Below are 143,477 nucleotides of genomic sequence, written 5' to 3' on the forward strand. Positions count from 1 at the left end.
TAAAAAACGCTTCGTAAAAGAATGCACGTTGCACATGAACTAAGGCGTCCCGACGAAAACTACGATATTGTGAGAGTTCGTAAAGCTTTGCAGTTGATACTCATACCCGGCAAATGACGCTAAAATTGTCAGGTGCGAAGAAATTAAAGAAGGTCGGATACTTTTGGGACAGACCTCGTATACAGGATAAACGCTTTTCCGCTACAATCTCCCCCTCTAGTCCTGAGAAACGTCCCGGTGAAGGACTAGCTCAGTTGTCGTCTTCTTAGGTCGTTCTCTTTTCCGGATTGGGCGTACTAGTCGTTCGTCCGGTGAGTCCTCAGCCTTGATAAGGAGGCGACTTGCAAAAGAATAAAAAAAAACACGCATCCTTCCATACACCCCGTCACGAGGGGTTTGCAAGAGCGGAGGAATGAGGCCGGTGGGCCTGGTGGCCATTCGTACCGAGGCACGAAAAAATGCCTCGTTACAATACCAACCAAAAAAATATTTCAATCATAACAATTTCATTCATTCAACACTCTTACCAACCTCATTCATACAATACTCTTACCAACTCATTTTTATTGTAAAAATAACCTCACATATTTCACAGTAACAGAAAATTACATATATCCTGGTAATGAAAAATAAATAATTGCAAATAAATATATCATGCAAATAATTAACAGATAGCAATCATTTATGTCATTAAATTTCTTATGTCAAATTGCTTATCATTTTATTCGAGTGAAATAACTGAAATAAAAAAATTATTTGCAAAATATCTCAAATATATTAAACACAGAACAAAATTATCTTTGTTGCATCATTTATATAATAAAAATAACAGTGTATTTGAAATAATAATTTATTTGTTGATGAATTATTTATTATTTGTCATTTTATTTGAAATAACATGTTCCTGATCTGACTATATGAACAGATTACAAAATTTTCAGATATGGCGCTTTTATAAAAACCCATCACCTTGAATAAAACTTGAAATATAAAAGTTAAATATTATTCATTAATTTCAGCATATTTTGCAACGAATATTCACTTTCAATGTGACAATGAACATATTAACATAACATTTCAAAAATTTTACGCTATGCGGGTAACGGGTAAAATTGTGTTACGTACTCATACTATTTATCACAAGTATAATTTCAAAATGTTTCACAATAAGTATGTGTTATAGCTGTTGTTAACAGGAAAGTTGTTAACATAATGTTTTTGTTGAAGTTAAAGCCTTGACCATGCTTATACCGTTTTTAGAAAACCCCACATCCTTCGAAGTCATAGTTTCATTAGGGTCTGGGGCCTGCGAGTACTCCAGGTATAGACACGTGTACTGTCGTAGCAGTTCTTTTTAGTTAGTCCTAACTGTGTGCCCGTCTTGTAAGCACCGAATTCTTCTATAGTTTTCTTCACCGTTCAATTTTTCCATTTATAAATATAATTATTGATCTGATATACTCCACGTGTGAATTTGTTTCACATAATCCCTGAATAGTTTTGACTCTTGAATTTCAATTATTTCATACTGTGATACATTTTCCACGTCATAAAATTCTAACAGATACACCAATTAACACAATCAGAATTTAAATAGATGTCACAATGAATGTCTGTTATTGTCGGAACAGTTAACCTGTTAAAATAACACTTTGAATTTTTTACTTTAAAATCTTTTATATTATCAGAATGAAATGTGAAATCATAACAGATACTCATACTAATTAACACAATTAAAATTCCAATACATGTCACGACTAACACGTATTATCAACGTGTTAATATAACATTCCTCGCTCTCAAATTTCAAACCTTTTACACGATCAGGGCATTATGTGAAAATATAATGGATAAACTATTGAGTATAGTTATAATTTCGATATATTTCATAATAGATACATACCGCCCCTGTAGCCGTCAATACATAAACACAACGTTTCATTAGAGTTTCACATTATTGACACCACAAAGCTTGCATACCCTTAAACACTGTTCTATATTAAAATGCAGATGCTAAAACCGATGAACCATGTTCAATAGCCCAGTGGATTGCAATGAAAAGGCAGCAGCAACGCATAGTGCGCCCATTTCCTTCGAAGAACCGACGCCGACTGAGGCTAGAAAGGGGGTAGCAACACTTCTATAAACACCGTATCCAAGGGGTACGTAGACTCCGTTGCTACGGAGCTATAAGTTAAAGAGAGGGGACGACTAAGGACATGTGAAAAAAGTGCGTAAAGAAAATATTATTTTTCCGAGGGTGTTGAACTCGATGTACCTTTTACCGCCTTCGATTTTTTGTAGGGGCATTTGATATAATTATCTACCCTATTTCAACGATTTTTATATCATGTAACTGTGCCTACTACTGGTCGAAGAAAACTACTAAAAATATATATACGGATGTAGAGGATATCGCGATATGGGGTAAAAGAATATTGGTGCTTTAAAGTTAAAGGACTATAAATACGTGGAATTTAGTGATATGAGGCACCTAAGATTATAAGGACTAAAAGAATAGGGAGGATCTAGCGATTCGGAGTATAGTAGTGTAGAAATTTAGGTGTATATGGATGTGGTGAAATAGAGATTTAAAGTAATAGTGATCTAGTTATATAAAAGCCTATATAAAAGCCTTTCCTTCCTTGGGGAAAATGAGAGTTAAAGAGGAAATGTTTGTACAACATACAATAGCATCCATCGAAACCAAATACGTCTAACTTAAAAAAGGAATATTACAATTAACATTTTTTTGCCTGCACTATTTCGAAACTGTAGCTAACTTATAGGTAATGTCAGTTCCTGTTTTAAATCTATAGATAAAGTATATTTGAAATTAATTTTATAGTTTCATATAAAAATTGTTTTGTTATTATGACATTCTTTTTGTAAGTAGTTAATTAGAAATGAAGAATTATTGTGAAAGCACTAACAAAAGTTATAAAACTGTAATAATTAATTTATTTATAGTTAGAATTTAAAGTTGGATGTTTGTGTGTTTAAAAAGTTAATTTATCTAATTTAAATTACAAAAAGAACATAAATTATTGTAAATATAATTATTAATTGATAATACACGTTGCAGATTTGAAGAATATTGTACTATTTTCATGTAATTCCTTCTTTTGCCGACAGTTCATATGTAAACTGTCTACAGGGGAATAGTGGAATAATCTGAGTAGGTTTGTGGCAATTTTAAGTGAAGATGGGAATATCGTATAATTCTTTTCTCGGTATTGTATAATTCGGTTCTCAGCCTCTCAGACACAATGCTTGCGACCTGTAACATGGCAGCACTGATGTTGATGATGAATCTTCATTCATCCCATCAATTAGGGTCGTCATTTTGTCGAAATGCACGTAGTTCTGTGACGTCAATATGGATTGAATCGCGGCAGGGTCATTCCACGCCGAATCGATCACTTTTGGAAGTCACTATCTCCGATTTTGTTCTAATCGACATATGTTGTAGTCCATGTGAAATTAGGGGGTGTTTAAGTCATCATTTTGCCGGTTTAAAATTTGTTAATGAATGAAAAACCTTCAAATTTTGCAATTTTTGCCCATTTTGGCAAAAATGGGGTCCACTTAGGAATTTTTTTCTCAGAAACTACTCAACTGATTTAGCTAAATTTTCTTTTGTCTTATTAATGAAGGATTGGGCTATTTTTAAATATTTTGTCCAACTTTGTCAATTTGTTGTAAAATATTCAAAAATTTAAACTAATTCTTTTCTTGCGTTTTTCTCAATGAAGGGCGTAAAGGGTTACAATTAAAAAATAATATGGTCGTATTCTTTGAAGCTACTCCTTTAAAATGAGCCCTTCAGAACGATGGAGCCTCGAAAATTGACGTCTCTTTAAGCTGGGAAAGGACGCGGGGTATTCAGGTAGACGAGTCGCGCGTTCAGATATTATTATGATCGGTTGTTTTATATTCCTGGCCGCAAAACTATACAAGAAGACTTCGTACAGATTAAATGACTCTGTTGATACAAAAAAAGTTTAATGGTAACCACTCTTGGTCAGTGACACATTTTTTAATCGTAACTTGATTTATAGATATTAATTTCTATATTTATTATTTATGTTCTACGAAAAAGACATTAATACTCGATGGAAACTGCAAGAAAAAGATTGTTTTCTTCAATCGGGATGGGATAAGAGGAATTATGATCAAAAGTATGGAGTGAATCAATGTGTGGGGTGATCTTAGGAATTGTAGCAGAATGTAATGACAACTACAGTAAATATTCGATATGTGCACCATTCTCGGGTCTGAACTGGTGCAGATATCGTACAGTTCCTACGTTGATTGATGTTTTGCCGAACGTAGAAAAGGACAGCGAGCGAAGGATACCGAATCTAAACAAACGGAAACATACTAAGGGATAATACTAATGAGTAAAACTTCTTTATTTTCCATTTTTTCGTTATCCAACTTTTACTAATGTATTCTTCATACTTTTCCGATTAAAATAAGACTAAACACTAAATAATTTAGACTATGTATAGTACATATTGGATATGTGCACCATTCTCGGGACCGAACTGGTGCAGATATCGTACAGTTCCTACATTTCGAGCGAAGGAGACTGAACGTAAACAAACAGTGACCTACCAGAAGGACACTCCTAATGCAAGAATAAAACTTTTTTATTTTTTATTTTTTTTTTGTGAAATTTTTTCCATCATATTTGTAACATTTTTGTCGTTAAAATGAGACCAAACACGACATACTTCGAGACATATTTACTTGTAATTTCAAGTGTTACGCGTACATCGATGATTTTACTCTAATAAGATATTGCAAGTAAATATAACTCGAATTACGTCATGTTTAGTCTCATTTTAATCAGGAAAATGTCACGAACATGATAGAGAAAGTTTTATAAAAATTTGATAAAAAATAAAAAAGTTAGCAACGTATTAGGATTGTGAACAATTGAACAGACTTTTGATCTTTACCGACAGCCACGATCGTAGTGTCTCTTTCTTTTTGACTCGCTATCCTCTTCGACGTGAAAAACTTTCATCATCAATTAAACCAGTAAATATAGCCCAAATTATGTCGTGTTTGGTCTTATTTTAATCAGAAAAATGTAAAGAATCTATTGGTAAAAGTTGGATTTCGAAAAAGTCAAAAATAAAAAAGTTTTATATTTGTATATGCATTGCTTCACGGATATACCCGAACCCGGATCATGTTACATTTCTCGGCGATCGAGCTTCTTGGCGTCTGAAGGGGTCTTCCCCCCAGTGGTGGGGATAACTTTGGTGCACATATCGTACAGATCATTTGTGCACATATCGAATATTTACTGTATTTCGTTACACTAAACACTGGGCTATTATTATCGTACGGGCAAGTTTTACATAGCATTTGTTTATTTGATAATGGCCCAAAGCTTTGAAAATTCATATTGCCTGTTATTCATAATGCCATTAAAAAATGAGTTTGTAAATAATCAGTCTGTTTAATATATTCACTTTATGTTACATAATTAAATGCCATGTTTGATAAAGATAATTATGCCTGTGCTGACTCGCGCACGTTTATTCGGAAGAAATTAATCTTAAGAATAATATTTGAGTATGAGTCCGAACGATTGACTCAGAAGAGCTGTACTAAACGATTGACTCGTGAAAATTTACTAAGTCCGTAACGAATGACTTTCGTAAAAGTTCTAAGTCCGACTTAGATGACTTTGCTCGAGATTAATGTGTCCGATATGATTGACACGACTGGTTTATTTTCAAGTCCGACTCGGTTGACTGATGTTTGAAATCTTTTTAGTCCGACTCGGATGACTAATGTTGGAATTCTGACGAGACGTTCCGTCGTTACTTCCTCGAAACGTCGGAAGTGCAAGGAGGCATGCTAATTGGTTCTCATTAGAAACGTTGATTTTCCAATCAACATGCCCCTTGACTTGGGCCCACCCTCTCTTGCGCCCTCAGCGCGCCTTTTTTGGAAGAGGGTGGGAAAAAATACCGATGAGTACGGGAGGATCTCGAAGGCTGGCAACGCTGGGGTTTTTCCCTCCAGGTGACACGCACGTTGTCCTAAAAAGTACCGCTAGGACGGAACCGAGGCCCATCCTCGGTGACCCTTCGGGAAAAACCCTGTTTATGACGGAGTAGTTATTGAAGACTAAATGAAACTTAGAAATTCTAAAAGCATTGTTCGAAAAAATGTAAAACTAAATTGCCGTCGATGGCTAAAAATCTGTCTTTCAAAAATAACTGTTACCCGGACCCATCATAAACTACCTACGAAATCCTCACGTATTGTGTTCCGTAGCACGTTCGGAACAATGCCCATTCAAATAAAACTTTAAGGTTAAGAATTTGACTTTCTAACGGTCTTTGTAAGCTACTGTACATTGCAAGTCTTTTAATACTATCCTCTAATACTACCCTTTACCAAGAGTTGTTGCAAAAGATTGCGATTCTGCAGAAATTTATTTATTTATTATTATTGCCTTAAATCATGTGAGATTTATACGACAGTCATAAAGTACATTACAGTTATTTTACAGTAGGTATAATAGTACATGTAGTACAATGGGACAATACAGTAGGTAGATTACATTCATTCGTATGTAAATTATACAGAAGTAATTACAAATTAAAATAATAAGAAAAGAAAAATACAATTATTCATTAATACTACAATGTTAACAGATAAATTCTTAAACTATACTTAAATTCTTAAAGAACACTGTTTCAGGAAATTAAAAATAATACGTAAACCACTAATATCGGAACCGAACAAAAAAGAGCGAATGCTAAGAGGAAAGCGGAACCCGCGCCTGGGAAGTAGTTTTCGCAGCAGTATGCGCTCATCCTCGTAATCTGTGCATTGCCAGATGACGTGGTCGAGATTTTCAAATTCCGCTCCACACCTACACTCACTGTTTAAAATAAAATTAACTCTGGCTAATGAGGCGTTTAAACTATAATGGAACGGTATCTATTAACAAAAGTTATAAAATCTCTAATAAGCTCGCGCCCAGTAAACCACGGCTGACCCCTGTCTTTGTGAAAATAACGAAAAAGTTGATACCCTTGAAAAAACCTTGCTCTTTAATATAATTATTAATGAGTACCTTTGCTTGAATTTTAAAGCCACGGAGTAAATCAGTAAGTGGAACTTTGTTATTTGGGGAAGGCATTTCACCCGCCGTTTCTTTTGTGAGGGAGTCCGCCCTTTCGTTACCGCTAATTCCGATATGTGCTGGAATCCAAATAAACTTGATGAAATTTTGATTATTACTATTAGAAACAAAGGTGACATATTTAGTTTTAATTTCAATAAGATGAATATTTTTATTATAGTGAAAAAAACTGGTTTTTGCAGTGATTTAATTGCGCTTATTGTTAGAGAGTCGGAAGCAATAAAGAAATTTATCCTAGTATGAGACATGATCAGATCTAACGCCCGATTAATGGCACAGTATTCTGCTGTGAAGATTGACGCTCTTGATTTATGCTAATTTTTTGTGAAATATTAAGTTGTGGACAATAGATTCCAGCACCTACAGATTGGGAGTACTCTCTTTTGCTCCCATCTGTGTAAATTACAATGGTATTAGGAAAATTGTCTTCTATGAAATGTGATAATTGAATATCAGGGTGAGGGGACTCACGCAACATATGACCCAGATGTACATCGCATGGCGGAATATTGAATAATACACTATAGTCGACATTAAAAGTAGGAAGCTTTTCGTGAGTCACTAAATTAGAAGCAGTATCCGTGATGCTAAGAAAGTTTTCTATTCTAAGGGAGCGCTTAATTCTACGATTAGAGAATATAGAAACGAAATCAATACTGTTATTAAATAATATTTTGTTTGAGGTTGGGTTTTTGAAAGAATAACATTTGCAAAGATACTTTTTAGCAAGAAAGTTAACTGTTTCGCGAAAAGAAACGACCTTGGCTTCACTTAGCAGGATATTGGTAGGGGTACTGATTCTGCAACCCAATGCTAGTCTTATTGCAGCAAATTGAATTCGATCCAACTTCAACATCAAGTGTTTGTTTTTGGGGTAATATACAAAGCAGCTGTATTCTATAATTTTACTTATGAGGCTGCTGTAGATCAACAACAAAGTCTCGAGATGGGCATCCCATGAAACTCCAGTAAGAAATTTCATGATATTTAGTAGTCCAAAACATTTTCTCCTCACAGTGTTTACGTGATCTCTAAAACTCATGTCGTACTCAAAAATAATTCCTAGAAACTTGACAGATCTACTCGATTTAATGACACAATTTTCAACTATAATTTCGGTTTTACCAGGTAATATGCGTTTATCACTAAAACGAATAAACACTGTTTTTTCGCGGAGAAAGGTCAAGGCCAATAAATCTAAGATTAGATCTGATAATTTTAATTGCTTTTTCAAGTAAACTTTTACTTTCATTAATTGTATCAGTATTACAATAGATGCCCATGCCGTCAGCAAATTGTGAAATATGAATATTGTCTGAGACACCCTTGGTAATATAGGCAACATAGAAAACGTATAATAGAGGACTCAGTACCCCTCCTTGCGGCAGACCCCGTCCTATTGTTCTTGTAACACAATCCATAGGTCCTCCAATAACCGAGATAATACTTTCAAATATTAAGTGTTTAATGAGTTTAATAATACTGAGAGAACAACCTGCTTTAGCTAACATTTGAATAAGTAAAGTACAATTAACATTGTCACAAGCCGATTGCACGTCCAAAAATGCTGCAAGAGTGTCCTTACCTTCCTGCATTGCAATTTGTATACTGGTTTGCAAGGTGACTAGATTATTATCAGAACACGACCTACCTTTCCGAAAACCTGACTGGGACCCAGGTAGCTTGTTCTGACTTTCCAACCACCATTCCAATCGATTTTTTATCAGACTTTCAAACAGTTTGCATAGACAGGAAGAAAGAGAAATAGGTCTAACACTAGATTTATTGGCCTTGTCAACGAAGAACATCTGGACTGACCGCCATTCCTAAGGATAACAATTGTCAAAGTACATTTTATTGAAGATGTCCAATAGGACAAGCTGACATTGGGCAGACATTTAAGAGACATGTAATCAATGCCATCGGCTCCTGGCACCGATTTATCATTCTTATAATCCAATGCGAAGTTGAACTCAATGAAGTCAAACGGTTTGTCAAAGAACTGGTTGGGAGAGCATTGTGGAAGCCAATCAGGATCAGAGGTCACCCAGGGAGGAGCAATATTGTCCAGACATTCCTGAATGCTTTGCAGACGTTGAGCATCCGACATCATCCGTACATCATCCAGTGTACGTCCACTTATTCTTCAACTTTCTACAAGTATCCCAAAAATAAGTATTACCTTTTTCAACATCAAAATTTTCTACAAAACTATGAAAGTAAGCCCTTTTCTTTTGTTTAAACTCCTTTTTTTGCCATATAATCATGTTTTTTGTAATTAATAAGGTTACTCATTTGGAGCGTATGCTGCCGCTTATAGGCCGCTTTTCTCAGTCTTTTGGCTCGATCACAGTCCGCATCCCACCACGGAACAGGATTATGATGCTTATTATCGTCAACCGCCCTCTTCGGCGGTGTATTGTTCCTGAGACTTTCTTTTATGTGACTAATAAAAAAATCATACTTTTCTACACAATCCAATCCATTAAATTCGGGTGACAAAAACAGAAAGAATCTTTCTGATAAGCTTTCTTGATACTTGTTCCAATCCGTTTTTTTTAAGGACAATCTGTTTGTTGTTTTTCTGTAAATATGCTGAGCTTTTTCGACATTAATTTTTAGAACAATGAGAATGGCCAGACCCACGAGTATCATCTAAAATTTTAAAATGAGTTTTGTCAGCTAGATCCGGAGTGGTGAAGACTAGGTCAACGTTGGACTTGATACTGTTATAATAATCAAACCGAGTAAAAGTGCCTGAATTATGAAGAAAAATATCATGGCCTAGCAAACTATTGAGCAATCTTTCACTGTTAATATCGTTATTTGTACAATTCCACACTATATTATGTGCATTGAAATCACCAGCAAGTAAACATGGATGCAAATTTGAAATTGACTGCATAATCCTGTCCCAATTGTTTTGACTTAGTGAGGGACCTTGAGGCCTGTAAAATGCTACAAGATTAATAGGAGGAGAGGTGTTCGTTAGTTTAACAATACAAGTTTCTATACGGTTGTCAAAAGATCCAAAGTTTGACAGAATACTGTAATTGATAGATTTTTTAATAAAGGTAGCAATACCACCTCCCTTTCTACCGATTCTATCCTTACGAACCACATTGAAACCCTTAAAAGCTATTCTGTGCTCTGGTTTTAACCAGGTTTCGACACATATGAAAATATCAGTTCTTTGAATTATATGTTCTAATTCTTCCTTTTGTTGCATAATACTTCTGGCGTTCCAGTACAAAATATTCAGTTGTGACGAGCTGATGCCTCCACAATCTTACTGGTCCATATTGAAGTAGCTATGTTGAATCGAGAACTGTGCCCTGATCGGTGTCGCAATTTTTTAGCTTTTTAATAATTCTAGTCAGCCGATTTTTAATATGTAAAATTTTAATATGTAAGATTTTTAATAACATGTTACTTAGACCTTTAATATCATCTGTATATTTCTTGGCTATATCAGGGTGATTGGAGTTACCAATGGTTTCTCGAAGGAAGTTATTCAACGAGTTATAATCCAATACATAAACATTCGGATGCTCGATGAGAAAATCTCTGATCGGTGTAGTTAGTACATCCATGTTGGTTTCCTGGTCGCTACATACCGAATCTGTTCGCATTTTCTTTAAGGTGACCATATTTATCATGATCATATTTTTTTTTAATTGTAACGCAAGAAAAACGCAAGAAAAGAATTAGTTTAAATTTTCGAATATTTTATAACAAATTGACAAAGTTGAAAAAAATATTTAAAAATAGCCCAATCCTTCATGAATAAAACAAAAAAATTTAGCTAAATCAGTTGAGTAGTGTTGGGTTATTGCGGTAATTAATAAAGTATTTGGTACATATTACAAGCGCGTGATTCGCACACGTTGCGTATCCGTTGCATGGGCGATTACGACTGCCTGAAGGGCATCGTCTAATACGCAAAACAAAAGAAGCCCCCGCGTCGAACTTCACATCGCACACCGATAGTGACGTATACCATCGATTCTTCATCACCCCTCCTATCGATGTATACGGTCTAATCCCTATTTTACGCAGAATAAACACACAGCTGTAATTAAATTCAACGGTTAATTCATATCTAACATTCTTACACATCTATCATGCTTATCTTTAGTTAATGATTTAGTTAATATATCGGCTATCATCGAATTCGTTTCTAAATACTCAATTTCAATTTCTTTTCTTTCAACTAACTCTCGCGTAAAATGGTATTGTATGTCTATATGTTTGCTACGTTTATGATATACGGGGTCCTTAGCTAATTTTATTGCGCTCTGATTATCGCACAGTACTTTGATCGGAGCACTAACACATTTTACAAGACCCATATGTAATAAAAGTCTTTTAATATACACTATTTCTCGCGATACTTCAGCTAATGCCATATATTCCGCTTCCATCGTTGATAACGCTACCGAAACCTGCTTCTTCGATTTCCAGCTGATTGGACCTCCTGATAATGTTATGACATTTCCTATGCATGACCTTCTATCGTCAATGTCACCAGCCCAGTCTGAATCCGTGTAGGCTCTCAGCTGTTCGTTCGTTCTTCTATACGTAATTCCATAATTTGATGTATTCTTTAAATAACGAAGCACCCGTTTCGCTATTGTCCAGTGCGCTTTGCCGGGGTCTGAGCAAAATCGGCTCAACGTACTTGCCGCAAACGCAATATCTGGTCTTGTAGCGTTTCCCAGGTAAATTAATCCACCAATTAATTCCCTATATGGCTTTAGTCTCATTTCTTTCCTTTCCTCTTCATTTTTCGGACCCATTTCCTTCGTAATTTTCAAACTTGCTTCAATCGGAGTGGATACGGGTTTCGCATTTTCCATTCCAAATTTTCTTATAAATTCTTCTGTATATCTTTTCTGTGATAAAAATATACTACCGGTTGATCCCTCGCGTTGGACATTGATTCCTAAAATATTGCTAATTTTACCTAAATCTACCATTTAGAATTTTCGTTTTAACTTTAATTTTATTTCCGTAAGTGCTTTCATATCTTTTGAAGCTAATATCAAATCATCAACATAAATAACCAAAATTACTTGTTTTTCGCCTTCGTTAAATACATAGACACATGGATCGCCAGTTGTTCGTTTCCCTCCAATAATTTTAATATATTCATCAATTTTCCTGTACCATTCCCGACCTGACTGTTTTAATCCGTACAGCGGTTTTAATAACTTGCATACTTTACTTTCATCTTGTTTTTGATTTAACATCTTCGGTTGCTCCATATAAATTTCATCGTGCAACTCTCCTTGAACGTACGCCGAAATCACGTCCATCTGATGTACGTGCATTTTCTCCATTACGGCCGCCGCTAATACAGTACGAATTATTTCATATCTTGCGACAGGTGCAAAAACCTCCTCATAATCGATTCCTTGTCGCTGAGTATGCCCTCTGGCAACCAGCCTCGCTTTATATTTTTCTACCTTTCCATTTTGATCGATCTTTGTTTTGAACACGCATCTATTGGTTAATATTTTCTTATTTGCAGGTCTTGGTACTAAAATCCATGTCTTATTTTCTTCTAAAGTTTTGTATTCTTTTTCCATAGCCAATAGTTAATCGGTACTGTCGTACCTATCTTCTATTTCATTTAGTTTTACAGGGTCTGATAATTCATCTTTTCGAATATTATAAATTTTTCTCGGTCTTCCAGCTTTTCCTGTTTTTAATTTTTGCGGACGACCAGGTCCTCTTCTAGAATTTTGTTGTCCGTTAACATCCGTCGGCTCGACATCATCCTCTTCTTCTGATTGATTATCAGAATCTTCACTGGCTTCGGGTTGTTTCTCGCATTCTTCATCTAGAGGAGCTATACCTACCTCGACGTCTTTTGTTGATATTTCGTTACGCGTAATATTTTCAAAGAATTTTACATCGCGTGCTCTAATTACCGTTCTCGTACCTGGCTTCCAAAGACGGTAGGCTTTTGACTCATCGGAGTACCCTACCATTACATACTCGTCGCCTTTCGGCTGAAATTTTCCGCAATTTTTACTTTTATTTAATGCGATTACCTCGCTGCCAACGGTCCTAAAGAATCCTACATAAGGCTTGCGACCTGACCACGCCTCGTATGGTGTCATTTCTGCTAGTGATTTCGTCGCGCATCTATTTCGCAGATAAGCTGCCGTATTAATCATCTCGCCCCATAACGAATCCGGTAAGTTAGCTTGTACCCTCATGCATCGGGCCATCTCAACGAGGGTTCGGTTCGCGCGCTCCGCAACTCCGTTTTGCTGCGGCGTGTATTCTACGCTCAGCTGACGCGAAATCCCCTCCTTTTCAAGAAAACTATTAAATTCTTTCGATACATATTCACGCCCATTATCTGTACGCAATATTTTTATTTTATGACCCGTTTGATTTTCGACCTTACTTTTGTAATTCTTAAACGCATTTAGTATATCTGATCGGTTTCGGAGCATGACGACTTCCATGTATCTCGTACAATCGTCTATGAACGTCGCGAAGTATCTAGCGCCGCCGATTGATTCAACACTCATCGGACCGCATATGTCCGAATGTACTAAGCCTAATATTTCTTTCGCTCGATTATTTGATTTTTTTAAACGGTTGCACGTGTATTTTGCATTTCGCGCACACACTACAGTTTAATTCCTTCGCACTCGATTCGAGATCCATTCCGCTCACAATGTCTTTCTCTTTCATTCCTTTTAAATCACCGACATTGAGGTGTCCGAATCTCTGATGCCACTTACTTAAGCTTATATTATTACTATTATTCGCGAACATAGCACTATTTTCTACTTCATTTACAATATAAAGATTATTACGCTTTGTTGCCATAAGGGCCACTGATCCGTCTTTACGCGTTACTACCGCACGATCTTTTTCAAACTTTACCGCATAACCATTGTTAGTAACACACGCTACGGATAATAAATTATTTCGCAAACTCGGCACATACATAGTGTCCTTTAACTTAACTGTATTTGTGGCACGATTATTTGTTTTTATATTTAAATTAACGTCACCTACGCCTGTTGAGTCTACACTATGTTCCGCGGCTGTATATACTTTCGAGCGTTCATCGCTATTAAATGTTTCAAATTGTGCACTGTTATTGCACATGTGCTTTGTTGCGCCACTGTCCATACACCAAACTTTGGATTTTTTAATAGGTTCTACGCTACACGCAATTGTTATCATTGCATCACTTATATTATTCGATTCATTACGCTTCTTACATCTACAATCCGCGCTCTTATGTCCTAATTTACCGCAATTGTAGCATTTTCCACTAAATTTCTGAAAGTTTTGTTTTGTGCGGTCCGTATTTAAACTTTTCGAGTTTACTTTATTATTTTTCCCACGCATATTCACTCGCGACAACAACGCGTCACTTTTGCCCGCACTTTCATTTGTCTTTTCGTCGCGATCGCACTGCCTTGCTTCTTCTTCTCGTAATTTGATTTTTAGATCTTGCAGTGTCGGTATGTTATCCCGCGACTCGGTCGCCACACTAAAATGTTCGTAATCGGCCGGTAAAGAAGAGAGCAGCATTATTGATAGTAATTCGTCCGGAAGCTTTATGCCCGCTTCCTCGAGCTGTTCGGCTGTGTTAGTAAAATCCGTTATGTATTGCGTCATGGACACGTTTTTCCTTTTTTCCATACGCAATAATTGTTTGTACAGTGCCGCTTTTCGCACTGGTCCTCGCGATTCAAATATGTTCACTAAGCTACGCCATGCCTCGCTCGAAGTTTGAGCCTTTTTCACGTGGTTTAGCTGGCCGTGCGTTATACTTAAATTTATAAGCGCTAATGCTTTCGAGTCTTTTCTAATCCACTCACTTGCATCCCCTTCTGGTTTCTTCAGGCTACCATCCACGTATTGCCACAGATCGTTATATACCAGAATACTTTTCATCTGTAACTTCCATGGCTCGTAATTATTTTCGTTCAGCTTTTCTATGTTTCCGAACGCGTTACCTGCAGCCATTTTCACTTTTTGTTTTCTCACTTATTTTATTGCACCATTAATACACTCGTGCCCTGGGCCCATAACCTGTTGGGTTATTGCGGTAATTAATAAAGTATTTGGTACATATTACAAGCGCGTGATTCGCACACGTTGCGTATCCGTTGCATGGGCGATTACGACTGCCTGAAGGGCATCGTCTAATACGCAAAACAAAAGAAGCCCCCGCGTCGAACTTCACATCGCACACCGATAGTGACGTATACCATCGATTCTTTATCAAGTAGTTTCTGAGAAAAAAATTCCTAAGTGGACCCCATTTTCGCCAAAATGGGCAAAAATTGCAAAATTTGGAGGTTTGTCATTCATTCACAAATTCAAAACCGGCAAAATGATGACTTAAACACTCCCTAATTTCACATGGACTACAACATATGTCGATTAGAACAAAATTGGAGATAGTAACTTCCAAATGTGATCGATTCAGCGTGGAATGACCCGGCAGGCAATTTGCTGAATCTCAGCGTTTTAATGAATTCTTTGGACACATCAGTTTTCTTAAAAACGAGGATGCATTAAAAATGTTTTATTTCATATTGTTTATGTGTTTTGTTACATGTTTTATTTATTTTATTTTTATGTAAATACTAGTAGGCCAGTTACTTGTTGACTGAAGTCAACGACGATTAGGCTTAAAAAGACTCTGTTTTTAAATTACTCATTAAGATTAAATTACATGCGTTTCGGCCTAGTAAAAATGTGTGTGGTTGTGTAAGTATTATGTAGTTGTTTGTTAATATTGTTATTATTGTTAGGGTGAAACAGAAGAATCTACTAAAACAAAAGGTAAACAAACGTCAGGAAGGGGATCTCACCACGTTCGCCGCAGCCAGACAACTTCTTGGCTTTATTATTATACATATAGAGATCGTGTAGTTAGCATCGTAAATATTCAATTATGGTTCATCTTTGAAATCATTAAAATGTTTGGAGTTATGGAATATATTCACTGTATCGTTTGATTGTAGTCGATGCTGTCAGATTTTGTTCGAATTAACTGATAATACATGTAAGTTAGCTGTCTTGTATCATTATCAATTTGCTATTCTACTTTCTATCGATATGTTACAATCGTAAACTCGATTTATATAAAATTTTTCTTCATACTGCTAAACTACATCTATTGTAAAATGATTAACTTCCTTCATTTTGGAAAATTACAAAATGCTCAAAAGTAATGTATCGGTTATACCATAAATTTTATTGGAAAGTTTTTGAGGTCCTTGGGGACCCAGACGAGTTATTGTGTTTTGCGCGTAAGCCCTTGTATTGCCTCTTGGGACCACTTTCTATGCCATGTGCCATTTTCCAATAGGCAGAGATTGTTTGGAAAATCCGGCAGAATGCAACTGACTCTCGTAAAATACACATTGCGTCTTTTATAATCACAGTTTTTTTCACGTTACGGTTAAGACAATTAATTGTTGTATCTTATATTTTTGGGGTTCCCTCCAGTCTGTTGGATGCTGTCTAGCCCAATAGCAGTAACGGAACCTAGAACAAAATTCCTTACAGCAGGTAACGGAGTCAAGTGATGTCTTCCTACCTCGTTGGTTGGACTGGGCCCTGACTCTTCTGCGGTGGTGGAGCTATTGATTTTTCAAGACCTGCCGATATAAGCGAAAGCTAAGGTGCGGCATAAGGCCAACGAAGCTCAAATTGACAATAAACTATATCTTACATTTTGTTATTGTTTTATTAAAGATATTAAAAAGGACATTTTATCTTTAGAAGGAATTGTCAATAAAATAAACTCCTGTGTTGCTCTAAAAATATAAGTTTATTTTGATTAGAATAAATAAAAGGGTCTCGGCGCATAAGATACACTTTTTGGCCCCGGAAAAAAAAATTCAAAAAAACAATATGGATCGTGTAGCCTGCTTCGAGTAGACCACGCGTACCCATATTTGGCGTTCCAAATCACCGTCGTCGCTCCAGAAGAGGAGGAAATGTCTCCCGAGCAGTCGAAGTACATCGGACATACGGCGACTTGAAATGCTCATATCTCACCCACGTTTAGGGCTACAGAGCTAATCGAGTGTTCTTTGGAAAGCTGGAGAAACGTACTTTCTGATGCGTGTATCAAGTATTAAGAAAGTAGCGATGAAGATGCTACCGAGTGGAGGAACTGAAATTCATTGATTGCACACAAATGCATTCGACGGACCACTCTAGCTACACGCTCAATGTGTGCCCCCCTTCGAGGCGAACAAAATGCGATATCCCAATCGAAAATCCATTGGGGGCCCGATACTTTAATTTTGAAAAAACCGTAGATGGTCGCACCCGATTTTACATATTTCGCACACCTACCTCCATATAAGCATGAGAAAGCCGTTCTGGAAGCACTTAAGCCTCGCTGTCACTCCCTTCTGCTTCCGTTTCTTCTCCGGATGGTACGAAGAGCTCCGTTAACTGCGCAGCCGGACGCAGAATCTGTGGAAAGTACCGAGCATGGGCCAAGTAGAAGATGGCAGCGGCCACATGTGAGCAGCAGCCTACTGTCCGGTTTCCATTCGAGCACTCACACCAATATCGCCGAATTCCTTCAACCTGGTCCATTTTCGGTTCGTAATCAATGTAGAGCCGGTAAGTTTTTGCGTTCACGCGTCGCGATTGATTTCTAAACGAACGATGTTTGGTGGATCACAGGAGCAGTCCAGGACAATATTAAAATAATCGGCCCCTTTCGGACACCCTCGGAGGCATCGGGAGGGACTATACCTTTTACCAGGGATTCTCCAGAAAGTGAAAGTGAAAACAAAAGAGTTTTGAAACAAAGACAGTGCAGTGACCTGTGAGTGCCACCAGCTGTGTTATAAGGTGCCAATGTCTGCGACAGGTCAACATCCGCAGGACGACCCAGTGGCAATTACCCCATCACTTTCACTCTCGGATTATTAACAAACAGGATTATTTTCAAAGAATGGGTGAGTCTTATTTTAATAAATTTCCTGTAAATTAGTAGAGACGTTAATACATTTGTTAGATCTCACATTGAAACTCTTTTTTATCACAAACGGAATAAGTATTTCCTATTAAAATACGTAAATTCGTTGGCAATATTATTGCCGGAAATAAAACAAAAAAATTTCGATATTCAATGTCACATTCCTTGTCGTTAACGAATTGCAGTATTCAATAAATTCCATTTGCATACTTTGTGTCAATTACACATAACTAATTCCGATCCTCCTTCATGAAGAATGAATAAATGAACATTATTTTCAATTATTCTGTTCGTTATTTAACTGAGTTTCGATGTAAAGACTTCTCATTTGACGTTAAGACAGTTCCGAGGAAAACTCAGTTGACCGCGCTCGCACTCCGGCGACCGACTCGAAGCTTTCGCTCCCGCTTCTCGGCGCGCGTAATCCCGGCGTTCTGATTGGTCCATGTTTTTCGTTAATATCTCAAAAACGACGCTTCAAACCCGATTTTTGCAAAGGGAAATCTTGCTTAGAATCACGTCAGCTACCCCCCATTTCAGGGACGAGGTGTGAGACACCCTGTATATACTCTGTACAGGAACTATCCGGAGAATTTGAATTGAACATTAAACACACTCCGTATTCCTGTTATTCGTTAAATTGTTGTTCGACCTCTAATTTGATTTTTCTATTTTCCCACCTTTAACCCGGTATAGTCCACAATCACTTCCTTTTTACTATTTTCTCTTCTTTTATAACCAACTCTTACATTTTCTTTCTTTTCACGCTCGGCTTTTTCGTGTAAAATAATTACCGCTCGACCGACACGAAGCGCGGCAAAATCCAAATTAAAGAAAATACTTTTTCTTTAAATACATATACATATAAGTACATATTGTTGTCTGTTAACCCGCTTGAATAGATCACTTTTTAATATTCTGAAAGTACAGTGGGATTAATAAAGATTATTCCGTTAGAGTTCAAAAATTATTATTTATTTCATAGTGCAGGATAAATTTTTTTCTTGAAGGATTTTCGCACAGGAATAACACAGGAGGAACTTCTGGACAAAACAAATAATGAATTTATTCATATTAATGCAGCTTCTGCAAAATCAAAATATAAATCCCAATCTGTCCAATTTACAAATTTCAAAGATATACGTTACACATTTGTAACGACTCTGGAACCTAGGTTCAGATGTTAACAGCGCTAGTGAGGTAAAGAGCGGCTTTTACCAACTGAACGACTCGTTTTTACAAATAACTAAATCTAAAGAATGTGGGATTCGTGTGGTGTCGAGTCGAATTCCAAGAAAAAGGGGAAAACACGTAGCCCGAAATTGCGTCGCATAAACATGCACGTGTTGTTGATCGAGAACACGTGCGCCTATAGCTAGAATCTAGTTTTTACCGAATCATTCGAGAAACGACAGGTTCGAGCTTGTCCGTTACGATTCGCGAATCGACAAGTTCGTCTGGGATCGGTTTGGTTCGGGGACCTTCGTAACCGTTACTGCTACTCCGCGGAGGCGCGGGGTGGTCGAGCGGAAAGCGAAGCGGGTACGGCACGCGCCCGAAAAATCAGTTGCTAATCGGCAATCGAAAGAATTATAGCTCTTGCACACGCGTCATTGTCCGCCACGGATTAGTTGTGTCGAGTACAAGTATAATTCAGTTCGGTGCGAGCTACGATCAGTAGATCAGCTGCATTTTTCCTCGCGTTGATTAAATTCTAATATCGTTAACGAAATTAAGAGTGTAGAGTCACGGGAAACGTGCGGAATTCCCAACGCAGCGTCCTAACGTCTCGCTGTCTCTCTCGAACCTTCGAGAAGATCTCGCGCGGTCTTATCAACAACACGCTGTCTTCGGCACGCGAACTACCTTTTTCTAAGCAAGCCCCGCGCGGCAGCTTTTTGTTACGGCCCCAGCGCCTATTTACAATTCCTAGTCCAGCACTAGCGAATTTATTACAGCCCCAGCGCCTATTTACATTTCCTAGTCCAGCACTAGCGAAATATTATCACGGCTCCAGCGCCTATCTTTATTCCTAGTCTAGCACTAGCGAATTATAACATCGTGGTTGGATCCAACCCTTCCCCCCCCCCCCCCCCCCCCTCTTTCTCTCGATTCATTTGGAATATTGTCATACGCACACACAAACACACACACACACACGTTATTTCTGTTCAAATTGTTGTATCTTCATCGAGGAGGTTTTTTTACTCGGCATAGCCGGGTTTTTCCTCCTCTGGAGCAATAAATTCTTCTTATTGTCCCCAACATCGAGCAATTTTATTCGAAAACCTTCCCATCCATCCCCTTTAAAACAAAACATAAATTGAATTGCGGAATCGAATTGACGAGGTTTCGACGAAACATGTGGTGTGCGGTTAAGGAGTGAAATCCACTGGTCAATATCTTTCAACAATAAGGTTTATTCAATAAAATAATGAAGATGATGAATTTAACAAATAACAAGTAACAAATAACAACAAAATATGAAATGTATACTGGTTTGATCAAAAGAAACTAAATAGATTTTGATATAATATTAATAATAGAAATAATAGAACTTGGCAAATTAAACAGTACGTAATAGATAATTGTGAATCTAACAAAATGAAACTCGCTAGTAAATACTTTATATTAAATCGTACCTAAGTCTGATCTCTGATAAAGCTACATTCGCTGTTATAAAATTAACTAAATTTGGTATTCTTTGTATATTCGATTCTCGTGTTCGAAGCTATCGCAATGACAAAATTTATTTTGATTTGTACGGTTGTGATTTATATAAATGCTCTTTGACGAAATCAATTAATATTAGCGTTTTATAGTCTACCGCAGCGAGGAATCCGACCTAACAAGGAAACATATCGAACCGCGACACACCGATTTTAATGAAACTTATGTGAAAGATAGTTCTCAAGAAAATATTTGACACGTATTTTTTTTATCGGCCATCGTTCACATTGAAGGGGTGAAAATAGCCCTCGAAGTTGGGGGTTGGAATCATATTTTTGGGAATATCTCCGGAATTAAAGAAGATAATTGGATTCTTTTTTTTTGTAAATTGTTCGTCTTTAAATAGGGAATTTTTGTGCGTAAAAAAATTTCAATAAATTGTATTTGTTTAAATAATATTTTGAAAATTTATAATTTTTGTTTAAATTTTTGCACTAAATGCTGATCGATTTTTTTGCAACTTCGTGTACGTAAACTGTGGACAAAAATAGAGGATACGTGTTTTTGGAATTTGTTGTTTGTTGCAATGTTTATTAGATATATAATTTAACATCACCTCCTGTGAAGAAGGGCAATCAGCATTTTTATTAAAAATATTATTATTTTTACAATCTTTTACAATATTCTTGACATTTTATACCTCTTCATATGCCGTTAATTGATTTCTGAATAATTATTGTAAGCGTCTCGTCGCAGGTATGAACGTGACACGGTTATAATTACCGTCGCAAGGAACATAAGCTTTTATGGCCAATACTGTTAAAAAATAATTTAATTTATTTTTATTTCCTGAGTTTCTTAAAAAATCCCAATGTTTCCAAAAGTTCTAAATATTTTATTTAGAATGAAGTCTTTACGCCTGTAAAAGTATAAAAGCAGTATTGGCCATAAAAGCCTATGACTATGATAAAAAGTCCATGACCCTTTTTGTCAGAGCGCACACTGACAGCCAAAACCAGATCTCTTAATAGGGGAGCCCGTTGTTCACTAGCTGCTAAACAACACAACGATCCAGAGTCAGATGAACAATATACGTCCAACAGGGTAGCAAATCAAAGTGACTCTACTTGTAAGTCGTGATTACTTAACTGCCACTCAAAAAACACGGGCTTCAGAGCTAGCTACGATACTACCCAGAGCGAGCTCCGAGAATCTGAAGGCGAGTTAGTAATTCGACCAAAAATTAAGTATGAGTAGCTGAGAACACTCGGTTTGATGTTTTAGCCTTTCTTGAGGCTAAGCATAGCACTCTCCTGACGAAGTTTCGGATACAAGACCGCTTGAACGGGAAGCCCGCTGTTCGCTAGCTGCTAAAACAACCCAGCGATCAAGTATCCAAATGGCATATGCCCGCTTGCCAATCGAGAACTTAGAATCAGTTCGGTTCGTACAGCGAAAATTGTTCCGATCTCTACTTATGATTTCTGAATAGCTCGACTTCGAAAACTGTTCTGCTGCCTAGCCGAGTTTCGCTTGGCCTTTTATACTCGCAGGTTCGCCGAATTCCTGGAATTTCTGTGACGTCAGAATATATAAATTTTCATATAAATTCGCTATTATACATTAATTATAAAATCGAATGGTTTAATTATATTTTAAATGTCGCTCTTTAATTAACGGCTAACATTTTGATATTAAAATAATAGTACAACAGTGTTTTAGAGAAATATACATTTTCTGTCCTTTTCTAATCAACTGCGCACAAATTCTACGTGAGCCGAATCTATTCCGACTTACAGATTTTTAGTTGAAGAAAATAATTTTGGTTCAGGCCATGAATAGTACAGTATTGGTTGATTCTACGTATATTAATTGACTTGATTAATTAATTAATTAAGTGTCTAATAATGCCGTAAATAGAAATAGTATCTCTATCCTTTTCTAGGATTAGCGCTGATCTCTTTGCTTTCGGGGCGAGCATCGCGGCACGTAGGCATATATCGTAACGGAAATTTCTCATACAAAACTATACATTTATTAGAATAAAATAAAATAAAATAATACATTATCTTGTTTTAATTGTTCTAGCTTAATATTTAATTAATTTTATGGAAAATATTACCTACTCTAAATCAAAATCGTAAGACGATCATAAGTGAATATATATATACAGGGTGTTCGGCTACTGGTGGGCATAATTTTAGGGGGTGGTAGCTGGGGTGATTCTGAACAACTTTTTCCTTTACCAAAATGTTGGTTAAAGCTTAGTTTTTGAATTATTAATGAAAAACATTGACCAATCAGAGCGCGAGAATAGCGCGCGCTCAGATGCGAGAGCGACGGGTGCAAGCGTGACGATTGACCCTGGTCGTGAACAAACAAGGCGCGCGATATCGGTAACATAGTTACCATCGTCGGTAATACGTCAGCCGGTAAGTAGTTATAAAATTCACAACTATTAATAAGTATAAATTTATTAACGAAACTAATTGTACGGATTAAGCGAAAATAAAGGTAAAGATCAAGCGCAGTTTCTTTAGGTAATTCAAAAAAATGATTATTTGTTTAACGACATAAAATGAAAGAATACTCGGACGCTTACCTCATGAGTGAATTTACGATGCGAGAATTCCTCATTAATTTTGAAGTACATCGTCGTATGACAAGAAACCTATTTACTCGCTAAAATCCACAAGAGCATATCGATACCCGCTCTATGGGATTGTCAAGTAAAAAGGGTGACTGTCATATTTGATGTTTTCCGTATAATAATAGTACAATTTTCGGAACCCACACTAAACAAACACACAATCACACAAGCACCACGATTGTCCAGTCCTTAGTATCGAAACGTTAAAAATATCCACCTTTTTTACACATCAATTCGTTTACCAAAGTTCCTCACCATGTACACATGACACATTATGAATTTATTAAGAATTGTATTTCTTTCTTCGCGTTTTGTATTTTGCGTCTCAGTTCTTTTTTTTACTTATTAGTAGTGCGTTCTTTTCTGTTCCTGTATTCTGTTTCTTTTGTACTGTATGTGAGTGTGCCTGTGTGGATTTGTTGCCGCCGCCTCCGCGTGGAAATTTCGGACCACTTCGCCAAAAAGGTAGGAGTCATTTGCTTACCCTTCTTTTTTTTGTTGCTCATTTGCGCGTGGGCGAGGGCGATAGGACCCCTGGCCCCAGTGACGAGGACCCTAGAGGCCGCGAACGGTCTACATTAACATCGTTCCCTTTACTTTCTTCTATTTCTGTATTTGGGTATTTAGGACCAATGTCCCCTTGTTGTCCACGACCCCAAGAGGGCGTGTTCCCTTGCGGACAAATACTTCGGTCTTTCTTTTGTACTCGCGCGTACCGTGAGCCCCCGCGCCGCGAAAGCCTTCCTCGCAATTGGCGAGTCGATCCATTTTCCTCGACCGTTGCTTGTAACGCGTGGGGCCCACTACAGTTTTTTTTCCTGTTCTGCTTACGTGTCCTACTTAGGGTCTTTTATCTAAGGTCTTTTACTCATTTTTTGTTCTGACCCCCTCTGATTCCCGCTCCCATCAGAGCAGCCGGAAGGGCGATTACCGCGGACGTGTGCATTGGCACTGGCACTGGCCCCGTGAAATAAATCGGCTGTGGGTGTGAGCATCGGCACGTGGAGGGCCGTTTTCCCGGACTGCCCCCACTCTAGGGAACCCCCTTCGGGCTTTCCCCCACCGATACGTCACAATATATACTAGTTACCGACTGTCGAATCTAATGGTTATGGTAATAGATACCTAATGTGCTGTCGGCAATTTCCTAATACTGTCAATAATTAACTATTCCTATCGGTGGATACAATACTGTCATGATGATGAAGGAATCAAAAAAGGAAGATTTCTCCAAGGACGTTACACAATGATAAACGTTAAGGTTGGTACCTAACTGTCTTGTTCTTTTTTAAAACAATCATTAACACATCAGTACTCACACTACAAAGCTTATATCCTTTTGCTTCCATCGGCTCATATTAGTGTAGTAGGGTTTCAAGGCTGACTAATTTCAGGGGGTAGGTCTTTGACTAGGTTGCACCTCGGTTTCAGTTCCTTTGCCTCAACTATTGGTTCCGACGGTTAATGTAGCAGTCTCTTCCGCCTCCGTTGACTTTCTTCATATGGAGGTTTTCGTGGATCTCGATTGCCGCATTTTCGTTCCGGATGGTGACGGTAGTTCGACCGATAACGGATAAAAGTCCCCCTCCAATACCACGCACACTCGTAAAGTGCAGCAACACTGTACAATTTACACGCTTTGCAATTTCTTCGCGGATCATGGAACAATCTACACCCAAATGTAATAACCATTAAATTTTGTGCACCATTAAATTACGAAACAATATAGGGTCAACCCAAGTTCTTTGATGTCTGTCATTTCGTACTATTCGTTGTTTTGCCTAGCACTGATTCTCGTCGTGGCCCGGCTTAAAACGGAAGCTACGCAGAACCAGCTGATGACCTTCTAACTGATTCCCAAGACGGTTCATTAACGTTTTCCCGTTTCTTTGAGCACTCCCGTTCGAAATGTCCCACTTCATCGCACTTTAAATATCGCTTTCGGCGCAAATTCCGCAATCGTGCCGATACTACAAGTTAGTTTGAGCATTTCCTGTAATTACGCACTTGTCTCCCGGGTTCTAGAGCTCGGTCACGATCAGGATCACGTTCAGCATCCTTTTTCACACAATTTCACAAAGTTTCCTATATCACTAACAAGGGACATCACCACGGTGTTATACGCGGATTTTAATGAAATTTACAGATGTGGTAGCTCTTCGAAAATTATTTAACACGTATTTTTTTATATCTGCCGACATGCGTGTCGAGAGGGTGAAAATACTATACAGTACACACATGGATAATAACAGACTATGGTTGATAACTAGATTATGTAAGCTTAACGAATTATGTACAATGAACTTATTGTATAGTATCAACGTTATGTACATATTTTACATTAATCGATTATTTACATTAAAGTTGAATGTTCATTGTTCCAGTCACAGATGCATGAATTAATATACCTCTGGATTGATTTTTATACATTAGTTAATCATTACAGGTTAGAGTAACTGGATCGTCTACATCGACGGGTAGTGGGCAAACGTTCCGTACGCTGTGCTTGTAGATTTTTTGGTTGGTCCTTACAATTAGCACTGGAATTATATCATTATCTCCGGGATGGATCTCAATGATGCGACCAAGGTTCCACCGTAGTGATGGTAGGTTTTCATCCTTCAGTAATACTAATGTGTCCACCTTCAAAGAACTTGCTACATTCTTGCGCCATTTTGTGCGGATGTTGAGCTTGTGGAGGTACTCCTTGTGCCATCTCGTTCAGAAATGCTGCTTTATTCTTTGAATATGCTGCCAAACTGATAACCGATTAGTAGGAAAATTGGTGAGGTCATGTTCTGGTAAGCTCGTCAATGACTCACTTATTAGGAAATGAGCTGGAGTAAGGGCATTAAGATTATTTGGATCTAGAGATAAAGAAGTCGACGGACGGGAATTCAAAATTACTTCAATTTCGGTAATATAAGTGTTTAGTTCCTCGAATGTGAAAAGGGCATCGCCTACTGTTCGATAGAAGTGGTATTTGTATGACTTCACTGCCGCTTCCCACAAACCTCTAAAATGTGGAAATCATGGAGGGGTGAATCGCCAAATAATACCTTTATTTGATAGTTGTTGAATAACTGTTTTTTGATGAATTTCTAAATTTAAGAACTGTTGAAGATCGTCTAATAATCGTTTAGCGCCTACGAAATTAGTTGCATTATCGCTATAATATCGAAACATTTCTCTTTAATAAAAAAAGGTCCGCAATAATCGATACTGACTACGTGAAATGATCGATTTCCGGTGACTCGACTCGTAGGTAAATTACCGATACAATATTCTGGAGATTCAGCTGATTTGGTCTTAACCCTTTGAGTACTGAATTATTTGAAGATTTTTATGCCCATGGGACGGATTTAATTTGGCGCTATATGGATTAATATGTAAAAGTTTTCTTAAATTCAAGTGACGGGTCAGACTCGTCCGCCGTAACTTCGTCCAAGTAAACAGATAACGAGTCTCACTCGTCAAATGTACTCAAAAGGTTAAAGCAACGAATGCATTTCCGTACAATGAATCGAACTGTTTTTTTTTCATCTATGAGCCAATACCTTTGTCGAATTGCGTTAAGGGTCCCCAATATACCCGCATGAAGTTGGTTATTATGTTTGTTACGTACTACAAGATGGGTGATGTGACCATATTTCGGTAACAATATCGAATGCTTCTGTGCGTATGGTAACTTAGACCTTTGGAGGCAACCAGCTACGCGTATTATTCCCCCGCGATCTATGTATAAACGGAGATAAAGCTAAAATTTTACTTGATCCAGAAACGTGGTTTTTTGTTTTAATTCGGTTAATTCCTTCGCAACATATTAAGCTTGCGTGCTTTTAATAATCAGGTTATGAGCCTTTCGAATCTCATCTGGTTACAAAGGTCCAGTGACTTTTATTTGTTGAGACACGTTTGTAAAGAATCACATACAGTATGCAATTACTCGTTGGAGAGTGATTATGGATGAGAGCCGTTCAAAAATATTTGCAGTGTCCGGATAACCGTGCGTCGCTTAGGTACGTCAACGGCAGTTACATATATCGCCTATAGGTCACCGTGAAGAATCTTCGGAAAGTCAGGCGGGACCCGATAGCCATAAATGATTTTTGAAAAATTCTACTGGTAACTGACCTCGAGAAATATAATCGGTTGGGTTATCTAAAGTATTAACATGTTTCCAATTACGGGATTCGGTTATATCATGAATCTTTGCCACCAGATTTGCTACAAATATTTTTAACGAATATGAAGATGATTTAGTCCAGTGTAAGGTTACTGTCGAATCACCTCAAAAATGACATGAATTAAAAGGAATCTTCAAGACTGATTTTGTAGCGCGGAATAATTTACATAATAATTCGGATGCACAGAATTGTAGTTCACATACGAGGTGTGACACAAAAGTAACGAGACTAGGTCTGTAGCTTGAAAAAACAATGGAATTGGCAGCAATTATTTTTGTGGCATCATTCCACAAGCCTCCTCTATCCATGTTGCCAATTTCGATTGAATCGGGCATACCATTTGGAAGTATTGCGTTATTTAGTGAACACGTGCAACTGCATTTTGCCGGAAAAATGTCCAACGTAAAAACCGAACAGCGAATAAACATCAAGTTTCTTGTAAAATTTGTTGAACTCTTTTGTAACATGTGATGAGACATGGATTTTTACCTATGACCCAGAAAGTAAGCGCCAGTCGATGCAGTGGAAGTCTCCAGGATCCCCAAAACCCAAAAAAGCACGCATGTCAAAATCAAAATTCCACATTAATGAAATTGTAATGGTTGAGTGGTTTCCCAGTGGTCAGACTGTTAACCAACACTATTACATTAAAGTCCTAAAAAGATTTAGTGAAAAAATTTGGAAAGAAAGGCCACAGTTATGAAGCGATGGATGGTCGTTGCACCAGGACAATGCATCCGCTCACACGGCACTGTCGGCCAAGCAGTATCTGACCAGTAAAAATATTACTGTGATGGGGCATCCTCCTTATTCATCTGATTTAGCTCCATGAGACTTTTCTTTATTTCCTAAAGTTAAATTTTGCTTAATGGGAACCCACCTCAGTTAAAGAGGTTTAGGCAGAAACGGAGAATCTCCTAAAGGGACTTCCAAAAACCTCGTTCCAAAATTGTTACCAGCAATGGCAGCACCAAATGCAAAAGTGTGTGAATGCTGAAGGGGACTACTTTGAAGGTGATAATGTCACGGAGAACTGATTCTGCAGGTACAATGATTTATTGGACTAGTCTCATTACTTTTGTGTCACACCTCGTATACACCCTTGGACAAAAAGATAGCACACATGTGGTGTATGTACACTAGATATTATGCATTGTTTTGTTTTTCTATTCTGTTCTGTTCAATCCTTGTAATAAAGACATGTAGTACGAACACGTGTGTAATAAGAGTTATTTATTGTAAAAATAACACCTCTAAGAAATCAATTAATAACACGCAAACAATTTCCTCGAGAGATAATGGTTTTTTCTGATTATGTTCTTCGAGTTTCCAGAATTTAGCTATTTGATTCTCTAACTGGTTTGCTGTTGAAAAGACTTTGTAGTAGATTTAATATTGCTTTTTAATTTTATTCCTCTTGATAAAACCCATCCTAATTCGGTATTTTGTAATATGGCAATCTGATTAGCTGATTTGTTCAGCGTGTAAAAGTCGGTAAAATAGATATTCTCCCAACAGAGCGTCGATTTCTGTGAGTTTATGAAAATCAGTATCTGCTAATTAGATTTTGTTTGATATTTGTAGACTATTCGCGTTGTAGACAGTGCGCGGATTTAGTTGCACTTTTCGGGCCGAATTCGGAGTAGACGTCTACCATGCTCCTACTCCCGCGCTAGACTGCCCACGTGACGCCGTGTGCAAGGGACGTCGTACGATAGATTTGTCGGGATCCATCCGTGATTAAAAATTTTGCTTGCATTGTTAATAATTATTATTCTTACAGATTGTTGGGTAATGGGCTGGATTTTATTCGATGTGGGGTTTTGACTCGGGAATGGAGGACGGGAATTAACTGTTAACACTTTTTACACGGGAAACAGTCCACAGTCATTTTATTTACGACTTCACAATTTAATTTTGAACTACGAGTACAAAAGGTCACACATCGACCGGTAGACGAACGTTCGATGGAACGCACGGAAATCTTGCCCTTGATCAGATCGCTGCGCACGAACGCGTCGGAAATCTTGGGCGGAACTCTGCGTTAGCTCCGAACGCGACGATATTAACGAAATTTCGCAGCGATCAAGGTCTGACCGCGGAAGCACGAGATACCGGTCGAAATAAAGGTTGAGAGTCTCGCCACGTGTTATGGCGACGGTAATTACAACGGTAATTTACACGAATTAACGGCACAAAACGGAAAATATCGCGGGCACGACGTTCCGTTCGTTTTATCTATGTTCGGTGTATCTAAATAACGGTAGTAGTTCGGCGGATTGTCACAATTTCGCGGAATTCGAATTGGAAAACAACTCGGGCGCGTGTGACTTTTCCAAGAGCCGGAACAAGAAGAACGACGGGACGATCTATGGGCATCGATCAGCGAAAACGGGGATGCGCGACAGATCTTAATCGATATAGAGCGCAGGTACGCAGGAAAACAAGGACCGTGAATAGTAACTACAATTACGCGTGAAAAGGATCGGTAATGCGCGATGCCTCGTTCGCGAGGAGATTTGTGATTCGCGAATTCTTCTCGATATGACCGTTACCGCGATATTTAATGTTTCCACGGAGACTCTCAGCTATATGCGGACATCACGGAACACAGATTATTAAAGTTATTAATACTATGTTTACATCTGTAACGACTCTGGAGTGGTTTCTTCTATAGGCCCATTCCACTAAATAAGAAGAACGCAGTGACTTAGCAGAAAAGTCGAAATCGAAAGTATTTTAATTTTCTTCGATCTTCTGGGTCGTTTGGACTTTCTTGCCGAGTCACTGACGTTTTCCTTATTCAGTGGAATAGGCCTATAGAGAAAACCAATTAAAAAAAACGCATCAACAGTAGTACCTCTTGGGCGATATGGAAAACTATTGACAAAATTGTAATTATTATAACATGTATTATTGTTATTATATGTATGTATATATAGAAGATGTTTATAGATGTAAACATAGTATTAATAACTTTAATAATCTGTAAAAATAATAATTATTAATAGTGCAAGCAAAATTTTTAATCACGGATGGATCCTGACAAATCTGTCGTACGTCGTCCCTGGCACACGGTGTCACGTGGGCAGTCTAGCGCGGGAGTAGGGGCACGGTAGACGTCTACTCCGAATTCGGTCCGAAAAGTGCAACTAAATCTGAGCACTGATATAGGGAACGATATAAGAATGGTAAGAAATTTTCTTTCCAGTCGTCAGAAACCGTTCTCGCAGATATCTTGTTTTGCAAAAAAAAAAAGTAAAATTTGGTTGATATCGGAACATGCCGGTTTTCTGAAGTTTTTTCTGAATTTTTTTTCCGAAAAGTTTTACAATGAAAGAAATAAAATTTCCATTGAGATTTTCCATTCACGAATCTTCCGGGATGTTACACATTGCTATTATATCAGGAAATTAGTGAACAATGACAACAAAATATTATAGCGAAAAATATTAATGAATACCGACAAAGAACTGAACTGGCGGTGACATTACATATTATGGACTTGTGTTATTTCCATGAATAGTTACGATCGACGGAACCATTTAGTAACGGGAAGACACTTTCAATAAAACACGATTGATTTCAAACAATGGATGAATCTTACTTTATTTGTTTATAAATATACTCGTATGTACACACAAAGTTACTGAAATTTCATTTGCTCGTTTTGAGGGCCATTCTTAAACATCCCCCCCACGTCCGATCTTGATGAAACTTGACCCATTAATGAGGGGGGGGGGGGGTGTTAAATATGATGATGCAAAACCAATCTGCGGAAGCGCCCCCTAGCGGAGATATGAAAATTCGAAAACTGCCATTGCCGGTCTCACGCAATGCCTATATAGTACTGTATCAATGCTGTTCCCATCAGGATCGAATATTCCTCACCTCGAGAATCTTCGCCAGCTCTCAAATCACTAACATCTAAGGGTGAATATCGGTTTCATGCTGTCCCTGGCTCGTAACGCCGTCACTTGCTTACACAATTGCTCCTCACTTGCTCACTCACTCGCTCACTCACTTTCTCATAGCCTCATCATTCACCTACTAGCATTCATTCCGTTCACTTCATCATACAATGGTTAGGTTAGGTTAGGTTAGGTTAGGTTAGGTTCTTCAATGTTAAATCATTTTATTAGTCTCTTTTTGCGATTCCTGGAAGATTCTCTCGCTGATCGAGCTGCGAGGTCATTTCGAGCAAAAGAAACTCCTTTTCTTAAAAAATCCCCCTCAACTCGGGGCCCAATGTCCCCGTTCCCCATCAAAAGACCAGTCCAAAGTATAGAAATGGTTTCTTCAATATCTTCGCTGGGGGGTGTTTCCGCAGTTAGACATCGCATCATCATATCCAACACTCCCCCCACTACTGACCTGTGAAGTTTCATCATGATCGGGCGTAGGGGGGATGTTTAAATCTTACCGATTTGAGTTAAATACACATAAGTAATTCTGTTCCTCATGCATGTAGGACAGTGGAAACGGTTGTGCCGCGAACGTACTGCGAAAATTCGAGAACGAAAACATAAACCGCCGTCGAGCAAATTCGTTGCCGGCGAGCGTGTCGTTTCGGGCATGGGTGCGAGTGCGAGAAAGAGTGTGAGAGAGAGAGAGAGAGAATGAGAAACGCGTCGAACGTTAAGAAACGATCGAGGCTTCGAATAACCGAAGATTCGCGAATCGTTCAAACGCCAAAATCGAGAATGTTCGATCGTCGCGTAAATATAAGGATGTGTCCGCGGTGCGAGCGTGAGAAGCTAAGAGAGAACAACGAGTGACGAGCGAGGGTGCGACGACGATTACGAATACGATCTTTGTTACGGTTACGATTACGGATTACGATTTACGGCTTACGATTTTACGGGTTACGATTTGTGGACTTTTGGACTTTTTGTATTTTTGTTGCTTGTGCGTGCGTGTGTGCAAATTTGTAAATTTTCGTGTACTTTTCACTACTGTACTTTTCGTTTTATCGTGTGCTTAAATAAAGGCTTAGTTCTTAAAAATACTAATCCTACATGCATGAGAAACGTTTAAGTGAACATTATTTGTAATTGTTCTGTTCGTTATTTAACTGAGATTTCATATAAAGTTTTTTTATTAAACGTTTAGACTGTTTCGACGCAAAAGCACTTGAGCGTGATCGCGCTCAGCTGTAAGGCTCGAAGCAATCGCTCTCGCTTCTTGGCTCGTGTAATCCTCGCGTTCTGATTGTTCCGTGTTTTTCCTTAATAATTCACAAATGAAGCTTCAAACCGCATTTTTGGAAAGGAAAAAGTTGCTCAGAATCACGTCACATATCACTCATTTCCGTGAGTTACAGTAGTTGTGAGACACCCTGCATACATTCTTATGAACAATATTGCAAAGGTGAGATATAAGAGTATAAAAGATATAATATGTCATTCTACTTTAAATGTATTTAAGTGTATTTATTCTTTTTAATTGAATTGTATATTTATTTAAATACAAATAAAATGTTCTTATTTTTTAGCTCACTTCAAAGTTGGTTTTGGACTATTGGTGCGTATAATTCCTGTCCTCGACTGCATACTTAAAATATTTCATAGTTGCGTATATGGCTACTACTTCCTGGTCATAGTAGCCATAGGATTGCTATGTCGTCTTGAGTTTTCTAGAGAAAAACGCTACGGATTCCCATGCGTTATCTCAGAAATGTTGCGGGACTATCCCGATCACGATTTCTGATGCATATACCATGACGCTAGTTTTACATCGACTGCGGGATGCGCAAAGGCTGCGTTAGTCAACGCGTCCTTTGTTTTGCGAAATCAGCTTCCGCCTTTGGTAACCAGTTGTCTTTTCTTTTCGGCTTTAACACATCTGATCAACAGAGTATATGTTGTCATCGCGCTATATACAGTCCATAGAAATTTATCATGGAAAAAACCCATCTAATTTCTGCCCTGTTTACTGGCTGTGAGTAATCAATAATGACTTACCCTTTACCTTCCATGAAGCGAATTCCGTCCATATCGACTGTGAACCCGAGAAATGTTACCTTCAGTGCTTTATCGAATTAATTACTATACTATTCCGCGGGACGTTGAAAAAGTTAGTGAATGTTTCTCATGTGCTGTGCTTTAAAATATGAGGTCGGGCTAATGATCACGGCAATTGACGCCCTCAATAATAAACAATAACAGCAAAATATGATGTTATGAGTACATTGTCCATATACACGTACATGAAATCGAAATGGCGCTCCTGCTCACGAATAAAACGCTGAGAAATCTGCGCTGCGTTTCATAGTGCGAATGTCATAACTGGGAATTCAACAAATAATTGTGATTTTTTATATGCCACTTTGCGCAGCTGGAATCTGGTAATAAGCATATACCAAATCGATCTTGAAAGGTACAAATTTACTGTACAAGTTCAGCACTCGAGCGTTAAGCATTCGATAGTCTCTGCTAGGGCACTACGCGCTGTACTTTTTGGATACGAGGTGAGTGGGTGATTCCAGACACTCTTTGATGGACGAGCTATTCCTTGCTGGAGCGTAATTACAAACTCCTATCTTGCTATTTTGATCGTGTCCGGAGGTGGACGTCAGTGTTAGCGCGACGCAGAGTATCCAATAGTTTGTATACATCATTATCCGACACTGCTATCATGTCAGATTCAACTCTCCCGGTCGGTAACACTCTAGGTATTGAAAATTCGACTTACATAAAATCTTTCTTCACATTGTCAGATTACATCAATTATGAAATAACTGATTTTCACCATTTTGAAAAATTATAAAATACACAAAAGTAAATTCTACTTGAATAGGTACACGAAAATATTATCTGTTAATATTTGTGACAGGAAAATAAGAACACTTTTAACTTGTCGTAGAATTTGAAAATCTTACTAAAATCTTAATATGGCTCTCAGTTGTAGCTTTCCTCTTTACCGGCGGGACATTGACATCAGTTTCTGCTTATCCGCTTCACCACAAATCAATACCTCGACATTCTGCTCTCTGCCCTTGAACGATAAGGAGTCAAATCGCGTCTTGCGTTTCGTTCTAATTCTATTTTCAATTTACAATTAAATTTAAAATAAAATCGTCGAATTCGTCGAAAGACTGTAAGACGGTTCGACCGGCGTGTAATTTGCGGAAACGATGTGTACTACTTTTCAACGAAACTGTAAGTCAGTAAATTCGCTTTAGCAAAGTTAATCTATTCTTTATTCTATTTCTATTCTTGTTCTACATTCACCATAGGTCATCAATCTACACACCCTCCGGGTGAATTTCGTGTTCGTTTATCAATTTACCGCAAAATTGGCTGACGCTCAATAAATTATTACTTGTTTTCTTAATTTGAAATTATTTTCCACTACAACCACTGATTCAGGCCATGTTGAGTGGAACCTTTCGTTGATTGAATTAACTAAAACTTCTAAATTCCCTGAAATTCGTCGTAAAAATAAAAGAATTCGGTTGTAGATATAAGTTTAAATTTTAGAGTGTTTTTGAATATTTAAGGTTTGTCATAGCAGCAATAAAAGACCAAATAACCATTACTTGTCCGTTTTATTTATTGTATGTATATTGAGTCCAGGGCTGGCGTAGTTGTATTTCTTTTTCTTTCGGTTCCATGTATTATAGTTTGAAAAGTCGAGGCGATCCTTGGGTTTATTACTGTTACGGTAATTTGTAAGTCGAGGGCCGGATGGATCACCGGTCAACGGTTTGGGTCGGATGACCGTCGCAGGGAAAAGCGGGAATTTCCGATTTTGAGAAACGTCATCTCCTTTCCCACTCTGTGTTTTTTTCCTTTCCCAGCGTTTTGGGAAGACATATATACTTTGTACAGGAAGACGCGCAAGAGTCTGTCCTGAAATGCTTGTTAACGATTAAACACCCTCGTTAATTTTTGTTATTGTTAAATTGTTGTTCGGCCTCAGATTTATTTCTATTTTTCTCATCTTTAACCCGGGTTTTGTCTACAATTTCAGAAGTGGGATTGAATTGATTTTAGTTTACACAACCTAATACTGAAACCAAGAATTTAAATTAAACAAAAAAAGTCATAATAGACAACAATAAAGTAATAAAGTAATCGGGGTTTTCAATCTCCATACTACATATTTTCTCATTACTGTCAAAGATGTAAATACTGTGTATACTGTAACGAGGAGTATACTGTGTATACTGTAAGTTGTGCCTTGCCATAAGGGTCCATCTTCGAGGTCTAGAAATGGGGCGTTAACGTTGCATATACCTACTGTCCAGAGTACAAAAGAAAACTAGCAAGACGGGAACGGGGCAAAGAGGGTAGGCCGCTAGGACCACTTAATCCCCACTTTTCGACTCATGCGTAGCTCTCACCGTTCATCCGTAATAGTGTGCTTTTGCATAGATGTAGAAATAGATATTGCTACTATACAGGGTGTTACCTGTAACGCTACTCACGATTTTTCTCCCACTTGCAGCCACCTTACGAAAAAAAGTTTAGAATAATATTTGCAGGGTATGTAGTGCACAATAGATATTAGTAAAGCAAATTTTGAAAACAGTTTATTCTCTTGGTAAAGTCAAGGTCACCTTGAGTTTTTTAAATAGGAACATACATTTTTTTTTATTCATAGCTTTAGAGGACATCGAGACGAATTCAAACCATACATTACATGATATTTTTATTAACATATTACTCGATTTACAGAAGTGGAAATGTGAAGTAAAAGGCCGAAATATTACGCGATGGAAGGTGACATACATTTTGAACATGTAATTAAATAAAGTGTATTTTTCTTACATTCTAGATGCGCGTTTACATTCAGTAATTTCTTTGGAACCAAATAATGGTTACACTACTGTTTCGGACGCTGGTTGAATCGGAATTGGATTGGTGCACTTGGACGCAAATGATGCAACACGATTGTAACGTTCACAAAAACTTAAGTTTATTAGACACAGCAACAGACAACAAAAAAGAACGATAAAATAACTTGGACGCGGATTATTAAAAGAAACTTTAACGGCGAGATTAGCGGTTTTTCGTTTGTTGATAGAGACAGTTAATGCGACAGGTAATACGGTAATACGGTTAATACGACACGGTCGGCTGGGCCGTATTTATATTGTTAGATGTTCGGCAAGGGGGGGAACGGGTACGGAGGTTCGAACACGAGCAATTTTGAAAAAGTAAACGGCTATTTCTTACATTCTAAACAACTACCAAAGTCAAAAACTAACTACTTATTGCCGAAAATGCGTGTGATAATAGGCGGTAACGTTAAAATCTGACCACTGAGATGCTCTTTTCGTCCTTCTAGCCCCGTTCTCGTTCCGCTAGTTTTCTTTTGTACTCTGGACAGTAGCTGACCTGGCGAGAAAGGACGTTCACGTTCAGCTTACGGTGGGCCGGACACAGACTAAATCCAACCGCTCCACAGTGGGCCAGAGCGACGAATTAGCTATTCACGGCCAATTTTAGCGTTATTTCAAGACTTGAAACTAAAGTATAGCGGCCGCTGCGTCGTTCGAGCATTTAAAACAAGTATTATTATTACATTTAATCACACCGGATTATTTTCTTGCCGACAAAATTAAAAATAAAACAAAAATAAGTGTTATATTTCAAAAAGTTAGTGAATATACTATACTCTCAATGTGGACGTTCGGTTTATAAGCATAATTTCTATTAACGTAAACATAAGTTTAACATGGAAACAATTTTTATGAGTAGAAATAGATACATTTTTCACTAGGTTTTTACAATATATTAATTTATTAATTTAAAATTTATTTATTATTATTTATGTATCATCGACATCGTCTTGAAGGTCTTCTTGTAACATTAATTTTTCTATTTCATCCTTGAAAATATTAAAACGCGAACGTGTTTTATAAATTTTTCTCTTTTCTATCGAAATTGAAAATATTAAAATATCGGGCGTATATAATAAAGTCTGAAAAAGGTCCGTCAATGTTTCTAATTGCGAAAATTTTCGTGTGTGGTCTCTTCTAATATTTCAGAAATATTTGTTTTTAGCCTCCATTGCTTCTTCAGAAAACATTCCAATGGGCAATCCAGCACTTTCTATTATATCTGCACCATGCAATAATATTTTGTGCAAACTTAATGGCATATAAAACTAGTCGTACTCTGCTACATTTAAGTTAAATGTTGCCATTGCGTATTCTTGAAATAAAATCGAATTAATTAATTAATATACATACAGAATATATAATAAAATATAGTAATGTCTATTCGACTAAATACACAGTATACATATACCTACGTATTGCTGAAGCGTGTGTCACGCGACGCTTCAAACAATAATAACTTCTGCGGTGGGACGAGGGGGGACATGTTTCCTTTTGAATTAAAATAAGGAAATCCTGCTGAAAATTTTGCACTGTGATAGAGCACGCAACTCTTTGAACTTTTAAAGATATCCCTTGCTAAAGATGAACAACTATGAAAATAATCTTTGGTTCATTGAAAATTATTTTGTAAATAAACTACAGATAATAATTTGTCATGGCATATGTATTCTCAATATAAACATATGCTGTTTATTAAAGAAAAAAAAATTTGGCAAAAATGTTTAATACTTTTGTCAGGGCATCAATATGAAAACGAGTAAAGTTTTCGGTGAAAGATAGCATTCATAAAAGTCTGATCTTTGAATGCTTGTTATGACTATAATTTTTAATGAATTTCATTAATGTCCATCGGTTTTGAATTCGACAGGTATTTAGTAAGCAATATGTACGAGGTGTGACACAAAAGTAACGAGACTAGTCCGATAAATCATTGTATCTTCAGAATCAGTTCTCCGTGACATTATCACCTTCAAAGTAGTCCCCTTCAGCATTTATACACTTTTGCATTCGGTGCTGCCATTGCTGGTAGCAGTTCTGGAACGAGGTTTTTGGAAGTCGTTTCGGGAGATTCTCCGTTTCTGCTTGAACCTCTTCAACTGAGGTGAAGTGGGTTCCCATTAAGCAAAATTTAACTTTAGGAAATAAAAAAAAGTCGCATGGAGCCAAATCAGGTGAATAAGGAGGATGCCCCATCACAGTAATATTTTTACTAGTCAGAAACTGCTTTGCAGACAGTGCCGTGTGAGCGGGTGCATTGTCCTGGTGCACCAGCGATCCATCGCTTCACAACTGTGGCCTTTTTTTCCTAATTTCTTCACGAAGTCTTTTTAGTATTTCAATGTAATAGTGTTAGTTAACAATCTGACTACTGGGAAACCACTCAATCATTACAATTTCATTAATGTCGAATTTTGATTTCGACATGCGTGTTTTTTTGGGTTTTGGGGATCGTGGAGAGTTCCACTGCATCGACTGGCGCTTACTTTCTGGGTCATAGGTAAAAATCCATGTCTCATCACATGTTACAAAAGAGTTCAACAAATTTTACAAGAAACTTGATGTTTATTCGCTGTTCGGTTTTTACGTTAGACATTTTTCCGGCAAAATGCAGTTGCACGTGTTCACTAAATAACGCAATACTTCCAAATGGTATGACCGATTCAATCGAAATTGGCAACATGGATAGAGGAGGCATGTGGGATGATGCCACGAAAAAAAATTACTGCCAATTCCATTGTTTTTTCAAGCTACAGACCTAGTCTCGTTACTTTTGTGTCACACCTCGTATGTTCATTTCATATCGATCCAGGAGAACCGATTTTTTGACAAATGAACAGCTAATTCGTCGCTCTGGCCCACTGTGCGCTCGGCTGACGTTGTCACGGGCCACCCGTCAGCCTCCATGATGGTAACCAACAGCCAGTTTCAACAGACACCGGGCGTGAGCAAAGCCACACCCAGCTACCGCCAGAAAGGAGTCGAAAGACCCGGCCAACCAATCAACACGCGGCAGCCCATCCTCGACGCGAAATTCCTCGCGGAGAGGAACACCGAATACTGGGACGGGGAAAATAAATGAACTACGGGCTGAGAACGTATTTTGCGTGTCTCATTTTTTTTCTTTTTTGACTTATTACCCCTTTGAATTTTTTTTTTTAATGTGTGGTCGCCACTTCAATGGGACGCCTAACCAATAGTATTCAAATCGGACCTGTGTAGCGCATATGTTCCGGTAGGATTTCGTTTTCTAGTACGTATTTTTTTCTAGTGTTAGGTTTCTAATGTTTGAAGGTAGTCAGGAATAATAAAGCAATATCTGATTCGAGAATCATGGTTCACGAACTGCAATACGACCACTATTGATATATGTATAAACTACATATGAAATTTTAACATCGATTATCTCGAATACACAAGGAGATATGAAACGTACCATTGCGATGCTGAGTAAACATAAAATAATATTCTACTTAGGCATCTGTTTAATTTTACATATTATGAAAATTAAGTATATTTGGCCCTATCTTCATATTGTATAAATTTAATTTTCATTCAACCGATTGAAGCGAAGTTGTTAATTTCCTTTAGGATTTGGCTACTTCTTTAATACTGAATAATACTGAACAATATTGTAGGATAGGAGGGTAAAGGAAGAAAAAAAATATGTTTTAACAGAAAATTAAGAATATACATATTTAAGGATAAACACACAAAACACACAAAGGAATAACACTTCGGGCAGCACTGCTTTCCGTCAATGTTTCTCGCAGGAGCGCAAAAATACGACTGCCCCGCAAGAATTTTGCACACGCAATTCGTCGCTAACAAAAGACAATCGTTCGTTTAATGGAAAAAAAAACCTTCGGTAACGGCCACTCTATGGAAAAAAAACCTAATACCTGCTACTGTTGTGGAAAAAACCCTACAATGTGTAGATAAGTATTACCTCAATTTCTATTTTTTTAATGTATTTACTTCTCTTTCAGTAAATAAATAATAAGTGGATAATTATTCTGTAACATCCCGAAGGTACAATCGCATTAATCAGGATTGAGAAAGCGTAAATTATTTCATTAAAGTTAAAAAATTATTACTTATTAATAGCGTTAATCACTTCAGATTAATTCAACTTGCAACGATCGAAATGACATATGTAGTTAAGGTCATTCTCCTAAACGACTTTCAGAAGGTTTAGCCGTCGCTCGTATTTTATTAGAAAGTTCTTAATAAAAATGTGTCATTTATAATACACTAGAATTCCCATATACGTATATTCGATTTGACTTTCACCTTAACATACATTATCAAGGACTATTCATGAGTAAATTTTCGCTATAACATAATTGACATTCATTGTTCATTAAAAAATAAAACTTCAATGATACTTCAGCTTAGTCTACATAATTGGCTGCTTGACTAACTCAACCTATACATATTTTGTCATTCATGGTATTCATGCTCCGACATGCATTCTTAATTATATTGTAAAATATGGGTTAGGTTAGAAAAGAACTGTTAGTATATGCACAAACCTTCAAATATCTAAAACTTATCCAAACCTTCGAATATTCCAAATATTCTATTGTTAACAATTTTGTCAAATATGATCTATTTGTTTATATATATAAGTACAGGAATAAATAGCCGATGTTAGAAATTAGTATTCCAAAAGAGAATTTTAATTAACATTTAAACAACTAATACTAGATTTGACACCAAAGGACATTTTTTATTTGGTTTTAGTGTTATTAGTCGTCTATAAGTTAAATCAAATATAAGATAGGAATGTGACAAAAAATTATTATGCGTAAAAGTAATTCTTTCGGTTCCCATACACTTGAAAGTCGTGCTTATGCACTATTCTCGATATAGCCACTATTTTGGACATTGCAATTTCTGATCGTGGAGTCATTTTCAATGAAGCAAGATTATTTTTAAGCAATGGGCGAGTCAGATTCGAATTGGCTTATCATTTATTCATGAGAAATGAATAACATTTTTTAGAATATTCTGTTCCTCATTTAATGAAATTTTGACATAGGGGCTTCTTTTTACATGATTACACTATTCCGGAATAAAAGCGTTAGTTCATGATCACTTTTAGCCGCTAGGCTCGAAGCTATCACTGTCCCGTGTGGGTGCGTGCAATTTTTGCGCTTTGATTTGTCCGTGTTACTGATTCATAATTCGAGAAAGAAGCTTCCAACCCATTTTTGCAAAGGGAAAAGTTGTTTCGAATGACGTCCCCTATGGCCCATTTCCGGGACTCACGCTCGTTGTGTGACACTTTGTATATTCACAGTACTGCTGGCCAGCCAATCCACATGACAGAATAATCGGTGTCTTGCTCCAGACTTCAGATATACAATGCTTGGATTCCGAGTTAAAAGCTAACCTAAATCACCAAGTGACGGTCCATTCTGACGGCTCCCTCGTTCGACGAGCACTGCGAGACACGCACTGCCAATCCGTACCTGGTTATTATAGTTATATCAATATAAGCCAAGTTGTCTTTTTAGCAACGTCTCGCTGCTGCTTAGAGGCGGCCTAAGTTTGACGAACCCTGAGCTGTCCTTACAGGACTGGGTGGAATTTCTCCTGGATGCTAAACTCTACAATCACATACTACTGAGGGGATCTCCCCAAATCGCTCACCTTCAGAACCAACTTGCACTTCTGTGGCGCTGAAAAGATTGTGTATCTGAAAAGGTTACAACAAATGCTTCTTTGTTCAACTCACTTCTAATATAATTCTTTTTACTACACACGTGGTGCTCACTTGGCGCGTTTTTCTCGCAGAGTGAGCATCGCGCTCTCTCCCTTAATTCACACGATGCTTCTCCTCCCACCACCTCGTCAAGTAACAAAACAATAGAATACAGATGTATCACACTAACAGGATCAACTCATGTAAACATTCCGGAAACAGGAGAAACTACGTGATGTCAATCTACTTTTGCTAATCAAACAGAATTGGATGACTATTTCGTTACAACTTACCACCATACTTCAAAAGGTCTCACCGATTTGGCCGTTACCCTCGATGTCGATGTGAAATTGTCTCGGCAAGTATTTGACTATACGAAATATAATAACACAATAAAAATCGAATATCATGTAAAAATGATACATGTAATACTCCTCGTTGATGTGAACGGTTATTGAGTTCTATATACTGACCATATTTTAGAGTCCTTCAGGTTGCCACGAGCATTGCGATCTACCATAACAAAGTATAAGACAAGAAAGAAATGGGGCAAGGGCACATTATCTCACGTATACTGACATTAATACAGTGCATCCACCGGCAGAATGCACGTGTGATAAAGAAGAGAAGCATATCACATGGCGTTTCATCGAATCGATCCACAAACTTCGTGTGATTTGATCCCAAAGACCATGCAATACCTAGAAAGCCTCCTAAGGAGCTACTCGATCAAAGGTATCTGAACAACGTCACTGATGTCCATGTTTACTTAGGGAGCTGTTACCAGAGTACCCTAGGCCAGGGGTCGGTGTACGATGGCACAGCACCGTACAACTTAGGGTCGCTATACCTGTCTCATCATTAACCTCGACTCTTAAAAAGGCAATAGGAAAATACATTTTAGCATCCATCATAAAGCAATCCTGAAGTCATCCGTCCTAATCCCAATCCGCGTACCGCTACAGACCCATCATAAAATCCCAAGAAGTACCGTTTCCCTTGCCATCCCTACTGCCACCTTTTTTCCTCCACTCTTTCCTTCCACCCTTGTTAATTTTCAGAACTCCTAACCCAATCAAAACTCCAAAATTCCCTCTTTTTTACATAGTACCTTCCTCCTTTTCCCATCATCCCACCACAGACAGCTCTCAATAAGTTTTTCTTCTTAGAAACACACCGAAACACAAACAGATCGAATTAAACATCAGAACAAGCAAAACATCAAATCAAGTCAAATCACCGACATACACATTTGTAGCAGTTAGAATTAAGAGTTAGTTTAAATAAACTAAGTGTTAAGTTTAAACACCAGCAATCTTTTAACACCATACAAACTCGTCCTCACGACATTAAGTTGCCGTCGAGCACAGCGATCGAGTAGGAGCTCAAGCTATATTTTCATTTACCATCATCCGAGTTCGCGATCGTACAGTCGGCAACCTTTTGAGTCGGAAGAGTCAAAAATTACAATTTACAAAATTTCAAAGTTTTTAAAGAGCCACAAAATTTTTTCTTGCCAACAATAAATAGTACTCGCATATATAAAGTTTTTTGATAAAAAAAAACTAATCTATTTATTCATAAGAAAAAATATCTATTTGTTCATATATATAAGTAGTGTTTTTCACAACAAATTAGATAATATATATATGGCATTATTAGATAATTACTTATTATTTAAGTAAAAAATTAAAACAATTAAACATTTACTTACAACACTAACAGTTGACGACAGCGACGACGCGTGTCACGGGGGAGGGATGCTGTGAAAAGCAAGTACAAGTGATTGAAAGATAGAATCGGTGCCTAATCCTCGTTAATGGATTCAGAACGATTTTTAAATGTTTTTGTTTTTTGATAAAATAAATAATACTTGCGTATGGAACTAAAGTGCTGCAGCTTCACATCCAAAGAGCCGCATGTGGCTCGCAAGCCGCAGGTTGCCGACCCCTGCCCTAGGCGGTCACTCAACAAACGTTGCGGGTACTGTCCCGTTAATGTGTGTTGTACAGAAAAACATCAGGACTTATTGTTAGCATCGGATATACAAGTATAATCGAGAACAATTGACAGCAACAAATACGATCTGGAATGATCTTTTATTCGAGGTGTCGAACCATTCTCTATACATCCTGGAGACTGTTAGGCCTAGTATCTAAAACGTTCCTGAGTACAAACAACACGATACTTAAAATTATTTTTGTGGGGCAACTCAATCCTTGATATATGGGCAACGGATGCTGCTAACGGAAATGATGTGTTGCAGAGGTTTGCACAAGTGACCTCGACAATGACCTTATCGAACGTTTTGTGAGTAGTCCTGATAAGCTATTCTAGGGGTTGGCGGTGCGCTATCAATTATGTGCGCATAGGCGTTTAGACCAGGGAGCATATCTGCTTATAGTTTCAGCTAGCCAAATGTATAGTAATTATCTTCTTAGGGCCTTCATAGGGCTGGATAGATTTGTAGATCAGAATTCGTTACGTACAGCAAAAGAGAGCAATTTGTACAAGATTCGTCGCACACAAAGTGATCAATCTGCCGCGATGGAGATGAATGACGGACAAACTGAAACATCTAACGACAATCTTATTTAGCTTTTTCGCTACGAGACGTTAATTGTAGTGGCCTAACCCGCCTCCCCACATCGTGTCGTCACAATATTGGCGGTTAAAGTAACGAATCGCCAACATGGTCTCTTTCGTATCGGAGCATGAAGGCTGTTGTATGTGCTCGTAATTTGCATGATTGCACCGTGAGACAATGTTGGAAATCTAACTATTTCTGCAACAAATACAATATCCTGACGAAAAGTCAGCAAACACTGAACGTGAGAGTTACTATTTACTTACCACGAGGTTCTTCTGTAATTAGTTATTTGTGCTTCGTTTATAAGTATCACCTGCAGTCTTCGTGGTGACAACTCTCACAATTCCATCATCATCTGGATGTATAATACGTCCCAATGTCCATTTGCTGCGTATATTCAGTTGATTAATACAGTAAGACTCCGCTTAACGCTATTTCGATATTACGCGGTTGTATTTGGATTTCTCGAAATGGTACACGATATTGATACTTGTATATGCGTGCAAAAGAAGCCGGCATGCAACAACTATAAGCGGTGCATTATGCAGCGACGATGCACATGATTTTTGTTTCACTACACTCTTTTGTTACTCTGTCCAAAATAAAGGTTCCAACGACTATTCCTCGTTTAACGCTGTTTCGTTTAGCGCTGGAACTTATTGAAACGTATCCCCCGTGTCAAGCGAGGTCTTACTGTATATTCTTTGTGCCAGCGAGTCCAAAAATATTGCTTGACTTTTTAATTCAAACAGACAATCTGTTGCTAGGAACTTGCTGAAAGTCAATCTCTGACACGGTCATTAGTGAATCATTAAAATATGTTCAGGAGTAAGAGCGATAGTATCATTAGGGTCAGAGGAAAACAAAGTTACAGGACGTGAATTTAATATCGCTTCAATTTCAATTATATATGTATTTAATTTTTCATGCATAAACAATTGATTGCCGACTGTTCGAATCAAATGGTGTTTAAAGACTTGACTAACGCCTCCTATAGACCTTCAAAACGTGATGATTGTGGAGGGGAAAAGTGTCAAGAAATGCCTTCAGACTCTAAATGACTCATAATTTTTTCATTATCATTTGTTAAACTTAAAAATTTTTGAATTTCGCGCAATTCATTTTTTGCTCTGGCGAAATTTGTTTCATTATTAGAATAAATATATTGAGATTTACTTCGACGTGCAAAAAATCATTTCGAACTTGCTATAAACGCTTCTACTGTTAAATCACAAACAAGTTCTAACAATGAGTAAATTACAGGGGAGTACGGGAGGATACTCCTGGTAGCCCGTTATGGAGCTACTCGTAGTTCGTTATGGAGAATTCGGAAAAAATACCTGGACGCCATTCGAACGAGACAAAACAGAGTTACTCCTGAACGCCTGATTAATTAGAGCTATAGACGAAAATTTAAAGTAGTCGTGATGTTGCGTTGTGTAAAGAAAGAAAGAAAAGAAAAAATTATTCTGTTTCTTTTATAATTTCCTTAACCTCGCAATAAATCGCTATTTTCCAGAATACTTTATTTCCTGCGAATTCTGTCAATCCATCCTTGTATCAATCAATAATGGTTACAACATGTTTTTACTGTTAGTTTACCTTCATTTTTAACAAGCATTTGGAGTAGTTCGATTAAGGTATCATATTCTATAAAGATAAATTAAATTATGGGAACAAGGGGGGGGGGGGGGGGGGGGGGGCTAAATTACCGTCTGTTTCTCTATTCCTTAGCAATTTTTTAACATCTCGCATATATCTTCCTGTAACAATACAAAGCTAGCATGAATTAAAATGATAAGAATGTTAAATATTAATATTACTTACATCGACTGTCAGATGTCACCTACTCGCGCAGTTATCACAAATATCCTTCGACGATGTTATACATAACTTTATGTGATCAAGAGAAATCATTATGTAATGTACATGGTGTGTTCCGAAACTAATGAGAATAAAATTCCTGCGCCGCTCCTGTTGGTCGGAGGGGGACAGGACCACGTGGGTTAGGTGCAGGGGACCCTAAGCTTTCCAGCGCACCCGATCCCAGGGCTCTCCGAGCTGTGAAAGGGACAGGACGTGAATTTTTGTGACCCCGTGTTTGGTAACCGTGTCACGGAAAAAGTGACGTCGACGATTGGAACAACGATACGCGATGAAGCTATTGTGCTAAACTAAACAAATCTCTTGAGGAGACAAATAAAATGATTCGTGAGGCTTATGGGGACTCTGTTCTGTCGTACTCACAAGTTTCGAGGTGGTTAAAGGCCTTTAAGGAAGGGCGGGAAGAGGTTCACGACGATCAACGCTCTGGGCGGCCACCAACCAGCAAAATAATCCGTCAAACAGTCCATAAAGAACTTCTTCTTGAAGAACAGGTAGTTAACACCGCCTACTACGTGGATGTGCTGGAAAGACTGCGAAAAAGGGTTGTCAGGACGAGAAAACACATCTCCGCTACCTGGATACTGCATCACGACAACGCGCTTCGAGTACGTGAGTTTCTGACCCAAAATCAGGTGTTGACGCTGCCCCAACCCCCCTATAGCCCTGACCTGGCACCGGCAGACTTTTTTTTGTTCCCTCGTATCAAGACACCCCTGAAAGGAACTCGTTTCTCGTCGATAGAAGACATCCAAGCGGCCGCGACCGACCCTCTGAATGAGATTGCGGAAAACGCATTCCAGGACGCGTACCGTTTATGGCAGGGTCGTTGGCAAAAATGTGTAGAAGCCCAAGGGCAGTACTTTGAAGAATTTTTAGTATTTTTAAGAATTGGTTCAATAAATTCCTTTAAAAAAAACATTCTCATTACTTTCGGAACACACCATGCATACCAGATTATAGACATTCGTACGAATGGAGGATTATGTGACTAAAGGTAAAGAAAATATAATAATACGTGCATGGAACAACAGTAGCATTAACAGCTCAGTCGCAGAAGCATTAGATAGTGTGGAGGCGAGATAAGAATGTTTTGTGCGGTATGGCAATCGAATCGGGCGAGGTGCGAATGATGAATATTTGGATCGGGTAACAATTCTTCGTAATAGAAATGCGTGTATGAATGGATTTGGGAGAGAAAGAGTGTTGTGAGGTTAGAAGGAACAGGGCAGTCGAGTAAGAGAATCTGAAAAAAGAAGTCGTGCGAGCGTGAATTATATTTCGTTTTTTTTTTATATTAAATATTTTTTGTTTTTAAAACGGGTCATTGAGTCATTAAAGCAGCCGCAAAGATCGCTACAATAGAATAATTGAAATTGGTGCATTACTTATTTGCTTGCAGTTTCGATGTTTTGACGACTAGTCCATTTGTTAGCACTTTTAAGCTTGTAATGTGCTTTGTATGCAGCTTCATTACATTACAACGAAATTGTATGCAGAGCATCAGAAGGATTTAAAAATTCTAACCTTCCAATTTGGATTTCTTATAGGAAAATAATTCATTTAAATCGTATTCGTTTTATTTTAAATTAATTACGAAACAAATTGTTAGTATTCATTTTTCAATTTATGCTTTTAACATCTTGTATTATGATGAAATATCGTATAAATCATTACTATATGATATGACGGAATTGGGCAGGTTGTCGAACCAATACCGTGCAATTAAACAAACATTATAAGGATATAATCACTGTAAAGTAGGATAATGAAGTTTCAAAAAGCTGAAATATAAAGTTTTCATTTCAAATATCATTTTAAGGGGCGCGTAATTTTTTAATGGAATTGATAATAACGTACCACCGAGAAGCCTCGCAATGATGCATTAAAGATATTATAAAATGTGAAAGTTAAATCTTTGTTGCTCTTTAGTATTACCATTTGTAGTAATTTCTGCGTGGCTACAGACGTTTCATACCAGCTGGTGTTGTATCTGTAAATATTAACAAATACTTATGTAATCAATTAACTATGCCAAATTAATTAAATTCCTAACGGATCAATTAAAAAATGCGGACTAATCAGAGCGCGAGAATTACGTGTGCCCAGAAGCGAGAGTAAAAGGTTCGAGCCTAGCAGCTGAGCACGATCATGATCAAGTGCCTATGCGGCTGGGCAGTTTAAACGTTTACCAAGAAGCACTTACGTCACATTTCTGTTAAATAATGAACAGCACAGTTACAAATAATATTCACTTATTCGTTTATCACGAGTAAGGAACAGAATTAGTTATGTGTAATTAACAGAAGTCGAGAAAATTCAATTTCTGCAACTTTAGATTTACATAAACCTTATAAACCATCAAAATAAGACTCACCAATTTTTTATAAATATTCCTGCTTGATTGAAAATGTATCCTCGTAACTAGATCATGCTATCGGTCGTAACTATTCGTAAACATAATAAGCAACTTCATTTCACTACATAGTGAAAGATGATATCATTTTTTATTACCACTTTTCGCTAATTTTATGATATCATAACAATGGATAAACAAACGGAGACGCGTGAACGATTATTCGAAAATAACTTCTGTGATTTTTCTCTTTAATCTTTCGCTCCGAACGTTCTGTCCTAAACTGCCGATTGTGACTCTAAATGTTTCGAACCTAGAGAAAGCGAGAGTTCTGGACAACGTTTTCGGCCGTTCGGACCGTCGCGTCGTGTCTCGTCGCGTCGAGTCAAAGAATCATAAAATAAGTAAAACGGCTCCGTTTTCGCTCGCTGGGCGGTCGCTCCGTAGGCATCCGAAAAAACCGATGTCTCTTTCCCTTTCTAAAAAGCAAAAACGCTTTTCGTCTGTTTCTAAAGAAAAGCATACTCCCACTTTCGTTCAAGTCTCAAACGTCCTTATTGCAAGGAACTGTTGTCTAAATTTTCCACCAAAGACGTTCGTCGCGTTGCGTTTGGCAGTTTAGAAAAGATTGTCGTGTATTCAACATCAAGGGGAAAATATAAAGTGAACCCATGTACTAATAATCGTTTACGCGTTTTCATTCGCGTTCTTTATGTGTGATTATTTCGTTAAGAATTAGTGGAACAGTGGTAGCAGAATATTACAGGTTGATCAGGTTGTGACATCAGATATTGTGCAGTGTGTTTTTTTTACAAAAGATTAGAATCGATGAAGTCACGAGAACAAAATTTTACTGGAACAGGATTATTTTTAAACAATAAGTGAGTCTGATTCAAATTTGCTTATCATGTATTCATGGAGAATGAATAAATGAACATTACTTTGAATTATTCTGTTCGTTATTTAACTGAATTTTGATGTAAAGATTTCTTACTAGAAGTTTTGACTGTTCCGAGGCAAAGATGTTTGATCACTTTCACGTTCAGCCGCTAGACTCGAAGCTGTCGCTCCCGCTTTTCAGCGTACGTAATCCCTGTGCTCTGATTGGCCCATGTTTTTGCTTAATAATTTAAAAATGAAGCTTCAAACCCTCTTTTTGCAAAGGAAAATTTTGTTCAGAATAACATCCTTTACCACCCCTTTCTGGGAGTAGCACTAATTACGAGACACCCTGTAATATTCTATAAATTGTAAGTCATAAAAAGGTATTTCATGTGAAAATATTTAATGATGAAGGGTGGGACGTATATGAAAATTCAATCGAGCACGGAATGTGTTAAAAGGTTCTATACCATAAATTCGTTCTAATATGCTGTTTTCTGTGAAAATATAATGTATAAATTAATTCAAATGAAATGAGAAGTAACAGAGTCAGCATTGGTAAAATTGATAATAAGAGTTGTGAAAACGATGTAATTCCAATTATTTCCTACGGAATATCTAACTAGTTACGGTGAAAAATTCTGTAGACATATAACATCAAGACATGTACATGGTTGTAGAAATGTTAGCAGCACTATCCATCACATACTGAATTGCAAGATTAATCAAAAACATATATTGTATTACACCAATAACTAATAGTAAGTAGAATATTGCTTCTCCGAAATTCGCTGAATGGATCGCCGATTGCGAGAGCTGAAATAAAAAACAAAAAGAAGTAATTCAATAATTCTTATTTCGACAATATTATATTGTTTATTTCAAGTAACGCTGGCAATATGTGTACTGGAAACATAAATAACTTACGAAAAACACATTTATGCTCAGAGAAGTAACTCCTAATATTATCATAGGGCTATACGTTATCTTAAAATGGCTACTACAGACACTGCAAAATCTTTAAAAACAATAGCATGAATTAAATAAAGTACAATCGCAAATTGGAAAAAATATGTGAGTTACACTGTACATGTTCAAAATATATAAATTATTTGGTGCAATTTGAAATGAAGATATTTTGAATATTTAATATTCAAATTCTTCAATTATATGTGTATAATTTACAAAGAAATTATAAAATTTGTTAAAAATGTTAGAGTTTGTTAACATAGGAGTAAGAGGATACCTACTGAATTGTTTCTTGGTGCATAATCATACTTTTAATTAAGTGACTCATATTCTTATTATTTGTACATTTGCGTGGAATACAAGTGTCAGTTACTTCGATGGAAACAGCTCTTTGGAAATAATAACTGAAAATGACAGTACACAACTTGAATAATACTCGAATAATACTCGAATATACAGAGTCTTCAAAAAGTCCCGGACCGGTTAAATAACTTGAAACGTAGGCGTTGCTAAAAAAAATGGTTGAGACAAAAGTTGTAGGAAATTTCCTTGGCTATTCACTCGCGACCTCATCCGTGACCTTTACCTTGACCTTCAAGATCATTTCAAAGTAAAGTCCATTTTTTAAATGGCAACCCCCAATTTTGACACCGTAAATGAAAGGGGCGGACAATTTTACGTCTAAATACAATTTTGACCATTCGAAAAACTTGATCTTCATTAGCTGGATATCACACCACGTTGCCCTAGTTGACTGGGATGAACGCATATCTCAATTTCTTTACGTTACCTTACCGTAATTGGCTGGTATGAATGCAAGTTTCCTTTTATCGAATTCTTTAAAAAAATTAGTCCTTAGTACGACCTTACAGATCAAGATATTACCATGAGACAACCAGGGCAATTTCCTATAACGTTTTGCTGAAACATTTTTTTTTAAGCGACGCCTACTTTTCAAGATCTCCAGCCGGTCACAGCTTGACCTTTATTTGATCTTCCGAGGTCAAATTTTTGAATGATCAAGATCGTATCTAGACATAAAATTGTCCGCCCTTTTCATTTCCGGTGTCAAAATTGGTGGTTGCCATTTAAAAAAATGGACTTCACCTTGAAATGATCTTGAAGATCAAGGTCGAGATCACGGACGAAGTCGCGGTTGGATAGTCAGGGAAATTTCCTACAACTTTTGTCTCAACCATTTTTTTGAGCAACGTCTATGTCTTAAGTCATTTAACTGATCCCGGACTTTTTGAAGACCGTGTTTATCTGATTTATTTATTCCATAATATTACCTAGTAACTTCAAATAAGCTAGCGGCATGTAAGCAGATCATAATCGTTAATGATTCTGTTCCAATATATATAATTGCAAGTATCGCTATCCAGAAATAGTATGTAATAGTAGTAGTAATAGCATGCTTCTCTTTGTCGAAGAAAGTTTCCGCATCTACTGGTAACTGTATTGGACGAGATTCATTGAGGGGTGCAATTTTATCCAAAATAATAGGTGAAATATGGTATGTTGTCATTATGACCACCGTCGAGAAAACACATGCTGTAAAACGTATCACATGTTCAGTTTTGTACTTTTAAAGTTACGTACTTTAATATCTTTATTTACACGTAAAAAACGTTGACAGCTGTTTTCCCAAATAATTGTGTTTCTGCATAATTTGAAGTATCACATCGTTATTCGTTTGCCAATCAAATTGAATTCGATCGATAAATCCTTTCACCTGTATTTTACACTGATGCTTATATTTGTAACTTACTATTATATTTTGTAACTTACTGTATTAGCTTGATACCAAATTGTATAATATTTTACAAATGAACCCATGGATATAGTCATAAGCGTCAGGTTCCTTAAGACACGATACAATGTCATTTCCATAGTGATAAAGGCTAGAACCTAAATAATTTCATTATTTCGCCAACCGTTGCCTCCATTAAGTTAAAAACACAATATATACAGTTGATTTGCACTAAATGTATGGTAACACAAAGGGTACATACATAGATTTATCTGCTTGATAATAAGTAAGTTGTAAATGATTCCTTTATCGGATACATAACAAACCTGACTGTATAAAAATAATCATTTGTTATTGACCTATACAGATTCTTAGATAAGACGTTATTCATTAAATGTTGGTTCTTCTAACTTCTCGATTAAGTCAGATTTCTAAGGTCACATCATATTTTTACTAATAAATTACCAATAGAAATTAAAGTTAGAGTAATAAGCTCCTTTCTCAATAATTATAATAAAAATTATACTATTAAACTACTACCACTAAATATTTCTCTTTGCAATTCTAATAAGAACACCATAAATGAAGGTATTTTTTCATGAAACTTGATGGCATTTTTGATAGTTTGAGAAATATTTAAATAATTATTAACTCATAAAAATGTATAGTAGCCCTCCGCAATAGACACCTTAGTATAAAATAATTTTAAGAAAAAAAATACACGAACTTAGAAATTATTTTATACTTTTTAGTGCATTTCGAAGTTCGTAATAGAAATATAAATAAAATAGAAATTATTTTATACTTTTTAGTGCATTTCGATTTCATTCAATCATACAATTACGTCACAGATACGAATGAAACCTATTTACTGGTTAGGTACTATATGAAATACATTTCAACCTTTTCGGAGGCGGTGCAAAATTAAAAGATTTTTTTGAACATGTCAACCTTTGGACAGCCGAACATAGGCAAAGCTTGTATAGCTATTTTTTTTTCTATACATATAACTCGACAGCACGCCGCGAAGTAGGTGTTAGTGCGTATAGAATGTAACTATGGTCTATCTAGATTCATAGAGTATGCGACGGAAAGACTCGATCGCCGCATATACTATAAAGATAGAGCCCATCTGCCGCAAATTTGGTAATTCCCGCGTCGTGGGCTCCATTTATAGGTCCTTAGATTCATGGCTTCCACACGCGAACGAAATCGATTCAATTTCATTTATATCAGAAACGTTGCGAAATGAAGATGCAGTCGTTACATTTACGTATATTACCAGATATATCTATACTGGTTCGTATTCTTTCTCAGGATTTATTAATTTCCAATACGCCATACCACAATCTGAGGTATTTTTAATTTTGCACCGCCTCCGAAAAGGTTGAAATGTATTTAATATACTACCTAACAAGTAAATAGGTTTCAATCATATCTGTTATGTAATTGCATGATTGAATGAAATAGAAATTACTTCAGTAGGAAATAGAAATTATTTTATACTTTTTAGTGCATTTCGAAGTCGGTTAAAAATACAGTTAAAATATTTGTAATTGCAATGGTGTAAGATGTTTTCTGGTTTTTTAAATTAAGATTCAGGAAAGAATAAAATAAAGAATTGGTTGCAAAACAATACATTTACCTTACTCTACTACGGCAGAAAAAGTTTATGGACGTGTAAATTAATAAATTATAAAAATCTGATACTCGATACCTGAACAAGTATGTAGAGCCAAACGTTAACGCCGATAAAAATATTTTTAAACAATCGGAGCCTTTTACTTCCATATGGCCAAAGTCCTAACACTGACAAAAAAAAGACACAGAGTTTATTGCAATCAGTCAATTGAACCATCGCATTTGGGGGCTCATACGCAACTGAACTCCAAGTTATTTATGTACCCTCTGTTTTCTTTTACTCTCCAAGAACACCACATTTTCAACGAATATTTTTATAAAACGTTGCAAGAAATTTCTTAGCAGAGCAAAATGATTGACAGATTCTACAATTTTAGAATTACTTATTCATACTTAAGAAGGGTGTGAGAGTATCGATGGATACCTACAGCCTGAATGTATGGTGAGTCATTAAAAAAATTATGGGGTGCAAAAACTCGTAAGAGAAGAAACTTTCTCGAATAATGTTTATATTTTATATTTCTATGAAGTAAGTCTACGAGGGAGGATATTGTTCGATTGCCTTCAGTCGGTTTACTTCCTCCGAAGAGAGCAGATGTGTTCAATAGCAAACAAGTGTCACTAGTGGAAAATTATAAAGTCAGATAGACATAACAGAAATTAATGAATCTACATTTCTTTTGAATTATGTGTTCCATGTCAAATTTGAAAGTTCTAGTACGGTGATATATTATTCATTATAATGTGAAATTAAGAAGACACGCATACTTGACACAAAAATACGGTAAATATATAAACTGGATTATAAATTGTAATTATTATAAAATGGATGGTAATAATAATTACTACAACCAAGCAATTAAATAAGATTGTTTAAACCCAGAGTCTGAATAACTGAGTTTAGAGTATTGCACTTCGTGCGGTCTAACTCCGAAGGACCACCCAAATGTTTTGGGAATAAAAACTAAGTGTGTACTTGACTGAACTGATATAATGTAAGTTGAAAAATCCTAATCTGATACAAGAAGTTCGCTAACTTAAACTGTTGCTAATACAAGTCTGTTAATACCTAATTTCTTCTAACAACATCCGCTTCGTCGTCAACTCGGTTTCGCACCCCACCTCTTTCTTCTAAAAAGAGGGTGGACCTTAATTCTATGTTTTGCAGTTTCTTAAAACTAGGATGATCAATACCGTGTCATCCCCTTCCAATGCGCTCATATCGCAGTACATCCCTGAAGCGAGGGTGATAGGCTGATCACTCTCGTCAACGCATGTTTGGCAACATCGGGGAAATTCCGTCAGCTCAAGATCCCTGTGGACACTAATTTCTGAAATTCTAAGGAACCCTTTGAAATACGACTTTATGATACCCGGTTTAAAGCTAAAAAATGGCTAAATTTTTAAAATGACCTTAGGTGCTGCATACTGGCTGCAGGCCGGCCTGCTAAAACTCATAAAGAGGAAAAAACTAACGGTTACAAATGACTCTACGAATATTTAGCCGTATCATAAAGTTGTCCTCTTGATGTCTTAACATGCCGTCCACATTGAACATATATACATGTTCAACAATGTATCTTAACTAATACAATATATTGTCGCGATGTCTAACTTTACTATGGACCTATATGATCTAATATTATACTGAACTAAATAGTGCGCGAATGTGCTCATTACATACTAAAATTATAATGAAGTAACTAAAATATTGAGATCTATAAAATTGACTACGGCTACTATTAATTTACAATATTTACACTATTTACATATTTACTTAATTATAAAACTGAATGTTCTTTTTTTTCTCTTTAAATAACAGGATTTGTAGGGGAATCTGCTATCGGGTCTATGGGTAATAAACAAAGTTTTGTGACTGGTCGTTTGATGATTCCAGCAGCGGTCCTCACGGTTGCAACTCTTATGATGCCATCTTGACCTGGGTGCACTTGCACCACTCGTCCCAAACTCCAATGAAGTGGTGGTGTATTGTCTTCTTTGATAATAACCAGTGCGCCTGTGATTATCCGTTTGGTAATGCTGCGCCACTTGTATCGTTGTTGCATCTCATGGATGCATTCAGCTTGCCACCGTCGCCAAAAATGTTGGAACATCTGTTGTAGCAACTGGAATCTATTCAATCTATTAGTTTTGACATCCTCCAATTTACGATCTGGTAAACTCGTTGGAACAGTACCGATTAGGAAGTGTCCAGGTGTTAACGGACAGAAATCGGTAGGATCTGAGGACATGGGAGAAAGGGGTCTGGAATTCAAGCAGGATTCTACTTGTGTCAACAGCGTATACAACTCTTCGAATGTAAGACGTTGGTCCCCGATTACGCATTTTACATGATGTTTTGCAGACCTAACTGCCCGCTCCCATAAGCCACCAAAATGTGGTGCGTGTGGAGGTATTAACTTCCATTCAATACCATCTAAATTTAGTGTATCACTTATTAACTTATTATGACGCTTATCTTTTATTAATGCCCCTAACTCGGCTAACTCATTTCGCGCTCCGACAAAATTTGTACCATTGTCTGACACGATGCAACGACACCTACCTCGACGCGCAATAAATCTTCGTAAACATTGAGTAAATGCATTTGTGCTTAAATCTGTCGCTAGTTCCATGTGTACCGCCTTTGTAACAAAACATACAAAAATGCATAAGTATGCCTTTACACTAACTTTACTTCTCGTTCTTTCCTTTGTGTAAAATGGACCTGCATAATCTACACCGCAGATGAAAAAGGGTCGTGATGGGGTAACCCTAGCTGCAGGTAGCTGACCCATTTGGTGAGTTTCGCTAACAGGGTTGGCTCGAACGCATCTTATGCAATTGCGTATGATTCGTCTCACATTATTTCTACACGATAGAGGCCAGTACCGCGTACGCAATGATGCTACTACTGCTTGATTACCTGCGTGTAACAAGCGAATATACTCGTATCTAATAACTAATTCCGTAAACGGGTGCTTTGCCGGAAGTATTACGCGATATTTTTTATCGTGAGGAATTGGTGCGTTTGCAAGCCTGCCGCCCACCCTAATCACTCCTTTACTGTCCAAAAATGCATTTAATGTCCTCAATGAACTCGATTTTGAAATTGGCTGTCCCGATTCTAATGCGGCTATTTCATGCGGAAACTCTTCCTGTTGCGCAAGACGCTCTAAGCGTATACGTGCCTGATCTAATTCCGTTGTTGTCAACGGCTCTGAACACGATCTTAGAGCCATTGCTTGGTTATTCCTACACTTTAGCTGAGAATTGCGAATGAATCTAAAAATATATGCTGTGACTCTTGTGGGAATTGGTGATGTTAAAATCAACATTTATCTTTCTTTGAGCTAAACTATTTTAATTCATTGCAAAAATACATAAAACCATTATTCCGACGCTCTCACTCCACTCTCATTTTTAATTACTTCCCCTTTTCTTTTGTTTCAGTCCTACCAATCTTCTCACGCATCCCAAACTCCTCACTCATACCAACCTACTCACTCCTACCAACTTACTCATACCAACTCACGCACTTATTAAAAAACCAACTTCACAACTCTAACCAGTCGCGTATAATTGGAAAATCTTTCAAAAATGCTCAGTTTCTCATTGGTAAATACAGCCAGGGCAATATTAATTATTCTCTCCTCTAAAATAGGTGCTACATGCACTTCTGTTGAAATGGGCCACGACTCTACATCTTTTGAAAGCCATGCAGGACCTGACCACCAAATTTTTGACTGTGCGAGTACTGATAATCTAACCCCTCGTGAAATCATGTCCGCGGGATTATCTCCGGAGGCCACATGTTTCCAACTATCTACTGACGTTACTGACTGAATCTCTGAGACTCGGTTGGCCACGAAAGTCTTCTATCTAGTATTGCGTAACCAAGCGAGTGTTATAGTAGAGTCTGTCCACAAGTGCTCAGTTAAATCTGCTAATGATAATGCTATCCTAATTTTCTTAACTAATTGCGCTAACAATAACGCACCGCAGAGTTCCAATCGCGGTAACGATACTGATTTAAGAGGTGCTACTCGCGATTTCGCGCATAGTAAAGCTGTTGTCCATTGACCTGCCGTATCCCGAGAACGCAGGTAGACACACGCCCCATATGCCTTTTCCGACGCGTCTGAGAACCCGTACAACTCTATCTTTATGTTTATATCTAATCTATTGGAAATAGTGCAACGTGGAATTCTAATTGTTTGAATTTGTGCAGTGTCGTCCCGATATTGTAACCATTGGGTACGAAGATCCTGAGAAATGGACTCATCCCACCCTGCCTGGATCTGCCATAGCCGTTGTAAAATTAATTTTGCTGTTACAATAAGTGGACCTAATAGACCTAACGGATCAAAGAGTTGCGCGATTTCTGATAGGATCAAACGCTTCGTAATTCGGCTACTATTGTTAAATTTAATTCTAAAATTTAATTGGTCAGTTTTCGGTGACCACAATAAACCTAACGTTTTTGGGTCCTTCTCAATTACAATTTCTTGGTTGTTATGTATTACTGATTCAATCTCGGGGCAATTTGTTGCCCATTTACGAAGGTGCATTCCGGACTGAAGCAGTATTTTTGTAATATCTGATTTTAATTTATTTAATTCGGTTGATGTCTGAGCACCTGTCAACAGGTCATCTACATAAAAATCATTGATGATTATTCTACTAATTTCTGGGAAACTATCTGCACATTTTAATCCTATTTCTCGTAAAACCCGCGTGGCCAGAAACGGAGCAGACGCGGTACCGTATGTTATCGTATTTAACTCGAATTCCTGGATTGGAGATTGTGGATCTGATCGCCACAAAATCTTTTGAAATTTCCTCTGAGAAGGATCAATTAAAACCTGGCGGTACATCTTTTCAATGTCAGCTGAAATAACGTACTTATGGTACCTAAATCTAATTAAAATTGACACTAAATCGTTTTGAACTGTGGGACCGATTAATTGTGTATCATTTAATGACAATCCAGATGATGATTTTACCGAACCATCGAACACAACACGAACCTTCGTTGTTGTGCTGTCTATCTTAGTTACGGCGTGGTGTGGAAGATAATATTCTAACTGTGTTGTTTCTGAAGACTGTACTATGGGTGTCATGTGACCTAATGTTTCATATTCCTTTAAGAATTCTACGTACTTTTGTTTTAACTGAGGGTTTCTAACTAATTTCCGTTCCAAAGCATACAATCGTCGCTCGGCTTGTTGCCGTGAATCGCCTAATTGATTGATATTTTCTTTGAAAGGAATACTGACTATGTAACATCCGTCTGTGTCTTGTTGTGTTGTTTGTTGGAAATGTAATTCACAGTCGTCTATAAATTTAGTTTCACCCGGCCCGATCTCTTCAATATTCCAAAACCTTTCTAATTGCGACTGAAGGTCGTCTTGTGTAATTAAGTGGCAAGCCTTTGCTCCTTGCGATTCCCTATCGACCCAGCTAAATGTGCCACCTATAATCCAACCAAGTTGAGTTTTTTGGCATACTATCCCTGAACGACATGTATGTTGACCGACACAAAGAAGCGACCAGAACAAACTGGCCCCGATGAGCATATCAATCGGTTGTGGAATATGGAAATTCGGATCAGCTAACTCTATGTGTTTTGGAATTTCTATCTTTTCTTGTGTTAAGGAGAAGTTTGGCATGTTAGTTGTGATCTGATCTATCAGAAGGCAATCTAAACTAACTTGATACTTGTTATACCTTGACTGAATTCTAATATTTGCTTTTCCCTTAATGGAAAGCACGTAGAATAAATTTTTTGTATATTAATTTTTGTTAAATTGTCTTTATACCTACCTTCTACTGAAATATTTAAATAAATGCCCCAACCTTCCAAACTATTAATATCATCTTCGATACGGAAAACTTAGACTGTAATGGACAATACTTTTCACATTTCTTACACTTCGGATCTGCCATTTCGACCATAGACCCCGCCTATTTGTTTTGGCAGGCAGAGTCAAACTTGCGGCACTTACCGTAACAATAAGACCGCTTTTATGACTTACTCGTCAAACCGAGACGTCACTGCTGAAAATCACTAAATTTGTAACCGTTATATCTCGAAAACTAATGAAAATCGGGTAAGTACATAAAATCTTGATGAATTCGTCTTCAAAAGCAATATCGCCTGATCGGAAAAAAAATATATAGTTCCATTTAAAAAACGAAACTTCACCATCATATCTTTTACATTAATAACAATAAAAAAATTTTGCTTCTGCCAAAACATAGGGCCTCTTTTGTCCTGCAGTTTCCATATAAGCACTTTTTCGTAACATCAGTAGTTCATGAGATATCACGGTGTAACACTTTGGCGCGGACACCCTGTAGATTGAGGAGAATGTTTGCGCGATGGGTGAATATGAACTTTCCATTGGCAGTTCTCGAAGGTTGTAAATCTTCGACCCATTGCGTCTCCACAGCTTGTTACAATGATGGAGGTTATATCTTGAATTGTTAGATTTGATGTAACAAAAAAGGATATACAGGGTGTTCGGCTACTGGTGGGCATAATTTTAGGGGGTGGTAGTTGTAGTGATTCTGAACAACTTTCTCCTTTACCAAAATGCTGGTTAAAGCTTAGTTTTTGAATTATTAATAAAAAAAACACTGACCAATCAGAGCGCGAGAATAGCGCGCGCTCAAATGCGGGAGCGACGAGTGCAAGCGTGACGGTTGACCTCGGTCGTGAACAAACAAATCGCGCGATATCGGTAACATAGTTACCATCATCGGTAATACGTTAGCCGGTAAGTAGTTCTAAAATTCACAACTATTAATAAGTATAAATTTATTAACGAAACTAATTGTATGGATTAAGCGAAAATAAAGGTAAAGATCAAGCGCAGTTTTTTTAGATAATTAAAAAAAATGACTATTTGTTTAACGACATAAAATTAAAGAATACTCGGACGCTTACCTCATGAGTGAATTTACGATGCGAGAATTCTTCATTAATTTTGAAGTATACCGTCGTATGACAAGATACCTATTTACCCGCTAAAATCCACAAGAATATATCAATACCCGCTCTATGGGATTGTCAAGTAAAAAGGGTGACTGTCATATTTGATGTTTTCCGTATAATAATAGTACAATTTTCGGAACCCACACTAAACAAACACACAATCACACAAGCATCATGATTGTCCAGTCCTTAGTATAGTACGTTAAAAATATCCACCTTTTTTACACATCAATTCGTTTACAAAAGTTCCTCACCATGTACACATTACACATTATGCGCGATGAGTGAATCAAAGAAAAGAATCAGTTATTGCAAGATGTATTATTGCGATCGCACAACACGTATTGCCGACAATATTAAATTTACTATAATGTTTGAAATGTGCACCATTCTCTTCTAAGCGCACCCGTTCGATTATCGACAACCAACTGACGTTTTGTACAGAATTTTAGAAACAAAGAACTTGCATTGGTATTGTCTTCCCACTATAAGCCCCCCCTCAGGCTGATCATGTTACATTTCTCGACGAGCGAGCTTCTTAGGTTATTATGGAATCTTTTTCCCGTTGAGAGGGGGTCACTGTTTCGCTTTTCTTTTGTTGATGTTTGATCATTCTGAGACTATTGTGAAACGTTTGGTCAAAATACGCATCTGTGCATATTCGTTAAAAGTAATTCGTGTCGTAAAGATAAATTTTTCGACTCATCAAAATAAATAAAGTAAATTTAATATTGTCGGTGTATCGTCGAAATCTGTCCAACATGGAGAAATTTCGTGTTTCAAGGAATATATGAATTCGATTGAGGAAGAGGGTAAATAAAAATTGTTTAGACACAATTGAGCCTGAAAAGTCGTGATCGTTTACTGGCTCTAGCGATTCGAATTAGGGGAAAAAGCCTTGCGGCATAAAAAACCCCTTACAAAAATATGTGTTCGTTAATGATTCTACGGTAAAAATGTGTACGAGTATGTGTACGTTGTGTTGGTGGCGTATTGAATGTGAATCGTTTTGAGGAGAACAAGGTCTCGCTCAATGTCGTTCGATTTGAGGAGAACAGAGTCTCGCTCAGCGTTGTTCGTTTTGAGTGATAATTCACGTTGCGTGAGATTATTCACGATGATCGAGTTGAGAATGTAGGACTCACTCGGATCATGTTGATGTGTACGTTTAACCACCCTACCGTGGCCTGTTCGAGGGTGTAGGGCTCGCCCGAACAGTGTACAGTGTGTGTACGTTAACCACCCTACCGTGGCCCGTTCGAGGATGCAGGACTCGCACGAACAGTATACAGTGTGTGACTTAACCACCCTACCGTGGCCCATTCGAGGAGTGCAGGGTCTCACTCGAATGGCGTCGTGAATGATTTCCGAACCACCCTGCATTGGCTATGCTACGTCGCGTTACGCGGAAACTTCTAAGTCACGATTGACTTCTTCGACTCTCGATCCGAACCGTGTAAGCTTCAACGTTCGACTGTCCTTTTCGTTGTACGAAAGATCGCCTAAATACCCTCGCGTTTCCGAAGGTAACGGTTAGGAAGAACTCTATGCTTTTGTTTGCCCAAAAACTGTTTTTAAAACGAAAAACTCAGCTGTTAGCTGATTTATGGTATGTACATGTCTACGGTAAGATTCGTTCGGACCGGATCTGATAGACAATAGGGTACTCGGTGACCCGTACTCCGAAGTAAAAACTATTGACGGTGGCCTACGTGCCGACCGCTTGGGCCTTGCAATAAATCGCTTAGCCGCGGCATAGGTTTCGGTTCGCGACCGAACAGTCGGTAATACGTGTTGTGCGATCGCAATAATACATCTTGCAATAACTGATTTTTTTCTTTGAATCACTCATCGCGCATAATGTCTAATGTGTACATGTGTAACGTCCCTGGGGGAAACCTTTTTTCTTTCTACCGACATCATCGCGACAATCTTCTATCCATCGCATCGATTAGAATAGTCAATTATCGACCGTAGTTGCCAATTATCGACAGTACATTAGGTATCTATTACCATATACATATATCAAATTCGACAGTCGGTAATCAATAATATATATACATATATATATTATCATTTACATTAATTATCTTGTAATTTTGATTTAGAGTAGGTAATATTTTCCGCGAAAATAATTGAACATTAAGTTTGAATCATTAAAACAAGATTATGTATTATTTTATTTTATTTTCTAATAAGTAGTTTGTACGAGAAATTTCCGTTACGCTATGATGTGCCTACGTGCCGCGATACTCGCCCGAAATCCTTGAGATCAGCGCTAATCCTAGAAAAGGATAGCGATACTATTTCTATTTACGGCATTATCAAAAATTAAATTAATTAATTAACTAAATCAAATTATATACGTAAAATCAGTCATTACTAAACTATTCATGGCCGGAACCACAATTATTTTCTTCAATTAAAAAGCTGTAAATCGGAATAGATTCGACTCTCATAGAATTCGTACGCAATTAATTAGAAAAGGACAGAAAATGTATTTTTCACTAAAACACCGTTATACTACTATTTTAATATCAAATTGTTAGCCAGAAATTAAAGAGCGACATTTAAAATATAATTAAACCGTTCAATTTTATAATTAATGTATAATAACGAAATTATATGAAAATTTAGATATTCTGACGTCACAGAAATTCCAGGAATTCGGCGAACTTGCGAGTATAAAAGGGCGATCGAAACGCGTCTAAAATCAGAACAGTTTTCGAAGTCGAGCTATTCACAAGTCTCAGTAATAAGTATACTCGGAACAATTTTCGCTGTACGAACCAAATAGATTCTAAGTTCTCGATTGGCAAGCGGGCATATGCCATTTGGATACTTGATCGCTGGGTTGTTTTAGCAGCTAGCGAACAGCGGGCTCCCCGTTCAAGCGGTCTTGTATCCGAAACTCCGTCAGGAGAGTGCTATGCTTAGCCCCAAGAAAGGCTAAGACATCAAACCGAGTGTTCTCAGCTACTCATACTTAATTTTCTGTCGAATTACTAACTTGCCTTCAGATTCTCGGAGCTCGCACTGGGTAGTATCGTAGCTAGCTAACGCAGGCTCCCCATTTGAGCGGCTTGGTCTCTGAAGCCCGTGTTTTTTGGGTGGCAGCTAAGTAATCACGACTTACAAGTAGAGTCACCTTAATTTGCTACCCTGTTGGACGTATATTGTTCATCTGACTCTGGATCGTTGGGTTGTTTAGCAGCTAGTGAACAACGGGCTCCCCAATTAAGCGATCTGGTTTTGGGTGTCAGTATGCGCTCTGACAAAAAGGGTCATGAACAATTAGTTGTCGAGTCAAATCATAAGAGTGATTGTTCCGAAGAAGTAATTCATTAGATACAAATAAATTTTGGTCATTTGAGTTTGGTCATTTGGTCAATCTGTCTAATTTTGCGAAAGCGTATTTAGGTGCGTTTAGAGAATCTCACTTAGGTTGAATTCCTCGCGGCGGTAGATTTCAAAGCGCTAACTTTATAAATTAATATAACTTATAAATGTGTTAATTAAGAAAAATCTTGTCATTCCGATAGCGTCGAACACAAAAATCGAATATCAAATTCAGTTAATATTACGAAAGCGAAGTTTGCTTTATCAGAGATCAGAATTAGATACGGTCCAATATAAAGTATTGAATAGCGAGTTTCAAATCGTTAAATTCACAATTATCAATCACATACTGTTTAATTTATCAAATTCTATTACTATAATTATTTCAAGATCTATTTAGTTTCTCTATTCTAATTAATCAATTATAATCTATATATTTTCTTTATTTGTTGTTGTTGCTATTTGTTAGTTCTATTTCTTATCGTTTTATTGAATAAATCTAATTGTTGAAAGATATTGACCTGTGGATTTCACTCCTTAACCGCACACCACACGAATCCCACAATCTTTATTCGTAAAATCGAGTCGTTTAGGGGTAAAAACCGCTCTTTACCTTTTAGCGCTTGTAACTAGCTGAACTTAGGTTCCAGGGACGTTACACATGGTGAGGAACTTTTGTAAACGAATTGATGTGTAAAAAAGGTGGATATTTTTAACGTTTCGATACTAAGGATTGGACAATCGTGGTGCTTGTGTGATTGTGTGTTTGTTTAGTGTGGGTTCCGAAAATTGTACTATTATTATACGGAAAACATCAAATATGACAGTCACCCTTTTTACTTGACAATCCCTTAGAGCGGGTATCGATATACTCTTGTGGATTTTAGCGAGTAAATAGGTATCTTGTCATACGACGATATACTTCAAAATTAATGAGGAATTCTCGCATCGTAAATTCACTCATGAGGTAAGCGTCCGAGTATTCTTTAATTTTATGTCGTTAAACAAATAGTCATTTTTTTTATTTATCTAAAAAAACTGCGCTTGATCTTTACCTTTATTTTCGCCTAATCCATACAATTAGTTTCGTTAATAAATTTATACTTATTAATAGTTGTGAATTTTAGAACTACTTACCGGCTGACGTATTACCGATGATGGTAACTATGTTACCGATATCGCGCGATTTGTTTGTTCACGACCAAGGTCAACCGTCACGCTTGCACCCGTCGCTCTTGCATCTGAGCGCGCGCTATTCTCGCGCTCTGATTGATCAGTGTTTTTCATTAATAATTCAAAAACTAAGCTTTAACCAGCATTTTGGTAAAGGAAAAAGTTGTTCAGAATCACCCCAGCTATGACCCCCTAAAATTATGCCCACCAGTAGCCGAACACCCTGTATAGAGTGGCTCAGAGTCCTTCGCACTTGTGTGTCCAGGTCAACGAAGGTTGTAAATCACCATTCCACAAGTTGATAGGTTTCTTCGTTGTAATGAAAGCAGGTTAGGTTAATCAGTTTGATTGTAAATTTGTATGGAAAACAGTTCGAAATACTGATGTATTACGGCTCGTGTGGCTCAGGGAGAGGAATTTGATCAACGGAATTTGCTTTCCGTCCCATTAAGTACTCTACCGTACCCTCGTGTCTTTTCAGTGGTCGTTGAATGTCGTTTATGTTGAAAGTTGCGATGATTCGCAAAAGTGAGTGTGCGTCAAAAAAGGTAGTCCAAAATTGTTAAAAATTGCGATGATTCGCAACGGTGAATGTGCGTCACTATTGTAGGGTACGGTCGCCGCGAATCTCTTTGTCTCGGCTATGGATTTTTCCACGTGTAACCGTTATGCGATACTCTTTTGGCTGATATATTTCCGAAAACGGTTACACCAGAGGTAATGGCCAATTGTCTCGTAAGAGTACGCATGGCGATGTGCATGCGCCTCGAGGCATTCAGTATTCGGCGTCCGAAGCGAACATTCGTTCGCGTCGTTACACGACTAATTGTTATAAATAAATTATTATTTGTTCAAAATTTCCAAAGGTTTATTTCATCCTCACTAAACCTAAACCATCAATAGTCCAAGACTGAACGAGTTGCCTCAAAACTGCCAAACAAGAAAGGAATGGAGGAAGGTTAGGTCGTGAAGGCGTTACCATAAAGGACCAATCAGGACAGTTTGTAATTTAGAAAAAATAGTGATTGATGAGACGGTTCAGCGAATGAGATCCCGAGACCTTTAGCCCACATAATACTGTTTGTTAATAAGGTGACCTAAACATTTGAGTCATTTGGGTCTTTCAAAAGAACTCGGTTATGGGGCACACTGCGAGACTGCTGAATGATCAAGTCCGAGTATATGGGCCCGCCGGGTAGACAAGGACTGCGTAAACATTATACATCGCGGGGGTGGGTCCTGCAATCCTAAATACAGTTTAGGATCAAAGAAATAAACTCCTTTAAGGAAAGATATATTGGCACTAGAATGATGTACTTTTTGACCTGTTAGAAGGCTTTTTGTTGCAGTTATTTGGGTAAAAGAAAACAGTCCAGTTTCAAGAAAAATAATATTTAATAATATAAAAAATTAAAATCACAAAGAACAAGACTGGCACGCTCGTGAGTTTGTAACCGACTCCGAAAAAACATCTGATCATTAATATTAACAAAAGAATCGGAGTACATCCCCTCCAACAATGCGTACAGACACAAAGGAAAATATAACGGGTGTTGAGTTTTTCTTCAACAGTTTTGACAGTATTTAAGAACGTCAAGTTGTAGAGATGTTCATGTGGTTTTAAATATCTATTTAAAATTGTAACAATGAAACGTTTTGGGTTTGACAGTATACTCATAAATATTAAGCCAATTTTATTCAGAGTTACGAAAATGGTGCAACTCGGAACAGAGGAGGGAAAGTATAAAAATTAGGTAGACAGAATTGAGCCTGAAAAATCATAATAATTTATTGGCACGAATGATTCGATTTAGGGGAAAAAGCCTTGTGACATAAAAAACTTGTAAAAGTGTGAGCGAATATGTATACGTTGTATGTATAGGTTGTTGAATATGATTGTGTGGTATAGCGTAGGGCTTTAAAGGCGACGTCGCAGATATTGGCGTCTCAAGATGTATTATACAACCAAATCGTTTGATCGATTATCGTTCAATATACACTAATAAAAAAAATTAAGGGAACAGAAAAATTCCTTAAATTTTTAGGTCATTTTCAAATTGCTCTGCCGCCGTTAAAATTCATCACAGGAGACATCCAGAATAGTCATTTTGAAGCTTCAGGTCTCTAGTTTTTGACCCTTTATCTCAAAAATTTTTCGAGCCCATTATCATTAACAAAATATACAAACAATCGCGATGTAAAAATTTTTGAATTTTTTTTCTTTTTTTTAAGGCTTGTAAAGACATGGAAAAATTTTTTTGATTAATGCCACTTCCAGATTGCTGTTCCTTGTTCCTTCCCCTATAATTTGCACGTCCATGAAGTTCATTTCGACGATCGGTCGCAAAGTTATGAGCTACCAAAGCCAAAATGACGCTTTTTCCTTTGATAGTCATTATCTCATGAATCTACTATCGAACAGAAATTGTAAATACGGTTCCAGAAAGCGGAGAATGCACCCTTTAAGATGGCTATATCAGTTTTTAATTAGATGTTTTTTTTTATGCTTAATGTTGATGTAAAAAAACGTCAGAAAACGGTACCTGCATATACACGGCACACATACGCACGAACTCACACACACAAGAGGAAGCGTAAATCCGACCTTCTCAGACCAAAGCATTCTTTAAAAATTCAGCAAAAGTACCAGTAAATGCAGAGACACAAACTTTTTTACCGAACAAACGGATTAGTCGCGGATAGGAGCAATAATGACGTTTCCTTAACACTTTTCGTTCAAATTTCAAAGTTTGATACATCTTTTCATAGGGAACAAAGAATCGGAGCCATTTGAAACTTCGCACACATTTTGTGGGCAATATGCGCTTAGAAAAAAAACCTAGGCAGAATCATTACAATACTTATTTACAAAGATACCGTAACTTTTGTAATTTGAGGAAAAAACGCCGTTTTTTGACGTTCTTTTACATCAACATTAAGCATAAAAAAAAACATCTAATCAAAAACTGATATAGCCATCTTAAAGGGTGCATTCTCCGCTTTCAGGAACCGTATTTACAATTTCTGTTCGATAGTAGATTCATGAGATAATGACTATCAAAGGAAAAAGCGTCATTTTGGCTTTGGTAGCTCATAACTTTGCGACCGATCGTCGAAATGAACTTCATGGACGTGCAAATTATAGGGGAAGGAACAAGGAACAGCAATCTGGAAGTGGCATTAATCAAAAAAATTTTTCCATGTCTTTACTAACCTTAAAAAAAAGAAAAAAATTCAAAAATTTTTTCATCGCGATTTTTTGTATATTTTGTTAATGATAATGGGCTCGAAAAATTTTTGAGATAAAGGGTCAAAAACTAGAGACCTGAAGCTTCAAAATGACTATTCTGGATGTCTTCTGTGATGAATTTTAACGGCGGCAGAGCAATTTGAAAATGACCTAAAAATTTAAGGAATTTTTCTGTTCCCTTAATTTTTTTGACTAGTGTATAAAAGATCATTTGTTTAATTTCGTTACAAGGTAACGAAATAATAAAATAGTAGAGAGTCGATTATATCAGACGTCGAGTTGTGCACAACGTTAAATATTATTTTGTCAAAATATAATTTATAATCTCACCGGTCAAGCGAAGTAAACACGATAACGCGCGGTCCCAAAGACACAAACAAGATAAGCCCAAAAGAGTAGCGCAGTGTACAGATAAACAATAATATAAAAACAGAAGCGGGTAGGCGCGTGCGAGCCAGTTGACACAGAGAGATATAATAAGAGCGTACTCAGAGTCAGATCAGATTGCGAGCCGAACAGAGTCAGATATCGAGATCATTCGATTAACACTTTTATAACAATAAGCATTAACATTGTAGCATAGTGCGGGTCAAGAAATAAAGTTTTTTAAAACACAAACTGAGTGATTTCGTGCGTAACAATAATAATCAATAATAAAGTTAATAATACTTCTCATTATAAGTATTAAGTCAAAGTTATAATCGTGTTTTATAAATTAAATAAACATTCTTTAAATAATTATTATAATTTTTAATTGATTCGAGGAGCACAGGGTCTCGTTCAATGTTGTTACAATTCGTGTTATAATCCACATTGGGTAGGACTGTTTACGATGACCTATTCGAAGAGTGTAGCATCCCACTCGAATAGTGTTGCGATCTGCATTTGATACCATCCTACACTGATTACTCACGTGAGGAGTTGTTTATTCGAGGAGTGCAGAGTCCCGCTCGAATAATGTTATGATTGATATTAGGAACCACTCTGCACTGGTTGTTCTACGTTAGTCTATTGGAGGAGCACAAGGCCTCACTCGAATAGGGTTATTATATATATAGTTATTATATACAGTATTGCCTCAAAACAAGCAACAGTTTCGAGCCTCGAAATTAGCAAATTTTTATCCCCACTTCTTTGATTGAAGTCCGCCGCCGAGTGAGAGATCCGAGAAGGAGTAAGAGGTCCGCGAAACCGAAGAAGTCATAAATTTTCACGGTTGACTGAACAGTATAGCGGAAAGAGGACAGAACATATGTATTGTTTTCTCACTCTGATGCATAGCGATTCTGTCGTATTATGAAAAGTATATTCTCCGAAATTATATTATATCAATGTTTTTTTTTTTTTTTTAATCTAATGGTTGACAATGATCAATAATTTCAGGTATATTTTTACCTATAATTTCAATTAATTTATATAACACAAATAAAAAAAAATTGGAGGAAAAATTATTTAAGTTTAATAAATGTATTGTTTTCTCACTCTAACACATAGCGATTTTGGAGTATTACGAAAAATATATTTTCTGAAATTATAGTGCTGGTTTGTTTTTTTTTTTAATTTTAATGCCTAGTTAATAATTTTAATAAATCTATTTAACAATCAAATGAAACATTATTTAAGTGTAATGTAGTATATAGAATATACAATATAATAATACTATATGAATTATACATATACAATACACAATAATAACACAACACATACATATGTAGCTGTATACTGATATTCACATAAATGTAAAAAAATAAGGTGAAGTGTGACAAGTTAGGAATTAGAGCGTGATCCATTCATTTGATTCTACATTGATTCGTAACAAGCAACTCGCTCGGGATCGGCCAGTTGCTAATTTCGAGGCTCGAAACTGTTGCCTGTTTCGAGGCAATATGTATTATGTACATGTTCCATTCACGAATTTTTACTAGTATTGAAAAGGAAAAGCATGTTATGTTCTGTCCTCGTCGAAAGAATAACATCGCTGCTCAACCGATTACTTTATAGTTTACCGCTACCGTCGGCGCGCTCGGGAACAAAGGCAAGCCGAATAGCATACCACTCTCGAAATAAGCAACTGGCCGGTCCCAAGCGTGTTGCTTGTTTCGAGGTAATACTGTATATGTCAGGGGTCGGCAACCTGCGGCTCGCGAGCCACATGCGGCTCTTTGGATGTGAAGCTGCGGCTCTTTAGTTCCATACGCAAATATTATTTATTTTATCAAAAAAAAAAACATTTAAAAATCGTTCTGAATCGATCAACGAGGAGTAGGCACCGATTCTATCTCTCAACCACTTGTACTCGCTTTTCACCGTATCTCTCCCCCGTGACACGCGTCGTCGCTGTCGTCAACTGTTAGTGTTGTAAGTAAATGTTTAATTGTTTTAATTTTTTACTTAACACTTTATATACCGCTAACATATTAATCGGCTTTTTGATTTCCAACGCTTATCGACCGCTAGCCTATTTATCGGCTTTTTCATTGCTACCGCTTATCGACCGGTAGCCTATTAATAGGCTTTTCGATTGCCAACACTTGTCGAAAAATTGAATTACTGTTACCTTGAATCTATTTTATGAATGTTAGTTTATACGGCCCTTTATTATATAAAATAAATACAAAATAAAGTATAAATATTAATAAAATTACATTCCTTTGAAACAAAAGGAATAAGCACAACACAATGAATAGCGAAAATTTAGTCGGTACTGGGAGTAAGTGCGCGCGCGACTCAGCCGGTACTTAGTGACTGGCAGCCTCAAAAACGACCGGTCAATAAAGTGTTAAATAATAAGTAATTATCTAATAATGCCATATATATATTATCTAATTTGTTGTGAAAAACACTACTTATATGTATATGAATAAATAGATATTTTTTCTTATGAATAAATAGATTAGTTTCTTTTTATCAAAAAACTTTATTTATACGACTACTATGTATTGTTGGCAAGAAAAAATTTTGTGGCTCTTTAAAAACTTCGAAATTTTGTAAATTGTAATTTTTGACTCTTCCGACTCAAAAGGTTGCCGATCCCTGGTATATGTTATACAGGGTGTTCGATAACTGGTGGTACAAGCGAAAAGGGGGTGATTCTACATGAAAAAATAAGTTGAAAATATAGAATAAAAATTTTTCATGTGAGGCTTTGTTTTCGAGAAAATCGACTTTGAATTTTCGCTGGGTACGCGTACACTTGATCATATCTCGTTATAACGGATCTCACTGTAGATTATTGTCTCGATTGAAGTTTATGTTGATAAACACTTCCAGTATCACGGAAATGTTTATTGTAAAAGATTATTGTAGCCTTTCATACATTAAAACAACAGAATACGTTAGAAAGCGTTCATAGAAATTTAATTAGAAGAGCAGAATTATGTATTCGGCAGAATGGGCAACATTTTCAGCAATTTCTGTAATAATAAATTTCACGATTACTTCAACATCCTATTTCATTACGTGTTTCTAATTTTCCGTTACGATAAAAACAAACTTAAACTGCGACAATATCCAGCGAAACAATGATCTACAGTGAGATCCATTATAACGAGACATGATCAAGTGCACGCGTACCCAGCGAAAATTCAAAGTCGATTTTCTCGAAAACAAAGCCTCACATGAAAAATTTTTATTCTATATTTTCGACTTATTTTTTCATGTAGAATCACCCTGTTAAGCCGCAGCAAGGAAACGAAATCAAACACTACCAAAAATTACTACTTTCAAGGTTTATTGCAAAGGTCCAAGATCACGTACAGAGCACTGTGGTAAAGATGGACAGACTCAGGATAACTGAACTGTTTTGGGGAAATGTTCGGGGTTTTTATGCCCTTCGAAATACAAACTATGACGCTTAGATTGATAGGGCGGTTGTGACGCATGGAGGATGACGACGGTGTTGGTTTCGGTTATCGGTGCCCTTTGAAAGTATACGATGACTATGGAGGATGAGACATCGATGGTAATGTGTCATATCATAACACTCCTCCTCTTATTTTGAATTTTCGTTAGAAAATTCATAAAGGTGGTACTTGGAATCTGACCGTTGGTTTTTTATGTCGGCGGTTCGTTGATATTGGAATTCTTGCTGTTTCTTCTTCTCCATTCCTTTCTTCTTCTAAGGTATGGTTATTGGCCGATGCTGAATAGGTGACTGTCTGTGGTGCTGTTGTGTATCTATGTGTACCTCCCATCGTAGTGTTGTAACAATTATTATATGTACATGGTCTCAATCCGCAAAGTTTCCAAATTTTGAATTTAAAGGAAGCATATATAGTAAGAACAAGTGTTAACGCTACTAATAAACCTTTTACTGTCATCCATGTGCTTTCATTTCTTGAAATACTTCTAGTTTGAAGACTCATACCAGAAGCTTCACTTACTATTTCATCTAACGATCTAGAAATTTCATAAATTTCCTGAGGTTTCACTAATTCCTTTGTTAATTCTGGAACTCTTGCGTATGCTTTTACAGAGTCATTTAAATATACTAGACTGACATTCATAAAACCTAATGTTAGCTGTGTTTCTTCAGTGTTTTGTACTGTATTTGATGGGAATAAAGTTAAAGTAGTTGTCTGACCGGTACAACCTGGCTGAATTTTAACTAAATTTACTCCTTGAATGTGATAAGTTTTTACTTTTGTTACGCCCTCGCATGTTATGTGTAAGCTTTCCGGAAAATAAGACATTGCAATCCATTCACTGTTTGAGTGCAATTGAATCCAAATAGGATTACTCCGTTTAATCATATGCATTGGACAAATTTCTTCTGATGCTGGTAGACCATGAAGTGCCTTTTGGATACATGGATCTGGTGTGTTCCCAGTGAATGAAGGGCTATGCCTTTCACAGATTTTTATATCAAATATGTTTAAACAGTTGGTTACATCGGTGTCTGACATATACGTAAAGTGTCGTGTATTTTTTTCAATTAGTATGTATCGTTCTATTGTATTTAATAAGTATATGTAGTCGCTAGTTAGTTGCGGTATCGGTACCATTTGATATAAAATGTAAATTTCTTCTTCTAAAATAGGAAATCTTATTTCGAAACAAAGTTTATATGATGATAACACAAATACATTGATTGATGCTGACTTGAGAAATCTATATGCATACTCATCTGTGATTGGAAATATCATTCTATTGGAACCGTACTTTTGTTCAATTGTTTTCAGTATTTGTGTTAACTGTCGCGGTTCGACTAGTAAGGGATCGATTTTTCCTTGTTCTCCGTTTACAACAATATTACGCAAATTACTGATTAATTCGTTGTGTTCTGATATAATTTCATTTAGTTGTAACAAGGATTCCAAGACTATCTCGCGTTTGTTTAGTCTATATAAATTATCATTAGTTGTATTCGTTAATTGTTCTACATAGTTATTAATCTTACTATCAAACGCATTCATATTCTTTAGCATACTTCTAACAATAGTAGTTTCATTAGCAATTAGTGTATTAATTCGTTTATTATTCGCATATAATTTGTCGATTTCGTTATTATAATACTCTGCGTCTTTACTGCTAAGTGTACCGAATAAAATGTTTGCTACCTCACCGATGGGGTTTAACCATCCGCGCTTAATCCTATTATGTTCATTATAATTAGTTTTTCTATATCCTAAGCTACTTAATAATATATGTTTATATCCAACCCCCCTTTGAAACCTTTCTTTCATATGTTCCAGGGTGAAGTGTGTCACTTTGTTACCTGACTCTAGAAATGAGTGTCTCAAGGCTTCTTTTATTTGGAGTTCTATTGTTTTAACATCCCTGAGGTCGATGTACAGGATTGTCTTCCATTGCTTGTGGTATAATCTCGTGGTGCCCATAGGATCAAAGTGGATGTTGGGTAAATTCGTTAACTGGGTGACAGTTAGTCGGTCTTCGTCCGTTAGGCCTGGTTGCCAGAGGAGGGCGATGGCGAATCTAGAATAGAAGACATGTTGGCGTATTTTAATCTATTTAAGTGTACCAGTTTGTCCTTTCCATTTACTATAACGATTGCATTAACGTCTCCTTGTAATTCTTTAATTTGGTAGGGCCCTAGATATGGTTTTACTAATGCTCCCAGACGATCTCTTCCTTGATTCTTAATCCAAACCCAATCTCCTGGTTCCAATAGTAGGGGTTTTATATTCTTGTCGTACTGTTTTTTTACCTTCTCCTTACCATGGATTATTGCATCCGAAGCTCTGAGATGCATTCGTTGAAGATTTGCTCTCATACTTTCTACCAAGTCGCAATATGTGACTTCTGGTTCTTCCTCAAGTTGGTTCATTGGTGGTGGGTTTCTTCCAAAGGCTAGTGAGAATGGTGTTACTCCTGTGGCTGAATGAATCGTTGTGTTATATGTGAATATAGCGGCTTGTAGAAAATTACTCCAATTAGAATTATCATTTTCTTCTCTTGATAACTGACTTTTCAAATAATCCTTTATCACAGCATGAGCCCTTTCGAGAGATCCATTTGATTCAGGCCTAAACGCGGTTGTGTGTTTTAATTCAAATCCAAGCGCATCTGCTAACTGTTCCATTAATTTACTTGTAAAATTTGCTCCTAAATCTGTGAGTATCAATTTAGGTGTTCCATATCTTAAAATCCAAGTATTTAAAAGAGCTTGAGTTATTGTTTCTGTTTTTTGATTCGGTATTGCAACAGCTTCTATATATTTTGATAATTGATCTTGTATAGTAAGGATATACTTCATATCTATTGAATCTCTTTCTAAAGGCCCAACTATGTCCATGGCTATTTTGTCGTTAAAAGTTCTAGGCGTATCGGTAATTTGAATTGGCATTTTTGTGGGATTTCTGACAATTTTGTTTTCTTGGCAAATGAGACATTCATTTATATATTTACTCACGTCTCGATGAAGTCCGGTCCATGTATAGGAATTCTGGATTTTGCTTATAGTTTTCCGAATGCCTGTGTGTCCTCCAAGCATTGTATCATGGGCTTGCCTAATGATTTCCAGCTTCTCGGCTTCTGTTTCTGGCTGTCTTAAATCTTTGGTTAGTAATGTCACATGAACAGAAGGGTCGTATAAATATTCTAGTAAAAGATTCTGCAATGTTTTTTTATCAACAAGGGCTAATTTTTGTAGGGTGCGGTAATCTAATGTTAATCTACTAATTTCTTGAGCTATTACGGTATCTCTAATTGCTTCAAAGGTTTCGCGTAGTTGTTCTTCTTTATATTCTTCGTGGAATACTTCAAAATGTTCCTGTTCTTTAAATATTACTTCCCGTCGGCCTATATGGAATCCGATAAATATACTATTGGGATCTATTTCTTCACTGTAAACAATTCCTTTCCTTAGTGGTTTCTTCGGGGTTTTTGTGATTAATACAGTCTCGTTGTGGTGGTCTATAGGATTTCTGCTAAGTGCATCGGTATTGGTGTTAAGACATCCTTTCTTGTAAATAATTTCATATTCATACTCCATTAGGAAGACTCTCCATCTTTCTTGCATTGCGCCAGGTGTTTTCGATTTGTCCATGTAGGGTATCGGTTGATGGTCCGTTAAAATTTTAAACTTCCGTCCGTACAAGTATGGCCTGAAATGCTTCACGCTCCATACTATAGCCAGGGTTTCTTTATCTTTCGTTGAATACTTTAATTCTGCTGGATTAAATGTTCTGCTCGCAAAACTAATTGGTCGTTCTTTTCCTTCTTCATTTTTCTGTGCTAACACTGCACCAATTCCTTCTCCTGATGCGTCTACTGCAAGAATAAATTCCTTATTAAAATCAGGATATGCGAGTACCTTGTCTCCGAGTAGTTCATTCTTAAGGGCGTCGAATGCTTTTTGCTGCTGTTCTTTCCATTCAAATTTCACATCCTTCCTCAGAAGCATGTTGATTGGTTTTGCTATTTCTGAAAACCTTTCGATGAACCGTTTATAGTAATTAGCTAAACCTAGAAACTCTTGAACTTTCTTAGATGTTGTTGGTACGGGAAATTCGCGCACTGACTTTAGGTTTTCGGGATTAGGTTTCACGCCCGCGGGAGTGATTACATGTCCCAGATATTTCAATTCCGTGCTTAAAAATTCACACTTGTCAGGTTGGAGCCGCAGTCCTACCTTCCTTAGACGTTCTAATAGTAGCTTCAACTTATCCCGGTGTTCCTCCGGTGTCTTGCCCCAAATGATGATATCGTCCAGGTAAATTAAACAGATTTTTCCTATTAGACCTCGCAAGGCTTGATTCATCATTCGTTGAAAGGTAGCCGGAGCGTTTCTAAGTCCAAACGGCATTCTATTGTACTCATAATGTCCGGACGGCGTTGAGAATGCAGTTTTCTTCCTGTCATTAGGGTCCATTTCAATTTGGTGAAACCCTGAGGCCAAATCAAAAGCTGAAAAATACTTAGCATTGCCTAGTTGATCAAGAATTTCTGTGATGTTCGGTAGCGGATATGCATCATGAATAGTTTTGTTATTGAGCCCTCTGAAATCAATGACAATTCTCCATTTTTTCTTACCACTTGCGTCGGGTTTCTTCGGAACCACCCATAGTGGGGAGTTATAGGGAGAGGTAGAATCCCTCAGGATGCCTTTATCTAACATTTCATTTACCTGTTTACTAATTTCTTCTTGATGCATAGGTGGATATCTGTATTGTTTTGTATTGATCGGTATGTCATCCGTTGTTGGTATTGAATGTTGAACAAGTTTCGTAGCCGGCAGATCATCCCCTGGGAGAGTAAACACATCCTCGAATGATTTAATTACTTCCCATAATTTCTCCTGTTCTGCTTGATCCTTGATGTGGTTAAGTCGCACATTTTCCTTAAGTTTCTTCAGTCGTTCCGGATCCGTCCGCAGACTAAAAATCCTGTGAACTGTTTTGGTTAATTCAATAGTTTTTTTCTTTACGTTAATTTCTGCATCTTCGGCTTCCAAAAATGGCATGCCTAGTATGCCATCTTCCTCGATAGGAAAGTCGTCTTTAACAACGGTTAACGCGTGCTGTCTGTCTCCTATATCCAGTCTCGCTTCATATTTTGTCTCAATTGGTTCATTAGTTACTCCATAAAACTTATTAGGCTGTCGTCTCCATGGTATTCCACTTTCTCTAACCTTAGTACCCTTGATGATATTAATAGATGCACCGGTGTCAATCAGAAATCTTCCGGTAATGTCCCTGCCATTGTTGTCCGTTCCCATTCTGACGTCAATTCTAAGTTGTTTACTTTGGTCTCGTCCGAGTTTACATACCTGATGTCTGGCGGTCTTTGGTTTCGGGGTTTCTGAAAATTTTCTTGTTCTCTGCAATTCCTAGCTATATGACCTGGTTTATTACACTTATAGCAGGTAAATGGGCCAGGTTGTTGCCTAGACCTATCTGGTCGCGGTTCACTGTAGTTTTCTGTTCTTGCTACAGGATTCGGTCTCATAAATCTATTAAATTTTGTATTTAACTCTTCTTCGCGTTGTTCCTCATACGCCATATCTTGTGCTTCTCTTAAATTTCGCGGACGCGCGTGTCTAATGAGTGATCGTAACGGTTGTGACAAATTCCGAATAAATGTTGCTAATGCAGATTCTTCCTCGACTTCGATTAAAAGTTTTAATTCTGTAGATGTATATCGACGGTTATTATTTATAACGCGAATAATATCTTGATGTAACGAATTAAATCGTTTAATATATATTCTAACGTCGTCTTTTCCTTGTTTTAAATGATTCCGTTCATTAATTAGTAATTCCTTAGTTTTAGAGATACCAAATTCTCTTGACACGGCGTCAAATAATTCTTCAGCGGTTAGTATTTGTCGATTGCTTAGAAATGAGTCTGCTACCCCCGTGGTCTTGTGAACAATGACTAACGCGATAAACATATCTTGGTTAGGGACGATACTGAGGCCTGTTTTTATTTGTTGGATCCATTTCTCAACTGGCATATTATAACCGGAAAATTCTTTTACGAAATCTAGTGCCGATTTACATAGTTTTCTTTGTCTTTCTAATACTAATCTATCTCTATCGCTAGATGATGTTAAACTACCATCGAACTCGTCTTCTGATAATTCCGGTGTTATCGGTCTCTTAACTTGACTTCCTTCCATAATTCTTTGTTGCTTCCTAATTTCTTTTAATTTCTCTAACAGAACGGTTTCACTGTCCAATAATGCTTCGATTTGTTCAGAAATATCGGATTGCTCCTTCAAAGTTTTACTTGTAGAGGGCTTGTTATCCGTCATTTTTAGTCCGTAAAAACTTCGAGATATTTCACTAATGTCAAAGTCTTCAATGGAATGCGATTGCTGACTGTTTTCTGAATCGGTCTGATATTCCTTCGAGATTCTATATGTATTGAACGACATCTACTTACAGTAGGAGTATCCACATATTCCGTAGGTCCTTTCAATTCTTCTTAATTTCCTCTGCAGTGATCCTGGCAGGATCGCCAATAAAAGTCTCCTGTTAAGCTGCAGCAAGGAAACGAAATCAAACACTACCAAAAATTACTACTTTCAAGGTTTATTGCAAAGGTCCGAGATCACGTACAGAGCACTGTGGTAAAGATGGACAGACTCAGGATAACTGAACTGTTTTGGGGAAATGTTCGGGGTTTTTATGCCCTTCGAAATACAAACTATGACGCTTAGATTGATAGGGCGGTTGTGACGCATGGAGGATGACGACGGTGTTGGTTTCGGTTATCGGTGCCCTTTGAAAGTATACGATGACTATGGAGGATGAGACATCGATGGTAATGTGTCATATCATAACAACCCCCTTTTCGCTTGTACCACCAGTTATCGAACACCCTGTATATATATAATATATATATCCACTTTGTGTTGGATCTTTTACGTTACTCCACGCGGAACTTCTTAACTCTCATTCTGATCGCACAAGACTCAACAATCGACTACCAATTTGATATATAAAAATCGCCCGAACACCCTCGCGTTTCAGAGAATAACAGTTAAGAAAAATCTATGATTCTATTTGTTAAAACTATGCGGAAAAGAATGTATAGCCGTCAGCCGATTTATGCCAAGCACATGTTTACGCTAAAACCGCTCCGGACAGGACTTGATTGTCAAAAGGGTCCTCGGCGACCCGCATTTGGAGGTACAAAACTATTCACGATAGTCTACGTGTCGAACTACTTGAACCCTGTAATAAATTCCTTACTCGCGTCAAAGTTCTAAGTTCGCGTTCGAACAACTCTGAAAGAAATCTAAAATATGCAGAATCATAGAACGTGCATAATATGTTCTTAGACTTTTTTGCAAAAATAAATCGATATAATGCGATTTTTTATTGAAGATGCTCAAGCAATACCGTTATACGTATTATTGTGGTAATATCGCCACAACTGTTGTCACACGTGTAACGTCCCTGCGACTAGACTCAGGTATTTTACAGCACTTATGAAGCAAAAGAACGGCTTTTGCCTATTAAGCGACTCGTTTTTATTATAACTAATTCTAAAAGAATGTGGGATCGTGATGGTGTGTGGTTAAAGAGTGAAATCTACAGGTTAATACCTTTCATTAATTAGGTTTATTCAAGTAATGATGTGAAAGAGAGTTATAATTAACAATTTCTTTAGCGAATATAAAAATGTATGTATGACTGAATTCTATAAGCAAATTGGAGTATAATAGACTTGTTGTCGCAAATCGCAGAACGGTAGCTAACCACTTCAATTACGCGGTTTTATAATGATATACCCAACGCAAAAATATAACGCAATTTTCTAATGGATCTAGATCCTAACAAAACTGACAGAACAATATTTGGTTAATTACAAAACTCTAAAATTTGTATTGGACGTAGAACAGTTACTTCTTGTTTGACTCTAAACTAATTAGTTTCATGGCCCTTTTTGTGGGAGCGTAAATCGGCACCCAAAACCTGATCGCTTAATTGGGGAGCCTGCGTTAGCTGGCTACTAGAACTACCCAACGATGCAAGAATCAAGTGACCGACGTGTGACCAACAGGGTTGTAAATAAAAATGACTCGACTTTAATTATTTATTGAAGTTACCGAAACGTCACGCAAAAGACACGGGCTTCAGAGACCAAGCCGCTCAATAATGGGGAGGCTGCGTTAGCTGGCTACTAAACTATCCAGTGCGAACTCTGAGAATCTGACGGCGAGTTAATAACTCAGAAAAAAATAAGAAATATATGTGAGTGACTGGAGAGCTCTCATTGATGTCTTAGTTCTTTCTGGGGCTGAGCATAGCACTCTCTTTACGTAGTTTCAGATACAAGACCGTTTGAACGGGGAGCCTGCGTTAGCTGGCTACTAGAACTACCCAACGATCGAGTATCCAAATGGCTGATACCCGCTGTCCAGTCAAAACTAAGAATCTTGTAGGCTCTTACCAGTTAAAACTGCTCCAGTTCGTCGCTTCTCAAGAGGTCTGGCACGTAGTACTTCAAAGATTTTTCTACTCTCGCAGCCTCTGCTGCACGCCCTTGAAGGATAAGGTTTTGGCCATTCATTTAACCTTACATTAAAGAATAACTAAACATGTAAAAACTTCACATAGTAACGGCAGTGATACTCATCAGTGACCGTCATCTTTTTTGTACGAACGTTTTTCGGATTTCGTGCTAATAATTTTCTGAAACGTTTGACACATGTACTCAAAACATAACACGACTTGTTATCTTTCTTATGTACCTTTTTCAACTGTAATATTTACTGTACGTACTACTTCAAAGATTGTTCTGCGCTCGCAGCCGCTGCTGCATGCCCTTTTATACCCAGAGAGTCATGGGTTTTTCCCGCTCAAAAAGTAGTTATTCTTTTATTACGCTTTATTTAGTAGCAAATATATATTAGTTTGATTAATAAAAATACGCTTTGATTTATTATTAATTAGTTTCTCACAAGTTTTCCCGTTAAATCGCATTTTTAATGATTTTTAGATACGCAAATTATAACTGTTTCAATATGTCTACGAATAAATATGGCCACGCGAAAGAAATTAATCTAGTCGTTCCTTAAAGTACTATTTATTGAGTACTCGCCGCTAGCCACGGACAAAGTAGTTTACTCAAGAACAACGCAAGCCGCGTAAATTATCGCTTCGCAATTTTTCTTAACGCTATATCGGAATTTTGGAACTAACCGCGCTCGGGCGTCCGTGGTTATTTTATATCGTCGTCCACGGAAGGTTCTAGACCTCCGTGGACGATGTCGCAGGCCGGCGGAGCCAATCAGCGTTCGCCTCCACGGATTCCGAATTTTCAGAAACTGTCGTTTGCTGTCTTCGAAGCTAACAGCCGATCAGCTGTTTATTTGGGGTCTCTCTCTCATTCCCACGGTCTGTCTCTTGTACCGAGACCCCGAAACGTGAGAGTGAGTCAGACTCCGCAAAAACTAGCCCGTTTTTGCTCTCGGTAGCTGTCGGACTCTCTGACAAAAGCGGCCACTGTTTTTCGTCTAACGGTTGGGCTATTCTAATATCCTTAAATTAATAATTCGATTGCGAACACAATAGAAGAAATAATTAACTACAAACAATACATAAAATAATAGCTAAAAATATAACGCAATTTATAATAGGTCAATAATTAATAATATACACTGCTCAAAAGAAATATGGCATAGAAAAAATTTAGGCAAAAATTGGCCAAATTTGACTGATGATAACTCCGTGAAAAATCATCGCAAAGTTATGCTCTTTTTTTTAAATTAAAGCTTGAGATCTCTACTTTAAGACCCTGTAGTTTGATTTTAGATTTGATGCATCCCTACCACAATAACACCGTAAATGTGAGGTCATGTTTGCAATATTGAAAATTACAAAGTTTGACGAAATGCATGGACTTGCCACATTTTTTTGGGGCGATACTGTTTACAGCAGCATAAAGTACAAACCTTTATCTTTAATTTCCAGTATGTGAAAAACCGCTACCATTTTTTTCTGCAAAGATACAGAACTTTAAAGAAACCCTTGCATTTATGGCATATACCGCCGGCATTAGCATTACCCGATATGCACCTCGGAGAGGTTGCTGGACAGATTTTGCGCGCCAGGGTCGACGCGAGGGGGCCGATCGCGGAAGGAAGGGGACTGCTCGCGGGTTAAAAGAGAACACGGAGTTGCTTTTAACTACTTATTTATTACTATTAATACTGGTGTCCGGGGCCGCCGGTGGATTCGCGGGTGGAGGCGGCTGTCGCTCCGCGGTCTTCGGCTTCTACAAATACGAGGTCTGTCCCAAAAGTATCCGACCTTCTTTAATTTCTTCGCACCTGACAATTTTAGCGTCATTTGCCGGGTATGAGTATTAACTGTAAAGCTTTACGAACTCTCACGATATCGCAGTTTTCGTCGGGACGCCTTAGTTCGTGTGCAATGTGCATTTCTTTACGAAGCGTTTTTTACGTTCGTCGCATTCTGCTGTTGTGAAAAATGAGGGAAAGATCGGATCAACGAATTTGCATCAAATTTTCCTTAAAACTCGAAAAAAATTGTGCGAAAACCATCGATATGATGAAGAAGGCATTTGGGGATGAGTATATGAGGAACACACAAATCAAAGAGTGGTATAAGCGGTTCAAAGATGGCCGCACATCTGTTGATAATAACCTACGCTCTGGGCGGCCTTCCACGACAACAAGACCTAATAATATCGAACGTGTGCGACTTGCGATCAACAAAAATCGTCGATTGACTGTGCGAGAACTAGAATGTGATCTTGCAATACCGAAAACTAGTTTTGGCCCCAGTTTTGGTCAAGCGGTGATTGGCTTCTTCATCACGATAACGCACTAGCGCATGCATCGAATCTTGTGCAACAATATTTGACGAAGCACAAAGTCATACAGCTCCATCAGCCTCCGTACAGTTCTGATGTAGCTTCCTGCGATTTTTGGTTGTTTCGAAGATTGAAAATGCCACTCAAAAGACACCGATTCGACGATAAAGAAACGGTTGAAACTAATACGACGAAAGCTCTAAAGGCTATTCCGAAAAACGAGTTCCAGGACTGTTTCCATTGGCGGGCCGTGGCGACGAATATGGCACGACCCCATAGCCCGTCATGCCGCAGAGGATGGGCATCACCGAGGGGTTGTAGTGGGTAGAAATACCACACTACCCCCGCTTGTAGAAGATTTCCCCCCGTAAAAAAAAAAAAAAAAAAAATATCCGGCGACGCTCGCGGTACGGTCGGTCGATCCGGGGAACGCCTCGCGGAGTTATAGGTCGGTCGGGGGAACATCTTGCGGTGTTCGTGGTTCGGACAGAGGGAACATCTTGCGGAGTTCGCGGTACGGTCGGTCGAACGTGTTCGCAGGTTTCGCGGTACCTATGTCTACGGTTCGGCGCGATTGAGAGAAGGAGGAGGGGAGGAGAATAAAGTACACGGGGTAAGTGGCCACTTCTGGCCTTGCCTTTCTCTTATTAAGCCCGAGAGAGTTCCTGAAGTTGGCTCTTCCCTCCACGTTCTGGCAGGCGTCATGCTGTGGGCTACCCTCCAACGTAACGACTACCCACGGCTTACCTTCCCCGAGGGCTATCCACGAAATCGGATAAGTCGGTTGACCGTTGACGCGGTCAGCTTCGACGCGTGGGCTACCCTCCACGCCGATGCTGGCCTCCAGTCCACCCAGCCCGAGACTATCATCGGACTAGGAAGACCTTACTGCCTTGAAGAGGAACCCCGATGAGATCCTTTCGGGGCCGAAGCCCCGGGCCAACTCAATCGATCACGCGATCGATCGCTAACTAAATAGTATCGGGTCGCGGTGGGTGGTCTCGGTGGGGGGTCCCCACCTCGCGATGCGCGGGTGACGGTGCGCGGTCGACGGAGCGCGGCTGACGGAACGCGGCTGACGGCTCGTAACGTAATCGTCACAACTTCTCAGGACGTATATTTACGTATTTCGTAGTGAAAGGGTTAACAGCGTAGAATGGAGGCCGACCTCGGAAAGCATATTAACAATCGTAGCAAGATTAAGGTCGCCTTGGCTCGATTAAACAGATATTTTCACGAATCGGGGCAAATAGTATCATTAAAAGCCTTCGAAAAACGGTTAGAAGCAAACGTAGAGTTATATGATAGCTATAATGTAATTCAAAGTCAAATCGAGTGTGCAACTTAGGGAACAGATTCATGTCAGAAGCAACTTACGCAGTAAATAGAGACGCGTTTGAGGAAACGTATTTTAATATAATAGCTGAAATCGAGTCATTTATAGAAAACTCGCGATCGCAAAGTACAGCAGGAAATCAGATTTTAAGACAAGCCGCGTTTCTCACGTTCTCGCAAGCATCTCTCACTGTGAAATTGCCGACAATACATTTGCCAACGTTTGACGTCAACCTCAATGATTGGATTAGATTTAGGAATATATTTAATAGGTTAGTGCATGAAACCGAATTATCAGATGTGCAAAAGTTCCATTACTTAAACTCTTCGTTAAAAGGTTCAACCGCGCGAGTTATTCAATCATTAGGAGTTTCCGACTCGAATTATCACGTAGTATTGAATGCCTTAAAGTCGTAGTATGAAAATTCAGCCACCCTCCGAAAACATCATGTCACAAAACTCTTAAATATTCCATCAATCACCCTCCGAAAACATCATGTCACAAAACTCTTAAATATTCCATCAATCCGGAGACAGTCGTCAACCGCAGTTCGAGAGTTAGTTTATGATGTGCGAAATCATCTAGCAGCACTAAAATCGTTAAATGATTCATGAGATAATTTAGTTGTTCTAATTCTGTCGAGAAAATTAGACGGTACCTCATTAAGGGAATGGGAAAAGGGTCTAATAACATAAAATAGAATTACATACAGAAACTTCGCTATATTTCTAGAACAGCGGTCATCATACTTAGAAAGTATATCGTCACAGAATCAGGTGGCTGTAGCAAAAGTTGAACTTTCAGTAGGACCCGCAGGTAGTCGCAAGCCGTTTCGTGTAACGACCTAACTCACAAGTTCACTGGATACCTGTCCCGCATGTAGTACCGCACATCTCTTATTCAAGTGCGACAAATTTTAAGGCTTGTCCATTAATGAAAAAAACGCAAATAGTCTGAATCTCTCAGAGCTGTTTTAATTGCTTGCAACGGGACACCGCGTAAAAACTTGTATACGCAAACATTGCAATCTATGTGGCAAAAAACATTACAATCTGCTGCACCGCGTATTAGCTCCGCGTTTTATCACAGCTGTCTTCGCAGAAGCAGGACCGTCTCGACCTGATACAACATTATCATACGTCGCGCACTCACACACCAATAAATTAGTACAAAGCGTATTGTCCACGGCCATCGTGCATATTGAGAATAGGCAGGGCTAAATGATCTAGTGTCGTGTTTTATTAGATTCTAGATCGCAATTAAATTTTTTGATATACAGACTGTGTAAGAAGTAAGATATTAAATACGAACTCACAGATATACAAGTATCAGGATTAGCTGGAAAGGCAAGTACCATTAAAGATAGGGTCAATGTGAAGATAGCATCTAGAATAAACAATTCTAGCGCCAATATTTCGTGCCTCGCGAAGAAGAAGTCGAAGAACGAGTTAGAGTAGAAATAGATGACTGTGAAGCGATTTTTAGAGCCACAATGCGTCAGAATGAGAACAGCAGCCTGTGGGCTGTCCACGCCTAAGTTTGACAGCGCGATATTTCATGAACGATTGATGACACGAGAAAGTGTGTATATGGAAATTGCAGTATAAAAGGGGCTCTATGTTTTGGCGTAAACAAATTTTTTTTAATGTTATTAATGCAAACGATACAATGGTGAAGTTTCGTTTCTTAGATGGAACTATATATTTTTTTCGATCAGGCGATAGTGCTTTTCAAAACAAATTCATTAAGAATTAATGTATTTATCCGATTTTTATCAGTTTTCGTGATGTAACGCTTAGAAATTTACTGATTTTCAGCAGAGACGTCTCGATTTGAGTAGTAAGTCATAAAAATGGTTTTATTATTACGGTAAGTGCCGCACGTTTGACTCTGCCTGCCGAAACCGATAGCCGGGGGTCTACAATCCCAACGGCAAGTCCGAAAAGTATGAATCGTGGAAAGAAGTATTCATCGCCCTCGATGCGTAAAATTTAGACCGTAATGGACAACTCGTTTCGCGTTTCGTACTCTTATTTTTGCCTGCTTAACAAACGTATGAAGTTTCATCAAAATCGGAAGAGGACATTTCCGTACCTTTCTTGTGAGTTTTCATCTCGATTGATTGATGATATACTTTTCAACAATTTATTTTCTGTTTCATATTACTTTTGTAAATATATTTTTTTACCATGTGCTATTAACACGTTCGTCGCCCAGCGCGATTCGGTTAAGTTTCTCGCGGGGTCCGAATCCGACTGTCGGAGCGCCAAATCAGCTGAACATTGTTAGTGTCCCACGTCCTTATATCCTACTCGACTTATCTACTACTACCCTACACTACTACTAATAACACTCTAGTCAACGCACGCATCGCAGCTATAGATGCCTCGGTGACCATGACAACGGATCTTACTACAGTTATGTATCTCAGATTTAGTCGAGAAGCATACATTTTTTGAGACGCACGTATGACTTTTCTGCAAGTCTCCTTCATATAGTCAAGAAGCGTACTTTTTTGGGACACACGTCGGTGACCTTTTTATTTTCAGAATGTAAAAAAAAATATAAACAAAACTACGACCTATTGTTCCAATTGTCCAAAATCACCTCAAATGTGTTTAAAATGTTTAAATGAACACCATGCGACATAGTATAATGTAATATGTTATCCTAAATATAAATTAGTAAAAAGTATAGTATAATATGTATATTTTTGTGTTATATATTTTATATTTATATTTTAGTGCTTATTCCATTAAATTCCTTTTAAAAATCCAACTGAAAGTCCTATTAACTTGAATAAGAAGAGCGTCACCCAAATATGGGTGACGGGGCCCCCACGGAAGCATATCCGTCACCCAAATCTGGGTGACGCGGCGATGAGCGTGTTAATGTAAGAAACTAATAATAGCGTGTGTGGTTCCACGGCATAATTATTCAAATGGCGAGCGACTATAATCGACAATTGGTACATTGAGGTAAAATTTTCGAGTAAACCAACGACATCGATTATATTCTAACAAGAATTTTTTGAAATATTCGGGTGAGTATTTTCCCTTTTTATCTGAAATATTTTTTGGTGTTTTATAAATAGAAACTCAAGTAAGTTCTAACTCGAGGAGATTACGGACTTGCTCTGTATCAGAAAAAATTCATATTATGACATGAGGTTGTAAAGCAAATCAAATCAATTCGTAGCATAAATTATTAAATAAATTTGATTTTCTAATCGATAAAAAGTCAGCAATTAAATAAAACAAAACAAAAAAATTGTTGGGCACTTTTTTCCGATTGTTTTATAAACATAAATTCACTTCAAAATAATTTTTAATCTTATTTGTTTAATTTCAATGTTTTCTGTAGATACAGACAGATAATATATTATACGTGTTGAAGAGAACAATGCTAGTTTATAATAAGCTAACTGTTCGAGACGAAATGTATACCGATTTTGAAAATAAACCGACGAGCGGTACAGGTGGGCTGTCGTCGCCTCCTTCCCCGTGCTCCTCAGGCATCACGGGTTGACCGAGTAGCTCGTCGCCTGGGGGGTGCGGGGAAGCGAGGTCTTATTGTCCTTTGACAATAGACGGCAGTTCAATCACAGTATAAGAAAGCACAGTAGGTTCACTCTGCCCAAAAGTGGCCTAACATTTGTCACTCGCGCATGACCGAATCGCACAATCAGCAACATGGCGGTTGTGAATAGCTGGTAATAGCACATATGCTCGTTATTTTTGTCACCTACTTTTTAAAATAAATAAATAAATATATATATAAAGTGTGAAGCAAAATGGTGTTGTATAAAAGGCTATCAAAGTATACATCAATCAACTGAAATTAATAAAGAAAAAGAAGAATTCAGCATCTAAATCACATTATGACTGATGGATCAAGGATGGATACACATTTGTCAATATTATGATTATCAGATTATATTTTTCTAACGTCGTTTATAACGATGTAGGAAGCACATATTTATTAATTATTGTATATAATAATTGTATTCTTATACAATGATTTTGATGAAATTGTATTTTAATTAAAAATAAATTAATACATATGTACAACAAAATAAACATAAAGGTGCTAATTATTTGTAAGTATACACAATAATTTATGTACCATATAATTACAATAGCTCTAACTTTCTTCCCATCAAGTGAGTTATTACTCTAAAGTCTTATTTTCTTTTAAAATATTTAGTAAAATTCTTTCTTTCTGTTTGTGTCTTTCAAATTAGAGCCCGTGCACAACCAGCAACATGGCGATCTTTTGGTCATGAGATCAAAAGTGCAGACACGGAGTGAACCTACTGTGCTTTCTTATACTGTGGTTCAACCGTGTCTCGCGACTCACGATTATCGCAGATTAAGAGCGATTAATTTCTTTCTGCGAATTCCCATCGGCTCAGCCTTTCCGGCCTAATTCTCCCCTTCCGTGTATGTGTTTTTTGTTACACATAGATCTTTACGTGGTCAGGGTTATTTTAATCCCGGGAAGCGCTTTTCGAAAATACTCGAATTACCGGTCAACGGATTCAACCCGCGAAACCACGGGAAATCCAAGACACTAACCTTTTTAACTTTCGTGTGTTAAAAGAGTGCTTCTAACAATAATTTTCTGCACCATTATAAAACAGAAACGAATTTAACGTATTTGTACTCATTGATCAACTGAAATTGTTAAATTGCACATTGCCGGTAGAGTAAAATCCTTTATCTTGATTTTCTATTTATAATCTCAACGAGAAGTAAATTCAGTGTGACAGTATATTTAATTAATTTATTCAATCACTTGTAATGATTTTCTCCCATATTTACCTACTTTTTTAGGTGGAGAAATGCCGTTTAAAATTTCAAGTGTTGGAGGCAGTGGCTGAAAGACTTTTCAGTCATTCAATGGGAAAGTTTTGCTGCAAATTGATACCATTTACGTGGAATACTCTAGCTTAAAAACGAATGTGTGCTGTTATGACTTGTGGGAAGGATATGATCTTTCACTAACCCAGGTATATCTAAGGGAACTAATATTTAATTTAATCTAAATACATGTATAAATATTTATTGTTATTATTCTTTACAAGTATCATTATAAGTACTAACTTTTGTAAATCTTTGTACTTGTTTGACATGTGTGCAATTTATTCTCTTGTAGAATCCGACTGACAGTCTATTATTAACGTATTACGAGGAAAGATTTTTTATGCTTATGTCAAATGTGAATATTACGCTTGACTTTTAAATAAATGATTTCGTAAATCGAAGAATTATATAGTTTATAAATTAACTGTACTTGAAACACCATTACACATATACACTTCGAACTGGTCATATTTTACAGTTACTTATGTTTTTGTAATATGACTGAATTTTAGTAACTATTTTTTGTAATTTAGTTACTTGTATAGCATTCAGTCTTCAGATTTGCAAAATCATGATAAAAATTTGATATAATTATACATTGCAAATACTTTTCAGTTTAAAACTTTACTATGTCCATTTATGTTTTGTTCCAGTTTATAATGATAGTGTTACTGTATGCCGGACAGGGAACTTGGATTCGCTTGCAGATACATACGCGGACGACAGCGATCTGAAGATCACAGTATTATCGAAGAAACGATGCACAGAATTTGATTTTTGAAGATATGATGTTACGGGTGGCGTTTGCTTAACGACTTACACAATCTGTGAAAAAAACGACGAAAGCGAGACTCATGCTTAGCAAACTCTACACTTGATAATTAAATGTTGTGGAGGATGTGCTTTTTTCATTCTAAACAGTGAAAATTTGCGACAATATTGATGAAGTCATTCAAAAATGTACATTATTATATATACTTATCGGTATATGACACGATCCTTTTCACTGATTCTTAACAAAGCGACTTACACATTTGCAATGTATTCAACATTAGCCGATAGATTGATATTATTTCTGGCCTACATTCTTATGTAAGCCGTATGAAACCGTTCCACCTCGTTCAATTCAATGTTTTCGAAACTTACGGTCCAACATTGTTACTCGTGCATAATGAGAACGTTTTCCAACAAGATTGGTAAATCTCGCAAAAATGTAACATATTTTTGTCCTGTCATGGTCTCAATAATGAAATATAGTCCGATTACATTTTCGTTTAAACTCCCACATCATACATTTACGCTCCATTGTATCTGGACGAATAATGACCATTCCGAAGATTAATTGATCCGTGAATACTGAATGTTGTTTTATCCGTAGACAAGGCATTCGAAAAAAATGAACAATTCTGTTACAATCTCCACTAACAAAGATTAATTCTATTCTGAAAATCACTTTTGTGTAATTCTTGATGTAGAATTATGTAAAACGGATGTAATTTACGTTGAGTCAGAACTCGTATTACGCTACATTGATTTATATCTGCATGTTAGGTGGAGAGAGAGAAATTTCTCTTGCACTAACATGTGGATTGACAACCACACCTGCTAAAATATTAATTTTATTGTCTTCATTAGTCACGGGATTCTTTCATTTACGCTTTTGTAACATCCCTGAAGAATTTTCAAACTTTTATCCCAGCCATGTCATTTCTTCAATTATCGACTGTATTTCTCTCTTACCGACCGCGACATTAGACAAATCAGGTATCATAAGAATTCAGTAAACTGTCGGTAATAAATGTATAGTTCTATATGGAAAATTCCGTAATGCTATGTGCCTACGTGCCGCGATGCTCGCCCCGAATTTCCTAGTATTCTCGCGTTATCTTATTGTTAGAGAAGGATAGGAATACATATTACAATTAGACATTAATAGTTATTAAAACTTATTAGTTAAACAAATCAATCAATACATATCAAGCGTACTAATGTTGTGTTATCCGGAACTAAAGTCAGATATTAGTTTATTGCAGTGTATATTGTAAATTATAATATTATTTAATGGAATGTTCTAGAAACACGTGTGCTTATACATTTAGATTCGACCCGTATAGTGAAGATAGGAAATGTAATTTTCATTAAAACACTACTAAATTACTATTTTTATATCAGGAATATAAACTACCGAGTAGAATACAATATTAATAATGTAATTAAACCGTTCATTTTCATAATTAATGTCTAATTACGAGTTTATACGACAATTATATATTTCGACGTTATGGGAGTTTTCCAAGAAATCGACAGGCTTGTGAGTATAAAAGGCCGAGCGAAACCCGCTTAAATCGCAGAACAGTTTTCGAAATCGAGCGAGCTAGAAGTCTTCAAATAAGTATAACCGGAACAGTTTTCGCTGTCAAGAGCCAACATGATTCTTAATACTTCATTAGTAAAACGGGTATACGCCATTTGGATACCTGATCGCTGGGTCGTTCTAGTGTTCAGCGAACAGCAGGCTCCCCATTCAAACGGTCTTGTATCTGAAACTCCGTCAGAAGAGTGCTCTACCAATGATGTTTTCGCCAAGAAAGGCCAAGACATCAAACCGAGAATTCTCAGCTACTCATATTTGATTTTTCATCGGATTGCTAACGCGCTGTCAGATTCTCGGAGTTCGCTCTGGGTAGTTTCATAGCTAGCGAATATCAGGCTCCCCATTTGAGCGGCTTGGTCTCTGAAGCCCATGTCTTTTGGGTGGCAGTTCAGCAATTACGATTTTATAATTAGAGTCAATTTTAATTTGCTACCCTGTTAGACTTACGTTGTTCACCCTATTCTGGTATCGTTGGGTCGTTCTAGTAGCCAGCGAACAGCAGGCTCCCCAATTAAGCGATCTGGTTTTGGTTGTCAGTGTTCGTTTTGACAAAAAGGGTCATGGACAATTAGTTGTCGAGTCAAATTAAGAAAGAGTAACTGTTCCGAGTAAAATTCATTAGATCCAAACAAATTTTGGAACTTTTAATTAGTAAAAGAATATTGTTCTGTCATTAGCGTAATTTCCGTAGTCGACTACACCGCGTTAGATAATAAATAAAATCTGTCTAATTTTACGAAAGCGTATTTAGGTACACTTAGAGAGTCACACTTAAGTCGGATTCCTCGCAGCGGTAGTCTATAAAGCTAATATTAATTAATTTCGTCAAAGAGCATTTATATAAATCACAACCGTACAAATCAAGATAAATCTTGTCATTGCGATAGCTTCGAACCCGAGAATCGAATATATAAAGAATATCAAATTTGGTTACCTTTATAAAAGCAAAGTTAGCTTTATCAGAGATCAGATTTATATACGATTCAATATGAAGTATTAATCAGCGAGTTTCATTTCGTTAAATTCACGATTATCTATTACATCTTGTTTAATTTGTCAAATTCTATTATTTCAAATAGAACTGTCAAATAGAATTTGACAAATTAAACAAGATGTAATAGATATATATATATGTATATATATCTTTATTTTGTTGTTATTATTGTTTGTTAGTTTCTTTTCTTATCGTTTATTGAATAAATCTAATTGTTGAAAGATATTGTGGATTGCAACCTAACCTGTGGATTTCACTCCTTAACTGCACAAAACACGAATCCCACAATCTCTATTTGCGCAAACGAGTCGTTCAGTGGGTAAAAGCCGCTCTTTACCTTCCTAGCGCTTGTAACTATCTGAACTTAGGTTCCAGGGTCGTCACACATGTTCGAAATGTATAAATTACTTGGTTTAGTTTAAAATGGAAATATTTTAAGTATTAAAAATTGTAATACACTTTCTTGTCTGTACATTATGTAATTTACTAAAACTGTTAGAATTTGTTATCATAAGTATATAAATATACCCATTGAATGCTTTCTTTATGTATGATCACACTTTTAATTAAATAACTCATATTCTTATTATTCGCACATTTACGTGGAATATGAGAATCAGTTATTCCGATAGAAACAGCTGTTTGGAAATAATAACTGAAAATAATTGTAAACAACTCGATTAGATAAATAATATAATATTCGACCGTGGTAGTACATATACCACCTATTCAATTATAAGCAGAACCTTCTTTTTAGATTTAAATTGCATCCTTCTTGAAGGTATCCCTACAATTAACTATTTTTTTACAACATCTCATCTCTGTTTCAAAGATTTTATTTAGCTCAGTTTAAGTGAATATTGTATATATGAATAATTAAACATAATTAATTATGAACAATATTTATCTCACAATATTATCGAGTAATTTCATATAAGCTGGCGGCATGGAAGCAGACCATAATCGTTAGTGATTCTGTTCCACCATATATAGCTCCAAGCATTATTATCCAAAATAAGTAAATAACAGTAACAGGAATTGGATGACTCTGCTCGTTGAAAAAAATTACCGCATCTACTGGAATCTTTACTGGATGGGATTCATTGAGGGGCACAATTATATCAAAAATAAACGGTGAAATGTGGTATAACATCAATATAACGGACGCCAAGTAAACAGCTGCTGTAAGACATATAGCACGTCGATTTTTATACTTTTTAAGTCACCAACCGTAAACCGTTTATTTACATGTGTAACGTCTCTGGGGAAACGTTTTTTTTTTCCCTACCACCAACATCACGACAATCTTCTGCCCACCTATTAGAATACCCAATTACCGACAGTAGTTGTCAAATTATCGACAGTATGTCGCGTATCGATCATCGATCTATCAAATTCAACAGTCGGTAATCAGAGTAGATACATATATATATATTTTATTTATAATTATCTTATAATTCTGATATAGAATATATTTTTCATACCAATAATTGGATGTTAAGTTAGAATGATTAAAACCAAATTATGTATTATTTTATTTTTAATTCTAATAAATGTGTAATTTAGTACGGAAATTTCCGTGACGCTATGATGTGCCTACGTGCCGCAATACACGTCCGAAATCCTTGAGATCAGCGCTAATCCTAGAAAAGGATGGAGCTACTATTTCTATTTTCGGCATTTTTGACCATTAAACTAATTAATTAATTAAATCAATTTATGTACGTAAAATCAGTCATTACTAAACTACTTATGGCCGGAACCACGATTATTTTCTTAAACCAGAAAGCTGTAAATCGAAATAGACTCGCCTCTGATAGAAAAGGATAGAAAATGTATTTTTCGCTAAAACACCATTAGAGTACCATTTTAGTATCGAAACGAGAGCCATTAATTAAAGAGCGACATTTAAAACATAATTAAACCGTTCAATTTCATAATTAATGTATAATAACGAAATTATATGGAGATTTAGAGATTCTGACGTCATAGAGATTCCAGGAATTTGGCAAGCCTGCGAGTATAAAAGGGCGAGCGAAACCCGTCTAAAATCAGAACAGTCTTCGAAGTCGAGCACGATACACGTCGCGTATATTTGTATAAGAATAATTAGGAACAGTTTTCGCTATCAAGAGCCGCAACGAATCTTGATACTTGATTGGTCAAGCGGGTATATGCCATTTGGACACTTGGTCGTGGGTTGTTTCAGCAGCTAGCTAACGCAGACTCCCCGTTCAAACGATCTCGTGTCTGAAACTCCGTCAGGAGAGAGCTATACTTAGCGCCAAGAAAGGCTAAGATATCGAAACGATTCCTCTCAGATACTCATATTTGATTTTTCGTCGGATTGCTAACGAGCCTTCAGATTCTCGGAGCTCGCTCTGGGTCGTTTCGTAGCTAGCTAACGCAGGCTCCCCATTTGAGCGGCTTGGTCTCTGAAGCCCGTGTTTTTTGGGTGGCAGTTCAGCAATCACGACTTTACGTTAGAATCAATTGATTTGCTACCCTGTCAGGCTTATACTTTTCATCTGACTCTGGATCGTTGGGTTGTTTAGCAGCTAGCTAACGCAGGCTCCCCAATTAAGCGATCTGGTTTTGGTTGTCAGTATTCGTTTTGACTAAAAGGGTCATGGACCATTAGTTGTCGAGTCAGATAATAAAAGAGTAACTGTTCCGAAAAGTAATTCATTTAGATTCAGATAAATTTCGATAATTCGAGTTATTAAAGGAATACTGTTCTCACGTTAGCGTAATTTACGTAGTCGACTACACCGCGTTAGGTAGTAGAATAAATCTGTCTAATTTTTGCGAAAGCGTATTTAGGTGCGTTTAGAGAATCTCACTTAGGTTGAGTTCCTCGCGGCGGTAGTTTACAAAGCGTTAACATTATAAAATCTATCAAATTTCGTTTATACAAATCTAGATACCGAATTGCTCTTAGATTATAGCGTCGAGCACAAAAATCAAATATCAAATTTAGTTAATATTACGAATGCGAAATTTGCTTTATCAGAGACCCGATTCAGATACGGTCCAATATAAAGTATTAAATTGCGAGTTTCATATCGTTAAATTCACAATTACCAATTACATATTGTTTAATTTACCAAATTCTATTACTATTATTATTACAAGATCTATTTAGTTTCTCTATTCTAATTAATCAATTATAATCTATATATTTTTCTTTATTTGTTGTTATCGTTATTTGTTAGTTCTATTTCTTATCGTTTTATTGAATAAATCTAATTGTTGAAAGATATTGACCTGTGGATTTCACTCCTTAACCGCACACCACACGAATCCCACAATCTTTACTTGCGAAATCGAGTCGTTTAGAGGTAAAAGCCGCTCTTTACCTTTTAGCGCTTGTAACTAACTAAACTTAGGTTCTAGGGACGTTACACATGTAAAATATGTTAACATCTGTTTTCCCAAATAGTTGTATTTCTTCATAATTTGAAGTATCACGTCGTCATTCGTTTGCCAATGGAATTGAATTCGATCTATACATTCTTTTACCTGCGTCTCACGATGATGCTTATATTTGTTACTTACTGGTATATTTTATCACTTACTGTGTTAGCTTGATACCAAGTTGCATGATATTTTACAAGTGAACCCATGCATACAGTCGTAAGCGCCAGGTTCCTTAACACACGATGCAACGTTATTTCCATATTCGTGAAGGCTAGAACCTAAATCATTTTATTATATCATTAAGTATTACCCCAAATGAGGTGAAAACGCAATATACGTATACAGTTGATTTGCATTAAAATGGACAAATCAGAATTGTATGACATCGTTACACGAAATAATGATATTATGTGGGAAATAAAATTCGTGGATACTTTAATGAAAATAATTACTTACTTTAATTTGGAATTATCTAAAGTTATGGGAACACGCAGGACATATCGAGATGTATCTGCTTGGTAATAAGTAAAGTAAATGATTTCCTTTTCCGCATAAGTAAGAAATTGATCATTCAAAAATAATTATTTGTTGCTGACGTAATTATTTATTGCTGCATAATATAGGGATAACTAAATGTAATATCTTCTAAGTTTTCGATTAAGCTAGTTTTCAAACATCCCAGTAAATATTTACTAATAAATTAAAATTAATTTTAATTTTCATTTTAATTAAAATTAATTATAATTTGTCAATGACTTCCTGCTATTATATTACTTAATATCATTTTTGCTGGTCAGTTTAATAAAAATATAATAAATTAATTTAATTAAATGTTATAAATTCATACATAGTTTCACGAAACTTATGGCCTGAGAAATACATAAGTTGTTGTTGACTCATAAATATGTGTAATTACCCTCTGCAATAAACACCTCAGTAAAGGTACAATTGAAATATTTGTAACTGCTATAGTGGAAGATCTTTTCGGTTTTTTAATTAACATTCAGAAAAGAATGAAATAAATAATTAACAAGGAAAGAATACATATATCTCACTCTACTACAGTAGAAAAATTTCATAAACGTATAAATTAATATATTAAACAAACCTGATATTCATACCTGGACAAGTATACAAAGCCAAATGTTAACGCTGATAAAAATATTTTTAAATAATCGCAACTTTTTGCTTCCGTACGGCCAAAGTCCTAGCAGTGACAAAAGAAAGACACAGACTTTGTTGCAACCGTTCAATTCAACCATTCCATATGTGGGTTTAAGTACAACTGATCTCCGAGTTACATATGCACCCTTTGTTTCCCTGTACTCTCCAAGAACATCACATTTTCCAAGAATATTTTCATAAAATGTTGCAGGAAATTTCTTGGCGAAACAAATAGATTAAACAGATTCTACAATTTTAGAATTACTTATTCATACTTAAGAAGGGTGTGAGAGAATCAATCGATACCTGTAGCCTGAATCTGTATGGTGGGTCATTAAAAAAATTATAGGCTGCAAAAAATCGTAAAAGAAGAAACTTTTTCGAATAATGTTTATATTTTATATTTCTATGAAGTAAGTCCATGAGGGAGGATGTTGTTTGATCGCCATCAGTCGATTTACTTCCTCCGAAGAGAGTAGACGTGTTCACCAGCAAATAAGTGTCATTAGTGGAAAGCTATGAAGTCCGATACAAGTGACAGGAATTAGTGAATTTATATTTCATTACAATTATGTGCGCAATATTAAATTTGAAGATTCTGCTAGATATACATGTTATTGACAGAATAAATTATGAATTTTAATGAGACGCATACATCGTACAGATATGCGTAAGTAAATAAACAACGAAATTATTATTGTCATAAAATGGGAAGTAATAGTAATTACTGTTGTAGCCATGGTAACAAATGTTTCAAAGGTAATATTAGGTAATAGTAAGTTACAAAATTCTTTATTTAGGTTTTACAAAATTCCATAATTCCGTTTTTACATGTTGAAATCGTGTGAGGTTAATGAACACAAAGAACGTATCTTTCTCAGATTAATTATAATTATTATATATTTCATTTCTTATCTTTTCCATAACTATGACGTGCGCAATTCTCAAGCACTCATTTGTTAACTCTAAACGACGTAAACCGCAACATCGACCACGAAAGATTTCTATAGGTATGGTAAAATTTATATTTCAACAGTAGACAAAAATATTTTTTGTTCGCTTGACTCGTTTTAATCAAGCGTTCAAAAGATGCTATGCTCTTTCTCGACCAATGGAAGTCGAGAAATTTTAGACGAACTCTCCATATCATATGAGCGTCCAAGAACAAACTTCAGTATTCTCCTCCTATTCTCCAGGCAGGTGCCAAGATATTATCGCTATTCTCTGCTAGCGGAATATAATTAATTAAGTACTATCTAGGCAAGTGTCCAGGTATTTTCGTCGAAGTCGCCTGCCAGAATCTCTAAACTGGTCCAAGAGCGATTGTTGTTTTATATCTCGTCCTGATTCTCGAAATAGCGAATTGCAGCTAATTACTATCCGTCTCTTGTTTCACGACATATAGGCTACACCATCGCTCAGCGTACACATTTCAGATCTTTCGCGAGTTTCCGACAATCGCAATATCTTCAATTACACTGTCCAACAGCCAATTTCTAATTTCGTTCAGTGATTCTTATAGCCTTTTTCGTGCTGATTACGAATCTGCAAGCCGTTTTTCTCCAGCTCGTACAGTTTTTGAGAAATTTGAGTCTGAAAAAAAAACACGTTTTTAAAATTTGAACCAATTTTGTGAGGTAACTGTAAAAGATACTAAGATTCTATTTGTATCAAAAGATTCTATAAACTTTCCCGAATACAACGGTGTCTGCGTTTTATGCCTTCTGAATGTTTAAACATGTTTAAGTGGCCATTAAACGCCGAGAGATACGGATTTTGCACCAATTTTTACGTATATTTTTCAATTTACCTTAAAAAGTAAGGGTCTAGTGGAAAATTGAACTGTACCACACGATAGAGCAGATTTTCACCTTTAAAATGCACCCATAGAAAGTTGCAATGTCGTTTTTTTTACGATGCCAGAAAGCAAAATAGCAACGCACGAGACGAAGCAAGGACAGTGGTGTTCCGCGTCAGAGCATCATCGCGTTAATATACGCGCTATATGGAACGACCGCTCTGACGCGGAGCATTACATTTATCAATGTTGATCTTCTATGTTATAAGCAACAGTTCATACCCGAAAAATTTGCTTATATCGAATAATTACTGCAACAGTAATATCTTTAACTTTCAATGGATTGCAGATTAACATCATTGTGTGTTAATTAGGAGTCACAGTTTCAAACGATTCTTTGAAGAATTTATCTTTTATCCATCGTAAGCCATGAAAAAGTGTTCCATTTCAGGTGATTCTGCGCAACTTTTGTCTTTGCAAAATGAGATTTGAAGCTTAGTTTTCCAATTATTAACGGAAAAGAATGACCAATTAGGGTACGCGATTGGTGCCTCCCTAATTGCGAGAGTGACAAGTGTCAGCATGAACTGTAACTGTGTCATGAATAAGTGCCTTTGCCCCGGGGTAGTGTAATTATTCAATATGAAGCTGTTGCGTCAAAATTCAGCTAAATAATGAATAAAACAATTTAGAATAATGTTGCGAGATTATTCCAAGTCAAAGAGATCTCTTTTTGATGTCGCACTTGACAATTTTGTTTTGATCAGAATATGTTGCAGCCATTTTCTTGCAGCAAATTGAGGAGGGAGGAGGTTAGATCATCATTTTGCCGATTTGGAATTTGTTAAGAATTCTTTTTTGCTGGAAAGGGATTTCACTTACGACTTTTTATCTCCGAAACTACTTATCTGATTTAGCCACGTCTTTTTCTTTCGTTTATACACGTTACATAGTTTTATATACATTTCTCAATAAAATTCTCTTCCCTTTTTGTCATTATACAAATTTACATAAATTGTAAAATAATGTTATGAAAAATTTTTGTAACGAATAAATTGCAATTTGTTGATCTACGCAAAAAACCGTAGACTTATTAGAAGTTTTAATGTATCTCATGTGACTTTGAATTTAGCTTAAATCGATCGAAACTTTCAGGGGTCGTTTCACCCTTTAAATCCACGTTTACGGCAATAAAAAAATACGCGTCTCTTATTTTTGCCTGCTTAATAAACATACCAAGCTTTATTAAAGTCGGAGCGTGTCAATTCCGTGCCTTCCCTTGTTAATCGCATTACCACAAAACAATGTCAAGATTAATACTAATACTTTCTTGAACATACGATAAGAAAAAAGAAAAATATCCACACTAGTACAAATCAAACTACATATTTCGCTCGCTTTCAGACGTTTGCCAATTGTCCTTGTTGAAAGTATTGTAAGTCTTAAGTGTTCCTTTTCAGGTTCTATTCATCTGGGACTGTAGGACTTCTACAGTCAAATCAAACACCTGAATCAGCCTACTACGCGTAGATTATTCGCCGTATTTTACTGCATATGTTTCATACGCAAAAGTATTCTACCTTATCGTTAAAACAATGCCTCAGTTGCATGGGTAAGCATTTCATTAAAAATTGTTCCTTTCCTAAGCGTACTTAACAGATATCTGAGAAACATGACATGGTGATCCAAGATACCTTCATCATTTCATTGTGTAGTGATCAAAGTACGAAAGAAAACTAGCGGGACGGGAACAGGACAAAGAGGGTAGTCCGCTAGGACCACCTAATCCCCACTTTTCGAGTCATACGAAGCTCCAACCGTTCATCCGTAATGGTGTGGTTTTCAATAGGTGTACAAATAGATATTATTGTTATATATTAATAAAATAATTTTAAGAAGAAAAATACACCGACTTCGAAATGCACTAAAAAGTATAAAATAATTTCTATTTCATTCATTCATACAATTACGTAACAGATATGAATGAAACTTATTTACTCGTTAGGTAGTATATTAAATACATTTCAACCTTTTCGGAGGCGGCGCAAAATTAAAAGATTTTCTTGAACATGTCAACCTTTGGACAGCCGAACGTAGGCAAAGCTTGTATAGCTATTTTTTTTTCTATACATATAACTTGACAACACGCTGCGAAGTAGGTGTTAGTGCGTATAGAATGTAATTATGGTCTATCTAGATTCATAGAGTATGCCACGGAAAGACTCGATCGCCGCATATTCTATAAAGATAGAGCCTACATGCCGCAAATTTGGTAATTCCCGCGTCGTCGGCTCCGTTTATAGGTTCTTAAATCCATGGCTTCCACATGCGAACAAAGTCGATTCAATTTCATTTATATCAGAAACGTTGCAAAATGAAGATGCAGTCATTACATTTACGTATATTACCAGATATATCTATAATGGTTCGTATTCTTTCTCAGGATTTATTAATTTCCAATACGGCATACCACAATCAACTGGTTATTGGCAGCAACGTTTACTGAGGTATTTTTCATAGGTTTCATTCATATCTATGACGTAATTGTATGATTGAATGAAATAGAAATTATTTTATACTTTTTAGTGCATTTCGAAGTCGGTGTATTTTTTTTCTTAAAATTATTTTATTTCACGCTTTTTAGTGGAATGGGGAGAATTGTATAGGATACTGTGAGACAGTTCTTCCGGGCTTTTTTTTTGTCTGCGTAAATGCCATGAGCATAATTAAGTAAAAGACAACATGGATATTCGTTTTTCAATTTTTTTTGCAACAATAATCCTTTGCAACTAAAAAATGAAAAAATTTTTGGTAATGGTACCAATGGGGAGTCAGACTCTACAAGATGCGAAAGGCTTTGTTCCGATCGGATCACCCACCTAGGAAAAACCGGCGAACATGCATAAAAAAACAAATAAGGGACACTCTTTCGGGGACAAGTACAAAATAATTACACCATGATTGAGGGTGCTTCATCCATTTGTTCTTTGTTAACTTTTTTTGCAAAAATTTACTGCGCATGTGTATCTCTTTATACACGGTTTAGAAGTGCGTAAGGGTCAAAGTATCCGTAAAATAATAGCATATCCTGCGCAACAAATTTTGTAACAAATCAAATTGATCCTTTTTTAGAACGATACGGAGACTGTACCAAGCAATGGGAATAATACACCAACGTCAATGTGAACTCATCTTGCTGTATAAGTCGCGTGTCAGAGCGGTAAAGATTAGTTAGTGTTTTGGTACAGTGGATTGTAATTGCCTATTCTTGTCTTTCCCGTGCATAGCACGGGGCGTTCCACTAATATTAATAACAATAGTTTTTCGCTAATATCTCGAAAACAAAAGCTTTCCGTCAATTGTGCAAGAGGAAAACGTTGTCCAGAACCACGCCCCTAACAACATATTCGAAGGACATTAAAATCGTTCGAAGTTGATTTCAAAAGTTAATAACAATTTTTCGCTAATATCTCGAAAACAAAAGCTTTCCACGAAATTTGTATATGAACAAAATTGTTCAGAATCATGTCCGTGATGAAATACTAAAAGTGCACTAAAATCGAGAAAAGTTTATTTCAAAAGTTGCCGGTTTGTTTTTGCAATAACAATACTTTGCAATTAAAAAATGAAAAATTTTTTGTTAATGGTATCAATGGGGAGTCAGAACCTACCAGATGCAAAAGGTTCCGTTCCGATCGATCCATCCAGCTAGGCGTAATCGGCGAACATACATAGGAAAAAAAAAAAAATATATACTGATCGAATTGAGTAACCTCCTCCTTTTTCGAAGTCGGTTAAAAAAGCACGACCACGTCTACTTGACAGCGTGATAAGCGTGTAATTGTTCGAAAGATAGAGATTAATTCAGGATTAAGTACTTCTATATTACTGTAGAATTAACTGCACAAATTGAAAGGAAAGTACACGTGGATACAGTTCGCAATGTTTTAAAAGATGCTGGCTACAATGGTAGAGCGGCTCGTAAAAAGCTATACATAACGAGATTAGTCGAAAGAAACATATAACGTTCGCTACAAAATTTATTTCTGAAACACAATTATGGTGGAATAATGTGAGTTTTGCAGATGACAGTCAATATTATGTTACTGGGTGTAACAGACGAAAATTAGTGTGACGTAAACCAAATAAACAATTCAAGTGTAGACATAATTCTAGATTTTACAACGTTTCAGGATATTGAAGGTTTACCATAGCAGCAATAAAAGACCAAGGAATCATTACTCGTCCGTTTTTACTCAGCGAATATGCACTTTGAGTCCGAGGTTGGCGTAGTTGTATTTTCTTTTTCGGTTTCATGTAATTGAAAAGTCGAGGCGATCCTTGGGTTTATTACTGTTACGGTAATTTTTAGGTCGAGTGCCGAATGGGTCAGCGGTCGACCGTTTGGGCCGGATGACCACTGAGAGGGGAAAGTGGGAATTCCCGGTTTCGGAAAACATCACCCCCTTTCCCATTCCCTGTTTTTTTCCTTCCCGTTCTGGGAAGTTATATATTTTGTGCGGATAGACGCGTAGCAGTCTGTCCTGATATATTCACTGGAGAATAAACTCACACTCTATATTTTGTTAATTTTGTTTAAACAATTGTTCGGCCTCAGTTTTATTTCACCGCCCATCTTTAACCCGGGTATTTGTCTACAAATTCAGAAATGGGATAAGTTTTTGTCTACACAAAATAAGTAATATGAGACCGACGATGAAAAACGGTAGTGGAGGCTTCATGATATGTGGTTGCATTTCTATTGTGGGAATCGCATAAAAGGTTGAACACAATAATCAAGACTAAATTGCGTTGCACACAAGTTTATTAAATGCGTACGTGCAGGGAAGATGATGTAATATATTAGAACGACTCTGACGGACTGATCATGTCGCTGGTCAAAACCTCTTCTCGAAAACTCATCAGTAAAAGAAGAAAGAAACAGTTAGAAAAAGAGAAAATATGGAAAGTGGGAAAATCCAGATAAACCGTTGAAGAGTTCGGAAAAGGAGAGGTACAGCGGAAGAGAATCATAAAACAGAAAGTGAAAAGGTTCGCAAAGGCCTGAGCGTTGATACTGACCAGGCCCCGGCGAGACCCTATAGAAAGCGAAAACAATTAGAGAACGTAAAGCTAAAGAAGATAGAAAACAGGAAACAGAATTTCAGATAACAGAGAAGGCAATGGCGAATGTGGTACCAAGGGCGCCACACTATTGCTGGAGTAGGAGAGCTGGTTTTTATTGAAGGTATCATGAACGAGAACAAATATTTAGACTCATTGTTCCGTGTTTAGGCAAATAGGAGCGGGCGATCCCTGAATTCAGAATATCGACCGTGAAGTTCTTTGTCTCTCGTCCTCCTGGACGTACCGGAAGATCTCTTTCGGTGCGTTTTCGAAGGATCAAGAGACACCGAGACTCCCCAGTAACCGATATAAACCTATTGGTCCCCGTTGTCGTCACGCCTGATAAGTGACAGCTAATTGGGCCGTGATGTCGACACTTACCGCGGATTCTCGAATTCAGGTGATCGCCCGACTCTCCCAAATAGAACAAAGCCAACCGTCGTTAATAGAAGATGTGATAAACCGGTAGAGTAAACACTTCTTGTTCTTCTTATTGTCGTCGTCTCAGTGTACGTGTAGTGTGTTAATTTTGTTCTGTGTATTTTGTGTAATAAACTGTATAAAATTTATTTGAACGGGTTATTTGAAACCCCTCGGTTTCCCGAGTCCATTTCACCGATTACCGAACACTCATTGAAGCAAAATTTATTAAAAAGGGCAACGAATATGGGTAAACGCGATAGTTTTAAGTTCAACCAGGATAACTATCCGAAACACAAATCGTGAATAGTTCAGGAATATTTATTATATGCTTGTCCGAAACTGCTCCATCCAGCACCATAGTCACCCGATTTAAATCCAATTGAAAATCTGTGAGACTTATTGGATCGTAATATTAAGACCACCCCTATAAAAACAAAAGTAGAATTAAAAATACGATTGACGAAAGAGTGGAAACACATTACCCAAAATTACTTGAGTAAAATAATTTCAAACATGCCAAAACGTTTCCAACGCGTTATCAGACAAAAGGAACATCCCACAAAATATTAATTTCACTATAACTTTGTTATCACATACAATCTAAATAAAGAAAGCTTTATGTACTATTAAGTGTTCGAATATTTTTTCGGCAATATCGGGTCTAGTTTTTTTGCAATAACTTTACTTGCATACGTAACAAATAAAAAAAAATTGCTTCCATTAATAGCCTCCAATAAACAAAATTAATATGTACATTAACAACTTTTAATAATATTAAATATTATATCTATTTCACCTTTGAACGATTTATGATAAGGATAGACTGCGTAAGGTCTGAACGAAAGGTTTATGAGTGTTCAAGTGAGACGACAGACGATGACTATTGACTTGTGTTGGGTAATGCGCTAGGTTTTTATTCAATTTTTTGAATCGGAAGTAAACAATCACAATCACTTTATTTAAGATTGCACAACTCAATACGTAACAAAGAGCACACGAATTCACACAACGACCGGTAAACAAAAATATGACGGAAACGCACGGAAATCTTACCCTTGATCACAATTGCTGCGCGCGAACGCAACGAAAATCTTGGGTGAAACTATGCGCTCCAATCGCGAGAGAAAAGTCGATGAGAGTTTCCGGAGAGCACAATGGCGTAGCACGTGGGATCACGTGCTGTGACGACGCGACGGCATCCGTAATGTGCGTAACTCGCACGAATTAACGGCACGAAAAGGAGAATATCGCGAGCACGATGTTCCTCTAATTTCATCTATACGTGGCAGATCGGTTTGACGAAAGTAGCTCGGCGGATTACTAAAATTACGCGGAATTCGAATCGTAAAGAACTCGGGTGCGTGTGAGTGCTCCAAGAGCCGGAACAAGACTTTCGGAAGACGGAAAGATGTGTCGGCATCGATCAGCGAAAACGGGGATGCGCGATAGATCCTAATCGATATCGAGCGCAGGTACGCAGGAAAACAAGGACCGCGAATAGTAAATACAATTACGCGTGAAAAAGATCGGTAATGCGCAGGAACTGACATTACCTACAAGTTAGCTACAGCTTCGAAGCAGCGCGCGCAAAAAAATGTCAATTGTAACATTCCTTTTTTAAATTACACGTATTTCTTCTCAATGGATGCTATTGTATGTTGTAGCGACATTTCCTCTTTATCTCTCATTTTCCCCAGGGAAGATAGGCTTTTATATAACCAGATCACCATTACTTTAAATCTCAATTTCACCACATGCATATACACCTGAATTTCTACACTGCTATACTCCGAATCGCTGGATCCAATCTATCCTTTTAGTCCGTATACTCTTAGGTGCCTTATATCATTAAATTCCACATATTTATAGTCCTTTAACTTTAAAGCACCAATGTTCTTTTACCTCATATTGCGATATCCTCTATATCCGTATACCTTTCATATCTCTATATTTTGTATGAATTATATATAACTTATATATATTTTTAGCAGTTTTCTTCGACGAGTAGTAGGTACAGTTGCATGGTATAAAAATCGTTGAAATAGGGTAGATAATTATACCAAGCGCCCCTGCAGAGAATCGAAGGCGGTAGAAGGTACATCGAGTTCGACACCCTCGGAAAAATAATATTTTCTTTACGCATTTTTTTCACATGCCTTAGCCGCCTCCTCTCTTTAACTTATACCTCCGTAGCAACCAAGTCTACGCACCCCTTGGATACAGTGTTTATACAAGTGTTGCTACCCCCTTCTAGTCTCAGTCGGCGTCGGTTCTTCGAAGGGAAAGGACGTACTGTGCGTTGCTGCTGTCTTTTCATTGTAATCCACTGGGGTGTTGAAAATGGTTCATCAGTGTTAGCATACGTATTTTAATATAGAATAGTGTTTAAGGGTGTGTAAGCTGTATAGTGTCAATAATGTGAATCTCTAGTGAAACGTTGTGTTTAACTATTGACGGCTACGGGGGGTGGTATGTATCTATTATGAAATATATCACAATTGTAATTACACTCAATAGTACATTCGTTATATATTCACATAATGTCCTGATCGTGTGAAAGATTTGAAATTGGAGAGCGAATGTTATATTAACACATTGATAATACGTATTCGTCGTGACGTGTATTGGAATTTTAATTGTGTTAATTAGTATGAGTATCTGATATGATTTTACATTTCATTCTGATAATGTAAAAGATTTAAATATCAAAAAATCAAAGTGTTATTTTAACAGATTAACTGTTCCGACAATAACAAACGTTTATTGTGACATCTATTTAAATTCTTATTGTTAGTATATCTGTCAGAATTTGATGCAGTGTGAAATGTATCACAGTGTAAAATACTTGAAATTCGAGAGTCAAAACATTATGTTAACAAGTTTTCTGTTAAGGTATAACAGATATTTATTGTGAAACATTTTAAACTTCTAATTGTGGTAAATAATATGAGTACCTAACAATTCTACACGTCACCCGTATAGCGTCAAATTTTTGAAATGTTATGGTCATAAGTTCATTGTCACATTGAAAGTGAATATTTGTTGCAAAGTATGCTAAAATTAATAAATGACATTGTAACGCGTTCGATTATAATATACAAACGTCGCTCGCGTAATCACGTCGCGTCGCGGGCAAGGCTTAAGCCAGAGAGCTAGGTAAAGATGCTTGGACGTTGGTAAGGATGTTCTCAGGGAAAACCGGAGAGCCTGGTCCGCGAAGGTCCGGCTGCCCCAGAGGTTGGTTCGTGATAACCCAGGGTTTCGAGTGCCTGGTCCGCTGAGGTCCGGCAGCTCGGAACTATGAGTCCTTTGGAAATTTGGCAAGTATGGAGAGCCTGGTCCGCTGAGGTCCGGCTGCTCCGAAGGTTAAGGTTTGCTTTCCAGGAAAAGACTGCCTTGGCCCTGACTTTTCCCGGTATTTATATTCTTTCGGACATCTGGGTCCGACCAATCACCAGCGCGCGTTGTTTTGCCCAAGGGTGTTTTATGGCATTGCCTGCCCGAGGTGCGGCGTACGATATATACATTTTCTTATAACTAATCTATATACATTATATACATGATAAGCGCTTTTCCGCTACAACATTTAATTTTTGTATTTCAAGTTTTATTCAAGGCGATGGGTTTTTATAAGAGCGACATATCTGAAAATTTTGTAATCTCTTCATACTGTCTGATCAGGAATATTTCATTTCAAATAAAATGACAAATACTAAATAATTCATCAACAAATAACTTAATATTTCAAATACACTGTTATTTTTATTATATAAATGATGCAACAAAGATAATTTTTTATTTTGTTTTTAATAGTAAAATATTTCCAAATAATGTTTTTATTTCAATTATTCCACTCGAATAAAATGATATACAATTAGACATAAGAAATTTAATGACTTAAATGATTGCTTTCTTTTAATTAGTTGCATGATATATTTATTTACAATTATTTATTTTTCATTACCAGGATATATTTAATTTCCTACTGCTGTAAAATATGTGCAGTTGTTTTCAATTGTTTTATTTATTATTTCAAGGTGAATGAAATAATGAATAAAACAATTAATAATAATGCAGTTGTTCGCGAATAAGGAATAAACTGGACCGTTTATTTTGGAAGTGATGTAAGTCCATTTGCATGAATATACATTGTTTTAGTTAAATCACCTAAAAGAAATTCGTATAATCAAATTATATATTGATCAATTAGTAAAAAATTGCTGAATTGTCAGTCTTGATATAATTAACCTATATTTTTTCATTGACATACATGTTAACATTTAATTTTCTCAAAATAAACGAAAATGGACTGACACCACTTTCAAAATAAACGATCCAACTAATTATTTCTCGTAAACTTAACTCCTCGACAATTCGCAATCGCGCTGTTCGCGTACTGTGTGTGTGTGTGCGTGTGTGAGACAGAGAGAGAGAGAGAGAGAGAGAGAGAGAGAGAGAGAGAGAGAGATGGCGAGTAAGTGCTGTGATTTGAATTTCGGTGGAATCGGTAGAGAATGAGCAGACCACAGTCAGACGCGACGGTGAGCATACCGATAAAGCAAGTGTGTAAAAGCCGGTGGGCGTGCAGTACACAATTTCATTTGATTTAAAGCAACTTTTGAAGTTCAGTTCATTCTTTTCTTTTTTGTGTTATAAAATATAATTCGTTTGATTTCTTTTTCTTTTGTATTATTTTCTTTTCCTATAAACTTCCTACAGGATGTATCTTGTCACGAGTCTGTCAAGAGTTTGTTCTCATAATTACAAATTTTCTTTCAAATAATCGTAAACAACCTACATAATTAGCTGTCTTTCTTCAACGTTTCATACGCAAGTGATGAAATTGTTACGATTAAATAATTGCCTATCAATCTGAAGCGCGAGCACGCCGGGCGGCATATTTCGACGAAAAAAAAGAGCGGCGCGACCGCGTTGATCGGCATTATTCGCAGATAAATGAAGGAAGCGCTATCGTGCTTCATGGCACAATTTGACATGGATTTTTAAAAACCCCTGGCACTAAAACGGTTAACGTACAATTTCTGAACAGTTGCGTCATTCGCAACCATATAATTATCCTTACAACGTGAAGACAACTGAAGAATATTAAAGTTTTAGGTACCTTATGCGTTCAGGGATCCTTGATTACGCAGATTACAACCAGAATTGAACAAAAAACTAAATTACAGTGATAATTCGAGGCTAGTTTATCGCATTCAAACTGCAGTGTGCGTCACGAGTGTGACACGTTGTTGTAGGACGAGAGGTTAAGCCGAGGAAATCGAATTCTTTTGAATTGTATCTGTGCATAGGCTTTCACACCCGGGTATTAAAGCTACAGTAAAATTAGCAGAGAAACGTTTCGTGTGACCGTCAACGGAGAAGGTTTATCACAAATGGTCAAGCAAATGTTCGAAGTTGCTTAGAATGGCAGAGCGCGAAAATAAGTAGGCATTGCATAAACCCCGTTGGTAAGTGCGCTAGATGCGTACACATACATACATACATACATATTGATTTACTGAATCCGTTAACATCTTCGTGACGTTTTAAATATTGTCTCACGTGTATGGATCAATTTACTCGTTGGCCAGCTTAGGAGTTGGTGAGTGAATAAAAATGCCTAAGTCTTTTTTTCAACACGGAGCGAATCTTTATTTTGAAGGATGCGGTGCTAGGCACGATGGTCTGTTAGTAATTAACTTTTTCACCCTTGACACGTGTTTCAACACTTCGGACATCCCTTGGTGGGGGTATCTTCCAAACGATAAATTTGGCAATGCAGCAAGATTTCCCGGTGACCTCTTACCTCTCCTCTGCATGGTCAGGGACCGCCAGGCCCGGAACCGTGGTCCCTTCAGAAATCCCCGGTTTATGATGCCGTACGTAGCTACTGAGACCGTGGACGAAAAATTACAAAACAATCTTAGAGAAAATCTAACGGTGCTGGCTTTTTTCACTTACAATGATCGTTTAAAAAATCACGAAGCCAGCCGCTACAGCCAGAAGTATCCCCGATTAAAACAAAAACTGTGGTGAGAGCTTTGTTAAGCGACTAGATCGCACATTCCGGTACACCTCTACGAATTTCTACTAATCAGAATAAACAATTTGAGTCCAAATTATTCAGTCAATTAAGTTCTTTCGTAGGTTCAACTCATTTGTAAACAACTACGTATCATCCAGCAGCAAACGGTATGATCAGACGTTTTCAAAGACAACTGAAAACAGTCATAAAATGGCACAGTGATAAACGTTAGACTGATATATTACCAATTTTGTTATTAGGAATTCGTTCAGTTTTTCGAACAGACTTGAAAGCATCCGTCGCAAAATTAGTTTATACCGAGACAGACCCTGCATTTACTGACAAAACTTCTTATAAATTCGCATAAAAAATAGCGTAGAACCAATAGAATTAGTCGGTCAACTCCGCGGCCATTTCAAAAGTTATGGTCCGTTAGGGGTTCGCGACATGCAGGAAAAAAAAGTTTGTGCTCAAAGACTTAATTAATGTATCTCACGTTTTTATTCGTATCGACGTAACGAAAAGGTTTCTGCAACATCCGTGGTAAAGACCATTTCCTGTAACTATAAAGAATGTGTAATGTTGTTGGCATTTAATTGTTTTTAGACTTTGAAGCTTCTTGTTAAGTTTGTCGAAATGTCGTAAAAAATATATTGTCAGTTACTGTGATGATCTTTAAACATATACAGCGGGTAACAAAAGTAAGTGAACACCTAGAGCTTGTGGCAAAAAAAATTGTGTCAAAGTAAATATGTAACCTCAAAAAATAAATTGTATATCTGCTGAAACTACATGAAATAATCTATATAATTATGCTGATAAAATAAACGATTTCCTCGTCAAAAATAAAATAAGATTCACGGTATGCAACGAATACACGTTCCAAAAGAAATTTTTTTTTATATTTTCCTCGATTAATTTACAATTTGTTTAGTATAAACATTTGGTAAATTGTTTTAACGGAGCGTGAATAAGAACTTGTAGGTATATGCTCAGTGGTCTATACCTTTGAATATGTTTTAGACAATACTAATTGTTATCTATAAGATCGCTCGGGTGTTTTCTATGAGGTATTCTGATGATTTCTGGAGAGTATGAGTATTAAGCTAGCTGGTTAGGGTGCTTTGTCAACCTCTGTTTATATTTGTTTGCAAAGCGGTGGATGGCCTTTTCTACCGATTCGACTTCAAGGTCCTTCCTGAGGTCTTCATTTCTTATGTACCACGGGGCGTTTACCACAGTGCGTAATATTATTGATTGGAGTGCCTCGACCTTTTTTACATGACTAATGGCAGCTGTTCCCCAGAGTTCAATCCCGTATGTCCATATGGGTTTAATAATTGACTTGTAGATTAAGAGTTTATTGTCTGTACTTAATTTAGTGTTTCTGCCTGTTAAGTATCCCATATTTCTTCTTCTGGTTTTAATTTGTTGAATTTTTTTCTGGATATGGTGTTTCCATGTTAACCTGCTATCAATGTACATACCTGGGTATTTAACCCCTTGGCTACTGTGGGCGCCTATAGGCGCTTAGAAATTTTGTGTTTGTATTACTGAGAGCACCTATAGGCGCCCACTTTTATACGAACAGAGTATTTTCCTAGCGATTAAAAAGTTTTTATAAAAAAGAGTTATGGCGGCGTGTTATAACATTTGTCATTTGTATTATCCTTTGTACATAAAGGAAGGATAAAAAACTGTATAGAAAGGCTTTAGCTTTGCTTTTTATAAATAAGAATATCTGACTTTTTATTATAATAAATAAGACCATAATCACATTTCTCAGAAAAAAATCACCGTAGCGAAAGGGTTAACGACGTTGGTCTGTGGAATAGTTTTACCATTTAGGTGTACGGCAGGAGATTTTTGTTTTTTAAGTGTAAATATTATGTGGTTTGATTTTCCTTCGTTAACTTTTATTTTCCACTTTTTGAACCAGGTTTTGAGGGTATGTAAGTTTTGTTGCAGAAGTTGTGTTGCAGTGTTAACGTCGATGTGAATAGCCAGAATAGCTAGTGTCGTCCGCGAAGGTCGATTATGAAATATCCTGTGACGTTGGTATATCAGAGGTGTATAGGTTGTAAAGAATCCGTCCTAGCACACTACCTTGCGGGACTCCAGCGTATATCGTGTACAGTTTGGAATATTCGTCCTGGAATTTTACCTGAAATTTTCTATTAGTTAGGTATGACTTTATGAGATAGTAGTACAGCGGAGGAAAATTGGTTGTGTAGCGTACAGGAATAATTGTAAAGTGCGACAAATAAATTAATTGTATTCAAAGAGAATCAGACGAGAAAATCCTTAGAATTCCTTTACGAAATATAATAGAATAGATGGAAATAATATTTAGCGTCGAGAACATTCGAGAAAAGCGAATACTTCAGACTAATCGAAATTCTGTCGCGATGCGAGAGTTCGTGGGCCGCTCAGCGGAGCAAGAGGCAAGGCGCGACCCGCGAGCCGCGAGCGCGAAACTTAGCGACGCGTTGTTGATAGCACGGCCGCAGGATAGCAACCGGCCTATATATAAAATAATTTTAAGAAAAAAAATACGCCGACTTCGAAATGCACTAAAAAGTATAAAATAATTTCTATTTCCTAATGAAGTAATTTCTATTTCATTCAATCATACAATTACGTAACAGATATGAATGAAACCTATTTACTCGTTAGGTAGCATATTAAATGCATTTCAACCGTTTCGGAGGCGAAAATACTGAGGTATTTTTAATTTTGCGTCGCCTCCGACTGAGACGCTCAGAAAGTTTAAAGTAAATCCACTGCTACTTTTCAATAAGATCAGCTGTAATAATTTCTGCGTTGCTACAGATGTTTCGTACCAATTGGTGTTATACCTGTAATTATGTAGACAATTATATACTACTAAGTTGGACGAAAAGCTGTACGACTTGAAAAGTGTTATTTGAGAGAAATTTCTTTTAATGGTTCCTTAACATTGCAAGTAAAATCCCTGGACAAATGACTAAAAGATTGCGATTCTAACATAGCATGACATATAACGACCCAAGTTTTTGAATATTGAAATTTTGTAGCACATTAAAGACTATGATAATAATGGTAAAAATCAATAAAGACAATATTTGCGGAACTATTAAGAATGTGTAATGTTATGAACATTTAATTTCTTCTAAGTTTTGACAGTTCACTTTAAGTTCGTTGAAATGCCGTCAAAATTATATACTGTATTTTTGACAAAAATGTTCGATTACTCTGATCTTTGAATATTTTTACCATTGTAAACTTAAAGAAGTTCATATTCAACACATGGGTACTTCACGACTAACAACAATACGGTAAAAATTAGCACACAAAAATATGAGCAAGTAACATTGTAATACATTTACGTTGTATTGGAGGTGCTGCCAGCGCTTTGGCTCATGTATTCGGCTAGAAGGTTCATACAAAACATGTTTACCAATATACATGGTATGTCCTGAAAGTAATGTCAGTGACTTTATTATGACGCAACTTCACGTCGGACCGCGATTTTTTCGGTTAAAATTGGTAGTACGGGAAGTCAGCTAAACAGATCTCCGCTGCTGAAGGTGCTCCGAGCATCCGGAGAGTGAGGACGAGCGTATCCGTGAGAATTGTTTTGTGTCACTGTACAAGTCAAAATGCAGCGCTCGTTAGAACAAAGAATTGCGATCAAGTTTTGCGTGAAACTTGGAAAGACCGCGACGGAAACGGTTGCTATGATCAAGTCAGCTCATAAAAAAGATGCCCTGTCAGATCAGCAAGTGTTTCGGTGGCACAAGGCCTTTTTGAAAGGCCGGGAAGAGGTCGACGACGAGGACCGTGCCAGAAGGCCATCCACGACCACCACAGCCGACAATGTGACACGAGTGAGGGAATTGTTGAATTCAGACCGACGATTAAGTGTTCGTTTAATGGCCGATATACTAAATATTCCAAAAACTCAAGTGTATGGCATCGTCAGGAACCATATCGGCAGATAACTGGACGTTGCACCACGCTTCGGCCCATACCGCCTTTATCGTCTCCGACTACTTGGTTAAAGCAGGGGTGCCAACGATTCTCCAGCCTCCATACAGCCCGGTCATAGCTCCCCCCGACCTTTTTTTGTTTCCTCGTATCAAAACACCCATGAAAGGCAAGATTTTCGGGACGGTAGACGGAATCAAAAGAGCTTGTACGGCGGCATTGAAGGAACTTCCGGAGGAGGCCTACAGCAATGCATTCGAGAGCTGGAAGATTCGCTGGAGCCGATGTATTGACGCAGAAGGAGCCTATTTTGAAGATTTTTAATCATTTGTAATGAGCAGTTCAATAAATGATTTTTAATCGACTTACTGACAATGCTTTCAGGACATACCATGTAGAAGTGATCGGTAACATGGATAAGATTGTCTTTCTGATATCTGCTGTTCGAAACACCGTTTGAGACAGCTATAACAAACAAAACGATTTCTAAATCCTTACTATGGACTTCTTTAAAAAAAAATGTCCATACTGTCTAGTACAATGTGAATTACTCACGCAAAACAAATGAATGCTTACGGCAATCACACCGAACACAATGGTAAGAACGTATGATACCTTGCAGTGGTTGTTTACGTCACGTGCAAATCTTCAAAGATATACCTAATAAATTAAGTAAAATGTTACTTCCTTATAAAAGTCATGATACGGACCTCTACGCGTTAAGCATAATCTACCTCGGGTCGATAAAATTGTAAGGTGGATCTATAATTATGCAGTCGATTGGTCCTCGATGTTTGAACGTTTAGCACGAGTAGATTGGCATAACCCAAATTCCATTGATTACAGGTACAATTTATTAATAAAATTGTTAAATAATTTTGTATCCATGTAAGGCTGTATCGTATAGTAAGTACAAAATTATAAAGTAAATTTTATAAAAGTAAGCGATTGAGTTTTTGTCGAAATGGCGGTGATCGTAGGTGCCTTCGGCAGCCCCATTAACAACCCACGCTAAAAATGAAAGTTGGCCTCCCACGATCAGGATGGTAATGGACCTATATGGAACTTGGTCATACCGACCCTCGCACTACGCAACAATGTGACATGGGATTCTCTTCTCAGTAGGAATTCGTTCCTAATAAAGAAAATCAGAAAAACACGGGGACCGACAATACTATTTTTGTTTTCATTCTATAGCGAAAAAGGATATCAGCCGATAGTAATAAACATATTTAGAAAATTTAAACGTTTGTTTGTCTTTCTGTATATCTTTACAATATTAGAGAAGAAGACACTAATTAACAACCATTAATATTTTTTTCAAATACATGTATTTTGTATAGAATAAGTTCACTGAAAGTAGTAAGTCGCAGGAACACAATGAAATACAACTAAAATTATACGAAAAGTGAAGAAGTAATGAACCATGCGAAAATTTTATTCATATTCATTACATAATCGTTCTGTTTAGGTTAATTATGGTTTATTATTTGTATTATGACGAACTAAAAAACCCAAACTCTCTAGTTTGGGTTAGGTTTGGGTTTTTTCCAAAAGCTGTGACGTGATTCCCGATCTGCAGGAACCGTAACTTTTAAGGGCCCAATCGCCCTCTGACCTTCTAAGCTTAGAGGTTTATGACATGGCCTGTGTCACTGAAGCCAAAAACTCTAAGGACTAGTGCAGCAATAAATAAATCTGCTAAAAACTACAAATTGTCACACACCATCGTAGTGCTGGCACGCAGATGATACAGATACTAAATTATAGGGTTCAAAAGTGGCCATTCTCTCGTCCAGTCGTAACCTCATCTATATGAAATTCTAACACAATTTTTGTAGAAGTTATGCGTTTTTTAAGAAATGAATCGACTTTTGCATGAAAAATGAGCATAGAATTGTTTATAACAAAAAAGTTTGCATTCAATCAAAAAACGGCTACGTACTTCCAAAGACAATATTGTTGTGAAGCTACTATAAAAATTTCAATTCAATCCATACAATAGTCACCGGGAAATCCATTCTCCCAGTATGAAGAAACTGATTTCGAGGAAAATGCGTTTGAAGTTTTATGAACACTTTAATCCTTACATTCTCTGTTCACCGCTAATCTGCAATGCCTGTACCATACATTTGGCTATCCAGATCAGTGTTTGCCACCTTCTCTAGCTTTCTAGATACTTCTGTTTATTTTGTAGGTAACAAGTAAACTTATTATTTTAAATGATAACAATAATACGAAAGCGATGAATTACTGCATACAGCGCGAGTACTCAGTGCGCGCTTTGAGGCGCTGCGGCAAAATTGATAATTGAACCATTTAAAATTTGTTTTCCACTATAAATCGAACGGCATTTTGTTTTTAAGACCCAAAAGTATTGTTTTAGCAAAAAAAAATCGACTTTTTGAAAATCCTAGAGTAGTTTGACCCCTTAAAGCAGTGTTCGGATTTAGATGCCCTTTTCGAGCCGATTTCGGAGTCGACGCCTACCGTGCTCCTACTACCGCGCTCGACTGCCCACGTGACGCCGTGCGCCAGGGACGTCGCACGATAGATTTGTCGGGTCATGGGGCCCGTGATTAGAAATTTTCCTTACACTGTTAATAATTATTATTTTTACAGATTATTAAAATTGTTAATACTATGTTAAAAGACTATTAAAATATTTTCGATTTCGATTTTCCTGCCAAGTTCTTATTTAATGGAATAAGCCTACAGGGGAAACCACTTAAAAAAAACGCATCAACAATAGTACCTCCTGGGTGATGTGGAAAGCTATTGACAAAATTGTAATTATTATAACTTGTGTTATTGTTATTATATGTATATATGGAAGATGTTTATAAATGCAAACATAGTATTAACAATTTTAATAATCTGTAAAAATAATAATTATTAACAGTGTAAGGAAAATTTCTAATCACGGGCCCCATGGCCCGACAAATCTATCGTGCGACGTCCCTGGCGCACGGCGTCACGTGTGCAGTCGAGCGCGGTAGTAGGAGCACGGTAGGCGTCGACTCCGAAATCGGCTCGAAAAGGGCATCTAAATCCGAGCACTGCCTTAAAGTATTATTTAAACTCTTGTAAATTAGAGTAAACCTTTAATCGACAAGTACACTTGGCACTTGTAAAACTCGGTTTTTGGAGAATATATTCAATTGTTCATTTCATATTTTTATTTTTCCTTATTTAATTATAATCGCAGTCCAAAAACCCACTTCAGAAACACTTAATAGTCTTGGTGTTCGACAGCTAAGGTCACAGGTCTGGTCGCGCTCGTGAGGATTTCCTGACATGAGCGAATCCATTGCTCTTGATCTACTGCGCCCTAAAACCTCTCCAATTTGCAACCGATAAACTGAATGTGTTTGGTTGATATCTAATACTCTAGGTCTTCCCTTATAAAACTGTTGTGTCGTGCTCTTCGTGATGTTTCTTGAAGGCAGCACGATTGTTGCACCCAATGTATCGGGTGAACTTATTTATGTAGGGAATAGGTTTTAACAAGGATTTACAAGTTATTCAAATTGCTGAATGAGTTTATTCAGCTTAGGTTTGCGTTAGATTCTAAAGTAAACTTGTTGAGAGTTAGGTTGATTCTGATTCTTGTACATTTCGGTAGGTGTGAAGAAAACAATTTTTTTGTAATAGAGTGGTCGTTGTACCAATCGCAGGGTGTGTTGTAGAGGGAGGAAATGGATAGAGGAGGAAGTAGAAGGTAGAGGGAGGAAGGCTGGGCCAACGGTTAGGATGTGCAGGTACTCGGAAAAAATTCTAATTTTTAGGGACCGGTTTATAGTACGACGGTTAATTACGGTTGATCTCGCTTAAAAATTATGGTGCCCTAAAACAATTTGGGTTTTTCCCTGACGTCATGTACTAAAAAGACGCTACAAAAACTTTATTTCTATGCGTAACATGCAAAAAACTCGTGAATATAGCAATTAGTACGTGAAATAATCTTAATAACCCATACCTGTGAAATTACGGATACCCAAGTACCGAGGCTCACGATGCTATTTTCCAAGATTCGAAGTTTTTTGCTTGTGTACGGCTAAAGTTCTATTATCGACAAAAAGAACATACACCACTTGTAATAGCTATTTATTTCTACCATCGCGTGCAATGCCCCGATGCACTTCACTCTTTGCAAATATTACCTCTTCGGAAGATTTTCAAGCGAAATATATGAAGTGAATGATATCAAATGAAATAAAAATTCTTTCGATGCAACAGAGTAACTGACAGGTTGTACGACTGTGGAGTTACTTATTCATACGAAGGTAGGATGCGAGTTACGCGATGCGTAGCTGTATCGTGGTTGTATAATAGTGTCATTATGAAAATCATAGGGTAGAAGAAAAGGCGAAAGAAGAAAATTTTCTGAGCAAAATTAAATCATTATATTTTTACGCAATGCAAGTTTACGAGGAAACATACTGTTTGATTGTTCTCAGACGGTTTATGTCCGTAGAATGATATTAGCTTTTTATACATTTGCGAAATGTGAGTCCATGGGAGAGGATAATTATTGATAGTGTGCAGTCGATTTGTTTTCTTCGGAAGGAGAACACCTGTGAGAAACAGAACGATATCAGCAGTGGTATATCAGTGCACATTGCCTTCAGTATTAGATGTGGTAGATTTGTTGCGTGTGTATACTAGGGTGGCCCTTAAAATGATAATGTCAAAGTTTCAGCATGATTGGATAACAGGAACCCGTGCCGCAATCGAGTTGAAGTTTTAAAATTTGCACGATTTCAGGTTATCGTCGAATATGTTAGTGGTCTTTTATTTTATAAGTATCAGTGAATATTTTATAATGAAAATATCATTTTTTACATATATAATTTTAGTGTTGGTATATTTTAAAAAATATACTAAAGATTAATGAATCTTACCGCTAATGTTAGTATGAATCTCATTCTGTAGTTGCTGAAGAGGTCATCTCGAATACGAAAACTAATCTCCTATTCAGTTAGCCATTAGAGATCTTATGTAAAATAAAACAAATACTTCGGTATTAGAAAAATGTATACATAGTAGGTGCTCTGCATGGTAGATATACAAAAAGATTCCCGGCAGTGGTGAATATTACTGCGCTTTACCTCATCAAGGGATCAGGTAAGAAGTACCGCTTTTTAAAAAATTTCAAAAAGCTTGGCCTAAGATTAATTAATCAAATTTTAAGACATGTATACAAGATTCTTATGTTTATGGAAAACTCCAGGATGTAGAAGAAAAAATAAATTTTTGCTTGTACCATTTACGACAAAAGCAGCCGAGAGATAATTACAAAGAACTTTTGAAGTTGATGATAATTCTTCTTGGCGGATCTCTTCCACGAGGAAATACTTTTCATGTTCCTGGAGCGTTTCATCATGCTAGATGGATGGCTAAAGCAATTTACGTATTAAAAATGAATTTATTCCGGCAAGAATTTTTATTGGATAATAACAATATCATAGGGATAAGTGATATATGTATTTTTTTAGCTAATTTATACATTCAAGCTTGGATGAATGCACCAATTCCCATAAAAGCACCATTACAAGATCTAAAATATCTACAAAATCTATACTTGTATTCTACAGTTGATAATAATATTGCTAGAATAGGAATACGCAAATTTTCTACCCATTTATGGTACTTTGTATCTGAGGACGTGGCATTATCCTTTTTCGATGAAATAATACCATTGAACACAAAAAGGAAAATGATTAAGGCTCTAAAAAATTATAATACGGAACGTTCAGTAAAGAAACTTGTAATACTTCCGGAAAACGTACAAAATTATGCAAACATGAATATCGATAGCTTCATTTCTACTGAATCTAAAAACTGGTTTAACAGGTTCAATATATCTACTGATTTCTTAGACAAAGCCCCTTCCTTGTGGGAAAATGATATTTCATATCTACAAGGTTTGGAAATTGCAAAAAATTTAAAAGTGGCAAACGATACCGCTGAACGTGGTGTCAAACTTATTACTGAATACAATAACCAGAAATGAAGAAGAAAAACAATACATTTTACAAATAATTGAGAATTATAAAAGCCTTTATCCTGATGTAAGCAAATCTACATTAACACAGAACATATATTAAACGCTACGTACAATTTAATAATAGGCTAATTTATGATACAACTGAAATTCCATTAAAGAATATTTTGCTTATAAGTATTTAAAAAAAATTTGTTTATAAGTGTTAATACAGTCGAGATTATTAAAAAATTTATCAACTTTTGTACAAATTATATACAGCTCCCAGTTGCCCAACCGTTGCATTCTTCGACAACTTAAAAGTTACGCTTATGTGTAAATGTATTGTATGTAAATATGTATGTGTTGTAATTGTATGTAAATGCTAGTATTACACGTGTAAAAAATTATATTTTCATTATAAAATGTTCACTGATACTTATAAAATAAAATACCACTAACATATTCGATGATAACTTGAAATCGTGCAAATTCCAAAACTTCAACTCGATTGCGGCACGGGTTCCTGTTATCCAATCATGCTGAAACTTTGACATTATCATTTTTTCATCAAGTGTCACAATTTTAGGGGGTGAGACGATGAAAAAATCGAAAAAAAAAATCGAGCTCTATAGCTAAGGGCCACCCTAGTGTATACAATATGATATGATATTATATTATATTATATTATATTAGTGTATACAATGTGACATTATATACACACTGTTATTAATTGTCACTGTCATATCACTGATTCTTATATTTAGGAATTTAAAGATGTAGAAATTAAGTGATTTGGAAGTTGGAGATCTAGAGTTCTGAAATGATATTATCCCAAATTATCTATTCTACTATGAAGATCGAAAACTGCAGTCATAAACCAGCACGAGACATGGTATATCACATTATTACATTGTAATCTCATTTGGCTTATTAGTAGATCCTACAGTAATACTATAAATGTATGTATGTTATACCTGGCAAATAAGAACGCCATTAATTGATCGCTACAAAAAATAATATTGTTTCTTTTGCTATATCAAAATCAATAAAATTTCACGGCCGAGGAAAACATGCAATGTTATCCTTGTGTGTTTTTTCGCACAATAAGGCTGCACTTATGTTCGAACATCATGCAAAACAGATGGTCTTTTAGGAGTCGTTTACACTATCCTAATAACTCGTGTTAATAGAATTCGCCTTACTTCACCATTTTGTCTTTTCAGCGGCAGACAAGATACAGACAAAGTAAGAATAATGTTGCTATTAAGTACTGGTAATGTTACTAGCTTGAGTTACTGGCATGATGTAGACGACCCTTTACAGCGTTATGAAAATTTAATGTCGTTCAACTTTCTCTCCGTGTCTGGCTGTTGTACGACTCGATACCCTCTATTACTGTATTTTGCTCGCTTATTGTACTCCTGTTTTGCGCAACAAGTTGTTGCCTATCTCAACTAGCGACGAAGCTGCTTCATACATATAACATTTCGCTCTAGGCATGTGAGAGACAATTAACGCAAGAGTATTCGCTATTGTGAACAATCTTTCATAGGGAATTGTTTGTGTACAGTCGCGAACTCGCATGGTGAGAAAAGAATTAATCGAGTTACTAATTGATCGCAGTGCTCGACAGCAACTTAATGTCGTGAGGACGAATTTAGAGTGGTGTGAAAGAAATGGAGAATTGTAAAAACTTAACACTTAGTTTATTTTAACCTAACTCTTGATGATGAATTTTACAGATGTGTTTAGGTTTGTTGCATCGCCTTAGAATGCGATGCAGCTATCTTTTGTATTTTTACCAGGCAATAGACCGAGGATCTCGAACTGACCGTACAGGTAATAAGTTTATGAAGCCATTGACCATTTTTCGTTAGCAAAAAATACCTTCGCGTCGGTACCCAAGTTTACTGCTTGGGACCAGCATGTTTAATTTCCTATTCCGTTATTTTCAATCATCCTCGTCAGGGTCAGAGTGCTTTTTCACCTTATTACCTGCTACGGGTTTTTCCCAAATCGCGGAATCCCTCGTGCGTCACCCCTTGGTCGCGGCTACTTCCAGGGGTGACCATTTCTTGTGCGAGGGAGGTGACCATTTCTTACGAGGGCGGTCACCTCTCAAAAATCAACGACCAATAAGAAAACACACCCCTTCCAAATTACCGATTCCGAGGTAACATCGACAGCCACTTTGGCGAAAGACGAACAGAACACGAATATATCTTCAACAACACGTATCTAAAACACGAAAAGAACACGAATATATCTCATACAACACATAGCTAATTCAAGAAAAGAACACGATAATATCTCAAACATCACATATCGAAATCACGAAAAGAACTCAGTAATACAACGAATAACACGTAGCTAAAACACGAAAAGGATCACGAATTATCACTTAAAACCAGGCCCAGAGCTCGTTAAATCGTGACTGGGTCAGAACAGTGTCGGGTGCCCGAATCCGCGCTGTTTACGCAACAAGGTTGATGTTTGAATTTGTTCTGCCATTGCTTCGTTTTTTCTCAAAAAGGAAAGCTTTTTGGAACAAGAATCGATAGTGGAATGGTAGGAAAAGTAGGAAGGAACTAAACAAAAGAGGGAAATTTTGAGTTGTGATTGGATTAGGAGTCCTGGAAATTAGCAAAGGTGGAGGAAGGAAGTGGAGGACGGAAACTGGCAGTATGGACAACGAGGGAAACGTTATGTTTGGAGTTTTTCGGTCTTGGTTTATGGTGAATGATAAAGTGCGGTTTATTATGTTATTGCCTTTTTTGAATTTCAATGTTTATGAGTTCATAGGTAGCGTGACCTTATGATGTACGGTGTGCTGTGCCATCGTATAGTTTGAATGTGTCGAAACTGAGGGCGTGGGTGTGTGTGGATAAAAAAAGTTAGTTTGCTTAACGGTCACTCAGCAACAAATATATTTTAAAAAATAACGAGAATTAACTAATAAAAAGGTCACAAGAGTATCAGTGAATTTTGTGGATGTAAACATGACGGTGCCAAAATAACGAATGTCTCGAGCGGTGCGATAACTAGCGTTTTTATGTCCTTTTTGCGTAGAGACAGAAATAGGAGAAGAAAAGGAAAAGTACAGAGTGGAAAGTTGAAGGGATGAAAGAGAAAATCAACGGAAAACGGAATAACATAAGCCCGCACATGTCTGGCTGCCAAATGTGCGATCTGACATTGACCAGACTTGCACGAGACCCTAAGAAAACTGAAGATTGCATAAAAGGCAGGAAGTATTTAAAAATATTCAGACAAAAGAGATAGTTAGGAGAGCTTGAAGGAGACGATAAATTAACGATAAAATTGTGGCGGACACTGTTATAAAACAATTGAAAAAAATTCATGTTCTGTCACAGACGCTGATAATGCGGCTTCCATAAACACAGGGAATCAGCATATTAGGAATATACATATAGAGCGAACGCACAGCGGCGCAACAACTAACAATAATTATAGGCGAAGCAACAGTTTCACTAATTAGTTTACTGACCAGCGGTAGTTTAAGTATCTGTGTTTAGGAGTATGTTAATCCCGAAATTGTAAAATTCGTTAATAAATAAAAAGTGGTATTTATCGTCGAAGTGTTTTCAACAGCAAATCATTTCTTTTTAAAAAACTGTGTTCTTCATTAAGGTCGTGACAGTTTAAAAATAGTAGGTTCTCGCCGTTACTGGAACCATAAAGCGATACGGAAAAACCCAGAGCTGAACGTGCAGGGTCGAACCTATATTACTGTTCAATCTACAGGGTGTTCGGCTACTGGTGGGCATAATTTTAGGGGGTGATAGCTGGGGTGATTCTGAACAACTTTTTCCTTTACCAAAATGCTGGTTAAAGCTTAGTTTTTGAATCATTAATGAAAAACACTGACCAATCAGAGCGCGAGAATAGCGCGCGCTCAGATGCGAGAGCAACGGGTGCAAGCGTGACGGTTGACCCTAGTCGTGAACAAACAAGGCGCGCGATATCGGTAACATAGTTACCATCATCGGTAATACGTCAGTCGGTAAGTAGTTATAAAATTCACAACTATTAATAAGTATAAATTTATTAACGAAACTAATTGTACGGATTAAGCGAAAATAAAGGTAAAGATCAAGCGCAGTTTCTTTAGGTAATTCAAAAAAATGATTATTTGTTTAACGACATAAAATGAAAGAATACTCGGACGCTTACCTCATGAGTGAATTTACGATGCGAGAATTCCTCATTAATTTTGAAGTACATCGTCGTATGACAAGAAACCTATTTACTCGCTAAAATCCACAAGAGCATATCGATACCCGCTCTATGGGATTGTCAAGTAAAAAGGGTGACTGTCATATTTGATGTTTTCCGTATAATAATAGTACAATTTTCGGAACCCACACTAAACAAACACACAATCACACAAGCACCACGATTGTCCAGTCCTTAGTATCGAAACGTTAAAAATATCCACCATTTTTCCACATCAATTCGTTTACGAAAGTTCCTCACCATGTACACATGACACATTATGCGCGATGAGTAATTCAAAGAAAAGAATCAGTTATTGCAAGATGTATTATTGCGATCGCACAACACGTATTACCGACAATATTAAATTTACTTTATTTATTTTTATGCGTCGAAAAATTTATCTTTACGACACGAATTACTTTTAACGAATATGCACAGATGCGTATTTTGACCGAACGTTTTACAATAGTCTCAGAACGAACAAACATCAACAAAGGAAAAGCGAAACAGTGACCCCCTCTCAACGGGAAAAAGATTCCACAATAACCTAAGAAGCTCGCTCGTCGAGAAATGTAACATGATCAGCCTGAGGGGGGTGGGGGGTATAGTGAGAAGACAATACCAATGCAAGTTCTTTGTTTCTAAAATTCTGCACAAAACGTCAGTTGGTTGTCGATAATCGAACGGGTGCGCTTAGAAGAGAATGGTGCACATTTCAAACATTATAGTAAATTTAATATTATCGATACGTGTTGTGCGATCGCAATAATACATCTTGCAATAACTGATTCTTTTCTTTGAATTACTCATCGCGCATAATGTGTCATGTGTACATGGTGAGGAACTTTCGTAAACGAATTGATGTGGAAAAATGGTGGATATTTTTAACGTTTCGATACTAAGGACTGGACAATCGTGGTGCTTGTGTGATTGTGTGTTTGTTTAGTGTGGGTTCCGAAAATTGTACTATTATTATACGGAAAACTGTTAGATTGCACCTCAGGGCGACTGGCACTGGGCATACGCCCCTGCTGTCGCTACAGCGGGACTACGACGGTTTGCGACTGCGCACTAGCCGTCTCTCTCGGGCGTAGCTTGCTCCCGGCATGTTCGCCTATCATCCGCGTCTACGACTTGTATTTCTGTTCTTTTATAATTAATAAATACTTTATTAATTAGCTTCTTTTGTTCATCCTAGTCTTCCCTTTGGAGCTGCCTTACCCAATAAAAACATCAAATATGACAGTCACCCTTTTTACTTGACAATCCCATAGAGCGGGTATCGATATGCTCTTGTGGATTTTAGCGAGTAAATAGGTTTCTTGTCATACGACGATGTACTTCAAAATTAATGAGGAATTCTCGCATCGTAAATTCACTCATGAGGTAAGCGTCCGAGTATTCTTTCATTTTATGTCGTTAAACAAATAATCATTTTTCTGAATTACCTAAAGAAACTGCGCTTGATCTTTACCTTTATTTTCGCTTAATCCGTACAATTAGTTTCGTTAATAAATTTATACTTATTAATAGTTGTGAATTTTATAACTACTTACCGGCTGACGTATTACCGATGATGGTAACTATGTTACCGATATCGCGCGCCTTGTTTGTTCACGACCAGGGTCAACCGTCACGCTTGCACCCGTCGCTCTCGCATCTGAGCGCGCGCTATTCTCGCGCTCTGATTGGTCAATGTTTTTCATTAATAATTCAAAAACTAAGCTTTAACCAACATTTTGGTAAAGGAAAAAGTTGTTCAGAATCACCCCAGCTACCACCCCCTAAAATTATGCCCACCAGTAGCCGAACACCCTGTATAAAAGACTGACCGTTTTAGGCCCTAACCATCTAAGACTGCATATTTTTTGCCAGTTCGACACGAGAATCGGTACAGACAGTATATACCTAATTATATCCATTTCTTACAATTAATATGTGACTCTGTCTTTTTAAATCATATCATGTAATTTCATCTTTAATAATAACCTCAGCAGAATGTGTTGCGTTTTCGTCTGAAATTACTGTTCAGAAGCATGGAATGAAAGGACAACAGTACTACGCATACTCACACGTATGTATACGCACGTACATTTGAAATTTAACAACTTTTAGGCTACAACTGTAGGAGTTTAAAATTTTTAACGCTTTGTACTCGAAAGTGCTTTTGCTTTTGGCAGGACTGTGCAAATTTTCAGTTAAAAAATTTGATAAGTTCTTTCCAAGGTATTATGTTTCTGTTATTAGTTGTTACTATTGTTTGTTGCAATATGTTTAGATATATGGACATAACAGAATTGCCAATCGGTATTTTCTAATTTTTCATTCGCAGAGAAGTAGCATGTATGTGAGAATCATATCTTTACTTCATCAAATGGTCACTATGTACATGAATAATAGTTTTACATGTATTAAATAAATTAATATTTGAATGTGACTTCCGTTTGATTAGGAACTATGAAGTGTCGTGTAAGTTTTGACTTTCCGCAGCAAAATTTCAAGTTCTCCATATTTGAACCTAACTAGTATTATATGTTGCATATTCATCGTCAAATATTTTTGCATTCATGAGATGAATGAAAGAAATAACTTTTTCCTGTACTAATTTCGATTTGTAGTACTAGTAGTATGATGTATTTTCATGAGATTCTAATATAAAGTCATGACAAAAATCAAATCAGCGAATAACTTTGAAAAAAAACTTTCTATTATTATTATAATTTTGTATATCATCATAAAACCGAAACGAATTTAACGAATTTGTACGCACTGATAAACTGAAATAAGTAAATTTCACTTTCCTAGCAGAATAAAATTCTCTTGCTTGATATTGTATTTAATCTAAGCAAGAACTAAATTCATTGTGAAAATATATACAATTTACTTGTTTAGTCGCTTGTAACGATATTCCTCCATATTTACCTTTTTGCTTTTAGGTGGAGATACGCAGTTCAAAATCGCAAGCGCTGGTAGCAGTAATTGGATGACTTTTCATTGGACTTCGATGGAAAAGTTTTGCTACAAATGAATACCATTTATGTGGAATACTCTAGCCTGAAAACAAATGTGTGTTCTCATGTCTAGTAGCAAAGATAAGATCTTTCACTATTCTAGGTACGTACGGCGTATTCAAGCACTAGTGGGCATAATTTCAAGGGATAGTAGTTGGGGTGATAATGAACAACTTTTTCCTTTGCCAAACTGTTGCCTAAAGCTCAATTTTTGAATTTGTAAAAATACGAATCAATCAGACCGCGAGAATTACGCACATCCGAACGTGAAAGTGACAGCTTTAAGTCAGACGGCTGAGCGCGATCGTGTGAACTTCAAGAACTTTTGGGTCATTCCACGCCAAATCGATCACTTTTGGAAGTCACCATCTCCGATTTTGTTCTAATCGAAATATGTTGTAGTCCATGTGAAATTAGGGGGTGTTTAAGTCATCATTTTGCTGGTTTCGAATTCGTTAATGAATGGACAAGCCTTCAAAGTTTGCAATTTTTGCCCATTTTGACGAAAATAGGGTCCACTTAGGAATTTTTTTCTCAGAAATTACTTAACCGATTGAGCTAAATTTTTTTTTGTTTTATTCATGAAGGATTAGGCTATTTTAAAATATTTTTTCTAATTCTGTCAATTTGTTATAAGATGTCGGAAAATTTAAACAAATTCTTTTTTTGCGTTTTTCTCAATGAGGGGCGTAAAGGGTTAAAATTAAAAAAAAATATGTTCATATTCTTTGAAGCTTCCCCTTTAAAATGAGCCCTTCAGAATGATGGAGCCTCGAAAATTGACGTCTCTACAAGCTGGAAAACGACGCAGGGTACCTCCGTTTCAGGTAGGTGAGTCGTGTCCTCCGCTATTATGATCGGTTTTTTTATACCACCGGTCTCAAAACAATACGACAAGACTTCGCATACGACTAAACGACCCTGTTCATACCTAGTAATGTATATTAGTACTCACTCTTGGCCAATGGTACACTTATAGTTATGTTAGATTTAATCCTAAAGTGATATGTATAAGCGTGAACTATTTGTTTGGTTATCGGTTTGAAAATAATAAAAGAGTAAAAGTCATTAGGCTGTAGAAAACATATCTCACGAGATAGCTACGCAATATGAAAGCAAAAAGAGTTTTATTAATTCAACTATTCATTTAAGTGATTTTGGTGTTTTTGCAAAATGGCATTCTTATATAACTACTCACGATAGAGGGGCTATGCTATCCTATTGAACGGAACACTAAAAAACTGGCAATGTACGTTAACTTACAAGGATTGTTAGAAAAAATTCATTTCTCACTCCTAAAGATTTATTTGAATGGGCAGAATCATCTGTTTCGAACATAGTATTTAACTGTGTAACACGAATTGAATATATTAAATATACCGATTATTTATAAGCTCTTTTGGCAACAGCATTATCAATAACAGGGTCTAAAAGCTTTCACAGCTTCGCGTCATTATCAAATAAAGAAAATAAAGTAGGACTTGCTTGTACGATAACAACGGCTCTGTGTACTTAGTGTATGAACTGTCATTATTTCCAACCACACACAATACTTTCCATACTTTTGATCACAACCCACCATAATCCGATTGCGATAGAAAGCAACCACCACTTTTTCGCGGCTTCTATCAAGTAATGACGCCTTTTTCAAAATATAAACAATAAATATAGGAACTAATATCTATGAATGAAGTTATGATTAAAAAATGTGTGATTCGTCAAAAGTAAGTACTAATATACTTTGCTGGGTATGAACAGGGTCATTAAGTTATATATTAGGTCGAGTCATAAGTAACTTCCGTTTTTTTATCAGACATTTATTTCGTTCTCATTAAACAACAAAATTATATTATTTTATTATATATTCACCACTATTTTCTATAACCTTCTCCCATTTTCCTGGTAGTTTATCAATTCCTTCCTTGTAAAATGTGGTTGGTTTGGACTGGAAGAAGCTTTCAACAGCCTGCCTGACTTGCTCTTCAGAATTGAAGGTTTTTCCATTTAAAAAGTTTTGTAAGGAACAGAAAAGGTGGTAATCTGTCGGGGCAAGATCTGAGGAGTAAGGTGGATTTGGCAAAACAGACCATCCAAGCTCAAGAATTTTTTCTTGAGTCACCCTTCCTGTATGCGGTCACACGTTGTCGTGTAAAAGAATGACATTTCTACGATTGACGAGTGCAGGGCGCTTTTCTAGGAGTTTCTCTTGCACTCTTTGCAATTGCTGAATGTATTTATCCGCAGTAATCGTTAAATTTGACTTCAACAACTCATGGTGACTTATACCTTCATAATCTCACCATACACACAATAAAATCTATTTAGCTGCATCGGAAATTACTTATGACTCGACCTAATACAAAGTCTTGTCGTATAGTTTTGAGACCGGTGGTATAAAAAAACCGATCATAATAGTGGAGGACACGACTCACCTACCTGAAACGGAGGTACCCTGCGTCGTTTTCCAGCTTGTAGAGACGTCAATTTTCGAGGCTCCATCATTCTGAAGGGCTCATTTTAAAGGGGAAGCTTCAAAGAATATGAACATATTTTTTTTAATTTTAACCCTTTACGCCCCTCATTGAGAAAAACGCAAAAAAAGAATTTGTTTAAATTTTCCGACATTTTATAACAAATTGACAGAATTAGAAAAAATATTTTAAAATAGCCCAATCCTTCATGAATAAAACAAAAAGAAATTTAGCTCAATCGGTTAAGTAATTTCTGAGAAAAAAATTCCCAAGTGGACCCCATTTTCGCCATAATGCGCAAAAATTGCAAACTTTGACGGCTTGTCATTCATTAACAAATTCGAAACCAGCAAAATGATGACTTAAACCCCACTAATTTCACATGGACTACAACATATTTCGATTAGAACAAAATCGGAGATGGTGACTTCCAAAAGTGATCGATTTGGCGTGAAATGACCCTTTTTATTTCTCTTTGCTGTTGAAAACCCGATAATCTGTTTTAAACTGCTGATAGCAACACAATGAACATGTTCGACGGAAATTTAGACATGTGTCGATTTCTACATCGCGTCGCAACAGTTCCTTGTATCAAGAACGTTTGATACCTGGAAAGTGTGACGTACCACGTACCACGGCAAAGTTCTGGAGTATCAGCTGACCACTGCTACCTACGGATTAGCGTATGTGGTGTCCGGTTCAAAGTCTTGAATCCTCAGGCAGACGACACTTCTGTAGACTATAAAACGTAAGATCTCAAGGCACTGGGTCAAGTGCAACCACAGGTAGCATGTACGTGAGGTAGTTGAGAGAAGCATGCCGCAGGACAGTTTTTTGATTCGACGTTTAACATCCGAGATGAGTCCGTAATAGGAAACATGATGCGATGTAGAGATTTGTTAAAGTGGTCTCCACAATGCCCCATTAAATGTTTCAGAAATAATCCTGATATTATGGGTGCTGAGAGTTGCAGAGCAGCTGCGCCGGGTTTATAACGGCTCGGTGCCACAGCACATTTGGAGACGGACTCTCACAAACTAGCAAGGGAATGGAGATGTGGTAGCAGCTATGTGCGTATGCCTGTTTAGACAAAAGAATATATCTTGGTCTGACTACCGCAGGAAAGATTTCCAATCGGCCCAAAGTCGAGAGAAATTCAGCGGAAGAAGTAAAATATATCGAATGATGCTGGCTACTTTACCGGCGTGTCTTCCAGAATTAATGCATTAAAACGCAACATCTTTTCTTAGAAAATATTGTTCCACTGTGTAGAGAGACTTCTGGGAATCCCTTGGTGAATATCTTACTGTGTGTATACAGTATCTAAGAGAAATTAAAGTGTAAGATTTCAAGACGATAGCTGAATTTCATCAGTTGTGACGATTAATCTATTTGCAAACATTAAGACTAAATCCTCGTTATATCTACAACCTCGTTATATCACGATGAATTTGTGTACATTGTGTCAAAAATACTAACCAATTTTAACCTTCTAATGTGTTTCTTTTTACAGGAAAATAATTCATTTAATTCATATTCGATTTACTTTAGATTAATTGAAAAGCAGATTACTAAAAAATTAATTTAATAACTTATGATTTGAAAGACATATTATTATGAAAAATCATATAAGGCTTTACTATACAGGGTGTTCGGCTACTGGTGGGCATAATTTTAGGGGGTGGTAGCTGGGGTGATTCTGAACAACTTTTTCCTTTACCAAAATGCTGGTTAAAGCTTAGTTTTTGAATTATTAATGAAAAATACTGACCAATCAGAGCGCGAGAACAGCGCGCGCTCAGATGCGAGAGCGACGGGTCCAAGCGTGATAGTTGACCCTGGTCATGAACAAACAAATCGCGCGATATCGGTAACATAGTTACCATCATCGGTAATTCGTCAGCCGGTAAGTAGATATAAAATTTACAACTATTAATAAGTATAAATTTATTAACGAAACTAATTGTATGGATTAAGCGAAAATAAAGGTAAAGATCAAGCGCAGTTTTTTTAGATAATTAAAAAAAATGACTATTTGTTTAACGACATAAAATGAAAGAATACTCGGACGCTTACCTCATGAGTGAATTTACGATGCGAGAATTCTTCATTAATTTTAAAGTATATCGTCGTATGACAAGAAACCTATTTACTCGCTAAAATCCACAAGAGCATATCGATACCCGCTCTATGGGATTGTCAAGTAAAAAGGGTGACTGTCATATTTGATGTTTTCCGTATAATAATAGTACAATTTTCGGAACCCACATTAAACAAACACACAATCACACAAGCACCACGATTGTCCAGTTCTTAGTATCGAAACGTTAAAAATATCCACCTTTTTTACACATCAATTCGTTTACAAAAGTTCCTCACCATGTACACATGACACATTATGCGCGATGAGTAATTCAAAGAAAAAAATCAGTTATTGCAAGATGTATTATTGCGATCGCACAACACGTGTCGATAATATTAAATTTACTATAATGTTTGAAATGTGCACCATTCTCTTCTAAGCGCACCCGTTCGATTATCGACAACCAACTGACGTTTTGTACAGATGATCATTATTGCAAGGATACCAACACCGTAAAGTAGGATAATGACGTTTGAAAAAGCTGAAATATGAAGATTTCGATTAATACATCATATTAAAGGGTGAATCATTTTTTAATAGAATTGTAATAACGTACCACCGAGAATCCTCGCAGTGATGCGTCGAACATATTATGAAATGTGAAAGTAGAACCTTTGTTGTTTCTTAGTATGACCATTTGTAGAAATTTTTACGTGGCTACAGACGTTTCATACCAGCTGGTGTTGTATCTGTAAATATTAACAAATGTTTATGTAATCATTCGACTGTGACAAATTAATAAATTCCTAACGGAACATTTCAAAGTATAATTTACTGATGTACATTATATATCAATATAAGAATATCACATACATGTAAAAGGTGAAAAGTGCAAAATGCAAATTAGGAACAAAAGGAAGATGCCAAAAACACTGTGCGATTAACAGCTGATCGGTTACAACCGTTACCCACGTATACGTTAGAGCATGTAAACCCTGAGTGAGTGCGTGCCTGTGTGAGGGTGTGATTGTTGTCGAAACGGCAAGCAAAGCGAATATTTCATGAAACAGTCGCAGTTTCACCGAATACCGAAAACGTGCGAATCGAGAAAGATCGAGAAAAATCAGTCGCCACGCAAATAAAAGCACGCGATCGCGGCGCGGCGAATCAGAGTTCAATGAGTCACGAGCAAATAGGATTATGATTACAAGTACAATTACTATTTGCGACGACATTCGCATATGGTTCACGCTAAACTTTCCGTTCATGTCATTCAGAATTTTGTAGAACGTTGTAAATTTTGAATCACGTGTTTGATAAGACAATTCCTAAAAAATTAAATTTATTACATTAAATTTATTAAATTTAAATTTATTATATTATACTTTTGTTATAAATAAAAGTACTTAATCATAAAGCGTAGAGCGTACATAAAAACTCGATCCGGCATAGAATGTATTAAAAGTGAAAATGTGATAATAAAATGAAAGAATAATTTCAAAATATGAAGGGTAATAGAGTCTGTGCTGATAAAATTAATGACAATAGTTGCAAGAACAATGTGAATCTTTCCAATTATAATTTGCTACCGACTATACATACATATAGTAAGTGATAACTGAAAAAAAATGATAATGAAATGCACTCTCCTTGAAGAAATTCTTACAGTTAATAATTTCTTTACAATACCTTTCAACTATCTAATAATCTATGTATGTATCAGTTTAAATGGAATGTTTTATACGTAAACAATATACAGTAATTTTCTCACAGTGCAACAGAGCGCGGAATCGAAAATGCTCACTGCAGGAATAGTGGACACGAAATTTGAAATCCGTTAGCTGTCCTCTGCTCGCCATGGCTCGCCTTTGTCGGTGGCGGCAAAAGTGTGCCGTTGCGTCACTGGCTCGCCAGTCTAACAAGGGAAGGCACGGTAGTGTCCCTCTCTGATTTTGACCATGCGAAATACATTAAAGCTTCTAATAAGAAAGTTGTATGGTTTTTTGCGTATAATAACAGGATGTTAACAAATTGTGCAACATGTAATTTATTTTGTAACGAGGCATATTTTTCTGCCACCCCCAACCACCACCCGAAGGGAACCCCAAGACCTGGCCACGAAGAAAGACATAATGGCCCACCCCTGACGCCGAAATCCTCGGGGAAGGGGAACTCCGCGCACCGGGAAGACGAACCGCGGATACGGAGCCAGAGAAGCAAGTGAACCGCAACTGGGAGTAACACGCGACGACGCGACGATCCAATTTTTCCGTTCTGTTCTTGAGTTTCATTTTTTTGTCGGTGTTCTTTTTTTCTTTCTTTTCTCTTTCTTTGTGTGGGTGTGAGTGAAGTGCGTTAACACCGACGTTCACGATTTTAGTATTGTCAACTCGAGTAATAAAGGTAGGTCCTTGCCTCCTGGCGGGTTTTTTTATCGTTTGCGTGTGTGAGCGTGTATGCGTATGGGTGGTCCTTGGCAGAAGGACTACCAGCCCCGGCATCGAGAACCCTAGTGTTACGGATAGAACTGGCCAACTGAGGCATTTCAGAGCATGGAATGAGAATTTAAGGATAAACATAAGATTTAATGAACTTAGCGGGGTTTTCGGGGACGACTGGTCAAAAGCAGCAGGCATGGCGAGTTTCCATACCTCGAAGCCCTACGTGCACGGGGAAACCTGTGGCCGTATTCGTCGAACACCATGAGTGTCTCGGCATGAAAAACACCATCGTAGCACCGGGGGTAACCAATCCGCCCGGGAGTGGTGGTGCTCACCAAAACACCGAGGGCCACTCCGCTCGGGAGAGGTGAGAACCCGGGCGGGGGCGAGCTTGCTTGCCCCGCGCTCCGGCTAGCTGTCTGCGGGATCGGTCGCACTCGAAGACGATAGATAATTAATTTTTCTAAGAAATGTACACGTGCGTGGTGCACGTGGCAATGGCACGTGGCAAAAGTGGCACGTGGCACATGCTCTGAAATTCCGAGGAAAATGCCAATTAATAAGTATTTGATCCACCGCGAAATGCCGGCGAACCCAGGTACGTACTTCGGCAGAAAAGAAAGGCGCTCCTCGACGACGTCTCCTGATGCGTAATTTTCGAGAAACGAGTACAAAGGCGCGGACCGCTCCGCTTGACGGCGAGCACCGGCAAGTGCCGGCGCGACATCGGTATCGGCGCGCAGCGTGGCGGCGCGGCGGCTCGGCCGCAAAGGACGGGCGGCATCGCGAGGATCGGTCGTAGAGGGATGACCGCGAAGCCAAGGTCGACGGAGGGCACGTGGCAGATTTCGAAGAAATCGGGTGGTTGCTAGGAGACGTTGTAGGGGAGTGAAACGTATAAAATAAGCGAGGGCACCGGGCCCGCGTCTTCATTCTCTTATATTTGTTGCTACGCGCTTCATTCTTTATATTTGTCGTTACGAGGCTTCACTTATAACTTGTCACTACGGGATATACTTGTTTGTCATTACGGACTTTACTTTATATTTTGCAAAGACTTTCATTGCGTGAGCAAGTATTTCGGCATTTGATTGTAATATTGATGTCTATCACTCGCAGACTGAATTATAATACGTTGTTATAATAATTGGAATAAACTGTGCGTATTCACCGTCGAAAAAATTGAGTTGTTCTGATACACCTAGGGACCGTATTTCGCTGATTATTTCGCACGACTCCCAAGAAGGCATGCTCTCGTCTGCGTTACCGATCTTTTTTCTTTTTATTGTATTTCTCGCGTGTACCGCGAGTCCCCGCGTCGCGAAACCTCTTTTCGCAATTAGCGAGCGCGACCCTTTTCCCGGCTGTTCCGAACGTGCTACGGAACACAATACGCGAGGATTTCGTAGGTAGTTTATGATGGGTCCGGGTAACAGTTATTTTTGAAAGACAGATTTTTAGCCATCGACGGCAATTTAGTTTTACATTTTTTCGAACAATGCCTTTAGAATTTCTAAGTTTCATTTAGTCTTCAATAACTACTCCGTCATAAACAGGGTTTTTCCCGAAGGGTCACCGAGGATGGGCCTCGGTTCCGTCCTAGCGGTACTTTTTAGGACAACGTGCGTGTCACCTGGAGGGAAAAACCCCGGCGTTGCCGGCCTTCGAGATCCTCCCGTACTCATCGGTATCTTTTCCCACCCTCTTCCAAAAAAGGCGCGCTCAGGGCGCAAGAGAGGGTGGGCCCAAGTCAAGGGGCATGTTGATTGGAAAATCAACGTTTCTAATGAGAACCAATCAGCATGCCTCCTTGCACTTCCGACGTTTCGAGGAAGTAACGACGGAACGTCTCGTCAGAATTCCAACATTAGTCATCCGAGTCGGACTAAAAAAAATCTCAAGTAAAGTCACCTAAGTCGGACTTAGAAATTTTACGAGTCATTCGATTACGGACTTAGAAATTTCACGAGTCATTCGCGACGGACTTATCAATTTCACGAGTCCACCGTTTAGGACGTCTTCGAGTCAACCGTTCGGACTCATATTCAATTATTATTCAACGGATTAATTTCTGTTGAATAAACGTGCGCGAGTCAGCACACCGGCTGTGCTTTGCACCGCGAGAGGCTCTATTTCGTTACTTCTGAGAGGCCCACTTCAGCCCAAAATAAAATTTTTCTTCGATTAGATACTCACGGGTTATCTATTCAATTTTTGTTCCTCTCTGATTTTCACTCCCGAACGAGTACCCGGAAGGGCGATTCCCCCGGACGCGTGCATTTTCACTGGCGCCCAGTTGTAGAAATCGTCCATAGGCGAGAGTATCGATTTGTGGAGGGCTACTTTCCCTGATCGCCCTGCACCTCAGGAAGCCTCTTCTCAGTTCCCTCACCGATCCGTCACAATTTATATCAATAAAGTTTGTCATAACCTTATTTTACAATTTATTCAAATTTGCATAATGACAAAAAGTGAAGAGAATTTTATTACAAATCCATTGGTATATATACTGTTATTATATGCAAAAACTATACAACTTTCCCGTTAGAAGTTTTAATGTATCTCGTATGGTTTTCAAGATAGCCAAAATGGATCGAAACTTTAAGGGCTTGTTTCACCCCTAAAACCCGGGTCTCAGCCAAAAAAAATACGTGTCCTTTATTTTTGCCTGCTTAACAAATGTACGAAGTTTCATAAAAATCGGAGGGGGTACTTCCGTGCCTTTCCTTGTAAGTGAAATAAAAGTCGGCGAGACATTTAAATGTCTGGCGACATTCCAATAGTGTTTCCAGTAGCAATACGGGAATTGAATCTTGGGGGGGGGGATACGTTGCAAAGTGGGAATTCGGTATGTGTTTTCGGGCCGATCTAACATACGGAGGGCTACACGCTGTTCGTTGACAAGTGAGAATTCATTCACGGTTCTCGAGGCAATCTGTTGGAGTAATCCATTTTTTAATAGATGTTAAATATTATCCAAATTATATCGTGTTTGGTCTCATTTTAACCGCAAAAAACCTTACGAATATGTTTAAAAAGTTTGCAGTAAAAAAAAGTAAATATTGAAAAATTGTACTGCTGCATTCAGAGCTAAAAATCTGTCATCTCATATACCTACCTGAACCTGGCACCCGACTTTCAAAAATTTTATTTCTTTCAATTGCATCGCATTTAGCATCGTTTGTACTCGTTTGTACCACCTTTGTTTTCGTTTGTACCCTAAGGGGTGAAAAGTTACTAGGGGGTGAAAAATACCCCAGCACCCCACTTTAACATTTTTTAATTTTTTCAAAGCCATCATAAAAAGGGACGTCCGTAGAAGTTTGTACCACCCTCACTTTCGTTTATACCCCAAGGGGTGCGTTTGTACCGTGTTTTGAAAAAAATCCCCTAGAGGTAACTTCGTCAATTTTGGGAATTTTTCAAATCTTCTTGGGGGTGCTGTTTCCTATTCATCTCTAGAGGTTTGTACCACTTTTACTTTCGTTTGTACCTCAAAGGGTTCGTTTGTACCGCGTTTTGAAAAAAAATCCCCTAGAGGTAACTTCGTCAATTTTGGGAATTTTTCAAATCTTCTTGGGGGTGCTGTTTCCTATTCATCTCTAGAGGTTTGTACCACTTTTACTTTCGTTTGTACCTCAAAGGGTTCGTTTGTACCGCGTTTTGAAAAAAATCCCCTAGAGGTAACTTCGTCAATTTTGGGAATATTTCAAATCTTCTTGCGGGTGCTGTTTCCTAGTCGTTTGTACCCGTTTGTACCACACTCACATTCGTTTGTACCCTAAGGGGTGCGTTTGTACCGCCTTTCGAAAGTACACCCAAGGGGTAACTTCGCCATTTCTTGAGATATTTCAAATCTTCTTGCGGCTGCTGTTTCCTAGTCGTTTGTACCCGTTTGTACCACCCTCACATTCGTTTGTACCCCAAAGGGTGCGTTTGTACCGCGTTTTGAAAAAAATCCCCTATAGGTAACTTTGTCAATTTTGGGAATTTTGCAAATCTTCTTGGGGGTGTTGTTTCCTCTTCGCCTGTAGAGGTTTGTACCACTTTTACTTTCGTTTGTACCGCGTTTTGAAAAAAATCCCCTAGAGGTAACTTCGTCAATTTTCGGAATTTTTTAAATCTTCTTGGGGGTGCTGTTTCCTCTTCGCCTGCAGAGGTTTGTACCACTTTTACTTTCATACATTTATTTGTAATTTCAAATGTTGGACGTACATCGATGACTTTACTACAATAAGATATTGCAAGTAAATATAACTCAAATTATATCATGTTTGGTGTCATTTTAGTCAGGAATGCTAGATAAATCCGACAGTAAAAATTTCATGAAAAATTAGTAAGAAATAAGAAAACCTTTTCCTTTTCTTGCATTAATATGTCTCACCGATATTTGATTCTCGTTGTTTCGGTGACTGAATGTGATTTATTCTTGACTGATTCCGAGGAGGATCCCCCCAGTAGTGGGGATCAAAAATCTTTACTCTTACGTTAGAGATCTTTTTCACATTTACGGAGAGAATAGTGTACAGTATTAATTCGTAATAAGCAATTCGCTCGGGTCTGACGAGTTGCTTATTACGAATCACGTATACTATTCGGCTTGCCTTTGTTCCCGAGCGCGACGACACAACGGTAGCGATAAACTATAAAGTAATCGGTCGAGCAGAGATGTTATTCTTTAGATAAGGACAGAACATAACGTTCTTTCCCTTTTTAATACAAGTAAGATTTTGAGAATGGAACATGTCTATGTATAATATACCGGATTCGTAACAAACAACTGGTCAGACCCGAGCGAGTGGCTTATTACGAATCAATGTAGAATTAGATGAATGAACGACAGAATCGCTATGCATCAGAGTGAGAAAACAATATATATGTTCTGTCCTCTTTCCGCTAAACTATTCGGTCGTCCGTGAAAATTTATGACTTTCTCGGTTTCGCGTACCTCTCACTCTTTTTCGGATCTCTCACTCAGCGGCCGACTTTAAACAAAGAAGAGGGGATAAAAATTGACTTGTTATGAATCACAAAACTGTTGCTTGTTACGAATCAATACTGTATAATGATTAGAGGTCGATGCACTTTTTTTGAAAATCGTCAAAGTGCAGATCCATAAGATAATTATTGTAAAGTTAGGAAGGTTTGAAATATTGAACGTTTTTTAAATAGTTTTTACTCGGGTGGTTTGCACGTTGAGCCCAAGGTTAACGTAGTTGTTATTTTTTGATTCCGAATGTAATTTAAAAAAGCCGAGACGATCCTCAGATTTATTACTGCTACGGTAATTTATAGAAGGCCGAGTGCCGAACGGTCAACCCTGTAACGATTTGGGCCTGATGACCGTTGGCGGAGATATTGAGGAATTCCCAGTTTCAGAAAGTCACCCCCTTTTCCATTCTTCGTTTTCTTCCTACTTTTTCGTTGTACCGAGAAAATATATATTTTACATTCTATTCAGTGACATTTGTTTTACAACACTTCGCTTGTGAATAAAATATTGAACTTTATTATTTATTATTAAAAATTAGACTCTGCCTCGCTCTACAGTTCACTACCTCCTATAGTTTTGAATGATTTAGTTTACAGAAAGTATTGTGCCTCGTAATCAATGACTTGTCATGGTGCTGCGTAGCGCGTGAAAAGCGGTTAGGATATTCTAGAAGGATCTCGTCACAGAATGGGGAGAATAAAGAGACCGCATGGCACCAATCGCTGATAATTAAAAAAATAGTATATCTAACATGCATACGTCCCGCTTTGGTCGTTGCATTTATACAAACTTTAAATTTTCTAACAGTATAGCAGATTGAAAAAGCAGCCATATAAAATTGAATTAGACGAACAATAACAGGAATATTCTATACAGAAGATAAGTTATAAATTTTGTCCGCAATGCCCACATATGCAAAGTACTGTGCAGCACGTTGATGCGTCATAAACAGAAGGTACCACTCATCGCAATAAAGATGTTATTTCACTTTTTGTTTAGGTTATGGAAATGATGTAGTCAATGAAGAAGTATACAAAATATAAACGAAACGTGATGTGATTAGAAACGTTTTAATATTTTTAATTCGTTGTTAAATTAATAATATAATTTACGCATTAATTTAATTGCTATATTTTATTGATTTATATGAACGGAGCGATCATGACCATCGCGCCAGCCACCTCTTTAATCTTCTTTATACAGTAATTTAATTCTCAGTGTAATGTAGGTCGGAACCTAAAACTTACGCTGTGCAAACAGCGGACATGAAAATCGAAATTCGACAGCTCTCTATTACCCGCCGCGGCTTGTCTTTACCGGCGTTAACAAAAGCGAGCCGCCGCGCCGCTGACTCGCCAAACTAACAGAAAAAACCGGCGAGACATTTAAATGCTCGTCGATGTTTTAACAGACTTTCCAGAAGCAATACAGGAATTGATTCGGAAGGACGGCGGAAGGCGGGGGAGGGGGGGGGGGGGGGGGGGGGGCACATTGCGAAGTGAAAATTCATTCGCTGTTTTTAAGCCGGTCTGTAGGGAATTTGTATTCTTCGTTGCAAAGTTAAAAATCACTTACGGATCCTGAATCAACATGTTAGAGCAATCCGTTTTTTAATGAATGGTAAATATTATGCAAATTATACCATGTTTGGTCTCAATTTAATTGAAAAACCCTTACAAAAATGTTACACAAGTTAGCAGTCAAAAAATGTAAAAATTAAAAAATTCTATTTCTGTATTACGAATATTTATTTATATCAGAAACATTTATAATTTTTCCATACATTAGGAAAAATTATATTGCTATATCAGATTGCGTCAAAGGCAAAGCGGTGAATACAGTGTTGCATTTGATTGACTCGAGCGAGACTAACATAGGCACAGCAATAACGCAATGCGTAGGCGCAGAAAGAGATGTCTTGCGTACTGTGGGAGGGAAACAAGAGCAGCACTCTGAGACGAATTACTGTATGTAGTACACTAGTTTCTCCATAGGTATGAAAATTTGGAGTCTGAAATTTTACAATTATAGAATAGGTATTGCATTTTTTATAGTGTACCGAACGTAGAAAAGAATAGCGATACAAAACATGTGTGCAGCCTTCTAAATTAAAAAGTTATAATTCTATGTTTTCGGTTTTTCGTAAATAATACATTTACTATCGCATTCGTTTCGTTTCTCTCATGAAAATAATACCACACACGATATAATTACAATCATAATTACTTAAGTAGGGAGTCGCTAAGAGCAATTCATAACTCTGTCGTATACGTGAATTTAGTCTTAAGTATAAAAGTCCGATTTATAGTTTACTAGAGAAGTAATTATGATTAGCATTTATTGTGTTTGGTGTCATTTCAAACAAGAAAGTTCCATAAAATTTATAAAAATAAAAGTTCTATAATAAAATAATAAAAAATAACAAAATTGCGATATTTTCCCTTGCTTGCATTATTATGTGTCTCACCGATACTCGATGTTTGTCGGCTCTGTAAACAATCGTATGTAGCCTTTGACTGTTTATTAATTTTTACTCTTACGACAAAAATGTTTTTCACATTTACGAACACCATACTGTACATGTACAATGTCGCAGTAAACCCTACGGTACTTTTTGAACAGTGGGTACAAACGAACCCTTTGAGGTACAAACGAAAGTAAAGGTGGTACAAACCTCTACAGGCGAAGAGGAAACAGCACCCCCAAGAAGATTTGAAAAATTCCCAAAATTGACAAAGTTACCTATAGGGGATTTTTTTCAAAACGCGGTACAAACGCACCCTTTAGGGTACAAACGAATGTGAGGGTGGTACAAACGGGTACAAACGACTAGGAAACAGCAGCCGCAAGAAGATTTGAAATATCTCAAGAAATGGCGAAGTTACCCCTTGGGTGTACTTTCGAAAGGCGGTACAAACGCACCC

At 37.2% G+C, this 143,477-nt stretch overlaps 1 protein-coding gene and 2 long non-coding RNA genes across 7 annotated transcripts; 2 read left to right on the forward strand and 1 right to left on the reverse strand.

Annotated features, from left to right (window-relative positions):
* Positions 1-32,209: 32,209 nt before the first annotated feature.
* LOC105663909 (uncharacterized) lies at positions 32,210-91,829 on the forward strand. Of its 5 annotated transcripts, XR_013037421.1 has the most exons (6): positions 32,210-33,053; positions 33,178-34,843; positions 86,982-87,265; positions 87,382-88,207; positions 90,000-90,175; positions 90,683-91,829. It is a non-coding gene; the product is annotated as an uncharacterized LOC105663909 (long non-coding RNA). The 5 variants fall into 5 exon arrangements; XR_013037422.1 differs by lacking the exons at positions 32,210-33,053; positions 33,178-34,843 and adding exons at positions 69,547-70,120; positions 71,080-71,436 and having other exon boundaries at positions 86,982-88,207; XR_013037423.1 differs by lacking the exons at positions 32,210-33,053; positions 33,178-34,843 and adding an exon at positions 69,547-70,120 and having other exon boundaries at positions 86,985-88,207.
* On the reverse strand, positions 50,470-54,610 carry LOC105663127 (uncharacterized). The gene is made up of 7 exons (XM_012290352.2): positions 54,393-54,610; positions 52,714-52,833; positions 52,543-52,657; positions 52,215-52,476; positions 51,204-51,326; positions 50,881-50,971; positions 50,470-50,769 (listed from the first exon to the last, which is right to left on the reverse strand). Exons 1-7 carry the CDS (start codon positions 54,531-54,533, stop codon positions 50,611-50,613), a joined length of 1,011 nt encoding a protein of 336 aa, XP_012145742.2. The 5' UTR covers positions 54,534-54,610; the 3' UTR covers positions 50,470-50,610.
* Positions 91,830-107,687: 15,858 nt separating the features above from the next.
* LOC143264046 (uncharacterized) lies at positions 107,688-132,532 on the forward strand. Its single transcript, XR_013037424.1, has 3 exons — positions 107,688-107,798; positions 128,491-128,668; positions 131,974-132,532. It is a non-coding gene; the product is annotated as an uncharacterized LOC143264046 (long non-coding RNA).
* The last annotated feature ends 10,945 nt before the right edge of the window (positions 132,533-143,477 follow it).

This window comes from Megachile rotundata, chromosome 3 (assembly GCF_050947335.1).
Source record: "Megachile rotundata isolate GNS110a chromosome 3, iyMegRotu1, whole genome shotgun sequence".
Taxonomy (NCBI): domain Eukaryota; kingdom Metazoa; phylum Arthropoda; class Insecta; order Hymenoptera; family Megachilidae; genus Megachile; species Megachile rotundata.

Bases quoted from the DNA above. Each gene is read 5' to 3' on its own strand.
- LOC105663127 (XM_012290352.2), bottom strand. From the start codon at position 54,533: ATGGTTCAATTGACTGATTGCAATAAACTCTGTGTCTTTTTTTTGTCA. The intron at 52,834-54,392 runs GTATCGAGTATC...GAAATTATTTAG, and splicing joins GGCTCTACATACTTGTTCAG to GTTCTAGCCTTTATCACTAT. The intron at 50,770-50,880 runs GTAAGTTATTTA...TTTTTATTTCAG, and splicing joins TGAGCATAAATGTGTTTTTC to CTCTCGCAATCGGCGATCCA.